The 144,179-nt window shown below is 39.3% G+C and overlaps 1 long non-coding RNA gene and 1 other non-coding gene across 3 annotated transcripts; one reads left to right on the forward strand and one right to left on the reverse strand.

Annotated features, from left to right (window-relative positions):
• The first annotated feature begins 9,335 nt into the window (after positions 1-9,335).
• LOC146397200 (uncharacterized) lies at positions 9,336-85,476 on the forward strand. 2 transcript variants are annotated; one of them, XR_014823723.1, is made up of 3 exons: positions 9,336-9,489; positions 9,967-10,061; positions 85,279-85,476. It is a non-coding gene; the product is annotated as an uncharacterized LOC146397200 (long non-coding RNA). The 2 variants fall into 2 exon arrangements; XR_014823722.1 differs by having other exon boundaries at positions 9,970-10,061.
• Positions 85,477-113,444: 27,968 nt separating this feature from the next.
• LOC146397201 (U6 spliceosomal RNA) lies at positions 113,445-113,547 on the reverse strand. Its single transcript, XR_014825452.1, has one exon. It is a non-coding gene; the product is annotated as a U6 spliceosomal RNA (small nuclear RNA).
• Positions 113,548-144,179: the final 30,632 nt, after the last annotated feature.

Here is a 144,179-nt window from a genome sequence, read left to right on the forward strand (position 1 = left end):
TTTCTAATGTATTTGGAAGTCTGTTACAAACATCAAGCATTCCACCTTAAGTAATTCGTGTACCCACCTTAACAGGAGGGGCATTCTCTTACATAGCGATTATACTATTAGCAGTAGTTCTCTGCTATTAGCTAATATTCAGGACATATTTAAATTATCCAATTACTCCCAAAATGTCTTTTATAGTTGTATTTTTAAAAAAAACAAGATCCCACTCATTTGGCTAGTAAGTGAGTCTGCCTCTTAGGAAAAATAGAAATTACTGAATAAAAAATATGTAAAAAGTCCTGGAGTTCCTGCCATGGCTCAGCGGTTAACGAATCTGGTTAGCATCCCTGAGAATTCAGGTTCTATCCCTGGCCTTGCTCAATGGGTTAAAGAATCCAGCGTTGCTGTGAGCTGTGGTGTAGGTTGCAGATGCAGCTTGGATTCTGCATTGCTGTGACTGTGGCGTAGGCCAGCAGCCTCAGCTCCAATTCGACCCCTAGTCTGGGAACCTCCACATGCCATAGGTGCGGTCCTAAAAAAGCAAAAGAAAAAATATATATATTTGGTCCAAAATAGAGAAGAGTGGGTATTAAAACACAGGTAATGGTCGGGGGGACAGCAGATCAATACTCTACAACCCAACAGCCAACAGATTTGGTGCAAAATGACTTTGAAGAAGCAGGACGAACCATATCATGAACAATCTTGAATATTACTCCAAGGAGCTTCAAATTCATTCTTCTGTTGAGGTGAGTTTTACCATCCCATAAAATATGACAATGTCAGGACTAAATACTCAGCTTTAAGAGAATCTCGCTAGTATGATATCCATTAGTGCTGGTCTCCTTTCTACCTAAATCCTTTCACTACAGCAACTTAGATGATTGGAATTTTAAAGCAGTCCTCTTCAATATTTGGATTACTGACCAATAAGCTGACCACATCTAAGTCTTTTTCCAAGGCTAGGGGGTTTAGTTCATTGTCAGAAGGACAGCATCTTTTTTCCTTAAGGGACTGATTTGTCTCCTCAAAGGTTACTTTGACAGTCCTAGGCAGCTGAAGGCCACAGGGGAACTTGACTCCTCTCCCTGCCCTGTGGAAGCCTGTCACAGGGGATTTCATCACAGACCCTCTACGGCTGGAACCTATCTTGTACTGGTCATTTATAAGTATGACCATTTGCCTTCTCTGAGGAAAAAGTGAAAGTTCTTTGCACCAGTTATAAGAAGGTTACCATTGATGTGAAAACCACATACAATTCAGCATTTCCCCCCTTTATTTCTAGCTGAGGACTCAAAGGCAAAGAGAGGTTAAATTACTTCTCTGGGGTCACAGTGCAAGGCAGTGGGGGATAAACACCTTCAGTGGGCACCACGACATGCTAGTTACTTAGCTCTGTTGTCTTGGTAGCCTGTCTCCCTGGAGTGGTTGTCTGAGAAACTCACAGGACATCAGATATGCAGGGAACTGTAGGTGTTTCGTTTCTCTATACCTGCTTTGACCTATCTCATGGTCCCCCAGCTCTTGAACAGCTGTGACCACAGCCACTAGCCAATGACTATTTCAATCTTTCTCAGTTTTGCTCCTCTCGGTTTAATCATGCAGGAGAGTCAGGGTACAACCCCTGCTTACAATTCTTTCAGGTAAGAGTTTAAGCCTCTTGGATTTCCTTTTTCTCCTCTCCTCTCTCAGAAATGGCTTCTGGGTATTTGAGGGAGGACAAAGAAAAGAGATCCTTTTATCCACACTGTCTTAGGTTGGTTTTCCAGAAGTAGATCTTGAGATGAAGATTCTTTAAAGAAATGCTCCCAAGGAATGCCTGGAAGAGGGAGTGCTCAGGGGGCTTCTAGAGTGCTGATAACATCTTGATTTAGATAGCTGTTTCACTGGTGCATTCATCATTAGAAAATTCATCAAACTGTATGCATATTAGTGCCTACTTATGTAAGTACACAACGTTAAAAAATTCCAATGATTGGGGAGGGATAAATTAGGAGTTTGAGATTAACAGATACACACTATTGTATGTAAAAACCATAACCAACAAGGACCTAAAATAGGAAAAAAAAAAAAAGAGGGGATCCCTTGTGTGCAGTGGGTTAAGGATCTGGCATTGTCACTGCAGTGGCTCAGGTTACTGCTATGGCACATGTTTGATCCCTGGCCTGGGAACTTATGCATACTGTGGGTGTGGCCAAAACAAAGAAAAAAAAAAAGAAAATATTCCATTTTATATATTTTTCTGGATATGTATATAGGAGCAACCAATTTATGAATATAGGATATATAGATATGTATCCTATGGATATAATTGATGGAAATAGGAGCACCCATTTAAGAAAAATTTTTGTACTACATTTTGTACTAAAACATTTATTGACATATAATTCATTACCATAAAGTTCACTCGAGGTGTAAAGTTCAGTGGTTTTTAGTATATTCACAGAGTTGTTTAATCAATACCATTATTTAATTTCATGACACTTTCATCACCTCCCCTTCAAGAAACATTGTACTAATAGCAGTCACTCTCCATACCCTCCTCCCCATCCTGGGAACTACTTAATCTACTTTCTAGTTCTGTGGATTTGCCTGTTTTTGACATTTCATATAAATGAATTCATAAAAGGTATAGTCATCTATGACAGGCGTCTTGCATCTAGGATGTTTTCAAGATTTGTCCATGTTGTAGCTATATCAGTACATCATTCCTTTTTAGTGCCAAATAACATTCCATTGTGTGGACAAACTACATTTTGTTTATCAATTCAACAATTGATGGACATTGGGTAGTTTCTGTTTTTTTTATTATTATGAATAATGCTACTATGAGCATTCATGTGCAGGCTTTTATGAGGGCATATATTTTTATATCCATTTATATTTAACTGAATAGAAACAAACACTTGTGCCTTATAAAATCATCTTATAATTTATCTTTTAGATCAAAGAAATCAATCCAGTAATAGAATATTTAGAATTACATGATTACTATAATATATTCACATTGTATTAAAACTCACAGTGTTATACAAAGCTGCACTCAGAGGAAATTTCATAGACTTAAAACATTAACACTGAAAAGAAGAAAAATAAGTGAATTAGGTATTAAGCTCAGGAAACACAAAAAGAACAAGAGGAACAAAATAAACAGGAGGAATCAGAGTAAGAAGAGGAGGAGGAACCAGCCAAGTAATTGTGCAATTTCAGGAAGAGGCAGGTAGACAGTTGGTTGAGTGAAACTGGTCCTGTGGGGAATGTTGTTGTCTTATTTCCCAAAGTAGTCCCCACTTGAGGGCTTAAGGTAAAGAGATTTCCTATTCCCTTCATGCCCCCCCGCCCCCCACCACCCCACCAGCTGCTCCGGTAGCCTGAAAGACACATCCAAAGAAGAGTTTCAAGGGAAGGAATTGGAGGCAAAAGGACATAGGAAAGGAGGTGGGGTTGGTGCACATAGATCATGTTAAGGGACCCAAGGGGATCTGGGCAGAGCATCCACAATATCCACCTCATGGTGTCTTCCAGCTCCCCTGGTCTTTGCAGAATTGTCCTTTATCTACATGGTTTCATCTTACCATATAGGCTAAGAGAACACTGAATTACATAAGCTGCTAGACGTGGCAGCTTTTATGACAGAGTATAGTTACACTTGGCTTGGCCAGGACCTGGAAGTCTTCCCATGTGACTATTCCTTGTGTAACCTGTGCACCCATACACACATCTATTCACTTATACTTGCCATGCTTCACACTGGCACACCTTCCCTGTTCCTGGCTAAGGCCATCTGTGGCAGGGTCTCTGCTATGTGGTGACCTTGTCCTTTCTCACTGTGAGTCCCAGAAAGCCCCTGGGCTCTCCTATCAGTTACTGTTCTATCTCCCTTTGGAGAGAACTTGCAAGTTCTGTCCATGCCTAACTTGGACTCAAGAAAACTAAACCATGGCTCTCACACTCTGCCTAATTCTGCTCTTGTTTGACTTCAATGGGGCTGTCCCTGAAGCTGGAGTCAGTGCAGCCTGGGAGGCAAACTTCTCCTGTGCCTTAAGATTGAATTTATGAAATCCCCTCTGGTTTAATTACTTCCTTTACTCTCAAGCTTGCTATTTTCAGAGAAGCTCATCTCTTTCCTGTTTTGTTTCTCTCTTCCCTAAAGCTCTTTATATAAGAAGCAGCAAGTGTTGGGTTTTTCACTTCCTATGTATCACATCCTCCTTACCTAGGGCAGTAGGTCCCATGGCCTTGGCCTTGGTTGGGTATTTATCTTCACTATGGAAGACAATCTGATCTAGATCAGCTCCTTTCTTGATAAGTTAAAGCTGGAGATAAGGGAAGTTAGAAATTTCTTAATTCCTTTTCTTTCCTTTTCTTTTGACAGAGCCTTGCTTTTTGGGGGTTGGTGTGGGGGCTGTGTTTGTGGCATGTGGGAGTTCCTGGACCAGGGATCGAATCCAGCCACAGCAGTGAAACTGAGCCACAGCAGTGACAATGCCTGATCCTTAACTCACTACGCCACAAGAGAACCTGCTTTTTAATTTTTTTCATTTGTTAAAGTTTTATTGAAGTATACTTGATTTACAATGTTGTGATAATTTATTCCATACAACAACGTAATTCAGTTATACATATACCCACACCTGTTGTTTTTCAGTTTCTTTCCCCATGTAGATTATCACAGAATATGCCTACAGCAGGTCTCCGTTGCCCAGTCAAGAACTCTTTTAAGGCTTGCTGTGCATTTGAAAATTTTATTTTCTAAGTCAGAGGCTAAATATTAGCTTTCTTTTCCTTTACATTCCTTTTTAACAGTCCTAATTCCCCCCCAAGGCAGATGGGTGCCTCGGGCTGCCTAGAGAGAGCTGTCTCTAGAATTAAGTGTAGAGAAAAACATGAATGCTGTGATTAGAGCAGTGCAGTTCTGACCCAGTACTCTGACTTACAACTTGAAGGTTGGTATCTGGTTTTAGATTCCATCTAATCATTCTAATTGGTTAGGAGACAAAATGCAGTATCTTCTCCTATTAGCAAATCATCAGCATAAGTGCAATTTCCTCTTTTTTTTTTTTAATATTTCACTTTGGGTGTGGCACCACAAACTGTAAAAAGATGTAAATGATCATAAAAATGATCATTCCTTTCTGTAAACTACTACTTTTTTTTTTTTAACCAATAGACTATAGTTTTACAAAATGGCATTATTTCCTAGTTGGTGGGCTTTTTAGTCACCAATTAAAATAGCCTCTTATGGACTTCTTCCTTTTGCCTCAGACCCAAAAGGTTTCTGCATGGTACTGTTTCTGGTCCAGTCTTTACTTAGAATTTTAATATTTTCTTCATCATAAATATAGACATTTTTGCATTAATTTTTGACTTTTAACAATTATTCATTAGGAGTTCCCATTGTGGCTCAGAGGGTTACAAACCCAATTACTATCCATGAGGATGCAGGTTCAATCCCTGGCCTCACTCAGTGGCTTAAGGATCCTACATTGCCTTGAACTGTGGTGTAGGTCATAGACACAGCTTGGATCTGGTGTGGCTGTGGCTGTGGCTGTTACCAGCAGCTGCAGCTCTGATTTGATCCCTAGCCTGAGAACTTCCATATTCTGCAGGTGCCTCCCTAAAAAGAAAAAAAATTATTAAAATATTGCATATCTTGATTACTGAATTTTTTGATGCATACTTAAATTTTATATCTGGAGCAAGTGCCTCTCTTGAGTCACCCTCTTGTCTTCAAGATCCAACTTCACGAAGCCTTCTCTCATGTCACTAAATGGATTCAGTATTTTCTTTGAATTTGTATATCACTTTCCTTTCCATTTTCATGACCTTACCACTAGAATCACCTATGTACATATTTTATTGTCCATCTCCCGCTCTTTACTTGTAAGCCACTGGAGGCTGGAATCCTGTTTTGATTCACCTTTGCCTCCTTTTAACATCTACTAAAGTACCTTCACAAGAAATGTTTGTTTAAGGAGTAAAGCACATTCTGTTTTATTAGGAGGGAAAATGTATAGTACTTTTTAGAAAAATTTATACTAGAATGGTTATAGTTTTTTAAAAAGCAAAGGTGCTTGGCTAACTTTTAGGCCGTCTTGGAAATTTATTTGTACTGAATGCCTTACGTTTGTATGATGCAATATAAATGAATTATTACTATATTACACTCAATTTCTGTCCCCTTAGCATACTATTGACTAATAGTAGTCAGAAGGGAAATACATTGAAGAGAAGAGGGATAGAAACCTAGAATTAAATGTTTGCCCTTCATATTCTGCAAAAAGGGTAATCCATGTAAGATACCCAGGAGCTGATTGTACAATTTATCTTTAAGCAATTTGATGCAATGTTGCCATAGGACATGACACAGTAATTTATTCCTAAAATGTTAGATTCTGTTAGTATTTTCAGATCAAACTTTGTTTTCTTCTTGACATAATTGATTACTGCTTTCATTGGGATTTATTTTAAAGTAATTCTGAACTGAAAAACTGCAAGGGAAGGAGAAACTGCGCATTTCTCTATTAGGGCAGCTGTGTGTAGAACAGCACAGCAAAATGCTTTTTTTCCCCCCCTCTCATTTGATTTCTCTGTCTCTTTATTGCTCTAATCACTGTGGAAAGGACTCCAGGTCACATATCAGTCTTTGAAGTGAAGATTATTGGACACACAGGTTGAAATGTCCTGCCATCAGTGGTAGTGATTGGATATATGAAATATAGAGATTTGAGTACATGAAACACATTCATTTGTATATGAATTGTGCCTTTTTAGATGCTTTGCTTCCACTATACAGTCAAGTCCTTTGTTGCATTTCCCCACATACATCAGTTAGCCATTGCTGTATAACAAACAAACCCAAATTTTTGTAGCTTAAAACAACAATATTTATAGTTTATTATGAATGTATAGATTGACAGGGAGGTTCTATTGATCTAAAATAGGCTTTGCTGGAGTTCCTGTTGTGACTCAGAGGTAATGAACCCAACTATTATCCATGAGGACATGGGTTTGATCCCTGGCCCCATTCAGTGGGTTAAGGATCTGGTGTTGCTTTGAGCTGCCATGTAGGTCACAGACAGATCAGACCTGGTGTTGCTGTGGCTGTGGGGTAGGCCAGCAGCTGTGGCTCCAATTCGACCCCTAGCCTGGGAACTTCCATATGCCACAGGTGCAGCCCTAAAAAAAAAAGACTAAAATAAAATAAAATAAGCTCGGCTGGTCTTGCTTGGGTGGTCTCCCTCATGCGTCTGTGGTCAGCAGGTTGGTCAGTGGAGGATCAGGACTGGTCAAGATAGGAGCTTGTCTTTGCTTCACATGGTAGCAGGTAAGCCTTGACTTGTGACTTTGCAAGTGGTGTGGATCCAAGAGGAGGAAAGCAAAAACATGCAATCCCTCTGCAGGTTTAGGCCTTGTACTCTCATACTGTTACATCAGCCGCCGTCTATAGCCAAAGAAAGGTGTGAGCCCATCTGAGAATTTCTGGAATGAGCTGCAAAGTCATATCACATGAGGCATGGATTCAAGGGAGGGAGTAATTGGGAAGTAATTTCAGAATCAATCTATCCTACATTGTCTCTTAACTTACCATTTAACTTATTCTGTAAAATATCTTGAGATAGGAGTTCCCATTGTGGTGTAGTGGAAACGAATCCAACTAATATCCAGTTTTGATCCCTGGCCTTGCTCAGTGGGTCAGGAATCCAGTGTAGCTGTGAGCTATAGTGTAGGTCGGAGACTCCGGTCTGGCATTGCTATGGCTGTGGTAGAGGCCAGCAGCTACAGCTCCAATTTGACCCCTAGCCTGGGAACCTCCATATGCCACACGTGCGACTCTAAAAAGAAAAAAAAAAAAAAAAAATCCGAGATAGATTTCAGGATACATATGGTTATGCAATTTTTTAACATAAAAAGTAAAAATGGGAGTTCCCGTCATGGCGCAGTGGTTACTGAATCTGACTAGGAACCATGAGGTTGCAGGTTCAATCCCTGGCCTTGCTCAGTGGGTTAAGGATCCAGTGTTGCCGAGAGCTGTGGTGTAGATTGCAGACACGGCTTGGATCCCGCATTGCTGTGGCTCTGGGGTAGGCCTGCAGCTACAGCTCCGATTTGACCCCTAGCCTGGGAACCTCCATATGCTGCAGGAGCAGCCCTAGAAAAGGCACCAAAAAAAGAAAAAAAAAAAAAAAACAAAAACTAAAAATGTAAGATTAGGTATGAGGGAATCGAGGAGGGGACCTGACAGGTGTACAGTGTCATCTATAATCTCCTCCCTTTGAGTATGAGTAGGATCTGTAGATATAATGGGATAGTTACTCCCTTGATGAAGTTATATGGCAAAAGTGATAGTATGGCCATTTCCGTGATTCTGTGGGATTATGTAAGACTGCCTTTGCAGACTGGGAGGTTCTCCTATTGGCTGTGAAGAAGTAAGTTGCAGGGTTGTGAGAGGGCTGGGAGAGGGCCAGGAATTATGAGGGCCTGCACAGAGTTGGGAATGGTCCCTGGTTGACAGCCAAGAAGGAAGTGGAGACCTCAGTCCTACATCTGCACAAAACTAAATTCCGCAAACAACCATGTGATCTTGAGTTCCAGAAAGGAATGCAGTCCAGCCATCACCTATATTGCAGTTTTGTGAGACCCTAAGCAGAAGAAACAGCTAAGCTCTGTCTGACTCCCGACCCATAGAAGCAGAGATTATAAATGCATGTTGTTTTAAGTCACTAACCTTACGGCAATTTGGTATGCAGCAATAGAAAACTAACACATCAAATGAGAAATCCAAATAAGACTTCGAGATAAGACAAATGGAAAATAGGAACAAAGTTTTGTAGATACAACAGATAGGGGCTTTAGACAATTATTAAGTTGAAACAAAAATTTAATTCTGAGATACTTGGAGGCCAAAATCAAAGGAAAAATGTGGTCTTTATTATTACTGTTGTTATTATTATTATTGCATTTACTTTTGTGTGAAGCATGTGATTCCTCTTTCAGACTTAAAAGACATGAGTATCCCAATAGTGAATAGGATATTCACAATTCATAATTCACAGTTCATTCAACAATTCACAATTGCTACCAATCAGTATCAATCCTGGGGTAGTCATTATCAGAAAGTTGCAGCTGATGTGCAGGGTTTAGGGATGAGGGAGATATCAAGACAAAAGGATGATTCAACTTAGCGAGTACTCCACAGTTGCTGCTGGGTTAGAAAGTCGAATACAATTGTCTAAAAACCCCTGGTATTCGTTTGCAACTGTGGCAGATGAGATTTTTTTCAAGACAGAAGCAGCAGCTCCCCAATAGAAAATCTTGTACATCTCCCAGGCAGAGGGAAGCAGGGAGGGGACCAGCTTTAGAACTTATCTCTGCCACCAACCTTGCCCTCCATCAGGCCTGACTGATGAGGAGCCACACTGATAGATGTTGGCTGGAGGGTGAGCTGGGCTGGAGAAGAGAGCTAGAAAAATAACTCAGTAATCTTGGCTTGAGACGGAGGTATTCTGGACTATTCTCAATGCTAGTGAGGCAATGGGGATGGAAGTGGGATGTTTGGAGAGAAATTCAAGGGGTGTCAGATTAACCAAAACACTGAATGGGGATATCCAGAGATGTAGAAGGAAAACTGCAAAAGAGAAATGTCATAGAAACTAAGGAGGAAATAGTTTTAGAAGATTGGGCAACAACCTCAGGTGCTATGTGGAGGTAAAGTAACATTACAATTGAGAAGTTTTCATCATATGTGTCAGTTCAGGGGTGACCTGAGACCTTTAGTGATGAAAGGGGGGAAAATAAGATCAAGAGTCCAGGTGAAAGATTAGCCTTGGATAAGAGGGACAAATTTTCCTAGAAATGGGTGAGAAAAAGAGACAAGGAAGGCTTTATTTTTTCCCAGAGGAGAAGGGTAGGGAAAGGAATTTAATGTAGTTTACTGTAGTTCCTTCTGGTTTTTTACTCCCCACTTTCTCTGTCAAGCAGGAAGAGAGTTGCGGAAGATGAGTGAGGACATTCTTTGGACTGGCCAATTGAGAGGCAGAGATGATCACAAACAGAGGAGTTTCTGGTCAATGGTAAGGATCAACTCTGGGTGCAGAATATGGTGTTTTCTGTATCTCCTCGCCCACCTTTAGTTCAGGGCTGCTTACAGGGCATTAGATGGATCTTTAAAAACATTATACTAAGGGAGAAGCTAGTCACAAAAGACCACATATTGTATGATTCCATTTATATAAAATGTCTAGAAAGGGTAAATCCAGAGATAGAAAGTAGACTGATGGTTGCTTAGGGCTGAGTGGAGGAGATGGGAGTGTTCTATTTAGAACGTTTGATTTCAAGGTGCCTATGGGACAACTTTAGAGATTTCCAAGGGCAGTTTAGATATACGAATCTGGTGACCAGAGGAAAAGATGGGATGGAAATAAAGCTTTAGTAATTATCAATACATAGGCAATAACCAAAACCATGAAATGAATGGGAAAGGCTCAGAGGAGGAAATTTTGAAAGAGTCAGGGGAGATGCTGGGGTCATGGGAGAATCCACAGCCCCAATTTGAGAAGGTTATTAAGCAGACACTGTTCCCAGAGGAGGGTCACATTTTGTTCATGGAAAGAAGCCCCAGAGAACAGAGAAGACACTGCTACCGAGGTGAGTAGGAGAAGGCAGGTGAATTGGGTAGAAGTGGTAGAAGCACATGACAGCATGAGAGAGGATTTATGAGGATAACAGAGATGAGGGTCTAATGGATGGAAATATCCAAAGGGTATAGAACTTGTGTTAACTGTTTTTAGGTGCTGTCCCTTATTAGGATGTGAGGGTTGGTTTATTCTAGGAGTTGGCCCTGTGGCAGGTGGCTATCCTGGGTTTTTAGGGCACAGAGCCCAGCAAGCTGAATATAGGAGAAACTGAAGACAGGGATTGATTTTGCCATGGTTGCGTGGTAGGTGATGAAAGTGTCTGGCATTGTGGGTGTACTGGCTAACAGGAGTGATGTCTCTCTACCCCTTATCAGATTCTTTATCCTGGTCCCAGATCCCCATACCCGAAGCCATGGACACTTCATGAGAAACCCCAATAACACCTGAACCTAGGATTGGAACTCTTCTCACCATACCGTGTTTCCATCATCTTGTCACTTATAAGCTAACCCTTGTTACCAGTTTGCTGAAATCCCTTCTCAGGTCTTATTTTGCCTTGAAATCGTACCTAGATGGTTGGGGCTAGGACACTCGAAGATGCTCAATCTTTGATAGAATTAACAGCTATGATGGTTTGGAAGCCTGAATTATCTCCTGGTAAAACTATTAGCTGGATCCCCTAGGGCTGGACCTGGAGTGAGGAGCTGTATATGGGATTACATAGCCTGGAAAGATCAGGCATAAAAGCCAGATCCAGAGGACCAGAGACCAAGGTCCATGAATTTGGTTCTGCAGATCCAGAATCATAGTGTGAAGAGACCAGAAATGATAATTAATAATAACCGTAATCAACATTTTTGAGAGCTCATCTCCTCCAGATGTGTTAAGCTGCCCTACAGATCTCGTTTCATTTTCACAAGTATCTTCTGAGCCAGGTGCTGTTGTGATCCTCAGCTTATAGATAAGGAAACTGAGGCTTAGGGAGTTTAAGTACCTGGCAGGCTGCAGAGCTGGATCGTAACAATGTGTTCTCACCAGAGCCTGCCTGTGTCTGTGATGCTATCCCCTGAGCTGTGGCTGAGAATGCTGTTGGCGTTGAGTGTCTTTACAACTAACAACTTTGATGCAGATCTTAGCTCAGTCTTGGTGTCTGGGTGAGGCTTCATGACAATTTTGTTTCTATTTCCTTGGTTTATGGCTCCAATTTCAGGGAAAGGCCAGTTCTGCGAGGGTGGTTCTGGGAGAGTATATCTGTTAAGATATTAGGCTTAATGGGGGCAGAAACCCAACTATAACTTACATTTTATTATATTACAAGGATGCAGGGGATTTTGTGAAGCCTCATAGGCACGTGGCTGAGTTTCAGGAACCACTGGAACAGCCCTTGAATACTTCCAGGATGGTATCTGTGAATCTCATACTTCTATATTTCAGGCTCTCTATCTGTCTGTCTCTTTCTATTTCTATCTCTACGTCTAGTTCTTCCTCCTACTGCCTTCCCTCTCACCCCTGCCCCTTTGTCTGTTTATCTCTTTTTTTCTCTCTCTCCAGACACATTTTTTTTTTTTTTCAACCTCTGTAGTTATGGAATGGGACCCAGGACCTCGAGCCCTGATAGTTTTTGAATTTTACATCAAAGAGTGGTCCTCAAAGTAGCAGTGTTAGGCTCACCTGGGTAATCATTAGAAATGCAAAATCTCAGGCCCTCCCCCAGACCTACAGAATCAGACTGCTGGGGTAGTAGTGCCCAGCAGTCTAACAAGCCCTCCTGGTGATTGGTTCTAATGCATGTCTGGTTTGTGAACCACTGGTTTCTCTCTTACAGCTTCAGCCATCTGGAGAGAGACTGACCAATGTGCACTCCCAGGGTCGACATTTTCAGCAAAGTGTTATGGGCATAGCTTGAGTCCAAGGTCCACCTCTGCATTGATTAGCTGCAGCCTGAGAGCTGGGTCATACTGTAACCTTCCCCATCCCACTGCAAAACCTCTGGACAGATTTGGAGATGGGAGCTATTTCAGAAAATAGGCAGTCTGGAAAAGAGGTGGGGTGCAGAAGGAATACTACATGGACAAAACAAGAGAAATGACTAGATCTCAATAACGAGAACCTGAGAGGCCTTCTTGGCTGGGCAAAACCTTGATGAGAGTGGTCAGGGAAGTTAATGAAACCCAGATGCTGGCCTGTCCAGGGCAGCCTGTGGAACTAATGTCCATACTGTTACCAGAACTCGGGTTTGGCTGCTCCTCCCTCAAGAATCCGATGCTGAGAGACCAGTGTTGAGTAAAAGGAAAGATAGCTTTATTGAGGAGGCTGGCAATCCTAGGGAGAAGGTGGATTCCTATCCCAAAGAAGCAACACCGCACTTGCCAGTCAGGGGGCTAGAGCTTTGAGAGGGGAGTTGCAGGGGTACATAGGCATTAGGTGTGTGGGGGGTTGGGGGGGATGTGTGTGTGTGTGCTATGTGCAGAACAGCACAATCAGCTTCAACAATCATCTTGAAGAGTTCCCGTTGTGGTGCAGTGGAAACAAATCTGACTGGGAACCATGAGGATGTGGGTTCAATCCCTGGCCTCACTCAGTGGGTTGGGGGTCCGGCGTTGCTGTGAGCTGTGGTATGGGTCACAGATGCGGCTCAGATCTTGTGTTGCTGTGGCTGTGGCTGTGGTGTAGGTCAGCAGCTGTAGCTCCCATTTGACCCCTAGCCTGGGAACCTCCATATGCTGCAGGCACAGCCCTGAAAAACAAACAAACAAAATCATTTTGACGATGCTTTCACCAGAGTCATCTTGATTATTTTAAGTACAGTTAATCTTCAGTTCCAGGGTCATTTTGTTCCTATTTCCTTGAGGCCACTTTTCAGAAATGGAAAAGATGGAGCAGCTTCTGTCATGGCTACAGTCTGCTCATCATATAGTTAACTTCTTCCACCTGGTGGGGGTTTCAGGCTCTACAGAACTGCTGAAAGGATGCAGCTCAGACTGTTAATCTATAGCCCTTGAGGAGGAACTAAAGGTCCTTGTCTTTCTTTGGTTAACAAATGATTAAACTATCATTATTTTGTCTTGATTGCTTTCCTTTGCTTCTGTATTTTTTTCATTTCTGTGACTAAATTTAATCTTTAGCTACAGGCCAGAGTCAGCTGGAGGACATGATTGGGGTGGGGAGAGGACGGTCCTGTCCCACAAAAGTCCCGTGGGGTCCTGCTGTATTACAGCACTCTCTCAGGGATTGGCTTGGCCAGGATCATGGTGTAGGGCATTAAACTTCACACTGACCCATTTCTTATCACCTTGTGTCCCTTTTTTCTGAGCAGTCCCCATCCAGTTTATTGCCTGCTTTAGGTCTTGGAGGTTGTATTAGTCACAGCAGCAATTCCCAAAGTCAGGTCTCTGATACCCTCAATTATTAGAAGTCCTCAACAATTTTTAAGATTCTAAAGGGATCTGAAGACCAAAAAGTTTGAGAACTACTGAGTTGGAGTACAGCTCAGCTGTCATAACTGAAAGACATATACAGAAAAAGGGATGACTATAGAAATTTCTCTCTGTTTAAGTAACAGTCCAGAGATCAATAGGGAGGGAGTCCAGGGCAGGTGGTGGTTCTGTTGCATGGGTCATCCAGGGTCTCATGTTCCTTCTATCTAGTTGCTCTAATATCCTCTAATCTGGGGTCTGTGGATAGACTTTGGAATGTCTATGAGCTTGAATAAGAAAACCGCTGACAGAAATGTAGTTTCTTCTTCAATTATGGGTGACAACTCATAGGGATGTTAGGACTAGAGACTTTGTAACCATTGGAAGGCACAGGTATTGTCAAAATACATTATAGTTACTGCAGTTATCTCAACTACCATTTATACTCATCACCTTAAAATCACGTTAGTCAGTAGACCCCCCTGGTTAAATTGTATTATGTAATATATCAATAAAGAAATAGGGTAACATATCATACATTTACTGAAAAATATTTTATAACTGTATTTCATGATGATTGATTTCCTTCGTAATTCTTATAATTTTGGTATGATTGATTTCCTTTGTAATCCTTTGTATCTTTATGTATTTAATGCATCATTCTTTAAGATCTCAGGACATTCACCAGCATGCCAAATTAGTCCATGTTACAAAATGAACAAGATGTCCTGTTCTAGGGTCATGGTTGAAAAAGGAAAGTGAGTAGAGGGGGAAAAAGTCCTTCTGTGAAAGTGCCCCCAGGACTTTCTGCTTCTATGCCATTGTTGAGAACTTAGTCACAGGGCCATATCTAGCTGGGAAATGTAGTTTCAAGATGGGAGGTCGTGTGTCTTGCCAAAACTTGAGGATGCATGGGGGTTAAATTACTAAGGGAATATTGAACAATGGGGCGAGGAACAATTCACGGTCTCCTTTCAGGCTTCGTTAGGGCTTTACTTCTTCTCTGTCAAGTATCCTCACTTTGTGCTCCTCATCCATTCCTCTGGAGGCTGTTCTTCCTTCTCAGTGATGATTATCCACCTCCACCTATCCTCTTCTGAACAATTATACAAAACAGTGGTCTGAAGTGACTGTCATAAAAAGAATGAAGTTCTTGCTGTTTGCAACAACATGGATGAACCTGTAGGGTACTATGCTTAATGACATAAGTCAGATGGAGAAAGACACTATATGTTTCATTTATATGAAATAAAAAAACGAATGAATGAATATAGCAAAACGAACAGACTCACGGGTACAGAGAACAAAATAGTGGTTACCATTGGCGAGTGGGGTGGGGGAGGTGCAAGGTAGAGGAAGGGGATTAAGGGGTACAGACTGCTAGGTAAAAAATAAATAAACTACAGGTATGTATAGCACAAGGAATATAGCCAATATTTTATAATAAAAATATGTGGATTATCATCTATAAAATATTAAATCACTGTGTACACTTGACTTTAATATGATATTGTAAGTCAACTATACTTCAGGTTTTTTTTGGTAATTTTATTTTATTTTTTTTACAGAATAAAATACATATATTTAAACACAATTACATTCACACAGATTATTATATCATGGATCTTAAGAAACAGATTAAGTGATTCCCTCTGGAGAAGTGGAATGGAAAATATGCTGAGACAAATAGGAAATTTATTCTATACTTTATCCCATTTTGTATGGCTTTCATCTTTACTACTTGGTATTATCTATTACATTTCAATTTTTCTTTAAAAATTAGCATTATATTAAAATCATGTATATTATGCAACTAAAATTTATAAAGAAGAAAGCCTTATATACCATTAAATATTTTATATAGCATCATAGAAAGAATACCTTAACTAGTAAGAATAACAAAAATAATACACCCTCTGAAAATAAGTAAAATATAAAATGCATAAATTGGTTAAAAAACAGTGTAACTATACAAATATGTCCTCACAATTTGTTACATCTTATTGATTCTTCAATAAAGGCATTACACCTTTAGGTGATGTGATAAACAAGACATTATAGACCTTACATTGTGCCATGGAGAGAAATAGTTATTAATAATACAGTTGTAGAACTGTATTATTTAATTGTACAGTTGCCTTATTTAATTATAATTATCATAAATTCTTTGATGGAGAGGAAATCAGAATCAGATCTAAGAAGACTTCAGCATTCCAAGAATAATGTCAAATGACCCCCTTCCTGGTGTATTATGCACTTATTTACTATTAGATATATTTCTTCTCCAGGGATTCCTTGTTTGTGTATCAATTGTAGATTTTTGGTTTGCAGTTATTCTGAAGTTTTGATGTAAGAGTCTATATGTATATGAGATTGTTTTAAGTTGTTGTTCTCTTAATTGCAAGTTCATCTCCGGTGTCCCGCATTTGTACCCACCTCTTCTCATGATTTCTGATTTTGATGGTATAATTGTGCATGGATGATTTCGTATCTTTACTGTATATGTACCTTTACTGGTGAGCCTTGTCATTTGTGGAATTTTTGTTTCCTGTTGCTGATCTTTTCTTTCCTGCCTAGAGAAGTTCCTTTAGTATTTGTTGTAAGGCTGGTTTAGTGTTACTGAATACTCTCAGCTTTTGCTTATCTGAGAAGGTTTTTATTTCTCCTTCAAATTGGAATGAGAGCCTTGCTGGGTAAAGTAATCTTGGTTGGAGCTTTTTCTTTCTTCATGTTAAGTATATGGTGCCACTCCCTTCTGGCCTGCAGAGTTTCTGCTGAAAAATCTGCTGATAACCTTATTGGGGTTCCCTTGTGTGTTACTTGTTTCTTTTCCCTAGCTGCTTTCAAGATTTTCTCTTTGTCTTTAATTTTGGTTAGTTTGATTAATATGTGTCTTGGTGTATTCCCCCTTGGGCTTATTTTATATGGTACTCGTGCTACCTGGATTTGAGTGAGTGGTTCCTTTCCCATGTTAGGGAAGTTTTTGGCTATTATCTCTTGGAATACTTTTTCTGTCCCCTTCTCTCTCCCTTCTCCTTCTGGCACCCCTGTAATACAGATGTTTATGTGTTTCACGTTGTCCCAGAGTTGTCTGAGACCCTCTTCATTTGTTTTCAATCTTTTTTCTCTTTTCTGTTCCGCATCCGTAATTTCCACTAATCTGTCCTCTACCTCGCTTATTCATTCTTCTGCCTCCTGTATTCTGCTGTTAGCTGCTTCTAGTGAATTTTTTATTTCAGTTATTGTATTTTGCATCTCTTCTTGTTTAAGTTTTATATCTTGTATCTCTTTGCTCAGTGTTTCCTGTAAGTCATCCATCTTTGCCTCCAGTTTATTTCCAATGCCTTGCATCATCTTTAGCACCAACAATCTAAAGTCTTTTTCCTGGAGGCTGAGAATCTCCTCATTGCTTAGCCGATTTTCTGGGTTTTTTCCTTTCTCCCTCATCTGAGTTATAGTTCTCTGTCTTTTCATTTTTATAGGTTTTTGGTGTGGTGCCCTTTTTACAGATAATAGAGTTGTAGCCTCTCTTACTTCTGGTGTCTGCCCCCCTTGTGGCTGAAGTCGGTATGGGGGCTTGCTGTAGGCTTCCTGATGGGAGGGGCTGATGCCCCCCCTGGTAGGTGGAGCTGATTCTAATCCCTCTGGTGGGTGGGGCTTAGTCTCTGGATGGGATTAGAGGTGGCTGTGTGACTGGGAAGTCTTTAGGTAGCCTGTTTACTGAGGGGCAGGGCTGTGATCCCACCTGGATTGTTGTTTGCCCTGAGGCTTCTCAGCACTGACTGATGGGTGGGGCCAGATTTTCCCAAAATGGCCACCTCCAGAGAAAGGCACTTTACTGATGAATATTCCCGAGAGCTTTGCCTTCAATGTCCCTCTCTCACAACAAGCCACATTCACCCCTGTTTTCCCAGGATGTCCTCCAAGAACTGCAGTCAGGTTTGACCCAGATTCCTATGGAGACCTTGCTCTGCCCTGGAACCCAGTGCACGTGAAAGTCTGTGTGTGTCTTTTAAGAATGGGGTCTCCGTTTCCCCCAGTCTTGTGGAGCTCTTGCACATAAGCCCCACTGGCTTTCAATGCCAGATGCTCCAGGGGCTCTTTCTCCCAGTGCCAGATCCCCGCACGTGAAGGTTTGATATGGGGCTTAGAACTCTCACTCTTGTAGGTGAGTCTCTGTGAACCAGTTAGTTTTCAGACTGTGGAGCTTCCCACCCCAGAGGTATGGGGTTGTTTATATCGTGAAACTGCCCCTCCTGCCTCTTGATGTGGCCTCCTCTTTTTCTTCTGGTGTAGGGTATCTTTTGTAAGGTTTCCGGTCCATTTTGGTGGAGATTGCTCAGTCTTTAGTTGTGAATTTTGTTGTTTTTAGGAGAGAAGTTGAACTCCAGTCCTTATATTCTGCCATCTTAATCCTCTCTCTCTGAAATCGAAATATAAACTTTAAGTGTGTTTGAGCCTTTATGCATTTTTGAGTTTGTTTTACAGCCAACACTCCCCTAAATAACATAGAGCCTCCGGTTCTTAAGAGTTTTGTTTCCACTTTGAAGTGAGACGTTCACCTAAGAATTAGTTACATGTATTTTCACAAAATATTTAATTTAATTGAGCACTTCAAGTGTTCAGAGAGGTCTCAATTTCCCCCAAGAGATTAATAAAGCAAAATGGATTGAGACAGTTGATGAAGCATCTAACAAATTACTTACTTGTCTAAATTTTGCTGATATCATGCTGTTCACTTCCAAATAAGTTCACTTTTAATTTTAATATCCTTCTATAGATGTGAAGAATGTTGTTCTTTGAATAGAGACTGTAATTTTTACATGTTATGCTCATTTTACAGTTGTATTTATTTATACTTCACCTCTCTCCAAAAGAGTTTGCAATGACTTATGAAAAGCGACTTAGCAACAAGGTTAATAAAATAGAAAAGCAGGCTATATGAAAAAGGACAAGGAAAATATGCTAAATGCAGTTGTTCACGTGATTGAGTTTCGACCTCAAGTTTAAGCTTCTTGGCAGGCTGGGGAAGAGGGAAGCTCGATAAACTACACATCAGCCATCAGAAAGGAGGAAGTGTGCTCATCTCTTAGGGCAGGGAATCTTCGTCTGGGACCCAAGTTTCAAAGAAATAGTCCTCACTATTTTCATCTCAGGGGAGTCAGAACTACCAGAAGTGAAACCATAATGGAATGTTAAAAATGCTCCTTAGTTCTGTGAATGAATTCATGGTGATACTGAAAAAGGGAAGAAACAGCCTAAGTAATTACCAAATTCCTTTTGTTTGTTTTTATTTTCCACATATCTTTTTTTTGTCAGTCAGACAAACTTTATTATTTATATCTTTTGTTTTTTAGAAATTCAATTATAAGGAAATAATTGAAAATTTGGTGAAAATTCTTAAATGACATCCAGGTATGAAACTTTAAATTACAGCTTTAAAACAATAGAAATTGCTTTTGGTTTTATTAAAATTATTTAACCTAGTGAGATTTTTTTGTTTTTGTTTTTGTTTTAAATCAGATTTCAGAACCATTTTGCCTATAACTACTGGCAAAGTGCCTATAGTAAAATTTGATCACAGATGAAGTGGTCTAGAAAGAGATATCAGTTTGTAAGTTTCAATTTGTGTTAAGACCCAGGTATGTTTATACTTGTCATTTTTAAAGTTTATAGATTATTGACTATACCTTTATGTTTAAAACTTGTGAATGTGAGCAGTATAGTTTCCACATATCTCAACCCTTGGGAACTTAGGGGTTACTTATATATGATGATCCTTGATATCTTCACTTATAAAAAATAAATTTCTTTGGCTCTGGAAGGGTGCACTCTGGGTGGAATAGCTGGTTTGATTCCAAAATCATTTTGAGGAAATTATGCCATTAGTCAAGGTGAATTGATATTTGAAGGTAATTGTTTTATCTTTCTTGTGAGGAAATTTAGTTTTCTCAATGTATGAACTTTGGAGTCCTCTAAAATTGAGGGTTCTTAGGTTGGGATTTCTAATGAAGTACCCCTGTATTGTCACAAGCCACCCTAATTAGACATTTTCAAGCACAAGTATTTCTCAACTTGGATTTCATGTGCTCAAACTGCAGCTGGAGATTGCCAACATTTTTTTAAAGATATTTATTTTTTCCAGTATAGTGGATTTACAATGTTCTGTCAATTTCTGCTGTATAGAAAAGTGACTCAGTCATACATATATATATATATATATATATATATATATATATATATATATATATTCTTTTTCTCACATTATCCTCCATCATGTTCCATCACAAGTGACTAGATATAGTTCCCTATGCCATGCAGCAGGATCTCATTGTTTATCCACTCCAGATGCAATAGTTTGCATCTATTAACCCCAAACCCCAAACTCCAAGTCCATTCCACTCCTTCCCCCTCCCTCTTGGCAAACACAAGTCTGTTCTCCAAGTCCACAAGTTTCTTTTCTGTAGAAAGTTGCATTTGTGCCATATATTTGATTCCATATATAAGTGATATCATATGGTATTTTGTCTTTCTCTTTCTGACTTACTTCACTTAGTATGAGAATCTCTAGTTGTATCCATGCTGCTGCAAATGGCATTATTTTGTTCTTTTTTATGATTGAATAGTATTCTATTATGTATATGTACCGCATAGTCTTAATCCATTCATCTGTTGATGGACGTTTAGGTTGTTTCCATATCTTGGCTGTTGTGAATAGTGCCAACATTTTTATTTATTATTTTTTTATTTTTTATTTTTTTGGGGGGCTTTTTTTTTTGCTATTTCTTTGGGCCGCTCCCCTGGCATATGGAGGTTCCCAGGCTAGGGGTCTAATCAGAGCTGTAGCCGCCAGCCTATGCCAGAGCCACAGCAACGCGGGATCCGAGCCGCATCTGCAACCTTACACCACAGCTTACGGCAACACCAGATCCTTAACCCACTGAGCAAGGGCAGGGACCAAACCCGCAACCTCATGGTTCCTAGTCAAATTCGTTAACCACTGTGCCACGAGGGGAACTCCCGCCAACATTTTTATTAGATGAGGAGACTGAGGCCCAGATTGGGCACATGACCAGCCAGTGGTCCCAGAGAGAGTAAAAAGAGAGTTTATCTCTATTATGTAACAGATGCTTCTTTTAAGTACTGGTTCAGTGCTATTCAACATAATGCAATAAACTTTTATTAAACACCAATGATAGGAAGGACTAGACCACCACCCCTTAAAAAATTTTGAGCTACATAGAACTTTTTTGCTTATTTCTGTATTATATTAAACCCAGTCATTTCTATAAAATACAGATAGGCAATATAAGAGAGCAAAGTGAAAATATTGAAATAAAATGAAGAATTGAAATATTAATTTCTGATAGAATGATGTTCCAGATACAGTATATCATCCTTTCTACTCTCTGAAGATTTCAAAGTACTTAACATTGTCTTAAAATTCATTTAGCTGGGTGCTGTATCAGACATTGGATGCTATAAATTTATTCTTATTATTTATTTGTTTATGTATTTATTTATTTTAGGGCCACACCCTCAGCATATGGAAGTTCCCAGCTAGGGGTTGAATCAGAGCTGTAGCCCCTGGCCTACACCACAGCCACAGCAATGCCAGATCCAAGCCACGTCTGCCACCTATATCACTGCTCACGGCAACACTGGATTCTTAACCCACTGAGCAAGGCCAGGGATCAAACCTGTATTGTCATGGATGCTAGTCAGATTTGTTTCCACTGAGCCACTAGGGGAATTCCTATTCTTATTATTTATTTAATACTGTCAAAAGAGTTGGTTCTCAGTGGGAATTGATAGCTCTAAAAGGATGAAAACTTTGCTTCAGTATTCTAAAAGGACAAGTACCTTTCGGCCAATATTTCTCTTCCTAAGATCATCAGTGATTGATGTAGGAAAATATTAGGAAGTAACCGATAAAAATTGGCCCAAATGAATAATCACATAATTTCAAAAGTTTTGTAAGTTTATATTTGTTTGATCTGGTACGTGCTACCTCATAGGAATAAAGGAGTTTGTTAGATCTTATTAGTTAAGGAGTAAAAGAAGATAAAATTCACTTATTTTTCTTACCAGGTAAAATTTAGAATTTATTCATGTTTAAAGTTACCCACTGTATTGCAAATTCTCTCTTGCTTAAAATAGGAATGCTCAGAGTTCCCATTGTGGTGCAGTGGCAACGAATGCGACTAGTAACCATGAGGTTGTGGGTTCGATCCCTGGCCTGGCTCAGTGGGTTAAGGATCCAGTGTTGCTGTGAGCTGTGGTGTAGGTCACAGGCGTGGCTTGGATCTGGCGTTGCTGTGACTGTGGCGTAGGTTTGCAGCAACAGCTCCGATTAGACCCCTAGCCTGGGAACCTCCATGTGCCATGGGCACGGCCCTATAAAAGACAAAAGACAAAATAATAAATAAAATAGGAATGCTCAGTTTTTAAAAAATAAATAGTACTTTATGTTGGCCTTTGTCTTTTGAAATATGTTTTATCATTAGTATGCAATTTATATGGTCATTTTTTACTTTGAGGTGAGAATATACAATGAGAGAAAAGACAGCCTGTTCAATAAGTGGTGCTGGGAAAACTGGACAGCCACATGGAAAAGAATGAAATTAGAACACTCCCTAACACCATACACAAAAATAAACTCAAAATGGATTAAAGACCTACATATAAGACCAGACACTATAAAGCTCTTAGAGGAAAACATAGGCCAAACACTCTCTTGACATAAACGACAGCAACATCTTCTCAGATCCACCTCTTAGGGTAATGACAGTGAAAACAAAAATAAACAAATGGGACCTAATTAAACTTAAAAGTTTCTGCACAGCAAAGGAAACCCTAAACAAAACAAAAAGACAACCCACAGAATGGGAGAAAGTCTTTGCAAATGAATCAACTGACAAGGGATTAACCTCCAAAACTTGTAAACACCTTCTGCAGCTCCATTCCAAAAAAATAAACAACCCCATCAAAAAATGGACAGAAGTTCTAAACAGACAATTCTCCAAAGAAGATGTACGGATGGCCAAAAAACACATGAAAAGATGTTCAAATCACTCATTATAAGAGAAATGCCAATCAAAACCCCGATGAGGTACCACCTTACACCAGTCAGAATGGCCATCATCCAAAAGTCTACAAACAGTAAGTGCTGGAGAGGGTGTCGAGAAAAAGGAACCCTAGCACACTGTTGGTGGGATTGTAAATTGGTGCAACCACTGTGGAAAAGAGTATGGAGAGTCCTCAGGAAACTAAAAATAGAACACACATTTGACCCAGCAATCCCACTCCTGGGCATCTATCCAGAGAAAACCATGACTCAAAAAGACACAGGTACTCTGATGTTCATTGCAACACTATTTGCAATAGCCAAGGCATGGAAACAACCTAAATATCCATCAACAGAGGAATGGACCAAGAAGATGTGGTACATATACACAATGGAATATTACTTAGCCATTAAAAGGAACGAAATACCAGCATTTTTAGCAACATGGATGGACCTAGAAATTATCATGCTAAGTGAAGTCAGCCATACAATGAGACACCAACATCAAATGCTTTCACTGATATGTGGAATCTGAAAAAAGATTGACAGACTGAACTTCTTTGCAGAACAGATACTGACTCGCAGACTTTGAAAAACTTATGGTTTCCAAAGGAGACAGTTCTGGGGGTGGGGGGATGCGCTGGGGTTGTGAGATGGAAATTCTATAAAATTGGATTGTGATGATCATTATACAACTACAAATGTAATAAATTCATTGAGTAATAAAAAATAAATAAATGCTATACTAAAAAAATATATTTAAGTGAACATGAACCATCAAAAAGTGGTTCCTTGTTATCTTGGATTTTGTTTTTCTTAATAGAAAGTTTGCCAGAATTTGGTTAAGTTAATTAAAAACATTAAACCATAGAACATAAGAGTAATAAATGGTTAGTCTATTTGGCTCTGGCTACCTTTCTTTTTCTTCTTCTTCTTCTTCTTTTTTTTTTTTTTTTTATCTTTTTAGGGCCATGCCAGTGGCATATGGAGGTTCCCAGGCTAGGGGTCAAATTGGAGCTGTAGCTGCTGGCCTATACCACAGCCATAGCAACACGGGATCTGAGCCACATCTTTGATCTGCACCATAGCTCACGGCAATGCTTGATCTTTAACCCACTGAGCAAGGCCAGGGATTGAACCTGCATCCTCATGGGTGCTAGTCAGATTCATTTCTGCTGAGCCACAAGTGGAAATCCCCTTTATTTTTTTAAATAAAATTTTTTCATGGCCACACCCATGGCACATGTAAGTTCCTGGGCCAGAGATTGAATCCAAGCTGCAGCTACTGTGCTGGGCTAGGGATTTGAATCTGCACCTCCACAGCAGCCCAAGTCACTATAGTTGGGTTGTTAACTCACTGTACCACAGTGAGAACTCCCCTGGCTACCTTTCAATATGAGTGATTAATTAGCAATTATAGACCTGTTATGTAGTCTAAGAATTATTTTTCATATTCAAAATCAACCTTTTAACCATCTCTGAAATGACAGTGCAAATGACATAGTTGCAGTTCTGAGAAATGATAAACTACACAGATAAAAGCTACAGTGAGCTTTTAGGTATGTAAGACAGGCTCATATTCATGTAAGTTTTAGTTACTTGCTTTACGTGTGAACATATCATCATTTTGGATATGCTGCCTAAAGTTCTAGCTTAAAAGCAGAAAGCACTAATAGGTTCAGTAAAGTGGATAGAGATCCAGGGCAGAGAATTTCATACTCATTTCTGTATTCTGCAAATTACAGAGGCTGTGCAAGAGGGGAGGGGGTTAATGACTATTAATTGGTGATAACAAGTTCCAGCCTCTTCTATCATTTATTCACTTAGTGAGGGAGAAAGGGGAAAGACCGAGGGGTCATTGAAGAAATAACTCTGGATTTATGATTTGGGCTTATTTCACAGGCAGTATTAAATAAACAGGGATAAACAGATGAAAATAAAAATCATCCCAAATTGTATAATTTAAAGATAACATTATTAACATTCTGCTGTATATAGCATTTTAACACTATTAGCACATGCTTTATGCACATGGTGTTGAAAGTTTTTTCTTTTGAAAATTGTATCATGTTATATATATTATTTAAAATATATTATTTATTGAACCTCATAAATTTCCTCCATGTCAGTAAATACACTTTAAAATATTAATGGCATGTTTTCTTCCATCATTCCCCACTGTACCATTATTTATTTAACAAAAACTTTAGTTTTTGGACATTTAAGCTGTTTCAGTTTTTTTGAGTGTAATAAATAATGCTGTGATGCACATCTATGTACATACACCTTTGTCCAATTAGCTCTTAAGATAAATTGTAGAGTTGTTATGTGAAAGGGCAAACACCCCTTTACGGTTTTTGGTATGTAGTGAAAACTGCCTTGCAGAATGTGTATCAGTTTATATACCTGTGGACATACGAAATTCTCTTTTCCTCCAAATCTTGAAAATATCATGTGCCTCAACATTTTTTATACATAGTGTTCTTTATACATAGTTTATACATAATTCTTATTAGGTTTATTATTAGCTATTTTATACTTTTTTAAGGTATTGCACATGGGAATAATTTCTACTTGATTGTTGTTTGTATGTAGCAAATGAATTGATTTTTATACATTTATCCAGTAATCTACCACTTAAGTGAATTCTATTATTATATTTCATTGTTTTCCCATTTTTTTCTCTTGGACTTTCTGTATATATTGTCCACTATTCTTATTAAAGCAATCTTAAAGGTACTGAGTACAGAAGTAAAAATACGTGAGTGTGTGTGAGTGTTGTGCATTACCGTGTTCATGCTGATGGAGAGTCAAGAATTTGGAAAGAGGGAGTTCCCATTGTGGCTCAGTGGTAAGGAACATAACTAGTATCCATGAGGATGCAGGTTTGATCGCTGGCCTCACTCAGTGGCTTGGGGATCCAGCATTGACGTGAGCTGTGCTGTAGATCACTGATGGGGCTCAGGTGCCTGGTGTGGCTGTGGCGTAGGCCAGCAGCTGTAGCTCCAATTCAATCCCTTGCCTGGGAACTTCCATATGCCACAGGTGTGGCTTGAAAAAGCAAAATAATAATGACGATAATTTGGAAGAAATCAAAAGTAAATAGCTATGTTTTATTCATTTCTTTTTCTGCAAAATCTAGCATAGGTATCAGGTATCAGGATATAGAAGTTGCTGTTGGATGGTAATCGAGTAAATGAATGAATGATCTGCCCTTCTCTTGGTTTGGTTTCCTCAGCTCTGCCTTCATGTCCCTTTGGGAGCCTGCTCATTGTGGAGTCCCATCATGCCCTGAACTGAGCCCACATTTGGTTATGACATCTGCTGGGTCCTCAGCACTCCCCTTTCACATGGTCTAAGTCGGTAAATACATCACTTACCATGAAAGACCTGATGAGGTACTAGAGGAGACAATATGAACACACATGCAATCATTAGAGACTAGATTAATGGTAGATTTTGAGGTTCTTCCCTGGAGCCACATGGTGCTCCAAAGATACCTCCTATTTGAGCAATGCTCATGAAGAAAGTGCTGGGTCTTCACTGAACCAGGCTGCGTATGCAAAAAGGTGGTGTTCAAGCCAAAGGCAGGATCCTACATGAAGGAGTGTAATGGGTGCCCAGGTCAAAGAGGCAAAAAGAGACACAAGACCAGGCAACAAATTTGAAAACTGGACGGACAGAAAGTCTCATCCAGAACATGTTGGAACAAATGTCTTAGACCCAAAGTGGTGGTAACATAGGAACTCAACATTTATCTGGTTTCTGTGCATGATGGGGAAGGGAGTTGGGGCAGAAACCCTGAAGGAAACTCACAGGGTTAGGCTGAACTGTACACCAGGGGAGGTGTTACTCAGAGGGAGAAATAGGAGTCATGGCCTTGGAGTTCCTGCTGTGGTGAAGTGGAAACGAATCCGACTAGTATCCATGAGGATGTGGGTTCAATCCCTGGCTGCCTTGCTCAGTGTGTTAAAGATTCAGCGTTGCCATGAGCTGTGGTATAGGGCGCATGTGCGGCTTAGATCTGACGTTGCAGTGGCTGTGAAGTTGGCTGGCGGCTGTAGCTCCGATTGGACCCATAGCCTGGGAACTTCCATGTGCTGTGGGTGTGCCTCTAAAAAGCCAAAAAAGAAAAAAAAAAAAAAAAAAAAGAAGGAGTCATGGCCTCTATAGGGCCCTGTAAAGAGTGAGGTTTTATTCAAGGGTCAAGGGAAACCAGTGGAGGGTTTTCAGTTTAAGAATGACATGACCTGACTTACAGTTTTTTAAAATTTAAAAAAATTTTATTGAAGTATAGTTGATTTAAAATGTGTTAGTTTCAGGTGTATAGCACAGTGATTCAGTTAGACATGTATATACACCTGTATGCAGGTGTGTATGTATATATATAGCACATATATACATATATATGTATTCTTTCTAAGGTTCTTTTCTCTTATAGATTATTAAAAAATGTTGAGTATGGTTCTCTGTGCTACACAGTAGGTCTTTGTTGATTATTTTGTACATAGTAGTATGTATATTTTAGCCCCAAACCCCTAATTTATCCCCTCCCTCTTATCCCTTTGGTAACCGTAAGTTTGTTTTCTATGTCTGAGTCTTTCTGTTTTATAAATAAGTTCATTTGTATCAATTTTTAAGATTTCACATTAAGTGATATCATATGATATTTGTCTTTCTTTGTCTGACTTACATAGTAGGATAATCTCTAGGCCTATCCATGTTGTTGCAAATGGCATTAGTTCATTCTTTTTTAATGGCTGAGTAATATTCACATCTTCTTTATCCATCTATCTGTTGATGGACATTTCGATTACTTCCATGACCTACATTTCTAACAAGGTCCTTCCGTCCACAGTGTGGAAACTAACTTAGGATGGGGGACAAGAACGGGATTCGACTAAGTTGGAAGGAGAATTCTGCAGTGAGATGGAGAGAGGAGGCCCTGTGCTGGAGCAGGTTGGTGGTGGTAGAGATGAGAGTGATAACCATTGAGGTATAATTGGAGGTCAACAGACAAGAAACGTTCTTCCTACAAGGGCTTTGAGGTATTTTATCCTCAATCAATTAAACTTTGTCATTTTGATGAGGGTTCTTTTATTTTATTATTATTATTTTTTTTATGTTCACATCAGTCACATATGGAAGTTCCCAGGCCACGGAGATTGAATCTGAGCTGTCACTGTGACCTACAGCTATGGCAACACCAGATTCTTAGCACACTGTGTCCAGCCAGGGGTTGAACCTGTGCCTCTGCAGTGACCCGTGCATCTGCAGTTGGATTCTTAACCTACTGCACCACAGCAGGAACTCCTCCGGTGAGGTTTAAAGAACTCAAATTGAAGAGAAGACACTTCAGTGATCTGGGTAAATTGGCCACTCAGAATTCCATGTGAGGGGGATTCTATCGATACATTAAAGGTAGTTCTAGCACTGGGAAGGGTAGTTTATGGCTCTGTGAATAAATTTCCAGTGCTAACAAGTATTATACAAAAATTCTTAAAGTATACTTTATTTATTGTATTATAACATACACTTATTGTTATAAAATAAGATTCCTGATATTTCCAAGATAACCCCATGCAAAAACTTAAGGTGAACTTAATATAATTCATTTTATATGCTTAAGAAACATTATAGGAAAGTGTCTTTTAAATAAATGCATAACCATGCTTAGAAATTTAGAAGTTTTATGACCTGTTTTAAAATATTTTTCATCTTAATTTTTTCCTTTTAATTCTAATATATTCTGTAAAAAACTATTACTGCTTCCCTGCCTGTAGTTTAGCCTATTATAAATCTGGTTAAATTAATGCAAAGTTAATGGCTATATTTTAGAGTAACCTCTTGAAATGTAATAGCTTTATTGGAACAAAACTATTTTTTGCCAAAATTATGTGGAACTAATGAAAAATTAATTGCTTTATAAAATGCTGGCTTTTATCTAAAACTAATAATTCCTGTACATCTCTTAATCCTCCTGCAAACAGTTGGCAGGAAATAAAATCTAAGTTTACCAGTTCAAATTCCCTAAGATCCTCAGAGTCATTTTTATTTTTGCATGATCCAACCTTTTAACTTTTTCACAACTTTAAGCTTACAAAAACAGATCTCTAATTAAATTCAGCCATATCATTCCCCTAAAGGGGATTTAGAAACACCAAATCTAACTTAGACTTGGGACCTGTGAGCTAATACTTTTTCTTTCTTTACAGTTCACATTGGCATTTTTATATGTCTCCTTCTAATAAAATGTAATGATTTTTATATTTTAAACTGATGCCTGGTACTATGCCTTTTATCTGTTGTTTACTGCGTTTTAATCCATACGTAAATCATGCAACAAAATATATTACTTAATCCTGTGTTTTATTTGGAAACATATTAAGGGATAGATATAGAAGGGAAATCATTTTATTGCCTCTGAATTGCTCATACTGTTAAGATTTTTGCATCATATTCGAACACTATCAGGGTGTCCTGTCAATAACAACTGTACACAAGAGTCACGTTTGGAGATTTTTTTAACCTTTTTGCTACTTTTTGATTAGGGTATGTTCAAATAAGACCCCTCAAACAGTCATTTGTCATCAGCATCCACCATGGTTCTACTGTTTTAATAATAATTCATTCCAGTGTATAACTGTTTAGGTGGGAAATTATTAATCCCCAGCAACTTTCAAACATGAGACCACACGTGATTATTTTATGCCATGTTTTATGCTTAGCAGTCTTCCCTGTCTTCGCTTAGTGGAAGAAGCTTTCTTAACACTCTGAAAGAGCAAACTAACACATTACCCAACTGAATTTGTTTATTAAGCTCTTTTAGCATGAAAGGGAAATAGTCCAAATTTCAAAACAGGTTTGGAGAATGTGATATGCGTGTTATCGAGAAGACTTCTCCTCCACAGACTTCTCCCCTCAAAAATGTTTTTTCATACAGAGAATGGACCCTCGTTTCTTAGGTTAATTGCTGGAATATGATGAGGTTTAGTTGCATTTTTAGTAATTTCCGGATTCTATTCCAGGACATTTGGGATAGAGCCCAAGAGCTTAGCATGTTTTCCTTTTTTCATGGTAAAATTGTGCAAATATGCATTAGAGTGTGAAAACAAACAGTCTAATACATTTTTGCAAAGCTCTTTATGTTTACTGTTTATTGCAGATACCAGATCCTAATTAAAATGCGCTAACAAAAGCCAAGATACAAAGAACAAAGATATAAAGAAACTTCATCTTTATAAAATATTTGTGATTAATCCTGGGGGAGGTAGGGCCTCACAGCACTGCAGTGGAATTCTAAAAACCTTTCTCAAGCACACCAGGAGGACAATAAGATGCAGTATGTCTGGTAGTTCAAGAAAGACAAATCATTCCATGGTTAATTTGGGGTGCTATGTACTTCTTAGAGAGGTTGTACTAATTCTTTGATTCAAGATCTGGAGTTTTTTCGCTATGCATTTGATATCAATAGCAACCAATTTCAAATAAGTAACCAGAAAAAGAGGCATTAAAAGAATATATGGGGGGGGGGGAGATGGATTTAGATCTGTGGCTTTTTTTTTTTTTTTTTTTTCCTGGCCTAACCCATGTCATGCAGAAGTTCTGGAGACAGGGATCAAACCTGCCTCATGGCAACCTGAGCCGCAGCAGTGACAACACTAGATGCTTAACCTGCTGAGCCACCGGAGAAGTCCCTAGATCTCTGTTTTTCAGTTGACAGTTTCTGCACAAATGTGGGAGGAATTACTTTTTGTTATTCATGGATTTAGGGGAATTAAAAAGGTGAGTGGAAATATGAAGGCGAGTATGAAATAGTAGAAAGGCTAGGGATTTGGAGTCACACCAACCTGAATTTGAGGTTGAGACTCTGCTTACTAACTTTGTGCTCTCAGGGATTTAGTTTCTTGGAGTCTCAGTTTCTTTATCTCTAGTGTAAGGGTTGTAGTAGTGATCTTATGAGTTCACACTCATCTTGCTACAGGCAAATACTTTCTTTTCTTCAAAAGGAGGTACATACCACAGCTGTGCTGAGAGGTTGGAAGAAAGAGGTGAGGAGAATCTAGTGGATGAGAAAACTGGAACATCACTTATCCTTGTTCTATGTTGTTTGCATTTAAAATTTCCTCTGGAAAAACTTCCCCTTCTCTTCCCACTTCCTCACTCTGTTCCTCCCTCCCTTCTTTCCTTGCACATCACAGGGGAAAGGTACTAACCATTTTTAAAGATTGAGAGATCTTGTGAAAATCCTAAAAGTGCGCTCCTTGACCAAGTGCTTTGGCATCACCTGGGAACTTGTTAGAAATGCAAATTCTTGGTTTCCACACCTCAGACCTACTCATCTGGTGCTGGGCATCTATATTTTAACAATCTCTCTAGGTGAATGTAATGCATGTTAAATTCTGAGAACCACTGTTGTATCAACTTTTTTCCCCCTTTCACCATAACAGTAGCCTTATTAATGCACAAGTCCCAACACTCAACAGAGGTCTTTTTCCTACATACCAAAAAGATCTTGAGAGACAGTATATCATAGGGTTTTAGAACTATGGCCAGACTACCTTGATTTATATCCCAGCTCATTTCTCTCTTTTTTCTTTTTGTGGAGGTGGAGGGGGGGGATGCATTTATGGCATGTGGAGGTCAGGGATTAAGCCTGAGCCACAGTGGTGACCCAAGTTGCTGCAGTGAGAATGCTGGATTCTTAACCCTCTGCACCACATGAGAACTCCTCAGCTTATTAGCTGTTTCCTTGGGCAAGATTCTTAACCTCTCTGTGCCTCAGTTTCTTCTACTGTGGGATGGAGCTAATAATAGTACCTAGCTCAGAGGCATTTTGTAAGAATGTAATATATCTAGGACAGTGAAAGATAGAAAACTCTGAAGAAATATGAGCTATTATTTGTTATGTGATGAGTATAGAGGAAATTGCAAAATGCAGAAAATCAGCAGACCAGCCAATCCAAATTATGACATACTTCGCTTTAATCATTCATTATTTCTTCAACAGAGATTTGTTGTCAGCTCAGTATAAGCCAGGTATCGTTAAAGGTAGTGGAGATGTGGCAAGAATAAGAAAGATTTGATCCTTGACTGTGTGATCCTTGGAGGTAGAGAGAGAAGCATTAAAAAATAATTTCACAAATAATTGATAGACTACAATTATGCTGAGTGCTATGAAGGAAAAGCTCAGTATGCTGTGAGAGTGTTTAACTGGTAGACTTAACTCAGCCAGGTGAAGAGATGGAGGGAGAGGTATCAGCAGAGAGGGTGGTGGGTGGAGGAGAAGGGTCAATGAAACTTCCCTCAGAGGATCTGAGGCTGAGCCCTAAAGGATGAGTGGAAGTTTGCCAGGCAAGAACGGGTGTGAGACCACACATCCAGAGAGAGAACAGTATATGTGTAGACCCTAAGGCGAGTAGGGGCTTGGTGCTTTTGGAGAAGCTGAAAGAACATCATTGTGGCTGGGGAATGGAGCCAAAGCAAGACTGAATTATCCTGCCAGGGATGGCTGTCCATTGTGGGGTTTAAACAAAGAGGTGACATTTGTTTTTAGAAAGACTTTTCTAGAGAAGTGGGAGAAATGGACTGGAGAGGGCCAGAGATGTTTCCAGGAGACTAGTGGCTGTAGAGTGGTGGCTTGGGCTGTGGTGGTAGAGGAGATGGAAGAGGCTAGTGGAGTTGAAGAGCTGTGTATTTGGTGAGCTGGGAATAGGAGGCAGAGGGAGGTGTTGAGAACCTCAGGGCCATTTCCTTTCATAAGAAGCACCTAGAAGGAGCATGTTTGGAGGAAGATAATGAATTCAGTTGAGTATGAGGGACCCGTGAACACCAAAGAAAATAGAGTGGGCAATGGGTTTCATGAATCTGGGTGTCAGAGAGTGAAGACATCCCCAGGAACGGGAGTGGTTGGTATGTGGATAGTGACTGAATTGATGGGGATGCAAAAGGTTATCCAGGCTGACTTCAGACAAAAGGTTCTAGGATTGCCCCAACAGAATACCAGAATTTACAAGAGGCAGAGGAGAACCATGCCTCAAAGGAGGAATGGCCTGATGGCTAGAAGACCTGGGGGGCGGGGAAGGGGGGTTGCCAGGGAAGCTAAGGGTACAGGGAGTCAACTGGGCCAAGTATGGTGGGAACCGAAAGCATCCTTGGATTCCGCTAAAGAAGGGTCCTCAGCAATGTTAGTGAGGACGAGTTTTTGAGGCAAAATGGCTTGTGGGGTGAATGGGAGATGAGGAAATGGAAATCATATAGTTGGAGATATTTGTGGGGGGCAGCAAACAGACATAAGATAGTAATTTCAGGGTGACATGGAGCCTGAGAAAGATGGTTATTTATAGAAGAGAGCATTAAGGGCGCTCTAAAAATGGCAGGGAGAAAGTCAGAGGAAAGGAAGAAGTTGGGTGTATGGATAGTGGGGGTTTCTGAGGAAGCAAGAGGAGGAAACCGCTGCATAGATGGAGGCTCTAGGTTTAGTCAGAAAGTTTGGGCAGCTCCTCTGCTGTAACAGGAGGCCAGGGGAATGCGGTGGGTGCAGATGCTGGTGCGTTTGTCGATTTGGTGGTGGGAAGTTGAGAGATTTCTGTTTGGTGACTTCTATTTTCTCTGAGAAGGAGTAGGCAAGGCCATCTGTTGAGTATGATAGAGAAGGGGGGGAAGGTTATGGATCTGAAGAAAGGGGAGATTGTTTGAAATAGTCATGGAGAGCCAAAGAAGGAGACAGAGAAATGGAGCATGGTTGCTGGTGAGTATCCACATGGAGAGGTGATGGTGGGTTTACCATGGTGGATGTGAAGGGGAGCCCCTGCTCTCCCAAGGCTGATAGACACACACACACACATGGTTATCAACACAGTGAAGCCCAGGACACTATGGGAGGTTGTAGAGGGAGGCCTTTAGCTTGGGACTTAAAGGCAAGTAAGCATCAGCCAGGTGAAGAGATAGAGGGAGGATAGCAGCAGAGAGGGCAAATGTGAACAGGCCAAGAGGTGTGGGTAAACTCAGGTCCCCTGGGGAGCTGATGGAAATTCCCAGGTGAAACAGAATATGTGAAGGTGTGGGGGATGCTGGTGGAAGTGGGTGCTTAGAGGAGGAGTCAGACAGAATGGGGGCGGGCGGGCAGCTTAAGCATGATCTAAGCTGGTGGCTCACAGGTGCGGTCCCTGGACCATCAGGGACCAGCAACAATTAGCATCACCTGGGACCTTGTCAGAGATGCAAATTCTCAGGCCCTGCCCCAGACTTAACCTATGAGAAATTCTGAGAGTAGGGCCCGGTGATCTGTTTTTTTTCAGAGTCCTCCAAGTCATGTTGATGCATGCTAGAGGTTGAGGGCTCAGGTTTTAAGCAATAGGGAGATTGAGCAAAGTGCTTTTTTAGCAGAATGACATGATCAGAGACAGATTTAAGAAGATCTCTGGCCACAGTGTGGAAAATGGAGTGCCCTGTTTGTGAATCCCAGCCAGGGATCTCAACAGGACTAATGCTTCAGCTGGGTTACTAACCCTGGGGCAGGGTGTCCCAGCCAAGGTCTCCACAGTGACCAGAACCACCTGCCCCCTTGGAAGCTCCCTGATGAACTTACTTCTCCAACAGCTCTCTGCTGCCCCCCTCTGTCCACAGGCCACACTCATGGTTCCCAGGCGTTTGCTTCCCAGACCATATAAATCAATCCAGTTTCAGCATCCCCCTGACCCCCTCTGCACCTTCAGCTTTGCCAGATGGATGGGCTTGGTTAATGTCAACATATTACATGAATTAGGCACTTTCATTTGACATTCTTTGAACAGATGGTTCTGGAGAACCCAGGAACGAATACCAATCAAGCTGTTACCCGAGATGTCTTTAGGACAAGGTTTGCTAAATTGTGAAATGAAGCTGTACCTTTTATCTCCTTGCATTTCTAGGAAACATGTTTGTGTGTTTTTTTTAATATATAATACTGATATCTCTTGAGAAAACTCTTTCTGAAGGCAGGATTTTTAGGCAACTTATTTATGGAAAAAAAAAACAAAAAACAAAACCTATTTGAAGGTTTTTTCCAAGACTAATAAGAATATTACATTAGAAGACTCAGGGTAGGATAGGCCGATTCCATCAAATTCCACCATCCATCCCTCTTTTACATTAAATTTTCTTAGTGGGTTGGCTCGTCTGCACTTCATTTCATTCGGAGGTGTAGAGGAAGATGATTTTCCTATAGGCAGAAATAGGATTGGCACAACTGCTAAAAGGTGACAAAATCATTTAAGGGAGAATGATATAGGCTACCTTCCATCCAATGATAACCATGCAAAATAAATATGATGCCTCCTAAACATGCATGAGACCACATCTTCAAGCTGTGATGTCCAAAAGAGGGAATTGTGTGGGATTTGGAATCAGCCAGATTGGTGTTGGAATCTTGGTTTACTAGTCACCAAAAGTAATTTACTTTTGACACATTACTTAGCCTCTCTGGGTCTCCACTTTCCTCTATTACAAAATGGGTTGTTGTGATGATTAGGTAGAACAATGTAATCTAGGGTATTTAGTAGGTGACACTAATTATTAGCTTTGGTTGTTAGAATGCTTCACTGGATTATACATTAAGCTAAGAAATAGTATCTGAGAACTCATTAATTTCATACTTATGAATGCAAATTGCAATATATTCTTTGGGTTAATAATGATAAATCACTGAAAACAGGATAACAAGGGATAGGATGCTAGGAAGGTTGATAGGACAGTTCCAGACACATGGTGACTGTGGTCAAGGCTGATGGTAGATTGTACTCTCTTCAAACTTGTTTCATATTTTAACCTGTTTTATACCTTCACTCGATATGCAGATATTGGTAGCTTTATTCTTTTTCTACTGAGATTGCAAATTAACAGTGGTCTGTGATAAATGTTGTACCAGAGGTTCAGTATGGGTAAGGGGGTAGTTCAAGAGTCTGAAAGAAGAGACCATTTGGACCTAGAATGATTCAAACTATGTTAACACATTGATTACTTGACCAGCTATGTCCAGGACACTCTTTCAGAAGTTTTAAAGCTTCAGAAGTGAGATACAATTTGAGCTGAGTCATAACTTTTGGAGGAAATTTCAACAGAAGGAGAGCAGGGGGTAATATTTAAGGTAGGAGGACAGCAGGCAAAGCCATGGAAATGGAGATAATCTGGCCATGATGTAGGGACAATGAGTATCCCTGTTTGGTCAGAAGGGAGTGGGAAGAAAAGTATCATTGGAAAGGAACACTTGGTTAGACTGGGAAAAGTCTTTACTGATAGAAGAGGAATTTGGGAGCCAGTGAGCATTTTTGAATAGGAAAATTATACAATACAATGGAAATAGTAATCAGATTTCTGGGTGCCAGCTGGAGAGCAGAAAGACAGTAGGTAGCCTCATTAGGAGGCTTTGTCAGAGTTTTCACTGAATTGCACAAGCTGCATACAGATTAACATGGTGATGGGAGAATAGAGATGTGGTGGGGCAGAGAGAATCACCAAGGTCTCTCGAGGGCCTGAGGAAGGGATAGGGTGAGGAAATGATAGAGAAAGTTGCTTGGGGATAGGGTAGGTTGCTTCCAAGATGGCCTCCCATGAACTCTACCTCCTGGAGTTTATGTCTTTGTATAATCTCCTTCCCTGGAGAGTGGGCTTCTAACCCTTAGAAAATGGCAAGTGTGTTGGGATGTAACTTCTGTAACCTTGTTTACAACCTGGTGATTGTAGCCTTGTGCTACGTAACACATTATCCCAATATGTAGTGACCTAAAATAGCATACATTTATTATTTCACATTTTTTTTGGGGGGGATAAGGTAACTGGGTCTTCTTTCTTAGGGTCTCTCACAAGGTAGCATTCATATCAAGCCTTGACTGGGAAGGATCTGCTTCCTCACTCACTCATGTAGTAGTGGGCAGAATTCAGTTCCTCAGGTTGCTGGACTGAGGCCTCAGTTCCTCACAAGCCGTTATCTGGAGGCCTCAGATCTTTGCCATGTGGGTCTCCCCATAGAGCATCTACAAAATGGAGGATTGCTCTATCAGAGCGAGCAATTGAGAGAAGCTGCCAAGAAGGAAGTCAGCCTTTTGTGACCTTATCAGGGAAGTGATAGGCCATCACTCAGATCACTGCAGACGGTTCTTTAGAATGTGTTAGAATCCTTGAGTCATAGGTCTGGCCCATTTTCCAGGGGAGGAGATTACATAAGAGCATTAGTACCAAGCAGTGGGGATCACTGGGGACTGTGTCAGAAACTGCCTACTGAAGCTGCAGTTATTTATTGCAGTTTTTGTGGTCTTCACAAAGGGCTTTTGGCTCCTGGATGGGGCTTGTGCTTTGTATGTAAGTACTTAATAAATATTTATTGAATAAATGATACCTGCAAAGACTCTTAGAGGTCTCTAAACAGTAATTTTCCATGGATGTTAAGGCATTTACGGTCTCTTCAATTTGTCGACAGTGCAATGGGGGTATAGTGAGCCCCTTGGACAAAATCCTGACTCTAAGTGCAAGAAACCTTGTTCACTTCATTGGGTGTAATAACTCAGGGCCAACCTGTACAGTTGTGCCATGTACAAAACTGCCTCGCTGCGGGGACAAGGGTGACAAAAATCCAATTCATAGTCCACTCACTAAGCTGTGTGCCCTGGCATGGGACTGAGTCAGTGTAGCTGGGAGGTACCATTTTGAAAGATGTCTACCCAGGAGGGATGCTTTTTTTCTAAGTAGAACAAAGGCCATATCTGTGGCTCTCTAAAGAAGTGTCAGCCTTCACTGCCTGCTTCCTATTTGCTTTCACTCTTCTTCCTGAGCTACACCCTCTAAAGTGGGCTCAAGGGAGGAGGGGGACAAAGTCCCATCCACACCTGACTTTGGGGAGGATTAAGTTCTGTTTGGGGAGGCCTTTGAGAATCCGGGAGAGAAAGTACTATATAAATGCAGACAAATTCCATCATCCCTATTAAACTGCCAAGAAAATTCTACACACACAGTGATACCACCCTCTCCCTGAGTGCTTGGTCTGACCTGACAATAGCAAACAAACAGCAAGCTGTGATCTGTTTTTAATTCCAAATGAAAATCCACCCCAAATAGAGGCGAGGAGGAGAAAAAGCAGCTCGGTAACAATGTGTGCTTTGGCTGAGGACCCCAGGAAGCCTTGCCTCAGCCTGTCTCCCTCCCCTACTCACCTTTTCAGCTTTTCTGAAAAGCTCAGCTCACACCTCTGGAATGGTTGTGTATTGTGGATAAGGATGTTGACAATAGGGTTTAAGCCGAGCAAATAAGTGCAAATTGCTGTTCGGCCCACCAACTGCCAGTCCAAAAGAAAAAAAAAAAAAAAGAAGGAGATGATATTTGGAGCATAAGTTGTGGGGAGGGGGGCAGCTGGGTAGTAAGTAAGTAATGTGGAATCTGGCAACCAGCTCTGGGTGTAAAAGGCGCTTTGACAAGGTGATCACAGGCCACCCACAGTCGTTAGGCAGTTATAAGAAGTTATTTTGAGAGGACATGTGGCATACTTCAAATAGAGGAATCAAAGCCCCAAATGATTGGGGATATGTTACAGGAAAGTTTTGTTTTAAAGAACAACTGCTACAATAATAGAGAAATAGCACTAATGTGTGCTCCAAATATTCATTTTGTAACTTCCATGAACTTTGTTGACAGTGGTATGTGGAGCAGAAAGGAAGGAACAACAGAAATTTGGTTCATAGGTATAAGGAAAATGCTACTATGGCTGCTGTTTTGCGCCCTTCAGTTCTCTGGCTTTTCCTGGCACCATTTTCAATGGCTTCTCCAACAGTCTTCCTCAAAGAACTCTTCAGAGTGGCCCATGGGATGCAGCCAAGGTGGAATTCACTGGATGGAATGTTTGTTGAATAAAGGAATGAAAACATAGACAACAGTTGAGAAATTCCAGTCTCTGGTGCATCCCTATTGATTTGTGTGCCCAGAACTCTCCCCACTCCCTGCCACAACCTTCTTTTGAGAAGCATTTCCCCCTTCTCTTTCAAAGATGTGCAGAAGATGTAGTTTTCTTTCATGGTCACACTTGCCAGTCAAAAATTATTGGTGTAGGAGTGGCCACCTAAATAAAACTGGATGTATCAGCTAGCTTTTGCTGCCTAACAAATTACATCAAAATTTGATGGCTTAAAATAATATTTATTTTTGTTCATGAGTCTGAGTGTCAGCTGGAGTTCTCTACTTTATGCTATAGTCTGCAGATTCCTGGGATGGCTTTGTTCAATGCATATTCATTCTGGGGCCCAGGCTGAAGGAGCAGGAGCTACCTCACAGCAATGGTAGCAGTGTAAGATGGCAAGTAGGAGCATATGATCTCCCTTTGTGTATTCCTGCTACTCTCTGATCTTGCTTGGTCCATTTTGTTTCCCATTTCTCTACAACTTTCTTCCTCCATGAGGCTGGATGGAAGAATTAGAGAGTAAGGTGGGAGGTCCTACTCAGACATTGTGAAAGGAATGCTTAGATGTATTTAGAAAGAGAGAGAGGAACTCCTGCTGTGGCACAGTAGGTTAAGGATCTGGCATTGTCTCTAAGGCAGTATGGGTTCTGATCCCCAACCCAGCACAGTGGGTTAAGGATCTGGCATTGCTACAGCTGTGCCATAGGTCACAGCTGCAGCTTGGATTTGATTCCTGGCCTGGGAACTTCTGTATGCTGTGGGTGTGGCCAAAAAAAAAAAAAAAAAAGGGAGAAAAAATTCACTTGCAAATAGTGTAAGGGAGCCAGACTTCAGAGAGACTGCCTGGTCTATTAAAAACGTAACCAGTGAGAGTTCCCATTGTGGTGCAGCAGAAACAAATCCAACATGAGGATGCAGGTTCCTCCCTGGCATTGCTCAGTGGGTTAAGGATCCGGTGTTCCCATGAGCTATGGTGTAGTTCAAAGATGCGGCTCAGATCCTGCATAGCTATGGCTGTGGTGTAGGCTGGCAGCTGTGGCTCCAATTTGACCCCTATCCCTGGGACTTCCATATGCTGTGGATGCAGCCCTAAAAAAAAGCTAAAAACAAAAACTGAAAACTAGTATTTAAGGGAAAACTGCAAAATTATCAGCTACATTAATCTATTCATGGTTAAGATAGCAACTTGCTTGCATGATTATCACATCCATTCCACAAATGTCATGATACATCTTTAGACACCAGTTTAGCCAAAGTTAGGGATAAAATTGTTTTTGTTAGGGAGTGATAGGGTTATAGGAAGTACTCAATTTGGCAGACTAGAAGCACAAGGTGATCACGATGGTTTTAACATAGGTCTATAAATTCTTCAAAATTATCCCTTCAAAAAATGGAACCTAATTCTTCCCTTGATTGTGGGCCATACAGTGAATTGCTTCTAAAGAATAGGATGTAAGGGGAAGAGATTGTGTGTAGCTTACAAGATCATTAAAGGCATTGCAGCTTCCACCCTGCTTGTTCTTGGGTCATTTTCTCTGGGTGTAATCAGCTGTCATGTCAAAGGGGCACTCAAGGAACCCCCATGGGAAGGTCCACGTGGTGAGAAATTGAGACCTCCTACTAGCACTGACTTGCCAGTCTGGCATGTGAATGGGCCACCTTGAAGGCAGCTCCTCCGACTCCAGTTAAGCCTTCAGATGACTGTACCCTGGATGCTATTAACTGCAACCTCATGAGACACCTTGATGCAGAACCACTTATCTAAGCCCCTCTGGGATCTCTGACACAAGAAATTATGTGAGATAGTAAATTTTATTGTTTTAAGCTCCTAAGTTTGGGGGCAATTTACTATGCAGCAGTAGAAAACCAAGACAATGAGCCTATTGTTTTGGTTTATCACAGGGTGTAAAGTGTCGTGGTGGTTGTTATTTTTTTATTGTGTTATCTAAAAATGCTTACATAGTGAAAGAAAGACAGAGTATTTGGCCTGATGTTAATGGTCAGTCCAACCCTCTTTATAAGGTTCTGCTTTGGGATATAATGCCCCATTGCCTTCTGTAAAAGTTTAACTTACATTCTTACCAGCAGTATATGAGACTGAATGCATAAATGAAAGCAATGTATATTTATGTACTAGAAATTCATTTACCCTCTATCTCCCTTATAGGCAGCAGACAACTGGCCTGGCAATATAAGGCATTGTTTTAAAGTAGGATGAAGATCAATGCTTACTGGCTCTGTTGGGACCAATTTAATCACCAAACATTATAGTCTGAGTGTCCATTGACTATGAGCATTCCAAGGGTTTGAAAAGCAAAATAATTTATTTACCCAGGACATTTATTTTGTTTCCAATTTCTTGCTTCTAGAAATAAGGCTGAAGTGAGTAACTTTGAACATAGGGCATTTTGTCTGGGTATCAGTATATCCGTAGGATAAATGCCTAGATGAGAAAATGCTGGGTCAGTAGTATCATGAATTTGTAATATTGATAACTTATCAAATTGCCTGTTTTCCCTCAGCCTTATAAACAGAAAGTGTTATCAAACTTTTGAATTTTTGCTAGTCAGATAAATGGACCCTTTATATTTGAGGAACTCATCGCCTTGTCTGGGAAAATAACCTTCCTTCCTCCCTTCCTCCCTCTCTCCTTCCCTTCCTTCCTGCTTTATTGTTACAAAATGAATCTGAGGACAACTTTTAAAAGGATAAAGTTTTATTTTTGCATTATATATATTTATCTTAAGATTCTGGGGATACCTATAAAGGTATTTATAGTAATATAGGATACACACAAAGATTGGAAATTAAAGAGTAAAAGTAGGAATGAAATTTTGATAAAGGTTTGGTTATGACACAAATGCTTATGTCATTAGGTTCTATGTAGTTGCTGAGAGAGTTTAGAAATTTGACTCTGAGTTACCTGGCAGCCAATATAAAGATGGAAACATGGTTAGTTAACAAGAGTCACAGTGAATATTACATTAATAATAAGTCCATAACTTCTGAGCCATTGTATTTTTGTGACACTTTACTTACCCCAGTTAATTTTAGGTAGGTATATTATTATCCTCATTTTACAAATGAGGGACTGACACACAGGCAGTCAAGTTACTTGCCCAATCAGTGTAGCTAATTGATAAGAGGTACCTTGTTTTGCATTTAGGTAATGTGATTCCAGAGCATACACTTTCAATTATTACATCATCTCTGGTGACCTCTCAACTGAACATGAGCCATTTAGGCAGTGGCTGTGATAAAAACATCTTAAATTTTCAGACATTTATTGTATGTTTCCATTCTCTGAACTACTCATATATAGGACATGATTTGATATGATTGCTAAGTGCCTGAGCTGAATTTACCACATTACATTATCCCTCCATTCTGAGGAGGGGTTTAGATAAATCCTTCGACCTTGCCTCTTTTTTCTTTTTGCCTAACTTTTTCTTTTCTTTTCTTTCTTTTTTTTTTTTTTGTCTTTTGTCTTTTTAGGGCCACACCCACCAGCATATGGAGGTTCCCAGGCTAGGGGTCTGATCGGAGCTGCGGCTGCCAGCCTACACCGCAGCTCACCACAACGCCGGATCTTAACCTACTGTGTGAGTCCAGGGATTGAACCTGCAACCTCATGGTTCCTAGTCAGATTCATTTCTGTTGCGCTACTATGGGAACTCCTCTTTTTGCCTAACTTTTATGGCACTTTAGGCCTTTGAAAGCCTAAGATGACTGTCATCCTCCTTCTCTGCTCTGTTCCATCCCCATTTATCCTAAAGGAGTTTCCTAGAACACAGAGTTCAAGTTATATGTATCCTTTAGGTCTCATTTAGGAATATGGATGTTCAAAGCACTGGTCTAAGGCCAGTCTTCCAATTTGGCCATTAAAGGAAGTTTCTGAACATGTTTGTGGTTGACCACTGCCCCTAGGAAAGACATCAGAAAGATTTTTTATGTCTATTCAGGTTGTCAGAAATTGCTATAAGAATATAGATTTTCCTGTCTTGTTAAATCTGTCCAAACTCAGTCAGCAAAGACCTAGACGATATAATGAATAGACATTTTATACAAAAGAAAAATTGCCGAAAAGGTAGGCAGAGTGAAGCCATGATCATTACCTCTTTGAAAATTCTACCATGACCACAATCTGCCTTTTCATTAGGTTTATACACACTTTGTGACTTTTAGAATATTCCATAATCAGTATTTTCTCCTTCAGTTCCCTGAGAAAATAGAGATATTCAAATGATGGCTCCATAAATATCTATGGAGAATAATCACTGTTTAAGATGCTTCCTGGGGAAAAAAACACCTTCACAATTTCTGTAGGAACAGAAATACAATGATGTTGCGGGCAGATAATAGTTCACAAAACACATATGGTCACTTAGATGTCAACAAGTCACTTCTTGATATCCACATCATTAGGGATTGCTTGTTCAGAACTGTCTTCCAGAAGAAATAATAACTATATCACTTTTCCTTCAGTGATACTTCTCAGTTTTCAAAATACTTCCATTGGTGGTGGTGTAGGAAGCATGGGAGATGTCTCGTAGGAACTGGGTATTTTTATCCTGAGAGTCAAATTATGGGTTCCTCCTCCACACAGTAAAAATATGCTGCTCTGTGTTAGTCATTAAGTTATTATCTCCAAACTCCAAACCTTTCCTTTGCTTTGTGATCTTGAGGCTGGGGCTCTGCAAAACGCATGTGGCTTCATAAACTGATTGCACGTAGGCTCTGCCAATAGAGGGCACTAGAGGAAGACCATAAGATCCTTCCTGTTCTGGTTTTGCTTCCTGTTCCTGTGAATGTAACCCCAGCAATGCTTCTTCACCCAGGTAGAGGCAGTTCCTTCTACAGCAGCATCAGAATCTAGTTTGCAGTTTTTTCAACACTTGTGAAACCTTCATTGATCTCTTCAGAGCTGCTAGCACCAGTTGGCTGGAGCCCCCCCCTTCTCAGAAGTCTGGGTCCCAGCTGTCAGGACTTTCCTCTGGACTTAGGGACATCAGGACCAGGTGAGCAGTGCTCCCACCTCTGAAACCCAAGCTTCACTTCCATGGACCCCCTTTTCTAAATCAGTTTTAATAATTCAAGTTTTAATAATTTCAACCTCTTCTCTTTATTCCCCCAGCACTAGAGGCAGTAGCTCTTTCCTGAAGTTGTTACCTCCAAGATACCTTTGAGTTCTCTTTCTATCCTTTTATTTACTGAGCTAATGAGTCTTTATATTAACATTTCTGTTTGGATAACTTGTGCCATTTTTGCCTTTGGAATGGATTCTGACTAATACATATTCCAAATTCAGAGAAGTGTCAGTGTCTTGCTAACACTGACATGACTTCAGATTCATGATGTACAGATTAAATGTGGGGGCTGAGAAATAATTCTTTTGACTTTGCAAGATCCATTCAACATCTGGCAAGGAAAAGTTTGGATTGGTGATGGGAATAACGAAATCCTTTGAGAAGTCTCTGAGGCTACACTGTTCAGGATTGGGCATATTGGGAAAAGGGTGAAAAAACTCAAGACAGGATAACCCATGTTGTCACTTCTTTAGGAGTTTGTACCCAGATCAATGGTCATTGCCATGAGACTGACCAATTACTTCATAATTTCATGGTATAGAAAACTCTAAACTGTTGCATGCTATAGAAGTATAAGGGACAATCATTTTCAATAGTTGGAAAATTTTAGGCATCACCAAAAAAAGTTTATTGGGAGGAAGGGGACTTTTTCTGCACCTCTGAAAATTGTCTAAAGGCTGACAACCTATCATACTTATGTGTAAAATTGGCCCTGATTTTTATAGACTGTTAACATTTGTCAAGTTTTCATAGATTCTTATTTGTATTTATTTCTTTAATATTTACTTTCTAAAGAAAAATCTCTAGATCACTCTATAAATATGTGAATATGTTTTAAAAATTTCTCAGTACAGAATCATTTAAATTAAAAAAGTCTTTCTTCAGGCCGGTTCTCCCAGCACTATTATGTGTCTTATCTTCTTGAATTCTCTGACAACCTTGAGAGACAAACACTGTTAGCCCCATTTTATAGATATGTGAATTGACACTCAAAGACTTGTCCAAAGCAATCCAGCTGTAGATAGATTTTTCACATCTGTTTTCCTGGCACTATTCCAGTTTATCTCTGTTTTCCAGAGACATTGTTTACAACACTGCCTTTTACTCACAAATATCCTGATTTGGATAATAAATTATATGGTCACCTGATCCAACTAGTAAGTGAAAGAGCTAGGATTTGAGCTCAACTAAATCCTGAGTGTTTTCCACTGCCTTACACTGCTTCGGAGCCTCCAAACCAGTTAGAACCGTTTTGAATTTCATGGTACAAGAAGTCTGCACCACTGGAATTGGGGCAGTTATTCTATGTGTCAGCCTAAACTTCTTAGGGGGATACATAGAAATCAGATCTTTTCTAGGCTATCATTTCCCAAAACTATGCAAGTAACTTGAGAAGTTATATGAATTGGCAGAAAACAAAACTCCGACTGGCTTAAGTAGATTTATTGGTTCATATAATTAGAAGTTCAGGGGCTAGGTGAGTTTCATTATTGGTTGATCTAGTTCAGCGATATTACCAGACACCTAGTTTTAGTATTTTTAGTCCCTCTTTCCCTCATCTATCCAGTTCTGGTTTTATTCCATGACTGACTTTCTTTGTAGTTGTAAGGTAGCTGCTAGTAGTCATCAAGATGACATGTTTCCACTTTCACATTCAGAGAGAGGAGAAGTTACCTTTTCCTTCAACCAGTGAACAAAGGCCTTGTTCTTTGCATTGTTTGGACTAAACTGAACCAACATGGTGCATAGAAGCTACAAACTGATTGGTTTATAGTTGGATTACTGACTATTCCTACATCAATTGTCATGTCAAGGTTGATGTGGAGGTGGTGTGGAATTATTCTGATTTACGTGACAATTAAGACTCATTCTAAGTTCCCGCTACAGCACAATGTGATCGACAGTGTCTCCAGAGCTCTGGGACACAGCTTCCATCCCTCGACTAGCACAGTGGGTTAAGGATTTAGTATTGCCACAGCTGCGGTTTAAGTCACAGTTGTGGCTTGGATCTAATCCCTGGCCCGAGAACTCCATATGCCATGGGGTGGCCAAAAAAGAAAAAAAAAAAAGGCACCCACTTACTTCTGAAACTAGGGATGAGATTTATGGCCTCCAAAGCCCGTGAAGTGTATGAGCAACCCAGTAACCTGGAAAGGGTGAAGTAGATCCTGGATAAGTTATCAATGAATGTCCTCTGGCTACCCAGCACCCATGCTAACCTTGCTTTCCATTCATCCTCTCAGAAACATTCACTTTTCCCTTGTAAAGACAACCCAAAGACACAGTGTATTAGCTCCAACTTTAGATTCTCTGGGTGATGTGGGGTCTGCTCTATCATGTCTGGGTGAAACTTCTTATAGTCTAAGGACTTTTTGTAGTATTGTTATCCACATACAGCACAACCCATACACAATGTTGAAGAAAGAATAGGATAACTGGAATAAAAAAATGCTGTTTGTAAAAGTGAAGAATAAGAAACAACATGTAATTGTCAGTAGTCTACAACAATTTTATTGTTGAGAAATGCATTCCAGCAGTGAAATCTATGGATGGTCAGTCACATTGGCTGCCCAAGTTCTTCTCTTTGGGAGGCTAGCTCTTGTCCACTATTTTCCACCTGATAAGCAGCATGCTATTTGGATTAAGAGTAAAGGCTTTGGAGTCAGAATGCCTGGGTTCAAATAACTTTCTACTTCCTAATTGTCTGACCTTGGGAAAATTTCTTAAACTGTTTGTGCTTCATTTTCCTCAGCTGTAAAATGGGGGTAGTAGTAGTACTTTCCTTTTAGGATTAGCAAGTATGTAAAGAGGGAATGAATGCATGCAAAATGCTTAGAACGTTGCTTAACATACATCAAATGCTCAAGAAATGTTATGATTATTTCAGGTGGGCCTTGGGGAGGATGATTTTTCTGAGGGTTTCTTTGGTAATAGAGCTTCCTTCATCATTTAGTAAGCTTCCAGCCTGTTGTTTCTGGTCACTTCCACAGTCGGATATTTGGCTAGTCAGAGATCAGACCCATAGTCCTCGAGCTGGAAAAATGTGTTTTTTGAGCCTAGGTATTAGCTTATGTGGAAATGAGCATACTTTTCTATCCTATTTATGCAGAAACAAAAGTATCTCAGATCATTTCACTAATGTGTATGATTACCTAGATCTTCTTTCCTTGCTTTATCCTGAACCAAACCTTCCACTAGGAGTACCCTTTGTGAGCTAGATCTGTGGATATTTGCCATACAGTATGTCAACCATCAGGCAAAGTTGGAAGGTTAAATCCCCAGTCACAAGCACTTAACCACTCTGTTCTACTGAGGTTGGTATTGTTGCTGGCTGACAGTATGATTGTGGGCCTCGTGTCATCTTTATCATTTCTTGCCCAGGTTGATAGAGGCAGTTCATAGAAGAAGCCCTCATGACAACGGGTCAACCACCAACAAGCATCATTCTTGTCCATTGCCACAACTCCAACTCCAGCTGGAGTTTGAGCTGTTCTGTAAAACTTTTCTTTTATAAAGGTCTATGGAGAGAAAATATGAAGACAGGCCTAGACACTTTTAGAAAGGCTTTATTTTGTACCCATTTTCATGTATCATCCAGATGAACCATGAATTCTACTTTCCCCCATTTCCATATAAAACTACATACACCGCACTGTACATGTAAAACAAATTTGGAAAGGAGCCTCAAGCTGGCCTCTGAAATTGTGTAAGCAATTATCACATTTTTGTGCGCAAATGCAGTAATTATATGTGTAATTTGGCAGCTGGGTTTGAAAATTTGGCCTTAAATGGAACATAGACAGGAAAAATAAATGTTGGAAAATGCCAATATTTTATAAAGATTTTGAATCAAATAATGGTGAAATTATTGCAAGCCATCTTAATTTTTAATTATAATGATCATTACACAATATACAATAATTTTTTTTGAGAAAGAAAAGAACTATAGATCAATTGCTCATCGTTTTTGTCAGAAAAAAATGCCTCAATTCTTGGGGAGGATAATTGTATTTTTCAGAGGTTATGGTACATATTTCAAAGGCTTTTTTTTCTTACGAAGAAAAGATAGTGATTGCCTACTAGTTCAAGTTCTACTGCATATTTTACTACAAGAAGAAAAGGACTCTTTGTACTGATTACTTTAGAGGAAAAATAGTATTAACTCTGTGCTTATATTTGAGCTAGTAATATTAAACTATACAGAGCTTTCTTCTTAGCATTTAAGTTTTAGAATATAAGATTATAGCCCAAATGAAGAGTAATTTATATTTCTATGATCTAGATTGACATTGAACTTTCATAGAAAAATCATAGTTTTAAATTGTCATTGAGATTGAATCTAGTGCATGTGACTTTTTCATATGGTTATGAGGGCTGGTGACTTGGAGATGATGTAAGGATGACCCTGGAGCAGTGTCATCTTCTGTGGTTGGTAGAGTGACAGAAAGGTAACTCTACAAGCTCTGGAGCCAGCCAACCTGGATTCCGTCTGGCTCTACTACTCTGTTAGCTGTTTGACCTTGAGCAGTTTATTTAATCCTTAACCTTTCTGCACCTTAGTCTCCTCATCTGGTAAAATGGAAGAGGTACCATGCCCACCAAATAGAGTCAACACAAGGATGGAAGGAGACAATCATAGAAGGTACTTGATAGAGTGTCTGGCACTGGTAAGCCCTCAACATGATAACCTTTTTTTTTTTTTTTGGATCATCATTCATGACTCAGTTTTGAATGCTAATCATGACTAAGTGAGGAGGAGGGATTATCCAATTTAGAAACGCAATATGAGGGCAAAAGAAAGTCAGTGTGTATAGCAAAGTACATGAGAAATCTAGGTTCTCGATGATGAGACAATATCCCCAACATAATGATGAAGGGAAGCTGACTGTATGGGCAGAGCTCAGTTATGGGACTTTATTTCAACTTTGTAGCAGACTATTGAGAGTCTTCCAGGACTGTGATAAACTAAGGGATAAAGGAAGATTAGAGAATCCCTCTCTTAAGGAGTCTACAATCTACAGAGGGAATGAGGTAAGTACCTGCATGACTATAATGTGTGATACAGTATAGTCAGTACTAAGTGCCAGGGAGATATAAACAAGCAATATGCTCTGGGCATTAAAAAAAGGTGGGGGGGATATGCAAGCAGTTTTTTCCCCTTCTGAAATTATACAGATCTTCTTGGAATATCTAACTTTTAAAAGGCAGGCATTAAAAGTTTTGGAGGTTTTGATTAGGCAGACACAAATGGCTGGAGATGAATCCAGTGAAGAAAATAACATAAATGAGGCAAACAGAGAGAAGAAGGGGGTACCCGAAAACATCTGGGAGCATTCAACATGGTGGGGATCATGGAAGGAGACCATTAGAGGAGGCTTGGCTATATTTTGTGAGCTTTTGAATGACATGGTGGGAAATTTGGCCTTAATTTATTTAGTAAGCAGCAGATAGCTTTGACAGAGGGCAGTCTTAAACAGATCCGGTGTACATCAGAGAATCACTTCAAGGTCTTGTTAAAACACAATATTCCTGTCCCCCATCCCAGAGATTCTGATTCAGTAGTTCTGTGGGGGAGCCCTAGAATTTACATCTGCAGTGATTTCACATGACATGCTGATGCTGTGGGTTCATAGAACACACTGAATAGCCCTGACATGGGGCACATGGTCTTCCAGATTATTTATTTTACGGGGTCCTTATATATCCTCACCATAAGGATATTTATTTTCAATTTATAGACAAATGTCTGTGTCAATATCTGTTATACACGTCATAAAGTCTATACCATTATAATAATCCAAAGAGGCTGAGCTAAGAATGAAATAAACAACCATTGTTTTATTTTTATTTTAATTATTAATGACATGAAAGTCCTTTTGCTCTCACTAGAAAGGAGGAAGCTTGCAAACCAGCTTGGAGACTTTTAGATAAGACAGTGGCTATGGGATTGGTGAGATGCTGAATTCCAGTTATGTTATTTATTTGTTTTTGGCTGTGCCTGTGGCGTTCAGAAGTTTCCAGGGCAGGAATCAAACCCAAGCCATGGCAGTGACCCAAGCCACAGCAGTGACAATGATGGATCCTTAACCATCAGGCCACCAGGGGACTCCCAAGTTATGTTAAATCAGGGCTGTCTGGGTTTGCTCATAGTTGCATGTGGGGTGTGAAAGGAGAAATCGAGGATGGTTCTAAGGGTTTTGGCCTGAGCAACTGGAAAAGAGAAATGAATCTCATGAAGGCCAAGTTCATTTCTTTTGACAGGACTTAGCAATTTTGCCAGTAAGAAGCTGCCTCTGAGCAGGATCCTCCATTGTAAAGTACTGCAGGTTGAGTTCACTGATAGTGGGTAATATGTTCAGCTAATTTATATTTTTTAGATTTATTCTGTATAATAGATTGAAATTTAAGTTTTCCATTACATGTTAAGTCTGGTTATAGTATCTCTATTAAGGAAAAAGGCTTAATTAGCCCTGAAAGTAATAAGTTGCCTAAGTGGTGAGTGTGTGGATGTGTGTGTCTGTTGGGGGAAGGGTAGTGAAATGTACTTATTTTTAGTATTCCTCCAATGAAAGCAGGCTGGAACTCCCCGTACAATATTTCAGATCGCTTTAAGATGTTGTCATGTCGGTTTCATTGTTATTAATGCTAAACACTCTAAGAATATCCTGGCTCATGCAAAAGGTCTTGAAATATTTCAATGATTTATGAAACAAAGAGGTTTCCTCGATGTCTATGAAACAACAGTGATGGCTTTAGTGAATGCAATAGTAAGCATTTATTATGGCACCTGCAACACAGTTACCTGGCTGCTTTCTCTTCCATTAACAAGTTGTGAAAAAGTCTTGATGGAGCTTTTAGCCATTAAAACATCTTAGAGTGTAATCTGTTTTTAGAAGATTAATTCCATCTGAAATAGTGAAGCAAATGATAAACGGCTTTAAAGGAGACTGGTGAAATAGATCATGTTACAATTGAGGGCAATAATATTGCTCCTCAGTTAAGAAAACTTTGCAGGAGAGAAAAATCTGCTAAGAAAAATGGGCTGAACCTTGTTTATTGGATGAAATCAGTTAGAATATTCCTGCCAAGGTGTGTTAAAGGGGAGGGAATAAACAGAACATTTTACAGTTAAAGTATATATAGACAATTTTACTATAAAAATATATTTTGTTCAATTATTTGAACCCCCTCCCTGACAGATACTCCAAACTTTTATTTCTCTCTCTCTCTCTGTTTATTTTCAACCTGAGATTTCTGAGCAGAATGGGCTCAGACACAGATAAGTCCTGGGGCCTAGACCAGAAGGATTAGATAAGATCTAGTTAGCATAAGTTTTAGTGGGGACAAAGATTTTAGTTAAAAAGGGAAATAATTTGATATGTCCTTTGATTCTGGAAGGAATATGATTACCGTGTAAAGAGTTTGCTTGTTATGTTTTAAATTCATATTAATTGAGATCCAAGTATATTGTTATTGACAGTGCCAATAAGTAGGAAGGACCACGTCTGTAAACCTCCATAGCTGAGCAGGAGAAACTGATCCAGGTTTCAGTGCAGCTCTGAATAATTAGCAAACACTGAGGACCCAGCTTTTGCCCTGTGGAAAGACACTCGATGACAAATAACACTTTTTAGAGTTTTAGACAGGCGTAGGGGAAGGATATGCTATTTACCCAGGGGGTGGTAGCATATGACGTCTACCACCCCAAGGAGATGTTGCAGATGGAAAATATTATTAATTCCAGAGGAGTCTCTAGACATATTTACAGATGATACACCCATGGATATTGAGTGCTTCTGCAACATTCCAGAATCTTTGGACTTTGATGTCATTCACTAGTCATTCTTTGATCATGAGCCTGATGTACAATTCTTTACATCTTAACATCTTATCTTTTATGTTCCAAATTCAGGGGAACTTGAGGTAATGAAATAGTCATGCATGTATTTATTCATGTAGTCAGCATTTATTCAGCACCTGTTTGTAGGGGATTAGGCTAGGCAGTGATTAATAAGAAATGAAAGGCGTTTTTCTTATAAAGATTGCTATTATCTAGTAAATAATAATAGTAATTATTATTTGCTCCCCCAGGCTCTGTAAATCCTGGTTGAAATGGGATGACATTAACAGTAGCAACACAGATTTTTCTGACTCTCATCTTTAATTACAGGACCTCTGCTTCTGGAAAAGGGTTGGGCATTTATTCCTAGAGTCCCACGTGGTTTCTGCTGGGTACCGCACACGGCCCCCATTTTCTTCCCCTGCTGCTCTGGCTTTCTTCTGCATAGGCTTCCAGTCTTGGGATACTGCTCTGCCTCTGGGGCCCACGGCTAAGATGCTCTCCATAGCTGAGTCTCTTCTGCCGAGCATCACTGCTGCTGATGTATTGGGATTCCTTTGGTGGAAACTGTGTATCACACTCTTTGGAGTTCTCAGGATGCCAGTGCTCATCAACATTCCTGGCAGAGGTAGATGATATATGTCTCTCCCAATTTTGGGTCTCGTGATGAAGCGGGGCTATTTGTGCCAACTGTCTTACAGAGCTCTACTGCTCCAGTTCTTGTTTCATAGCTTTTCCTCCCTGATTCTTCCTCCATCCCTTCTCCTTCTCTCCATTCCTCTTTGCCATACAGTTCATTGGGGCGGGGGGTGGAGGGCAGTGAGGGCAAAGTGGACAAATCAAAGTGACGCTTTTCAACTCAGAATCATGCTCGCCCTCAAACCACTGTTGTTAAACTGGCTTTGATTTCTGAATGCTTTTCCCAATAGGACAGAATTCTCTTAGTTCTTGTAAATAGATGTGTAGTTGGCCCAGTTTATCAAACCTGCAGGCATGCTCAAATATCATAGGTTGAAGTCCGTTAATAATCATTTACATTTAAATCTCATCACAAAGGATTTTCATAGACAGTATCTCATTTTTCTCACAGGAGCCTAGCATCATATATATAGCTTCAGTTTGCTGTGCACATTACAGAATGTAGCATTCAGATCTCTTTACTCTCTGGCCTCCACCTATCTCTGTTAGTTTCCTCTCTATCTCTCCATCTCTCCATGTGAATCCTATGCCCCAGTCTTAGAAGGAGAATCATATGCAATCTTCTGAATTATCCATGCTCCTTTTTACATTTGTGTCTTAGATTGGATTTCCTGGAGACAAAGTCTGAGATGGAGAACTTCTTTGGAGAGTCATCAGAGAGTCACAGAGAAGTGATGAAGGCAGAATTGGGCACTGGGGGCAGCTGATGTGCAATATGGTTGCGACCAAGGTATCAGACAGTTCTGCAGAGGATGTAACAGTGGGCAAGACAGTTCTCTGAGGCTGAGGGCAATTCCCAGTGAGGAACAAAGATGTGAGCCGTTGGCATCTAATATTACCAGCAATGGGAGATGGGTGGTCCAGCCCATGAGAAGGGCCCAGATGGAATACCAGAATATCCATTGTACATATTTTCCTTCCACTTTAATGTTCTTACCCAGCTTAATTGCTCAAAATCATGCCATATTTTAGTTTCTCTAGTTTTTAAATCATTTTTCATCTTAATACAATTAATTTTCCTTGGAGTTTGTAATTGACACTTTGCCTCTTCCCACTATGACAAAATAAACATATGTCTTTAACTGCTAAACTCAACTTGCTTCTTTGTTTAAAAATGAATAGAATGGGATACACTTTTTTCTTAGAAATATTTTTTTGAATCTGCTGACCTCCTGTTCTATTTTGGAACAATTGTTTTCTAGTCTTGTTGTGCAGCTTTCCTGCTGGGATATGTTTTCATTTGAACTCCTGCCTTAGAAATAATATTTCTTAGATTCCACATCTTATTCCTTGTATTTCTGTGTACAACCTCAAGTTACTTTTTATAAAGGATTAGTAGAGATAAACTTCTTGTCTAAAAATGCATCGTTTTGCCCTGAAATAGAATTTTTGGTTCAAATAATTTCTACTCATAATTTTAAAGGATTATTTCATTGTCTTTTAGTAGCTGGTGTTGCTAATGAGAAGTTTTGATGCCTCAATGATTCTTCTTCCTTTGCTGGCAACCTGTTCTTTTTTGGTGACCAGTTTTAGATCTTCATATTATCTCCAGTAATCAGAAACCTCATTGTTATCACTAAGTATGAGTCTTCTCTGTTAGGCACGCATGGTTGCTTTCAATCTCACAACCTCTGTCTTTTCTCAGCTCTGGAAATGTGTCTCCAATTACTTTTTCCCCTTCATTTTCTTAGTTTCTTCTTGTATCTTATTTATGAATCTCTTCAATTGATTCCCTGTGTATTTTACATTTCTTTGTAAAAATTTATTTTTTTCTCATCTTTTCTATGACAATCATATTTTTAGTTACCAAAATTTCTTATATTTGATTGCTCCTTTTTATGATGATCAACTCTTGTTTTACAAATGAAGCTTTTCCACACTTGTGGCAAGGAAGTTAAATTTTTCACACTCCGGAATCTCTCAGTCATTAGAATGTACAAGAGTGTGTCCAATGGCTTGAAAGAAATTCTCCAAAACAAGGTCCTGAGAGAGCTGTGGGAATCTGGATGGAACACAGAAGTTATACCCTCTTGATACCATTTTTGACTGTGGTGTGACAGTCTTTTATTGAGTCTTCTGAACATGATGAAAATGAGTTACATCTCATTTTAAACTTAAGATATTTTCTGGGATTTCTTGGTTTTTTTCATGACTTTTCAGGCATTCTCTGGGCCTCACTTACTGGCCAGATGGAATTGAACTAGACAAGGCAGTAAAAATGGTCAAAGTTAATTGGATTTATTCAAAGGAAGGAAATTAAGAGCTGCCATTACATATAGATTGGGAGCCTTAAGAGAGAAAAGTTTTATTGTGAGTTGGATTTTATGACAAGTCTATAGAATGTGCTCAGTTGTTAGAGGTTTTTACACAAAGAATGATGAGAAGCTCCAATTTAAGGTATGTATTCTCCCTTACCCATAATCTTCATTGTTGAAGTGGTTGCAAACAAATAAGTATTTGCTATAAATAAAGGATTAAAGACTAAGAAATCATTTCCAACACTATGAGATGACAGTGCTAATGAATCACTTCTTAAGAACTTTAGGGGTTCCCATCATGGCTCAGTGGTTAATGAATCCGACTAAGAACCCTGAGGTTGCAGGTTCAATCCCTAGCCTTGCTCAGTGGGTTGAGGATCCTGTGTTGCTGTGGTTGTGGCATAGGCCAGCAGCTCTAGCTCCGATTCGACCCCTAGCCTGGGAACCTCCATATGCCACAGGACCAGCCCTAGAAAAGGCAAAAAGACAAAAAAAAAAAAAAAAAAAAAAAAAAAAAGAACTTTGGATTAGTTGAGATTTCAGAAGAACACAGTTTCTTTTTTTTTTTACAATGATCAGAACGTAGTTTCATGTAAAATGTTACAGTTATTTTTATATTATAAAATCTGAGATTTTTGAGTGTTGCCTTGGTTAGGATTGTGGTTGAATTATTCCTGTGAGGGCTGCAGTAACTTTCTGTCCTGGAAAAGCTTCAATATTTTCCCTTAACCCCTCTAATAGAAATATCTTTGTTGAAATTTTTTGGGAAAAGGTAGAAGATTGAGAACTTAATGCCATTGGGAAAATCTGCAAAAAGGCTTTCCATTGGTAAGTGGGCCAGTCTTTGCCCCTGTGGGTTACAAAATACTATTATTGATGTCTGTGATGGCATTGCTCAAAACTATCCTATCCACCTATCAAACAACTTGTTAATTTTTATCACTGCAGTTGGATTAATGAATGCATTCATTCAGAGGTACCAATGCCACTGCATCCCATTAATTGGAAGCTCCGCCTTTTACTTCTTTGCTGTCTCTCCAGATGAAGTCGGACAGGGTTCTGTGCACATTGGGGTGGGTGCCTATTGATACATTATTTCCTCTAAAACTTGACAGCCCTCTACACTCAATATTAGTAGAAATTTTAGAGTCTTCCTAGAAATGTGCTCTAAGGGAATATTCACCTTTGAAATTTTGAAAAAGGAAAGTAGCAATCATGCACATGAAAACATTTATTAAATTTAAACATTAAGGGAGTTCCCATTGTGGCTCGATGGGTTAGAACCTGACTAATATCCATGAGGATGCAGCTTTGATCCCTGGTCTCAGTGGGTTAAGGATCCAGGGTTGCCATAAACCACAGCATTGGTTGCAGACATGGCTTGGATCTGCTGTTGCTGTGGCTGTGGTGTAGGCTGGCAGCTGCAGCTTTAATTGGACACCCAGCCTGGGAACTTTGGTATGCCACAGGTACAGCCCTAAAAAGAAAAAAGGAAAAATTTAAACATTAAGTGTAAAGTCAAATGAACGTTACCTTTTAATCTTACAAACTATAAAATAAAATAAGTCAAATGCAGTCACTTCAAGTTAACTAAAAGACAGTTTTCTCATGCTCCCTTCTCTTAGGACTCATATTAATATACACACAGAAATAAAATCAACATCATCCTTATGCCTTTTTCTATTGATAACTATCATTTTTATTTTTTAAAAATAAAATTTTTTTATTGGAGTATAGTTACAACGTTGTATTAGTTTCAGGTATATAGCAAAGCAAATTAGTTTTGCACATACATATATCCATTCTTTTTCAGATTCTTTCCCATATAGATAATTATGGACTATTGAGTAGATTTTCCTGTGCTACACAGTTGTTCCTTGTTAATTATCTATTTTTTATAAAGTAGTGTGTATTTGTTAATCCCAACCTCCTAATTTATCCCTCCACCCTACATTTCCCCTTTGTAGCCATAAGTTTGGTTTCTAAATCTTTAAGTCTGTTTCTGATTTGTTTTTTTTTTTTTTTTTTTTTTAATGGTCACTCCTATAGCATATGGAAGTTCCTGGGCTAGGGATTGAATCTGAGCTGCAGCTGCAACCTGGGTCACTGCTGTAGCAATGCCAGATCCTTTAAGCCACTGCAGTAGCCCAGGCATTGAACCCATACCTCCACAGTGGCCTGATCCACCACAGTTAGATTCAAACCCACTGTGCCACAATGGAAACCCCTGTAAATTCTTCTATACCATTTTTTTTTTACTAGATTCCACATATTAGTGATCTCATATGATATTTGTCTTTCTCATCTGATTTACTTAACTTAGTATGAGAATCTCTAGGTCCATTCATGTTGCTGAAAGTGTTCTTTTTTATGGCTGATATTTCATTATATATATGTACCAGATCTTCTTTCATTCCTCTGTTGATGCACATTTTGGTTGCTTCCATGTCTTAGCTATTGTAAATAGTGCTGCAGTGAACATCGGGCTGCATTTATCTTTTTGAATTATGGTTTTCTCCAATGCCCAAGAGTAGGATTGCTGGATCATATGGAAGTTCTATATTTAGTTTTTTAAGAAACCTCCATGCTGTTCTCCATAGTGGTTTCACCTATTTACATTTCCACCAAGAGTGTAGGAGGGTTTCCTTTTCTCCACACCCTTTCCAGCATTTATTGTTTATAGACTCTTTGATGATGGCCATTCTGACTGGTGTGAGGTGATACCTCATTGTGGTTTTGATTTACATTTCTCTAATAATTAGTGATGTTGAGCATCTTTTCATGTGCTTTTGGCCATTTGTCTATTTTCTTTGGAGAAATGTCTGTTCAGATCTTCTGACCATATTTTTCTCTTTTCATTTTTTTAGGGCTGCAGCTGTGGCTTATGGAAGTTCTAAGGCTAGGGATTGAAGCAGATCTGCAGCTGCTCACCTATGCCATAGACATAGCCACAGAAGTGCCAGATCTGAGCCACAGCTTGTGGCAACACTGGATCCTTATCCTACTGAGTGAGGTCAGGGACGAAACCCGCATCCTCATGGATACTAATCAGATTCTTAACCTGCTGAGCCACAGTGGGAACTCACTTTGACCATTTTTTAATTGGGTTGTTTGTTTTTTGATATAAAGCTGTATGAGATGTTTATATATTTTGTTGATTAATCCCTTGTTGATTGCTTTGTTTGCAAAGATTTTCTCCCATTTTGTGGGTTGTCTTTTTATTTTGCTTATGGTTTCCTTTGCTGTGCAAAAGATTTTGAGTTTAATTAGATTCCATTTGTTTATTTTCATTTTTATAGGAGGTTGATCAAACAATTTATGTCAGAGAGTATTTGTTTTGCCTGTGTTTTACTCTGCATTTTATAGTATATGGTCTTATGGTTAGGTCTTTAATCCATTTTGAGTTTATTTTTATGTATGGTTTTAGAGAGTGTTCTAATATTATTCTATTTACATGTAGTTGTCCAGTTTTCCTAGCACTATTTATTGAAGAGACTGCCTTGTTTCTTTTGTGTTTTATTCCTTCTTTATTGGAGATTAATTGACCAAAGGTGTGTTTATTTCTGGGATTTCTACGCTGTTCCACCGACTTTTATATTTATTGCACCAGCACCATACTGTTTTGATGACTGTAGCTTTGTAGTATAGTCTGAAGTCAGGGAACCTGATTCCTCCAACTCTGTTTTTCTCAAGATTGCTTTGGATACTCGAGGTCCTTTGTGTTTTCAAATAAATTTAAAAATCATTTGTTCTAGTTCTGTGAAAAATGCCATTGGTAATTTAAGAGTTTTCACTCTATCTATAGATTGTCTTGGTAGTATAGTCATTTTGACTGTATCAGTTCTTCTAATCCAAGGACATAGTATAACTTTCTATTTGTTTTTGTCACCTTCAGTTTCCTTCATTAGTGTCTTATACAGAGCACACGTCTTTTGCTTCTTTTGGTAGGTTTATTCCTAGGTATTTTATTCTCTTTGATGTGCTGGTAAATGGGATTGATTCTTTAATTTCTTTTTCTGCTCTTTCATTGTTAGTGTATAGAAATGCAAGAGATTTCTGTGTATTAATTTTGAATCCTGCAGTATTATTGAATTCATTGGTGAGTTCTAGTAGTTTTCGATAGCATTGTTAACATTTCTATGTATAGTATCATATCACCTGCAACAGTGATAGTTTTACTTCTTTCCAATTTTGATTTCTTTGATTTCTTTGTCTTCTCTAATTGATATAGCCAGGACTTCCAAAACTATGTAGAATAAAAGTTGGGGTAGCAGATGTTCTTGTCTTGTTCCTCATCTTAGCAGAAATGCTTTCATCTTTTCACCATTGAGAATGATGTTAGCTGTGGGTTTGTCATATATGGCCTTTATTATGTTGAAGTAGGTTTCCTTTATGCCCACTTTCTGGAGAATTTATATCATAAATGCGTGTTTTTTCTTCTTTTTTCTTTTTAGGGCTGCATCTGTTGCATAAGGAGGTTCCCAGGCTAGGGGTCAAATTGGAGCTACAGCTGCTGGACTATACCACAACCACAGCAACACCAGATCTGAGCTGCATCTGCAAACTGTGCTGCAGCTCGCAGCAACACTGGATACTTAACCCACTGAGCAAGGCCAGGGATAAAATCTGCATCCTTACAGACACTATATTGGGTTCTTAACCTGCTGAGCCACAATGGGAACTCCATAAATCCTTGTTGAATTTTGTCAAAAGTTTCTTCTGCATATATTGAGATGACCAGATGGTTTTTATTCTTCAGTTTGTTGATATTGTTTATAACATTGATTGATTTGTGGATATTGAAGAATCTTTGCATCCCTGGGTTAAATCCCACTTGATCAGGGTGTATGATCCTTTTAATGTATCATTGTATTCAGTTAGCTAATATTTTGTTGAGGATTTTTACATCTATGTTCATCAATGATATTGGCCTGTAATTTTCTATTTTTTGTGATATTTTTGTCTGGTTTTGGTATCATGGTGATGGTGGCTTCATAGAATGAACTTGGGCATGTTACTTCCTCTGCAGTTTTTTGGAAGAGTTTCAGAACAGTAGGTGTTAAGTCTTTTTCTAAATGTTCCTGATAGTATTCGCCTGTGAAGCCATTCGGTCCTGGACTTTTGTTTACTGTAAGTTTTTAAATTACAGTTTCAATTTTTGTATTTGTGATTTGTCTGTTCATATTTTCCATTTCTTCCTGGTTCAGTCTTGGAAGGTTGTACCTTTCTAAGAATTTGCCCATTTCTTTTAGGTTGTCCATTTTATTGACATATAGTTGCTTATGGTAGTCTCTTATGATTCTTTGTATTCTGTTGTGTCAGTTGTAATTTCTCCTTTTTTGTTTCTAATTTCATTGATTTGAGCCCTCTCCTTTTTTTTCCTTGATGAGTCTGGTTAAAGTTTTATCAATTTTGTTGCTCTTTTCAAAGAACCAGCTTTTATTTTCATTGATCTTTTCTATTGTTTTCTTGGTTTCTATTTCATGTATTTCTGATCTGATCTTTATGATTTCTCTCCTTCTATTAACTTTGGTTTTATTTGTTCTTCTTTCTCTAGTTGCTTTAGGTGTAAGCTTAGGCTATTTATTTGGTATTTTTCTTGTTTCCTGAGGTAAGATAGAACTGATTTTGCTGTGTCCCAAGGTTTTGGATCATTGTATCTTCATTGTCATTTGCCTCTAGGTTTTTTTTTGATTTCCTCTTTGATTTTTTCAAAGATCTGTTGGTTATTTAGTAGCATATTGTTTAGCCTCCATATGTTTGTATTTTTTGCAGTTTTTTTTTTCTCTTGTGGTTGATTTCTAGTATCATAGCATTGTGGTTGGTTGGAAAAAAGGCTTGATATGATTTCAAATTTCTTAAAATTACTGAGGCTTGATTTGTGGTCCAAGATATAATCCATCCTGGAGAATGTTCCCTTTGCACTTGAGAAGAATGTGTATTCTGTTGTGTTTTCAAAAAAATTTTTTTAAATTACTCAATGAATTTATTACATTTATAGTTGTACAATGATCATCACAATCCAATTTTATAGAATTTCTATCCCACACCCCCAGCAAATCCCTCATCCCCTGAACTGACTCCTTTGGAAACCATAAGTTTTTCAAAGTCTGCGAGTCAGTATCTGTTCTGCAAAGAAGTTCATTCTGTCCTTTTTTCAAATTCCACATGTCAGTGAAAGCATTTGATGTTGGTGTCTCATTGTATGGCTGACTTCACTTAGCGTGATAATTTCTAGGTCCATCCATGTTGCTAAAAATGCTGGTATTTCGTTCCTTTTAATGGCTAAGTAATATTCCATTGTGTATATGTACCACATCTTCTTGATCCACTCCTCTGTCGATGGACATTTAGGTTGTTTCCATGTCTTGGCTATTGCAAATAGTGCTGCAATGAACATCAGAGTACCTGTGTCTTTTTGAGTCATGGTTTTCTCTGGATAGATGCCCAGGAGTGGGATTGCTGGGTCAAATGTGTGTTCTATTTTTAGTTTCCTGAGGACTCTCCATACTCTTTTCCACAGTGGTTGCACCAATTTACAATCCCACCAACAGTGTACTAGGGTTCCTTTTTCTCCACCCCCTCTCCAGCACTTCTTGTTTGTAGACTTTTGGATGATGGCCATTCTGACTGGTGTAAGGTGGTACCTCATCGTGGTTTTGATAGGCATTTCTCTTATAATGAGTGATTTGAACATCTTTTCATGTGTTTTTTGGCCATCCGTACGTCTTCTTTGGAGAATTGTCTGTTTAGAACTTCTGCCCATTTTTTGATGGGGTTGTTTGTTTTTTTTTTGGTATTGAACTGCAGAAGGTGTTTACAAGTTTTGGAGGTTAATCCCTTGTCAGTTGATTCATTTGCAAAGATTTTCTCCCATTCTGTGGGTTGTCTTTTTGTTTTGTTTAGGGTTTCCTTTGCTGTGCAGAAACTTTTAAGTTTAATTAGGTCCCATTTGTTTATTTTTGTTTTCACTGTCATTACTCTAAGAGGTGGATCTGAGAAGATGTTGCTGTCATTTATGTCAAGAGAGTGTTTGGCCTATGTTTTCCTCTAAGAGCTTTATAGTGTCTGGTCTTATATGTAGGTCTTTAATCCATTTTGAGTTTATTTTTGTGTATGGTGTTAGGGAGTGTTCTAATTTCATTCTTTTCCATGTGGCTGTCCAGTTTTCCCAGCACCATTTATTGAACAGTCTGTCTTTTCTGCATTGTATATTCTTGCCTCCTTGATCATGATGTAGAATCCTTTTAATGAATTGTTGGATATGGTTTGCTAATATTTTGTTGAGGATTTTTGCATCTATGTTCATCAGTGAAATTGGCCTGTTGTTTTCTTTTTTGTGGTGTCTTTGTCTGGTTTCGGTATCAGGGTGATGGCGACCTCCTAGAATGAGTTTGGGAGTATCTCTTCCTCTAAAATTTTTTGAAGTAGTTTCAGAAGGAGAGGTGTTAGATCTCTAAATGTTTGATAGAATTTGCCTGTGAAGGCATCTGGTCCTGGACTTTTGTTTGTTGGAAGTTTTTTAATCACAGTTTCAATTTCAGTTCTTGGGATTGGTCCATTCATCTTTTCTATTTCATCTTGGTTTAGTCTTGGAAGATTGTGCTTGTCTAAGAATTTGTCCATTTCTTCTAGGTTTTCCATTTTATTGGCATATAGTTGCATATAGTTGCATATAGTAGTCTCTTATGATCCTTTGTATTTCTGTGATGTCTGTTGTTACTTCTCCTTTTTCATTTCTAATTTTATTGATTTGAATCTTCTCTCTTTTTTTCTTGATAAGTCTGGCTAAGGGTTTATCAATTTTATCGATCTTTTCAAAGAAACAGCTTTTTGTTTCCTTGATCTTTTCTATGGTTTTCTTTGTTTCTATTTCATTGATTTCTGCTCTGATCTTTATGATTTCTTTCCTTCTACTAACTTTAGGTCTTGTCTGTTCTCTCTCGAGCTGCTTTAGATGTAAAGTTAGGTTGTTTATTTGAGCTTTTTCTTGTTTCCTGAGGAAACTCCTCTTAGAACAGTTTTTGCTGTATCCCATAGGTTTTGGAGTGTCATATCTTTGTTTTCATTTGCTTCTAGGTATTTTTTAATTCCCTCTTTGATTTCTTCAGTGATCCATTGGTTGTTTCGTAGTATTTTGTTTAGTCTCCACGTGTTTGTGTTTTTTATAGTTTTTTTCTTGTTGTTGATTTCCAGTCATAGCTTTGTGGTCGGAAAAGATGCTTGATATGATTTCAATATTCTTAAAGTTACCAAGGTCGGATTTGTAGCCCAGGATGTGATCAATCTTGAGAATGTTCCATGTGCACTTGAGAAGAATGTGTATTCTGCTGCTTTTGGATGGAATGTCCTATAAATATCTATTGCCTTCTGGTGTAATGCTTTATTCAGGGCCTGTGTTTCCTTATTGATTTTCTGTCTGGATGATCTGTCCATTGCTGTAAGTGGGGTGTTAAAGTCCACCACTATTATTGTGTTAGTGTCGATTTGTCCTTTTAATGTTGTTAGCAATTGCCTTATATATTGTGGTGTACCTATGTTGAATGCGTAAATATTTAAAACTGTTACATCTTCTTCTGGATAGATCCTTTGATCATTACATAGTGACCTTCCTTGTCCCTTAAAGAGTTCTTCATTTTAAAGTCTATTTTGTCTGTTATGAGTATTGCTACTCCAGCTTTCTTTTGGTTCCTGATTGCATGGGCTATTTTCTTCCATCCTCTTACTTTCAATTTGTATGTATCCCTAGAAGTGAAATGGGTGTCTTGAAGACAGCATATATATATGGGTCTAGTTTTTGTATCCATTCAGCCAGTCTTTGTCTTTCGGTTGTAGTGTTTAGTCCATTAACATTTAAGGTAATTATTGATATGTATATTTTTATTGCCATTCTATTAATTGCTTTGGATTTGTTTTTGTTGCTCTTTCTTCTTCACTTCTCTTGTTCTCTCCCCTTGTGGTTTGATGACTATCTTTAGTGTTGTGTTTGTGTTGATTTTTCTTATTTGTTTGTGTGTCAATTGTAGATTTTTTGTTTGCAGTTATTTTGAAGTTTTTTTTTTTTTTTTCCTATCAGTTGAGGAGTGGGCTAGAGATTCGTATTTTTTGTTGTTGTTGTTGTCTTTTTGCTATTTCTTGGGCCGCCCCTGTGGCATGTGGAGGTTCTCAGGCTAGGGGTCGAATCGGAACTGTAGCCACCGGCCTACACCAGAGCTACAACAATGCAGGATCTGAGCTGTGTCTGCAACCTACACCACAGCTCACGGCAACGCCAGATCGTTAACCCACTGAGCAAGGGCAGGGACCGAACCCGCAACCTCATGGTTCCTAGTCGGATTTGTTAACCACTGTGCCATGACGGGAACTCCTATTTTGAAGTTTTGATGTAAGAGTCTATATGTATATGAGATTGATTTAAGTTGTTGTTCTTTTAACTGCAAGTGCATCTCCTGTGTCCTGCATTCGTACCCTCCTCTTCTCACGATTTCTGATTTTGGTGTCATAATTGTGCATGGATGATTTCGTATCTTTACTGTGTTATACCTTTACTGGTGAGCCTTGTCATTTGTGGAATTTTTGTTTCTGGTTGTAGCCTTTTCTTTTCTGCCTAGAGAAGTTCCTTTAGTATTTGTTGTAAAGCTGGTTTAGTGTTTCTGAATTCTCTTAGCTTTTGCTTATCTGTGAAGGTTTTGATTTCTCCTTCAAATCTGAATGAGAGCCTTGCTGGGTAAAGTAATCTTGGTTGGAGGTTTCTTCCTTTTATCACGTTAAGTATATGGTGCCACTCCCTTCTGGCCTGCAGAGTTTCTGCTGAAAAAAATCTGCCGATAACCTTATTGGGGTTCCCTTGTGTGTTACTTGTTTCTTTTCCCTAGCTGCTTTCAAGATTTTCTCTTTGTCTTTAATTTTGGTTAGTTTGATTAATATGTGTCTCGGGGTATTCCTCCTTGGGTTTATTTTATATGGTGCATGTTGTGCTACCTGGATTTGAGTGAGTGGTTCCTTTCCCATGTTAGGGAGGTTTTTGGCTATTATCTCTTGGAATACTTTTTCTGTCCCCTTCTCTCTCCCTTCTCCTTCTGGCACCCCTGTAATATGGATGTTGGTGCGTTTCACGTTGTCCCAGAGTTGTCTGAGACCCTCTTCATTTGTTTTCAATCTTTTTTCTCTTTTCTGTTCCGCATCCGTAATTTCCACTAATCTGTCCTCCACCTCGCTTATTCATTCTTCTGCCTCCTGTATTCTGCTGTTAGCTGCTTCTAGTGAATTTTTTATTTCAGTTATTGTATTTTGTATCTCTTCTTGTTTAAGTTTTATATCTTGTATCTTTTTGCTCAGTGTTTCCTGTAAGTCATCCATCTTTGCCTCCAGTTTATTTCCAATGCCTTGCATCATCTTTAGCACCAACAATCTAAAGTCTTCTTCCTGGAGGCTGAGAATCTCCTCATTGCTTAGCTGTTTTCTGGGTTTTTTCCTTTCTCCCTCATCTGAGTTATAGTTCTCTGTCTTTTCATTTTTATAGGTTTTTGGTGTGGTGCCCTTTTTACAGATAATAGAGTTGTAGCCTCTCTTACTTCTGGTGTCTGCCCCCCTTGTGGCTGAAGTCAGTAGGGGGGCTTGCTGTAGGCTTCCTGATGGGAGGGGCTGATGCCTGCCCCCTGGTAGGTGGAGCTGATTCTAATCCCTCTGGTGGGTGGGGCTTAGTCTCTGGATGGGATTAGAGGTGGCTGTGTGACTGGGAAGCCTGTTTACTGCTGGGAGGGGCTGTGATCCCATCTGGATTGTTCTCAGCTTGGCTGGGGCTTCCCAGGGCTGATGGGTGGGGCCAGATTTTCCCAAATGGCCACCTCCAGAGAAAGGCACTTTACTGATGAATATTCCTGAGAGCTTTGCTTCCAGTGTCCTTCTCCCATAAAAAGCCACATTCACCCCTGTTTTCCCAGGATGTCCTCCAAGAACTGCAGTCAGGTTTGACCCAGATTCCTATGGAGAGTTTACTTTGCCCTGGAACCCAGTGCATGTGAAAGTCTGTGTGCACCTTTTAAGAATGGCATCTCCATTTCCCCCAATCCTATGGAGCTCCTGAGCACAAGCCCCACTGGCTTTCAATGCCAGATGCTCCAGGGGCTCTTTGTTCCAGTGCCAGATCCCCACAGGTGGGAGTCTGATATGGGGCTCAGAACTCTCACTCCTGTAGGTGAGTCTCTGTGAACCAGTTAGTTTCCAGTCTGTGTGGCTTCCCACCCAGGAGGTGTGGGGTTGTTTATATCATGTAATCACCCCTCCTACCTCTTGATGTGGCCTCCTCTTTATCTTCTGGAGTAGGATATCTTTTTGAAGGTTTCCAGTCCATTTGGTTGAAGATTGCTCAGCATTTAGTTGTGAATTTTGTTTTTTTTAGGAAAGAAGTTGAGCGCCATCCTTCTCTTCTGCCATTTTAATCCCATCTCCCTATTCTGTTGTTTTTAGATGGAATGATATATAGATGCCAATTAAGTCTGTCTGGGCTAATGTTCCATTTAAGCCCTGTGTTTATTTTTTGATTTTCTGTTTGGATGATCTGTCCATTGATGTAAGTGGGGTGTTAAAATTCCTCACTATTATCGTGTTACTATCAATTTATCCTTTTATGTCTGTTAGCAGTTGCCTTCTGTAACGTGATGCTCCTGCGTTGGGTGCATATATATGTAAATTTTTGTATCTTTTTCTTGGATTGTTCCCTTGATCATTATGTAGTGTCTTTTTTTTTTTTTGTCTTTTTGCTATTTTTTGGGGCCACTTCTGTGGCATATGGAGGTTTCCAGGCTAGGGGTCTAATCGGAGCTGTAGCCGCTGGCCTACGCCAGAGCCACAGCAACGTGGGATCCGAGCCGCGTCTGCAACCTACACCACAGCTCACGGCAACGCTGGATCGTTAACCACTGAGAAGGGGCAGGGATCGAACCTGCAACCTCATGGTTCCTAGTCGGATTCGTTAACCGCTGTGCCACGACGGGAACTCCTGTAGTGTCCTTTTTGTCTCTTGTATCATTCTTTATTTTAAAGTCTATTTTGTCTGTTATGAGTATTGCTACTCTAGATTTCTTTTGATTTCCATTTGCCTGGAATATCTTCTTCCTTCCCCTCATTTTCAGTATTTATGTGTCCCTAGATCTGAAATGGGTCTCTTGTAGACAGTGTATATATAGGTCATGTTTTTGTATCCTTTCAGCCAGACTGTGTCTTTTGGTTGGAGCATTTAATCCATTTACATTCAAGGCAATTATTCACATATATATACTTATTGCCATTTTCTTAATTGTTATGGATTTGCTAATATTGGACTGCTTTCTTCCTTTCCTTTTTTGTTCTCTTCTCTTGTGCTTTGATCACTATCTTTAGTGTTGCATTTGGATTGCTTTTTCTTTTCTTGTTTTATGTGTGTTTATTGTACTTTTTTGTTTTGTTGTTCTCATGAGGTTTTAATATAGCATTTTGTATATATGCAAAAATTTTTAAATTTGGTGGTCTCTTAATTTCAAATGCAATTTCAATATCCTATAGTTGTACTCTCTTCTTCTCACGATTGCTGGTCTTGATATCATATTTGCATGATATGATATTTCCTACCTTTACTGTATGTTTGCCTTTACTGGTGAATGTTCCCTTTCATAATTTTCTTTTTAGTTCTCAACCTAGAGAAGCTCCTTTAATAATTTCTGTAGAGCTAGTTTGGTGGTGCTGTATTCTTTTAGCTTTTGCTTTCTATAATGCTTTTATTTTCTCTGTTGTATCTGAATGAGAGTTTTGCTAGGTAGAGTATTCTTGGTTCTAGTTTCTTCCCCTTCATCACCTTAAATATATTTTTCCACTCCCTTCTGGCTTTCAGAGTTTCTGCTGAAAAAATTAGCTGATAACCTTATAGGGGTTCTCTTTTATGTTATTTGTTGCTTTTCCCTTGTTGCTTTTAATATTTTTTCTTTCTATTTAATTTTTGTCCATTTGGTTAGCATGTGTCTCAGCATATTCCTCCTTGGGTTTATCCTATATGGGATTCTCTGTGCTTCCTCAACTTGAGTAAGTGTTTTCTTTCCTAAATAAGGGAAGTTTTTGGCTATTATCTCTTCAAATATTTTATCTGTCTCTTTCTCTCTCTCTTCTCCTTCTGGGACCCATGGTGCGAATGTTGGTATATTTAATGTTGTTTCAGAGGTCTCTTAGATTGTCTTCAATTCCTTTCATTCTTTTTTCTTTATTCTTTACTGTGGCAGATTTCCACTATTCTGTATTCCACCTCACTTATTCACTCTGCCTCTGTTACCATGCTGTTGATTCCTTCTAGTGTGTTTTTCATTTTGGATATTTCATTTTGATATTCATGCTTGTTTGCTTGTTCTTTAAATCTTCTAGCTCTTTGTTAAACGTTTCTTGTAACTTTTTGATCTGTGCTTTGGTTCTTTTTATGAGATCTTGGATCATCTTTACAGTTGTCACTCTGAATTCTTTTTTCAGGTAAACTGCCTATCTCTTCTTCATTTAATTGTTTTTTTTTTGGTGTTTTTATCTTGTTCCTTTGTCTGAAGCATACTTCTCTGTCCTCTCATACTGTCTAACTTTCTGTGTTTTTGGTCCCCTTGATAGCTGATGTGTAGATGCCACAACTGGTTCTGGTCCTGGAGTTCTTGGTGGTGGTGCTACCTCATGTGCACCCAGAGCATATGATGGCAATGGCATTGGCTTGCTGCCAGGTGGCTGCTAGCAATGAGGACCATGAAGGAAGTGGCAGTTGTTCACAGGACTTTTCCTGGACCTGGGAGCTGCCAGCAGTGGCTCCTGCAATGCCTCCCAGAGTCAGGCAGCTTATGCACCCACTTCCAGTAGACAGTTCTGTCAGTGGCTGCTCTTGTGGCCCCTTCAGTTGCTAGGTGGTTTGTGTGACTGCTTCCTGGAGCTGGTGGCAGCTACTCCCTTGACTACTCCCAGAGCCAGGCATCAGTCTGTGCTATCACTCCTGAAGCTGTTGTGGGCAGTGTCCTGCCACCTAAGAGTGTGTGCAGGGAACCAGGTTTTAGTGTTGGATCCCACTCCTTCCCTCCTGCACCCCAAACAATGGCACCTGGCCTCTATGCTGGTATGGGTTTCCTCAGCTTTTACCCTCAAATGTGGTCACCCTGTGCTCTAGCTTCTTCAGGCTGTTTCTGTGTTGCCAACCCAGTTTTTTCTCACTCATCCAGCCCTAGTTCTCTCTCTGAGTCTGATCTCCAAAGGCTGAGTTTCAGTTCCATCTTGAACCAGTGGATGGTCTTCTTGGGCTGAGAAGTTCAGGGTGGTAGCACTGACTGTGCAGGTCTGCTTCTGTTTTAATTGTTACAAACTGTTTTCTGTGTTCTCCTCCAAGACTCTGAAGTTCCTCCTCTTCCCTGGCTGATCTCTTCACAGGTGGGGGACTCCCCAGGGTGCAGGTACTTTTCTTATTTTCCAGATCCTTCCTAGGGGCATGGGTCTCATCCCCCTTCCTTTCTCATTTTCCTTTTTCTTTTGTCCTATCCAGTTTTGTGGAGATTTTCTTGCCCTATCAGAGAATTCTGAGATCTTTTGCCTGCATTCAGTAAATTTTCTGTGTGAATCATTCCATATGTAGATTTTTTTTTTTTTTTTTTGCTTTTTGCTTTTTAGGGCCTCACCCACAGCATATGGAAATTCCCAGGCTAGGGGTCAGATCAGAGGTACAGCTGCTGGCTTTGCCACAGCCACAACATTGCAGGATCTGGGCTGCATATGTGACCTACACCACAACTCACAGCAATTCCAGATTCTTTTTTTTTTTTTTACCTTTAATTTTTTTTTTTTTCAGATTCTTAACCTACCAAGCGAGGCCAGAAATTGAACCCACATCCTTATGGACACTAGTCAGGCTTGTTACTACTGAGCTACAATGGGAACTTCCTGCAGATGTATTTTTGATGTATTTGTGGGAGGAATGAGCTTCACATCCTACTACTCTGCTCCTTCATTTTAGTCAAGCTCACTATCTCTCTCTCTCTATTTTTTTTTTTTTTTTTGGGCTGAACTTGTGGCCAGGGGTCGAAAGTTCTTGAGCCACGGGTCAAAATTCAAGCCACAGCTGCAACCTGTGCCACAGTCTCAGTAATGCTGATTCCTTAATCCACTGTACTGGGTCAGGGATCACATCTGCATCTCTGCAGCAACCTGAGCCACTGCAGTCAATTCTTAACCTACTGTGCCACAGCAGGAACTCCTCAATATCCTTTTTAAAGAATGTTATTCTCTGTTTTGGATTTTGAAATTTGGAGGCATTGATAACAAGTTTCAAATAAGAAAAAAAAAAAAACCCCAAAATAGTAGTTATGCAAATATTCCCTGTGGTTAAAGGGTTCATTCAACAATTTCTCAGGCACCTACTGTGGTCTGATTCCATCCATCTTCAGAATCCAGGAAATAGATCAATATTTACGTTAGGAGCTATTGAATCTATAAGAAAACCTTTCAAAGATGCTTAGCACAAGCAAGTACAATTCTCTAATTAATCATGTAATATTTTAGAAACCTATTTTGTTATAAGTACTCACTATAAAAATTTTTTGGTCTTTGTTAATGGTCTGTGATAGGTAAGTATACAGATTTATGCCTTACCAAGAAAAGTCCAATTGAACATATTTGGCTTAAATTAATAAAGAACTGTGGAGAGAATTGGGGGTTGAAGGCTTAGGTAATGAATAAGAGAAACAGATGCAGATGAAATATGACTTCCTTCATGTGGTGTATTTCAGGGAATCTTTAATTCACCTGAATATGGCTATGAGTTATGCTTAGAGTACTGTATTAGAATTCCTGGTAGAAAGGGATGTAGATATACACGTAAAGTTAAATATGGTTAGACAGTAAAATATTGATTGCTTACCACAAACAATGCAGCAGGGTATCTAACACTTGTTTTCCTTGTGGAACATAATAAGGTAATTAATTTATCTCTAGCTGAGTTTTATTTGCGAAAAAAATTTTTTTGGTGGAATAGATTTAAATGCATTCTGTGTGTGCCTCCGACAGCTCTCTATTTGTGCTATAATAACCATGTGCAGTTTGTGGAAGCACTTTAATAATCATCACCTTGGAAATGGGGATACTTTCTTCTTCTTTTAAATAGTGAAATACAAGGCTCAGTAGTAAAACAGCACTCTGGATATAAAAGCTAATGACTAATAGGAGAGTTCTGACCCTCTGAATTGCGTTTACTGTTCACCAATGATTATGTCATTAGGAATGAATTAGATAGTCAATGAGGTGAATCTTCAAATCAAAGCTGCCACTTTGAAATTTTCAATAATCTGTTCTCTTGTAGGATTAGGATACTATTTAACAGCCATTACTGTTCTATTGCTGGGGTTATTGCGGCTGTGAAAAACAGTTTTCTTATGGTATCGTTTTCTCTCTTCTTTTCTTTTTTGGAGTAACTGTATTTCTAAGTGCTAGAGTTCTCTGATTACTCATTCCTTGTATGAACATCAAGCTAGAGCCAAAATAATCTACTATTTACTATCCAGAAATCACAGGAGAACAAAGAGTAGGGGGTTGAGTAGAGGTTAGAGGACTGCCCTAACCTTGGACATTATAGAAATGTTGATGCATGGTGATCCTTGCACCTGCCTCTTATTATTTTTTTGTGGACATTGCTTTTACTATCTAAATAATGTAAAGAAACATAATGACTGTCATTTTATTTTGCCTACTGGAAGAATCCATTTATGACTTTTTATATCTAGTTTTGCATACACTTTTTTTACTGCAAAAACATTACTTTAGTTCTTTTGTGGGTACTACACTATTTATATAAATGGAAATAATAGCTACAGCAGTAGCTGACATTTGTTGCTAGGTTCTAGATGCCATGCTAGGGACATTATTTGCATTATCACAGGTAGCTCTTACTATATACACTATGAAGTTTCAGGATTGGCACTATGGAAAACAGTATGGAGGTACCTTAAAAAACTATATATACAACTACCATATGATCCAGCAATCCCACTCTTGGGCATATATTTGGACAAAATTTTCCTTGAAAAACACACATGCACCTGCGTGTTCATTGAAGCACTATTTACAATAGCCGAGACATGGAAACAACCTAAATGTCCATCAACAGATGAATGGATTAAGATGATGTGGTGCATATACACAATGGAATACTGCTCAGCCATAAAACAGAAGAAAATAATATCATTTGCAGCAACATGGTTGGAACTAGATACTCTCATGCTAAGTGAAGTAAATCAGAAAGAGAAAGACAAATACTGTAATATCACTTTTATCTGGAATCTAATATATGGCACAAATGAACCTTTCTACAGAAAAGAAAATCATGGACTCATGGACTTGGAGAACAGACTTGTGGTTGCCAAGATGGGGGTGAGGGAGAGGGGGTGGGGGGGGTGGGAGGAGTGGGATGGACTGGGAATTTGGGGTTAATAGATGCAAACTCTTGCATTTGAAATGGTTAAGCAATGAGATTCTGCTGTATAGCACTGGGAACTATATTTGGTCATTTTTTTTTTTAAGTAGTGATTTTTATTTTTTTTCATTATAGCTGGTTTATAGTGTTCTGTCAATTTTCTACTGTATTGCATGGTGAACCAGTTACACATACATGTATAGATTCTTTTTCCTTACATTATCATGCTCCATCCTAAGTGACTAGATATAGTTCCCAGTGCTACACAGCAGGATATCTGGTCACTTATGATGGAGCATGATAATGTGAGAAAAAAGAATGCATGTATGTACATATGTGTGACTGGGTCACCTTGCTGTACAGTAGAAAATTGACAGAACACTGTAAACCAACTATAATGGAAAAAAATCGTTAATAGTAAAAAAATTTGAGGGTTGGATAAAAAGGGGCACTGGCTAAGATGCAAATAGTAATATAAATTTTTAGCACATGCAGAAAACCACATTACTGATTGCAAACCTTCCTCCTCCCCCTAAGGTTTACTGATTTAAAGCACAGTATTCTCTAAGAACATAGAAGGAAAAAATATGGTAAAAGTAACTAGATGGAAGAAAGCAGATAAATAATAATTCAAGAACCCAGGAACAACATAAAAAGAAAACTTGCATCAAAAACAAAACAAAACAACTCTCGGCCAGTGGATTAGAAAAGTTTACCATGGTTCAGGCAAAATTATTGAAAAAGGTATTATGGAAATAGCAATTATTGATAAACATGTCTGGTGAATTTTCTAAAGTTCAAGGATAAAGAAAAAATTTCCTTTGAGACTTTCTCTTAAAACCAAGGGATTATTTAGAAGTGTGTTGCTTAAATTCTGGGTTTCTGAGATTTTCATGTTTAAAAAAAAATGCGATTGGAGCAGCATTTCCTAAATGTGTTTGGAGGAAAACTAAAGCCCAATTATTTTTTAGCAAAGGGATGCAGAAGTTCCTGGGCCAGGTATTGAACCCATGCCACAGCAGTGACCCAAGCTACAGCAATGATAATGCCAGATTCTTAACCACTAGGCCACCAGGGGACTCCCAAGTATGATTTATAATTAGCTACTATGAGGACAAGAGTTGAAAATGTTTGGGAAATAACAAACAAAATTAAACAGATCTATTGCCTGCAAACATTAGCTCCTTTAAGAGGAAATAAGAATTTTAAGAATGGAGTGACTGTGTAATGTTTCCCAAACATTTAGTCATTGAGTTGCCTTAGCTGTTTTTTTTTTTTTATAAATTGTTTGGGATTTCCAGACTTCAAGAAATACTACAAAGCCACAGTCATCAAAACAGTGTGGTACTGGTATCAAAACAGACAGACAGACCAATGGAACAGAATAGAGAACCCGGAAATAAACCCTGACACCTATGATCAATTAATCTTTGACAAGGGAGGCAAGAACAGAAAATGGGAAAAAGAAAGTCTATTCAGCAAGCATTGCTGGGAAACCTGGACAGCTGCATGCAAAGCAATGAAACTAGAACATACCCCCACACCATGCACAAAAATAAACTCAAAATGGCTGAAAGACTTAAATATATGACAGGACACCATCAAACTCCTAGAAGAAAACATAGGCAAAACACTCTCTGACATCAACATCATGAATATTTTCTCAGGTCAGTCTCCCAAAGCAATAGAAATTAGAGCAAAAATAAACCCATGGGACCTCATCAAACTGAAAAGCTTTTGCACAGCAAAGGAAACCCAAAAGAAACCAAAAAGACAACTTTCAGAATGGGAGAAAACAGTTTCAAATGATGCAACTGACAAGGGTTTAATCTCTAGAATATATAAACAACTTATACAACCCAACAGCAAAAAAGCCAATCAATCAATGGAAAAATGGGCAAAAGACCTGAATAGACATTTCTCCAAGGAAGATATACAGATGGCCAGCAAACGCATGAAAAAATGCTCAACATTGTTGATTATAAGAGAAATGCAAATCAAAACTACCATGAGATACCACCTCACACCAGTCAGAATGGCCATCATTAATAAATCCACAAATAACAAGTGCTGGAGGGGCTGTGGAGAAAAGGGAACCCTCCTGCACTGCTGGTGGGAATGTAAACTGGTACAGCCACTATGGAGAACAGTTTGGAGACACCTTAGAAATCTATACATAGAACTTCCATATGACCCCACAGTCCCACTCTTGGGCATCTATCCGGACAAAGCTCTACTTAAAAGAGACACATGCACCCGCATGTTCATTGCAGCACTATTCACAATAGCCAGGACATGGAAACAACCCAAATGTCCATCGACAGATGATTGGATTCGGAAGAAGTGGTATATATACACAATGGAATACTACTCAGCCATTAAAAAGAGAATGACATCATGCCATTTGCAGCAACATGGATGGAACTAGAGAATCTCATCCTGAGTGAAATGAGCCAGAAAGACAAAGACAAATACCATATGATATCACTTATAACTGGAATCTAATATCCAGCACAAATCAACATCTCCACAGAAAAGAAAATCATGGACTTGGAGAAGAGACTTGTGGCTGCCTGATGGGAGAGGGAAGGAGTGGGAGGGATCGAGAGCTTGGGCTTATCAGACACAATTTAGAATAGATTTACAAGGAGATCCTGCTGAGTAGCATTGAGAACTTTGTCTAGATACTCATGTTGCAACAGAACAAAGGGTGGGGAAAAAAATGTAATTGTAATGCATACATATAAGGATAACTTATCCCCTTGCTGTACAGTGGGAAAATAAAAACAAACAAACAAAAAACAAACAAAAAAACAAACAAAAAAAATAAATTGTTTGGGATTTGACTCTGGACAATAACTTTTGGGAAAAATCTTTAGTTGGGAGGACATTTTAAGTATGTTCTCTGGAAATAATCGTGGCCCCATGTTTCATAGCAGTAGTTTATTGATAGTTTCTTTCTCCAAGCTAAAAGTAAATTAATGTCAAAGAGAGTTTAAAAAAACACCTCCTCCACTGCCTCATGGCTGGAGAACTGCTAGTTTTACCCGCCTAAGAAAACACACAGTCAGAGAGCACTTAAGGGAGAGATGAGGTAGGGGAGGGATGGAGTGGGGGTGAGAAGAATTGGAGGTTGGTGTCTGGTTCATTGTATGTGTTAAGTCATTTGTGGTTCTCACTACAGAAACAAAATTCAGTTATTCTGAACACATTCTTTTGTAGTTATCAGAAATGCTAATTTCAAATACTCCCTGAGTGGTATAGAAATCCAGACTGAGTAGATTTCTACAGATGTTTTTGAGTCAAGATTCCAATGACCTGGTCATTTTAATGGACTTTTGGCTAAAAGGCTCCTTTCGGTTCAGTTTTGCTGCATGTTATGACAAGGCTGTGGTACTCTGCAGATAAAGAAATTGAGGCTCAGAGAGTTAGGGATTTGCTAAGGTCACACACATAGTGAATGATGGAGCTGCTACTTGAACAGCTAAGGCTGTTCTCCTTGGTCATACTTCTCAGAATGGGTTGTAGTTATTGCATGAAATCTTTCCAAAACATCTCACGGTGATGGGTTAGTAGGAATATGATGAATATAATGTTACCATGTAGTAGTTACTTATTAAACAGAAAGAATTGTATGGAGATTTACTTCCATAAGTAAGACTACCATTCTCTGCCAAGATTGAAACTTTTATTCAGTGCATAACTTTTGTAAATGAAAAAATGAATTATTTTTAACAGGATGTTTAAGATTGGTTCTGTATTGTTTTCAAAGTATATGCTCAAATAACTTATTTCCTGAATATGCCTTTTGAGAAAATGACCTGTCAAAACAGATGTTTGCTTTTTAAATTATCTCCCTTCGAAACATATTTTTTAATACAATAAGATATATCCAGTTAATATTCTTTAGAGCAAAAGACATTCAATTAAGTTATATTTCAAAGCTAACCTCTCTGAAGGACAGAGAATTCACATCTAAAAACATGTCCTTGAGTCTAATCTCTGTAATTTATTCATTGCTAATCCAGCCCCATTTGGGGAGAAAGAATATATGGTTTAGTATGGAATTGTGTGAGAACCTGCTGAATTCAAATATTACCTGATTGAAACAGTTGATTTTATTTCTGTTGTTAAATGGTATTCAAGGTTGAACCAAGTAGATTCCAAATGTATGAAGACCATGCTATACTTTTTTTCTACTTAGAATTAATTAATTTTTGAAGTCATTGAAACATTTGTTCACTTTTTAAGATGTCTGCCATCTGACACATCTTTTGCTGAGTGTTCAGAGACATGCTTACTTTCTCTTTGTTTTGTGTGAGGAGGTGAATTCTTTCCCTTTAGCCTGGTTTATCTGCATCTGCAGTAATTAGTTGGGTGGTGAATTAAATGAGTTACACCTGAGTTAGTTGAGAGCTTTAATCTGCTTGCATGAGTAGGAAAATTCTAAGCTTTCACTGAACTGAAAACCAAACTCATTGGCAGGATAGAAGGTGACAATGGTTGAAGCTAATGAGGTTCTGTTGGAAGGGATTGAATAATCATTTAAAAATCCATTCATGGGCTGATCTGGCTGTCAGGACAGGGCATCATCACACATAAGATGTACACTGTGGTTAGTATAACCCTCTCAGGAGAGTCTACTCCTCAAAACATCAACAACCATATTTTAACAATAGGAGCAAATGTATGACGGACTTGTGTTTCTTAATCAAACTGAAATTCTTCTTTTGGCTAACAGTTTCCTGTAGTGGGGGAAAATGGCTGTTCCATCTTCTGTTTGTTTCTAAGAGCCAGCAACAAGCTCTTGGCACCAGTATTCACATTGGGTTTTCAAACATTCGGCAAAAAACATCAATAGCATCTGCTCACACCTCATCACCCTATCCCACATTCATTTGATGAATGGCTGTAACTACTTGGGTGATTAGATTTTGCACCCTTCTGTATTCAAACTCAGCACTATGGCCTAACTTCAGCATAGTTAGAAAGTTGCTTCAAAACAATCAAATTTTGCCTTCAGCCTCACTCATGAAGCCCAGGTCACTTGACTAAATAATAGAGCCAAATATTGTGGACTCCAGTCCTAGGTTCTATGACTTACTGAAGGACCATGACAATTCCTGGATAGTATCAAGAGGCCAAGATTTAAATCATGACTCTGTATGGGCTAGCTTTAAGATCTTGGTCAAGTACTTTAAGTCTATTTTTTTTTGATTTAAATTATTTATTTGCAAACATTTTAATCATCAAATACACTTAACCCATTGTATTTCTTTTATAAGAAAATAATAAGGAATTCCTTTCATGGCGCAGTGGAAACGAATCTGACTAGGAACCATGAGGTTGAGGATTCGACCCCTGGCCTTGCTCAGTAGGTTAAGGATCCAGCATTGCTGTGAGATGTGGTGTTGGTTGCAGATTCGGCTTGGATCTGGCATTGCTTTGACTGTGGCGTAAGCCGGCAGCTGTAGCTCTGATTCAACCCCTAACGTGGGAACCTCTGTATGCCGTGGATTGTGGCCCTAAAAAGCAAAATAGTAATAATAATAATAATAATAATAATAATAAAAACAGGAATAAAGGAATAAAAATAATGACTTGAACTGGCATCAACTTACAATTTATCGAGGATTGGTCTTGGTTCTTTACATGTATTAGCCCCTTTAATTCTCATAACAGCCCAGCGTGGCAGGTAATACCAACCTGATTCTCTGGATAAGGAAACAGGTTCATAGAGGTTAGGTAGTGGCCCAATGATGCACAATTAATAATGAGTGGGGCAGAGATTCACACACAAAAATATGGCCCCAGAGCATCAGATCTCACCCATTAAAGTGTTTAAAATATTTAGCTCAATATTTTAATTATATATATATATGTATATATAGTCAAACTTCTCATAAGAATTGGGATTAAAAAAATTGGATTTAAATTCTAGGCTGGAAGTTCCCGTCGTGACGCAGTGGTTGACGAGTCCAACTAGGAACCATGAGGTTGCGGGTTCGGTCCCTGCCCTTGCTCAGTGGGTTAACGATCCGGCGTTGCCGTGAGCTGCGGTGTAGGTTGCAGACACACCTCGGATCCCGCGTTGCTGTGGCTCTGGCATAGGCCGGTGGCTACAGCTCCGATTCAACCCCTAGCCAGGGAACCTCCATATGCCGCGGGAGCGGCCCAAGAAATAGCAAAAAAGACAAAAAAAATAAATAAATAAATAAATAAATAAATAAATAAATTCTAGGCTGTTCATTTGGAACAGTCCAGCTCTTTTGACAGGTGGTCCCAACTCAGTCTAGTTCTTCACTTTAATGTGTCAAGCAACATACAGACGATGGCAGCTGATACTAGACAGAAAAGTAATAACCTGTAGTTTAAATCTTAATTTTTCTTATCTATTAAGTATGGGGATCAAATTATATAATCCCTGTTTATCCTACAATATAACTCACTGTAGTTGAGAAGAATTTTACATATTATTTCTAATAAAATATTTAAATAAGGGTATACTGGTCAAAGGTTTATTCTCTGGAAAATGTCTGTACACATGTCACATGAAAGGTATTTGTGGACAGCTATCTTGCAACTGTTAAACCATTATGTTTCTATTGTAAGCACCCTTCCTTGCTTTGATTATGGCATGATTTCCCACACTTTCTTTCTTCTACTCCTACTTCTTTAGAGAACCACCATTTTTCTCAATGGACCTATTAAGATACGGCACCCAAATCTGAACATAGCAATCCTATTTAGTTCACCTATCAATTTTAGGAGTTTTTCTTTGATTTATCTCTTTTTAAATTTTCTGCTTAGACAATCGTGTGGTCATTGAATGGGACAGTTTGTCTCTCCTTTTCCAGTCCGTATGTTTTTTTTTTTTTTTTTTTTTTTTTTTTTTTTTTTTGTCGTTTTGTCTTTTTAGGGATGCACTTGCAGCAGCATATGGAGGTTCCAGGCTAGGAAGCTACAGCCACGGGCCTACACTACAGCCCCAGCAACATGGGATCTGAGCTGTACCTCTGATGTTCACCACAGTTCTTGACAACACCGGATTCCCTAACCCACTGAGTGAGGCTAGGGATCAAACCTGAGTCTTCATGGAGTTTGTTAACTGGTGAGCCATAATGGGAACTCCTTTTTTCCTTTCTTTTTCTTGCCTTATTGCAGTGTCTAGGAATTCTAGGACAACAATGAGTAGAAGTGGTGAGCGTTGACAGCCTTGTCTTGTTTCTGATTGTGGGGGGGCACTTAGCCTTTGATTATTAATATGATTTTAGCTGCAAATTTTTTGTAAATGTCTTTTATAATTTTGAGGAACTTTTTTTCCTGGCTGCTCTTGCGACATGTGGAAATTCCCATGCCAGGGATTGAACTTGTGCCACAGCAGTGAGCTGAGCTGCTGTAGTGACAACATTGCATCATTAGCCCACTGAGTCACAAGAGAACTCCTGGGGAATTTTCCTTTTATTCCTAATTTTCTGAGAGACTTTAAGAAATCATGAATGGATATTATTGGAATTCCCATCGTGGCTCAGTGGTTAACGAATCCAACTAGGAACCATGAGGTTGCCCGTTTGATCCCTGGCCTCGCTCAGTGGGTTGCTGTGAGCTGTGGTGTAGGTCACAGATGTGACTCAGATCCGACGTTTCTATGGATGAGGTGTAGGGTGGCAGCTACAGCTCTGATTAGACCCCTAGCCTGGGAACCTCCATATGTCACAGGTGGGGCCCTAGAAAAGACAAAAAAAGACAAAAAAAAAAAAAAACCCAACAAAAAACAAATGAATGGGTGTTATATTTTGCCAAATATTTTTTTCTATATCTATTAATATAACCACATGGTTTTTCTTCTTTAGTCTGTTAAGACAGTGACTTATACTGATTTTTATATTAAGCTAGACTAGCTTCCCCAGAATATACTTACTTGGTTGTGTTGTATTATTATTTTGATATATTGCTGGGTTTGATTTGTTAATATTTGTTGAGAATTTTTATGCCTTTCTGAGAGATACTGCTCTGTAGTTTCATTTTCTTGTACTGTCTTTGGTTTTGGTATAAAGGTAGTGCTTGACTTGTAAAATTAGTTGGGACATGTTTCTACTTTCTGGAAGAGAAAGTATAGCATTGGTGTCATTTCTTCTTTAAATCTTGGTAGAATTTGCCAGTGCAACCATCTGGGTCTGGAGATTTCTTTTCCAGAATGTTTTAAGCTACAAATTCAACTTTTAAAATATTTTTAGAATTTTCAGGTTGTGTATTTTATTTTGGGTGAGTTTCAGTAGTTTGTGGTTTTCAAGGAATAGGTTCAATTCATCCAAGTTTTTGAGTTTATGTATGTAATAGTTCATTATGATCCTTTTAGTACTTGGGGGTCTATGGTGAGATCCTCCATTTCATTTCTGATACTGATAATTTGTCTCATCTCTCTGCCCTCTTCAGTGCTGTTAGAGGTTTATCCATTTTATTGATATTTCAAAAAATCTTTTTGTTTCATTGATTTTCTCTATTGTTTTTTTGTTTTCTATTATTATTATTATTATTATTTTGCTTTTTAGGGCAGCACCTGCAGCATATGGAGATTTCCAGACTAGGGGTCCAATTGGAGCTGCAGCTGCTGGCCGCAGCCACAGCCACAGCAATGCAGGACCTAGCCACATCTGCAACCTACACCACAGCTCATGGCAATGCTAGATCCTTAACCCACTGAGCAAGGCCAGGGGTCGGACCTGCAACCTCATGGTTCCTAGTCGGATTCGTTTCCCCTGCATCACGATGGAAACTTTTACAGTTCTTTTTATTTCTGCTCTTTACCAGTTCCTTTTTCTGCTTAAGTGGGGCTTATTGTGCTCTTCCTTTTCTAATTTCTTGGGGTGGAAGCTTAGAGAATGTTCTTGTGTTTTAAGAAAAGATTTAATACTATGAATTTCTCTCTAAGGATTTTTTTCAGTTCAAAATGTCTTCTAATTCCCTAGGGAAAATTTTTGTTCTCTTTTATCTATGGATTTGACTGTGTTTTGTTTAATTTCTAAGTATTGGGGAAGTTTTCCTGTTATTCTTGTTATTGATTTGTAGTTTAATTCTATTATGGTCAGAGAATATGCTTTGTATGATTTAAATTCTACTAAATTAGCTAAAGTTTGCTTGCAACCCTGAGATATTGTCCTTAGCTACAAAGTCAGTCAGTCTCCAATACCCATGGAGAGTCACCTGTGATGGTGAAGAGTGAGTAAGAGGGTGGATCATCAAACTTTTTTTAAAGGTTTGGAGTATGGGTGGTATGTCTTATTTTACAGCAATGAAAGGAAAAACAGACCAAACTATTCTGAGAGATCGAAGATAAAATTTACATTAGCAAGTTAAGACGTTTAATGGATCCAGGTGTAGAGGTGTAAATTGTGAGGTAATTAAACCTACATTTTAGTTATATAAGGTACAGTTTGCTTCAGAGAGCTGATTGGATGGGAACACCAGGAATGAAGGAAATGTAGGAGGTTCCTGTGTTCTTCCCAGAGGAGGGTGACCATATTTGTCTTTGCCATTGGCTGAATTCTCTCCTCTACAGACCCCAGGCTGGTGTCTGCCACCCCTCGTGGTCTGCTGAAGCTCTACTGGGGTGTGGTTACCCAGCAACTGCTGTTGCCCGCCTGCATCTGTGGCTCATTGCAAATTAACCCCTGGCCACTGGATGCCACTCTTCTGTCAGAGTTTTGGTTTGCCCACTTCTTGCTGTGAACTCCTACCAGTGAATAATTATTTCTGGTTTTTCCTCAAGGGTTACAGTGTGAAGTTTGATGAAACTGTTTAACTGATCATAACGTCCATCTCTCCAGCAAGGGAATGCCTGACTTAGGCAAACCGCAGAAAGTTTCAGTTCTAGTTTGGTTGTCTCCTGATTTAATATGAGTCATCAAAACCTCTTCTATACCCTAGACTCCTTTTCATTGTGACCAACTTGCTGAGGCCAGAGCCTGGCCTTTCCTTGACTTCAGTCAGGAGCCATTTGAGCATAATTACATTCTTTATTGATTGATTGATTTTTTTGTGTGTGTGTTTGTTTTAATTTAGGGCTGTACCTGTGGCACACGGAAGTTCCCAGTCCAGGGGTTGAATCAGAGCTGCAGCTGCTGGCCTATTCCACAGCCACAGCAACTTGGGATCCGAGCCGTGTCTGCGACCTACACCACAGCTCACAGCAAAGCCACATCCTTAACCCACTGAATGAGGCCAGGGATTGAAACCACGTCCTCATGGATACTAGTCAGGTTTGTAACCTACTGAGCCACAATAGGAAATTCCTGAACATAGGTTTAATCTACTGATATTTGGGGTGTTTTGTTGGCAGCATTTTTGTACAAATACGTAGATAGACTAGGATTCAAATCTGATCTCTAAAACTCACCAACTATGGTTTTGAAATATACCAGCCTTTTTTCTCTTTTTTTTCTTTTTATGGTCCACCTGTGGCATATGGAAGTTCCTGGGCTAGGGGTCAAGTCAGAGCTGCAGCAATAGGGCTATACCGCAGCCACAGCAACACTGGATCCAAGACTCATCTGTGATTTATGTCGTGAATTGCAGCACTACCAGATCCTCAGCCCACTGGGCAAGGCCAGGGCTTGAATCTGTATCCTCATGGAGACTATGTTAGTTCCTTAATCTGATGAGCCACAATGAGAACTCCAGTACACCAGCCTTTTAAAATGGGGTCAGTTGTAGCTTCTTTTTTTGGGTCATGGCCAGGGGAAGCAATTATGAATGCAAAATGCCAAGTGAGTGGTCTTAAAATCACCTCTACAGCTCCTGGCCTGTAGTAGGTACCTAATGAATGTGTTGGGTTCATGATTGAAGCTTTAAAGAGAAACATCACATCATGGGATTGATTCAAGGGCTTGTTTATAATATTGTAACCGTGGAACGAATCTCTGGACTTTTTTTAGGGGCATTCGTTTTTCTAAATTCTGGGGAACTCTTGAGATTCCACAGTGCCAAGAGTGTGGTATGAGGAAGTAGTCTGAGGCATCTTTCACCACCACCATCTGCTGATCCTAGGATCTTTGTTTTTGTCTTATTTTTTTTTTCATTTTTAAAAGTTTTATTGAAGTATAGTTGATTTACAGTGTTGGATAATTTCTGGTGTACAACAAAATGATGTACACACATTCATCCTCCCGCATAGATTATTACAGAATGTTGGGTAGAATTCTCTGTTATGTAGCAGGTCCCTGATGGCCAATCATTCCATATACCTTAAGGATCTTTGTTTTCTGAGAGTTTGTTCCTTCCCACCTGTCCTGCAGCTGTCTGATCCTCCTCCCTGGTGTACTGAAGCCATGACTCCTCTTCTGTCAGAAAGCCTGAATTATCAAGGGAGTTTGAACAGGGAGGTGTTGTCTGCAGAGGGCAGGGAATGAAACATTATCAGAAAGTACTGACTTTAAGTTTGCCGGTGGTCCTGTTTGCAACTCTGCATAGCATTTTTTTTTTTTTTTTTAAGGTTTGCCAGTGGTTTGTGAGTTACCCACTAGTTGTCGAATCTTAATGTCATTTGTCACTGAGCCCCAGGGAAGGTGCTAGGTGGCTTGCCTGTTTGTCCTCTAGGCCTCTGTGATTCCAACCCTTTGATCATCTCAGGAGGATCACGGGTCTTTCCAAATTAATGTTTATATTTATAGCTCACCTTGGTCCCCTGAGATGGAAACAGAGGGAGAGATGTGCCAAATGATTGCACCATGATTTTCATCCCACTGATTGATAATAGGATCTGAGGATAATTTAAACTCTGTCCTTGAGTTTAGGGCTGGCTGGCCTGAAAGTGTTGCTGACTTTCGTGTGCGAACAGGTTAACCTGGGCCGTGGAGTGCACGAGGTACAGCTGTAGGTTGGATAACTCCTTCACAGCACCATAGTGCCTGCCCAGCACTGGGTCCAATTCTTCCCCTCCCAGCATGGAGGGATCCAGGATTCAAAGTTAGACTGTCTTCTTTCTGCCCATTGTGTACTGCTGTATTTCTACCATGTTGAGCTGATCAGAACCACCATCAGTGAACTTTGTTGACCACAATTTCAGAAACAGAGACCTGATGGAAATGACAAGTATTTCATTGTGGTTTGTTAGGACTGTAGCCTCAGAGACAAAATTCAAGAAGCACTTAAATTGTGTTCTTCCAGAATATAAAATGAAATAAGCTTATAAAGGCAAAACCTGCAAGGTTATGTAAATTGTTTGTCAAGAATTGGGATTGGAGCTGGTGAGAAATAAGCTAAACAAGGATTGGTTTGGGGTCTGAAATGATTACACAGTTGCCAAGAGTCGGCAGACTTTGAAACTACAAGGGTGCAGCTAGCAGCTCTTAGCAGCTATTATTTTTGAAAATGGCTGGTGGTCTTGTGTTTGACACAGTTCAGAAAAGATTTGTGTTTTCAGTGATGCAGTGACTTGTCTGAAACCACATCTGCAGTGGCCACCTGACTCCATTTTGGATACCTAACCCATAGTTACTCCATTTTTATCTTTAAATGATCTTAAATACATCGTCTACCTGAAGTCATTCAATTCCTGCTGCCCAGAGGGTGGGACTTTGTCTGATCAAGACAAGGAGAGTAGAAACAATACTATTGGTTACTTACCTCAAATAAATCCCCTACCTCATTGCTAACAGGACTCCAATTTTGTTCACGTAATTGCCCTTCAGGTGGCCCTATCCCCAGCTTGGAAGTAAATCATGATTAGTCTTAACCACTGTGATCCATTCATTGCCCTAGACAGTTAATGGTGTAGTGTGGGCTTAGGACCCAGTTCTGGTTACTGGGATCAGTCTGCTGGTGCAGAGACATTTGGGGAAATATTTCCCCACTCTGAAAAAGGAGCCACAAGGAAGAAACAGACCCTTCACTGGCTGATTGTTGTCCTGTCCACAGGTGAAACTTAGCTTGCAACCACTGTCTTGTGCCATGATGGAAGCTCATTGAGGACAAAGCAGACACGCTAAGAAGAACAGAGCAGAAGCAAATTGGTCTTAGATGGTTTCACTGAACTTTGGAATAAATCAACCCTGGAGCTGTCCTCCTTTGGAACTTGTGTTACGGGAAATAATAAACTACTCTCATTGCTTAAACCATTTAAAATTGAGTTTTCTGTTGGATGCTGCTAAACATATCATAATAATACAAAAAAAGTTGTTTGCATTTATAAACCCTAAACTCCCAGTCCATCCTTCTCCTTGTCCCCCACTCCCACCCTTGGCCTTGGCAATAAGAAGCATGTTCTCTATTCCTGTGGGTCTCTTTCTGTTTTGTAGATAGATTCATTTGTACCATATAATTTTTTGTCTTTTTTTTTTTTTTTTGAGCTGTGCTGCATCATATGGAAGTTCCTAGGCTAGGGGTTGAATTGGAGCTGCAGCTGCCTGCCTATACCACAGCCACAGCAACACCAGATCCAAGCTGCATCTGAGACTACACAACAGCTCATGGCAACACCGGATCCTTAATGTACTGAGCGAGGCGAGGGATGAAACCTGAGTCCTCATGGATACTGTGAGTTTGTTACTGCTGAGCCATGACGGGAACTCCTATTCGTGCTATATTTTTGATTCTACATATAAGTGATATGCTATTTGCTTTTCTTTTTCTGACTGACTTCACTTAGTATGACAATCTCTAGTTGCATCCATTTAGAAGGGATAAACAACAGATCCTACCATATAGCACAGAGAACAATATCCAATTTCCTGGGATAGGCCATGATGGAAAAAAATATAAAAAATAATGTGTTTATATATATATAACTGAGTCACTTTGCAGTACAGCAGAAATTGACACAACATTGTAAATCCACTATACTTTAATAAAAAATTTTTAAAATTGTTCCTAAGACTAGGAACACTTCACATAAGTTTGAGGGTGGCACTGGCTGCCTCAGCTGTTCTGTAGTTTCTCTCTCCTTGTTTCACTGCTCTTTGACTCTGGGTCATTCAGAAGCCAGGTTAGATTTTGTCAGATAAACTCCTTTGCATTCCATTCAGCACTGGCAGACCCTGCAGTCTAGGCCCCTAAGCCAGGTGTGATGCAGAGGGGACAGAGGAGGTACAATAGACAACCTCTGTGTGTTTATGAACAGTGGCTAGGCAGCAGGGGGGATCATCCGGGAAAGCAGATTTCCTTGATTGCCCCTCAGCCACTTATTTATTTATTTATTTGTTTACTTATTTATTTTTTGTCTTTTCAGGACTGCACCTGCGGCATATGGAAGTTCCCAGGCTAGAGGTCAAATCAGAGCTGCAGCTGCCGGCCTATGCCACAGCCACAGGAATGCTGGATCCTTAACCCACTGAGTGAGGTGAGGGATTAAATCCACATCCTTATGTGTACTAGTAGGGGTTCATTACTGCTGAGCCATACGGGGAACACCAACTTAGCCACTTACTAGTGATGTGACCTTGGATTTTGTTGTTTAGACGCTGGAGCTTGGTTTTCTTATCTGTAAATGGAACCAAAACATCCTCCACATAGGACGGTTATAAAATCTAGTTCTAATAAACGCCTGGCCTTAGCCTGCCTCTCCTATCTGCTGTTCCACATGCTCTCTCTATTCCAGCCTCTCTAACCCTCCCGCACATCTTCCAAAGTGCTTTGCCTTCTCTCACCACAGGACTTTTGCACATGCTGTTTTCTCTGTGATGGATGCTCGTTCCTCACCCTGTCCTCTCCCAGTATTTGGTGAGCTTCTGCATCACTCATGTTCCCAGCTCAGGCCTCTCTTCCTTTCCTGAGTCTCCTGCTAATAGATCATCTTTCTTCTTGTTCTCATGGACCCATATTCCCTTCAGAGCATTTATCACACGTCCTAGGTATTTCCTTATGACTGTGATTTTTGGTTCATCTTGGTCTCCCCCAGTGGCCTGAAGTTCCAAGAACAAAGAACACATCTCATGTTAATATCTTTGTAGCCCCATATGGCTAGATCAGTACTTTTTCCATGACAATATTCAATAGGATTTCGTGAATGAATACATGAATATGCAAATTTCTGATATTTAGCAGGGTTTAGTAAATTGTAACTTCCATTGTTACGGGGTTCTCTTATCAGACTTTTTAGCCATTTCATATTTTCTTATGTTCTCTTAAATGGAATCCAAAATATTTCATCAATATGTTGTCCTTTACATATGGTATAAAGGAGCAGATGGTAGAGTGTGATCAGAAGGCCCAAAAGACATTACCTTTCTGAGCCTCAGTTTCTTCATTTATGCAATTTAAAATTTAGACCCTTGCTTCCCTGGCATTCCTAACACTCTCAGGTGTGGGGCAAGTCACGGGGGAATATGGCCTGTCCTCTTGGTTCATTGTTTTACTGGAATATTTGTGGAAAAGAAAACCTAATTAATTAATGAATGAAACAAATGCTTTACTGAGTTGAATTACAAAATGTGCATACACTTTAAGATAAGAGTATCCACCCTCAATCTCCTTGGCGATATGCACATGTCAGAATCACCCAGGCTCTGTTCCCAGGGATGTGGCTTCAACTGACCTGGGATATATGTATATATTTTAAATAAGTGTCAATGTATGTATATGTTTAAAAGCTCTCCATGGGATACTGATATGCAGGCAAGCCAAAGACCACTGTTCCATGGCCTTTGGTGGGAAAATGTGACTCAGTGCCCTGGATAAATTCAAAGTTTCTTTTTACTACTTTTGTTCTTTGTCCTCTTGCTTTCCTTCAGTTCTTCTCAAACAATCTTGCAGTTCTAAAATTTTACAGCTAGTTCTTACAAAAGCTACTTTTGGCTCTTCCATATGGGAGGGTATTTACTAGCAACTCAGGAAATAGACTCATGAGAATTTTTCAAGGGTGTTTGGAAACTATGTGTGGCCCCTGTTGGTAAAGCCCTTTTCTGTGTTTTAAGAGAAGAAAAATTCGTGCTTCTCCATTTCTTGATAAGGTCTGGCTATCTTGGCTCAGATTGGGAGCTGAGAGTTCCCAGGCACCTCAGGCCTGCAAATATAAGAGCCTGTTGTAGCCTTCTGGCTCAGTTTCTCATCTGTCTCCCATCTGGCCGGTGCCTGGATTTAATTGAACAGGAGTCTGACCCTCTGCCTGAGCCTTTGTTACCGTGCAGACTGCACATCAGAGGATGTGAAAGCTCTCCTCAATAAAGCATCTCTGCACACTGCCTATTTGAGCAGGCACATCCAGAGATCTTAACATGCAGCATACAGGGATGCTATGAAAATCAAATGTGTTTTATCCCTATGTCTCTGCACTCCCCCTCCCAACCTCCCAAAGAAAAAAAATTGCAAGCAGCAAATGCAAATAATTTTTCAAATCGATTGTTTTATAAAAATGCCTGTTTTTCTTCTATCTTTTCTAAGGACTAGAGAATCCCATAAATGACAATTCCAGAAACCGTAGATTTATGACTTTTTTACTTTCCAAATATGTTGGCACAGAGTAAAAAAAAAATAAAATTTTGTAATTTCGGGAAGAGAATAATGTACTTTTTTATTAAAATGGAAATGACACACTGCTGCATATCTAAGTTGATTTAGTGTTTTTATTAGTTATATAACTGTTTTAATACCTCACTAACTATTGCATTCTCCCTTAAGGTTTCCATTGTTCACATACCCTAGAAACAAATTGATAATTCTGAAAAAATAAAGTATTTCTTGGTTGTTTGCTAACGGCAGAATAGCAATCAGTCACCACAGGGTTACTACAATGGGCATCATTATATCTGGATCCTTATCAATTTCACTATACGGGTAAGTATTATTGCCGTCTACCGGAACTCCTTTGGTGTTATTGCTTAATTTTAATTGTGATTGTAAAATGTGAACAATGTGGATCTTTAAACCACAATTAAACACCTGCTATACTTGTTGTCTGTTGGCATTTAAAGATATATTGAGTATTTAAAAACTGCTGATTCAGATATGACATGGAGCATAAAAATATATTTCATCCGAGAACCACGTTTGCTTCAGGAGGGAAGTTCCAGGAAAGTTTTCAGAAGTCAGATAGGTGAGTCCCAGTTTAAGCTTTATAGGAAAACGGGCACGATGTTCTCTGGCCTCCTTCTGCCCGGGGCTCTTGCCAGCTTCCTTCAACAGTGGGGATCTGACTCTTTGTCCCACTGACAACTTGTTAATGAAGAACCTCCGTATAGGAAGCACCTGCCTGATGTTGATGAGATATTAATAGGAGAAATAACAGCGTTACTGAGGCACCGGGGAGGGCAGTGAGGAGAAGGGGGGGATGGTATCTGATTTCAGCCCCAGGTCCCAGCCCAAATCAAATGTGAAAAATAGATGATTCTGGCCTTGGGGGCTTAAATCCTGCAGATGGAGGGTGTTTTGAAGTTTCCTGAAATCCATATTCTGAGTGAGCGTTGGTCCCTGAGCTGGGTCAGCAGTCTGGAAACCTGAGGCCTGCTTTGCTTTTTTCCTGATAGGTCAGTGGGTGTCTGCATCATCTCTATCACCATAATGAACCATTCACACAGGGCCTGCGATACACTGTACTCGGCTGAGTTTCTCATATCATTTAAAACAGCGTCATTTGCCTAAGCTCAGATATGCTGCAGTTTCTTTGGAAAATAGCATTTCTTGTTTTAATTTCCCAGCAGTGTTTTTACAAACAGTGAAGAAGGGAGTAGTATGGATGGGACAATGGGACAATAAAAGAATCTTTCCTTGGAGAAATAGGACCACAGGTTGGATGTGAGGAGCAGGAAAGAATAAAATATACTGGGTTATAGTCATCTAAAGTTAATTTTTTACTTATAAAAAAATCAAAGCAAAATCGATTTGCAAATCCCAACTTTCCATTTCAAGTAAACAAATTTGATGATGCGCGAGGGAGCCGCTCAGCTGTGTAGGAAGGATCATGTGAAACAGATAAACTTTCTGCAAAGACTGCAAAACATCTAGCTAGGAGAAAAATGTGTGTTGAAACACGAGGGCAGTGGACGCGTCTGCTTCGGAGTGGAATCTGGAGTAAGGGGCACAGGTAAATTCCATTCAATTCTGTACACATCACATTCAGATATGGACATCCCCCTCAACCCCTGCGCCACCCCAAGCTCTGTCTCAGGGCTGTGATACACCAGTGAGAAATAACATACTTTAAAAGCCTTAACAAGTAATCCTGGTATTTACTGAGAGTCACTTGAAGACCCTGAGGAGGGGATGGCATATAAAAAGAAGCAAAATCTCTCATTTTTCCAGGGGCAAACCATGTTCTTTCCCTGTGTCTCTCTGAAGTCACAAGCACAACGGAAATGATCATCTTAGATTGACGTCTCTGTGAAATTGGGGATCTGAATTGAGGATGAACAAGATAATCTCCCGGGGAAAATTTCCTTTCATTTCCTTAAAATCATAATCATTCCTGGAGCTCCACCCCTGCTTTGGCACACAAGAGTGCAGGGGTGAGTGTGGGAGGGTAGAGAGGAATAAAAGGGTGAGATTAAAGAGTCTCCAGGTGCATTCTTTTTTTTTTTTTTTTTCTTTTTAGGGCCATACCCACGGCATATGGAAGTTTCCAGGCTAGGGGTCAAATCAGAGTCAGAGCTGCAGCTGCTGGCCATAGCCATAGCAATGCGGAATCCAAGACGTGTCTGTGACCTACACCATAGCTCACCATAACGCCGGATCGCCAACCCACTGAGCGAGGCCAGGGATTGAACCTGCATCCTCTCGGATATTAGTAAGGTTTGCTTTCACTGTGCCATAGCGGGAACTTCCCCAGGTGCATTCTGCTTTGTCATTATAGCTGTCAGAGCCCAGTTACTTTAAAACCAAATTTGAAGTAAGAGAATTTTCTTCTAGGTGTCATTTTAAAGGACCTTTAGATATGATACTTGTGCCCAATGAAGATCCATAAAGAATTTTTGAATTAGTGAATAGATACAAGCAGGCCCATTAAATGGATCATGACAAGAGTGGATGAATAAAGAAGTTCTAACTCATCAGCCAACCTTGCACAATGATGGAGAAAAAGAGTATTTTTGTTTACGTGAAGGCTTATTAGCTAAGGTGACATCATCTGTTATGATGTACAAATCCCCTAAATCTCAAAGGCAGAACCCCATTTCAGATTCACTCCCAATGTCTAGAATGAGTGGTCTGGAATGAGGATAAGGAGGCTCCTCCAGTTTATGGCTTCTGCATCTTTAGCACATGGTTTCCAGCCTTGTTGGTGGAGAGGAAAGAGCATGGAGGATTAGGCACATAGGGTCTTTAAGGGACAGGTATGAAAGTGAAACACACACCTCTTCTATCCACATTCCATCATCCCAAGGCCACATCTCACTGCAGGGAGAAGTGTAAACTAGTTCAAGAGAAAGAGAAAATAGCTCGATGAACAGGAAAATTGTTTGAATGTGTGTTGGAAGAAACCAGTGGGTTAGGAATTCTGTCTCGATTCTTAGCTGCTGAAGGAAAATAAAGTGTATGTTGAACAGTTTGCATGATCTTTGGCATAGATGGGAACATCAAATCTTTTCTGCTCATGGTGTGAACCTTAAAATGGCCAGAGTGTCTTAGCTCAAAGTTGGGGGTGGTGAACAGGAGAGTCAGAGTTCTTCTTGAAATGGTGAATACTTTTGGGACTTGTCTTGGACCTAAGCATGTGCCACTATTTAATAAATTCACACTGTCTGTGATGATCTCTAGTATGGCAATCTAAATTATGCATCCCCAGAGACCAAATCACCTGTATCCCAAGGACTGACCTTTACTTGATCATTTGGTGATGGATATAGGTCAGTGAAACTCACATGCTAGATTCATGTCACAAAACCTAGTGATTTATTGATATGTTCTCCCTTCCTCAAAAAAATGTCATTAAGCATTTTGTGTTTCTTGTTTTTATGACTTTTTCTCAAGCAGAGTACCCAGAGGGAAAGAGACAAGAAGTTTGTCTGGTGTTCTAATGGGTTTTCCAACACACTTTTTAAACCAGTGCTATTCAGTGTTTTTCGCTGACTGGTGCCAGTCTGGGATCCGTACTGGTATATAACAAGTACAGAATTTGTCAGTAAATATTCAGAGACTTTTAAAACAATTTGAGCCTCTTTTTATAAAAAGTTGAATATAATAATAGTATGGGCTTATTTTTTGTATATTTTTATTATAAAAATGAAGAAACAAATCATTATTTTACGAAAGTACTAATCCTCAACGGATTGGAAACAGAAAATTAAAGTGGTTCAGGGATAGTTTGAGAAGCCCTGCTTGAGATTATTGTTTTAGAGTCCACAAGGTGGGTTACTGTGAGATTTAAGAAATGATTATAAATGAAACTCTACTTTGCTCTACAAATGGATAGCATTTTTTGTCATTTTTGTCATTTTATCAAGCTGATAACCTCCCAAGAGAACCCTTCCTTTTCTGCCCCCCTAGAATATTTGAGACAAAGATAAGGCAGGAGGATGCACAATGGAGTATGTTTTGCAAAGCCACAGTTTCTGGTTCCAAAGGGTTTGATCTGTGTTCTGACCCATTTGCTGTCCAGGAGCTTACTGGATGTTTAATCTTGGCACAGGTATGGGATGGTCCCTGAGGGATGTCTTCATTGCTGTCCAGTTCCCAACTCTTTAAAAAAATTTTTTTTTTAAAATTATATTTGATTTACAATGTTCTGTCAGTTTCTGCTGAGCAGAAAAGTGATCCAGTAATACATACATGTATATGTGCGTGTGTGTGTGTGTGTGTGTGTGTGTGTGTGTGTGTATTCTTTTTCTCACTTTATCCTCCATCATGTTCCATCACAAGTGATTCGATATAGTTCCCTGTGCTATGCAGGAGGACTCATTGCTTATCTACTCCAAATGCAATAGTTTGCATCTTCTAATCCCAAACTCCCAGTCCATCGCACTCCCTCCTCCTCCCCCCTTGGCAACCACAGGTCTGTTCTCCAAGTCCATGAGTTCATTTCTTTTCTATAGATAGGTTCATTTGTGCCATGTATTAGATTCCAGATATAAGTGATATCACCTTGTATTTGTTTTTCTCTTTTGGCTTACTTCATTTAGTATGAGAGTCTCTAGTTGTATCCATGTTGCTGAAAATGGCATTATTTTTCTTTTTTACAGCTGCGTAGTATTCCATTGTGTATATGTACCATATCTTCTTAATCCATTCATCTGTCAATGGACATTTACATTGTTTCCATGTCTTGGCTATTGTGAATAGTGCTTCAGTGAACCTAGGGGTTCATGTACCTTTTTCAATGAAAGTTTTGTTAAGATATATGCCTAGGAGTGAGATTGCTGAGTCATATGGCAGTTCTCTATTTAATTTTCTGAGGTACCTCATACTATTTTCCATAGCAGTTGTACCAATTTACATTCCTACCAATAGTGTAGGAGGATTCCCTTTTCTCCACACCCTCTCCAGCATTTGTTACTTGAAGACTTACTCTTGATGGCCATTTTGATTGGTGTGAAGTGACACCTCATTTTAGTTTTGATTTGCATTTCTCTAATAATTAGTAATGTTGAGCATTTTTTCATGTGCCCATTGGTCATCTGTATGTCTTTGGAGAAATGCCCATTTTTCAGTTGGGTGTTGGTTTTTTTGCTGAGTTGTATGGTGTTGTTTGTATATTTTGGAGATTAAGCCCTTGTCAGTTGCATCATTTGAAACGATTTTCCCCCATTTCATAGGTTGTCTTTTTTTTTTTTAATGGCTTCTTCTGCTGTGTAAAACTTGTCAGTTTGATTAGGTCCCATTGGTTTATTTATTTATTTTTTAAATTTCTATTGCTTTGGGAGACTGACCTAAGAAAACATTTTTAAGGTTGATGTTAGAGAATGTCTTGCCTATTTTCTCTTCTAGGAGTTTTTTTTAAACCATTTATTTATATATATATTTTTTTCTACTGTACGTCATGGTGACCCAGTTACACTTACATGTATACATTCTTTTTTCTCACATTACATGTTCCATCATAAGTGACTAGACAGAGTTCCCAGTGCTACACAGCAGGATCCCATTGCTAATCCATCCCAAAGGCAACATTCAGTATCTATTTACCCCAAGCTCCAAGTCCCTCCCACCCCTCCCCTTCCCCCTTGGCAACCACAAGTCTCTTCTCCAAGTCCAAGATTTTCTTTTCTGTGGAAATGTTCCTTTGTGCCATATATTATATTCCAGAGATAAGTGATATCATATGGTATTTGTCTTTCTCTTTCTGAGTTTTATGGTGTCTTGTCTTATGTTTAAGTCTTTAAGTCATTTGGAGTTTATTTTTTTGCATGGTATGAGGGTGTGTTCTAGTTTCATTGATTTACATGCAGCCATCCAGTTTTCCCAACACCACTTGCTGAGGAGACTTTTTCCCATTTTATATTCTTGCCTCTTTTGCCAAAGATTAATTGACCATAGGTGTCTGGGTTTATTCCTGGATTCAATATTCTGTTCCATAGGTCTCTATGTCTGTTTTTGTACAAGTACCACACTGTCTTGATTACTGTACCTTTGTAATATTGTCTGAAGTCTGGGAGAGTTATACCTCCTGCTTGATTTTTTTCCCCCTCAGGATTGCTTTGGCAATTCTGGGTCTTTTATGGTTCCATATAAATTTTTGGATTATTTATTCCAGTTCTGTGAAAAATGTCATGGGTAATTTGATAGGGATTGCATTGAATCTGTAGATTGCTTTTGGTTGTATGGCCATTTTAATGATATTAATTCTTCTAATCCAGGAGCATGGAATATCTTTCCATTTCTTTGAATCCTCTTTTTTTGCTTTTTAGGGCTGCACCATGGCATACAGAGGTTCCCAGGCTAGGGGCTGAATCAGAGCTACAGCTACTTGTCTATGCCACAGCCACAGAAATGCCAGATCCGAGCTGCATCAGTGACTTACATCACAGCTCACGGCAATATAGGGTCCTTAACCCACTGAGCAAGGCCAGGGATTGAACCTGCAACCTTATGGTTCCTAGTTGGATTCATTTTCACTGTGCCACAATGGGCACTCTTTTGAATTATCTTTAATTTCCTTGATTAATGTTTTATACTTCTCAGCATATGTCTTTCACTTCCTTGGTCAGGTTTATTCTTAGGTATTTAATTTTGGGGGGTGAAATTTTAAAAGGTATTGTATTTTTGTATTCCTTTCCTAATATTTCATTGTTAGTATACAGAAATGCAACCAATTTCTGAATGTTAATCTTATATCCTGCTACTTTGCTGAATTCATTGATCATTTGGAGTAGTTTTTGTGTTGAGCCCTTAGGGTTTTCTATATATAGTATCATGTCATCTGCATACAGTGGAATTTTACCTCTTCTCTTCCTATTTGGATACCTTTTATTTCTTTTGTTTGTCTGATTGCTGTGGCTAGGACTTCCAATACTATGTTGAATGAAAGTGGTGAGAGTGGGCATCCTTGTCTTGTTCCAGATTTGAGTGGGAAGGCTTTCAGCTTTTCTTTATTGAGTATTATATTGGCTGTGGGTTTGTCATAAATGGCTTTGATTATGTTAAGGTATGTTCTCTCAATATCCATTTTGATAACAGTTTTTATCACGGATGGATGTTGGATTTTGTCAAATGCTTTTTCTGCATCTATTGAGATGATCATGTGGTTTTTGACTTTTGTTTTGTTAGTGTGGTGTATGACATTGATTGATTGTGTATGTTGAACCATCATTGTGAACTTGGGAATGAATTCCACTTCGTCATAGTGTGTAATCTTTTTTATATGTTGTTGGATTCAGCTAGCTAAAATTTTGTTGAGAATTTTTGTATCTATATTCATCAAAGATAAATTGGCCTATAATTTTCTTTTTTGGTAGTGGTATCTTTGTCTGATTTTGGTATTAGGGTGACGGTGGCTTCACAGAATGTCTTTAGGATTATTCCTTCTTCTCCAACCTTTTGGAAAAATTTAAGAAGGATGGGTATAAATTCTTTGTATGTTTGGAAGGATTCACCCTGAAGCCATCTGGTCCTGGACTTTTGTTTGTAGGGAGTGTTTTTATGACATATTAAATTTCATTTCTAGTGATCAATCTTTTCGATTGATCTGTTTCTCTTGATTCAATTTCGGCAGTCTATGTGTCTCTAGAAAGTTGTCCCTTTCTTCTAGGTTGTCAAATTTGTTGTCATATAATTCATAGTATTCTCTGATTTTTTTTTGTATTTCTGCAGTATATGTTGATATTCCTCCTTTTTCATTTCTCATTTTGTTTATTTGAGTTCTTTCTCTCCTCTTCTTGGTGGATCTGGCCAGAGGTTTGTCAATTTTGTTTACCCTTTCAAAGAACCAGCTCTTCATTTTATTGATTTTTTTCTGTTGTTTTTTGCATCTCTATTTTACTTATTTCCTCCTTGATCTTTATGATTTCCTTCCTTCTACTGACTTTAGGTTTCGTTTGTTCTTCTTTTTCTTCTTTTTTTTTTTTGTCTTTTTGCCTTTTCTAGGGCCGCTCCCGAGGCACATGGAAATTCCCAGGCTAGAGGTCTAATCAGAGCTGTAGCTGCTGGCCTACGCCAGAGCCATAGCAATGTGGGATCTGAGCCGCATCTGCAACCTACACCACAGCTCATGGCAATGCTGGATCCTTAACCTATTGAGCAAGGCCAGGGACCGAACGTGCAACCTCATGGTTCCTAGTTGGATTCGTTAACCACCGTGCCAAGAAGGGAACTCCTTGTTCTTCTTTTTCTAATTTTTTTAGGCGATAGGTCAAATTGCTGATTTGAGATTTTTTCTTCTGTTCTAAGGAAGGCCTGTATCATTATAAACTTCCCTCTAAGAACTGCTTTTGTGATATCCCATAGATTCTTTTTTTTTTTTTTTTTTTTTTTTTGTATTTCTTTGGGCTGCTCCCGCGGCATATGGAGGTTCCCAGGCTAGGGGTCAAATCGGAGCTGTAGCCACTGGCCTACGCCAGAGCCACAGCAATGCGGGATACCAGCCGCATCTGCAACCTACACCATAGCTCATGGCAACGCCGGATCGTTAACCCACTGAGCAAGGGCAGGGACCGAACCCACAACCTCATGGTTCCTAGTCGGATTCGTTAACCACTGTGCCATGACAGGAACTCCTCCCATAGATTCTTGAATGGTTGTGTTTTCGTTATTTGTCTCAAGATTTTTTTTCCTTTTTTTTTTTTTTTCTTTCTTTTTAGGGCTGCACCTGCAGCATATGGAAGTCCCCAGGCTAGGTGTCTAGTTGGGTTTGTTACGGCTGAGCCACAATGGGAACTCCATATTGAGGTATTTTTTAATTTCCCTTTTTATTTCCTCATTGACCCACTGATTTTTTTAGTAGCATTTTGGTTAGTCTCCATGTAGTCAGTTTTTTCTCATTTCTTTTCCTGTGGTTGATTTCTAGGTTCTTGCCATTGTGGTCAGAGAAGATACTTGAAGTAATTTCTCTTCTCTTAAACTTGTTGAAGTTAGCTTTGTGCCCCAATATGTGGTCAATCCTTGAGAATGTTCCATGTGCACTGGAAAATAATGTATATTCTGATTTTTTTTGGATTACATCCACAAAAATGTCAATTAAGTCTTAACTTTTATATTGTGTCATTTAGGATCTCCATTGCCTTATTGATTTTCTGTCTGGAGAATCTGTCCATTGATGTGAGTGGAGTGTTAAACTCTCCTGCTATTATTGTATTCCCATTAATTTCTCTGTTTATGTCTGTTAGCATTTGTTGTATGTATTTGGGTGCTTTTGTATTAGGGGCATATATATTGACGGGTATAATATCCTATTCTTGAATTGATCCTTTTATTGTTATATAGTGTCCTTCTTCGTCTTTCTTTATGGCCTTCATTTTAAAGTCTATTTTGTCTGATATGAATACTGCAAATCCTGCTTTCCTGTTTTTTCCATTCACATGAAATATCTTTTTCCATCCCCTCACTTTCAATTTATATGTGTCCTTTGCCCTAAAGTGAGTCTCTTGTAGGCAGCATATTGTAGGCTCTTGTTTTCTTATCCAGTCTGCCTCTCTGTGTCTTTTGGTCGAAGTTTTCAGTCCATTGACATTTAAGACATTTATTGATAAATATGAGTTTATTGCCATTTTAAACCTTGTGTTCCAGTTGAGTCTATGTTTCTCTTTTGTTCCTTTCTTATTTTGGTTGGATGATTTCTTTTTATTTTATACTTGTTTCCTCTTCTTTTTAGTTTTTATGAATGTATTGTTTGGTTTTGATTTGTGGTTGCCCTGTTTTTCAAGTGTGTTAACCCCTTCCTATATCTTCTTGCTTTACCCTGATAGTCATATAGGCTCAAACACATTATTAAAAAAAAAAAAGAGTCCAGATTTTCTTACTTTCCTTCCCCACATTTTATGATTTTGAAGTCCTTTTTTAACATCTTCATGTTTATCCTTTTGCTGTTCCTATGTTTATTGTCACTTTTACAACAGGTTCTTTTCCTTTTAGATCTGTATACTGGCTTATTTAAGTGATTGCTTTCCAATTATGATTTCCTCCATCTGACTTTCTCACTTCTTTTTTATTTAGAGGAGCTCTTTCAGTATTTCTTTTAGAATGGGTTTATTATTGCTGTATTTTAGTTTTTGTTTGTTGGAGAAATTCTTTATTTCTCCTTCTATTTTAAATGATATTCTTGCTGGGTAGAGTATTCTTGGCTGCAAAATTTTCTCTTTTAGAAATTTGAATATATACTGCCACTCTCTTCTGGCCTGTAGTGTTTCTGTAGAGTAATCAGCTGATAGCCTTATGGGGGTTCCCTTATAATTAAGTCTTTGTTTTTATCTTGCTGCCTTTAGAATCCTCTCTATCTTTAACTTTTACCATTTTTATTATAATATATCTTGATGTGGGTCTGTTTGGGTTCAACTTGTTTGAGGCCCTCTGTGCTTCCTGAATCTTGATATCTGTTTCCTTTGGATTCGGAAAGTTTTCAACCATAATTTCTTCAAATACATTTTCAATCCCCTTTTCTTTTTCTTCTCCTTCTGGAATCTGTATTATATGTAGATTGGTCTGCTTATAGATCTCTTATATTGCTTTTATGTTTTTTTTTTTAATTTGGTTTTCTGTCTGCTGTCCTGATAGAGTGATTTCCATTATTCTATCTTCCAAGTCACTAATTTGTTCCTCTGCATTATTCATTCTGCTCTTCAGTGCCTTTAACTCAGCCTGCATCTCTGCAAATGAATTTTCTAATTTTTTTTGGCACCTCCTTATATTTTCTAGTTCCTTTCTAAAGTAATCTGCATTACTGTTCATACCTGCTCTCTATTCCTTCATATTTTCTCTTAATTCCTTCAGTATTTTCACTGCCTCCTTTTTGAATTTGGTGCCTGTTAGACTGAAGAAGTTTGTCTCACTGTTTGTTCCTTTAAGAGGATTCTGTTCTTTTAATGGCTCCTGAGCTTCTTCATTTTGCTTATATTTTTTTCTTATTCTGTGAGTTTAGGTAAAACAACTACTGCAGTCTTGGAAGGTGATTTATATGTGAGAGCGCCCTGGGTATTTTGTGAGGGCTTACTATTTATTTTTGGCATGAGGGCTGCTTTTGGTTTGGATGCTTGCTGTCTTTTTCCTCAGTGTGTCCAGGCTGTTATCCCCTTGATAGGGTGCTGCACATGCTTCCAGAGAGATGGAGGCAATGGTCAGGTCTAGTAGCCAGTTCCTGGTTGCTGGGCCCTTGATAGTGGTGAGGACCTGAGGGAAAGTGGCACAGGCTGCTCCTAGTTTCAGGGCCCTGGGACAAGGCAGTGACTCTCAGGCAGGTTTAGGTGGTGCCCAGAGCATTTGGCAGTGGCAGCAGCAGGGTGTGTTCATTCCCATGGGAGTGAGAACAACAGGTGGTGCTCGGTTGCAGGGCCCTCCTCTCTACTGACCTCTGATGTAACTGGGGCCATAGGTGGTGCCTGTTCATGGACCCCTAGTGGTGGCAGGCCAGAGCCATCTCTGGTGTCTGAGATGACTGTGCTGGTTTGCCCCCACCATCTGTAGATCACACACATGGCAACCTTTCATACTTAGCTCCACAGGCAGCTCTGCCACCCATAGCCTGAGCAAGAGGGGCCTCATTGCCCATAGCCCTGTACTCTGAGAGTCCACGTGTGTGCAGAGAAAGATATTCCTATGATTGTCCACCTCTCCTCCTCTTGCCCTCCCCAACAGTGGTGCTTTGCTTCTCCTATGGACCCAGACCTCCTCCTGGGTTCTCTTGGCTATAGCTCTTTGCTCCCCAGCCTGTGGCACACCACACTCCTCAGCCCCTCAGGCGTCTCCACACAGTTAACCTTAGTCTTCTCCCCAGAACTGACTTCCGGAGTCTGAGTCTCAGCGCCCAGTCCCTGCCTGAATATCTCAGGCTGCTGTATCTGGGGGTGGTGGTACTGATGGTCTGTGAATATCTCTCTCTGCTTTGCCCTCATCAGTCCAGCTGCTGCCCTTTTCTCTGAGGCTTTGAGGTCCCTCTGTCTAGGCTGATCTCCCTGTCAGTTAGGTGGCTTTCCAGGGTGTGGGTTCCCTTCCTCTTTCACAGCTCCCTCTCAGGAATGTTAGTCCTGTCCTGATTTCTTTTTCTTTCTCTCCCCCCCACTTTAGTTCTGCCCAGTTATATGGCACTTTTATTGCCTTTTTTGGAGGTTAAAAGTCTTGTGCCAGCATTCAGTAGATGTTCTGTGCAAATCGTTCTACATGTGTAGATGTGGGTTTTTTGTTTTTTGTTTTCTTTTTAGGGCCACATCCATGGCATATGGAGGTTCCCAGGCTAAGGGTCAAATTGGAGTTGTAGCCGCTGGCCTACACCACAGCCATAGCACACTAGATCTACACCACAGCTCACAGCAATGCTGGATCCTTAACCCATTGAGCAAGGCCAGGGATTGAACCTGGGTCCTCATGGATGCTAGTCAGATTCGTTTCTGCTGAGTCATGATGGGAACTCCAGATGTGTTTTTTTGATGTGTTTGTGGGAGAAGGTGAGCATCATGTCTTACTCCTCTGCCATCTTGATCCTGACTCCTCCCCCAACATTTATCTTGTTTTTTTTCTCTTGTTTGCTTTCTTCTCCCCCAACATGGAATGTTTTTAATAGACAGCATGGTCAAAGTGATGTTTTTAGAAAAACCCATTTTGTGTGCATGTAAAGGATGCATTGAACCAGGGAAAGCACAGAAGACCTCTGATTTAGCAGATTTGATTGTCTGGCAGGTCGGTTTTTGAATTGGGTCACTGGAATCACTCTGATCTCGGCATCATCATGGTTGCTTGCAGGAGAACCCAGTGCTGTTGGCCCCATTGCCCATTCTGCAGATTAGGAAGCCAGGGCACTATAGGAACATCCACTGGACACCCAGGTACATCAAAGGAGTTGTTGGCAAGAACTAAACCTCTATTAAGGAATAGACCATATGCAGGGTTTTTTTTTTTTTTCCTTTTTAGGGCCACACTCATGGCGTATGGGGCTAGGGGTCAAATTGGAGCTGCAGCCACCGACCTATAAAACAGCCACAGCAATAAGCATCTGAGCCATGTTTGTGACCTACACCACAGCTCATGGCAATGCCAGATCCTTAACCTACTGACTGAAGGCAGGAATTGAACCCACATCCTCGTGGAGCCTAGTCTCGTTTGCTAACCGCTGAGCCATGAAGGGAACTCCATATATGTAGGTTTTGAACATTAACCTACATATATTTCTAAAAGTATGGGTAATGGTACCACTTTATAACTGCATTAAGCCTTAAACCTGGAGAGATGTACTTTATACTAACACAGGTAGCTAGAGCATGGCCGTCCTCTGCCCGTATTCCATTGTGAGTTCTCTTCAGGGCATCTTTGATACTGCAGGACACTCTGACTGCTCTGTTATGGAAGGTTGTGCAGCACTCACTAGTTGCTGTTTGTCAAGTATTGTTGAGCACCTACTATGTGCCGGGCACCATATTGGGCACTGAGAGTACAAAGATTAGTGAGATATATTGCTGCATATATATATATTTTTAATGGCTGCACCTGTGGCATGTGGAAGTTCCCATGCCAGGGACTGAATCCAAGTCATAGCTGTGACCTCTGCCACAACTGCAGTAATGCCAGATCCTTTAACCCACTGCATCAGGCTGGGGATTGAACCTGTGCCTCCACAGTGACCCAAGCTACTGCAGCTGGATTCTCACCGCACTGTGCCACAGTGGGAACTCATATCTCTGCCTTTTTAACATTTAGATCTCAATTTAGAATTGGCCTTTATATAGTTTTGGTCAGAGTGAATATCTAATTATTATCTGAAGTGGTTAAACCAAAAGATTTTCTAACTTTATTTTGACAAATTGTCTAAGTTGTTTTTCTAACTGGTTAGACCAACTAAATGCTTCCTATCTGGATATGTTGCCTAAATGTGATATAACAGTGTGGACTTAGCTTTTGATAAACAGTAATATTAGAAACAGAAATTTAAAGACCATAAATTCAGCTTTTGTAAAGCTCGTGTTAAGGGCTTTGACCATAATATCTGGGGTTCCTATACAAAGCTTTGTATGTCAATTCTTTGTATAATTTATGCAAATTAACATACAGTTTGCATATCGCATAATGAAAAATTTTTATTTTTTTTCCCTTGCTATAAATAGGATTTTTGTTGTTAAATTTTTCTTTCTTGCTTTGGCTATGAGGATTCTGATACAGATACCTATCTTCCTTACTTAATGGCACTTTTCTTCTACTAACAAATATCTTTGGGGGAGTTCCCACTGTGGCTCAGAGGGTTAAGAACCCAACATAGTATCCTTGAGGATGTGGATTTGCTCCCTAAACTCACTCAGTGGGTTAAGGATCCAGCGTTTCTGAGGCTGTGGTATAGGTCACAGATGCAGCTCAGATCTGGCATTGCTGTGGCTGTGGAATAGGTTGGCAGCTGCAGCTCCAATTCAACACTTAACCTGGGAATTTCTATATGTACAGGTGCAGCCTTACAAAACAAAAAACATACCTTAGGGGGTATCTTTTATTTTAAGCCGCCTCAAGTTTATTTTCCATATGAGACCTTGGAAAAATATAACAAACAGCCATGTAGGTTCTGTTACAATTTCTCTTCTTTTTAGGTATTGGGCAAATTCTCTCATGGCAGGAAAAACCCAGAAACCAGAAGGATCAGTTCTCCAATGCAGATCTTCTCAGGACTCATTCCTAAGTGTGGTAGTTGGGATCTAAGAGATTCGTGTTTTTTAGATAGGCAAAAAGGGTATCTCCTGGGGTAAGTGCTGATTGGAACAATCTTTGCCTTACCCCTAAGGCTTTTCCTTGTATGCTAATTTCTGCTTGTCCTAAGAGAACAGGCATCCTCCTGCAGTTCTGAAGCTGTTCTTTTGTTTTGTCCAACTGTTTCTTGGTCTGGACTGATGTGTTAAATTGTCATGTAACTTCTTAACTTTTTCCAGATTAAGGGTAGCACATTTTTTGCTTTAATCACATTCATTCATTTATTTAGGCATCATTATTGGGTTCCCAGTATGTGCCAGCCATCACTAGACAGTAGAAAATGTGTAGCGAGCAAGTGCTGAAGTTTCTGAATTGACGAGGTCTTAGCCTGGAGGAACCTGTAGTCTGAAGGGACACAGACACAAAGTACAAAACAGTCCTTTTCAATTGTGAGGCTGATGTTCCCCCCCACATAAACAAAAAATAAACAAATTAAAAGATTTCTCTCTCATAGTGGAATATGCAGTTGAAAAACATTTAACCTTATGGGCACTGTAAAGGTAGGCATCAGGATGGAGAGAACCTGTAAAAGCTATGGAAATGAATAAATCTATGGAAATTAAGTTCATGAAAATAAAAAAGATCACAGGCATAGTACAGAGAATTTTGTGATATAGAGTTCTCCAAAGCTTGGAAATAAGGCATGTCTTTTCAATGATATATAGGAGCATTGCCTAATCAGGCCACGTAAGCATAATTAATTATCTTGGGGATGCACCTTTGCTTGACTTTGTTATTTACTATTAATTAAGGGCTCAAACTCTGTGAAGTTACATGCCAACTTGTAGATTTTGTATGGCAAAGATGCAAATAATTTCTGTCTGGTACAAAGATAACCCCAAGGGTTATGGTTTTTATTGTCCTGTGGAACATTAATCCATTTTGTATCTAACCTAGCAATCTAATTCTAACATTTCTTTTTAAATGCCTATAAATGCCCCATTCCTCAAAATGCTCTCTGAACTAGATTACCTCGTCTTACTGCCTCTCTCATTAATGAGTTAATAAATCTTGGGCAGGTGTTCATCTTATATTTGTATGAGAGTCTTGTTTTCAACTATAAAATATTATACTTTGCCATTATGTATAAGATTTTACACATCTTACATTATTATTAGTGCAAAATCAATTTCCATTCATAATCCTTGCTTAATAGAACATTTTCAGAATCTCTCTTCCCCTGTAGTTTCAAGGAGACATAAAATCACTTGCTTTGTTGTGGGTGCATTGAAGGGCCCAAACCTCCTTGGGTCTCATCTTCCATTTGGGTTCAACAGTTTTGCTTTTTTATATTTTTAACTTTTGATCAGGTTACACTGTGGTCCACAGCACAAGGATACTTGATGTGGAGATGATATTAGGGAGTTTTCATTAATCCACTCAGCTCACAATGGCAGAGAATTCCTCTGACATTTTTCCTAGTATACCCTCCATAATAGCTCCAAGCGGGACTCCTTAAGGAGATAGCAGGTGATACAATCATTGAAGTCTTCTCTTTCTTTCTTTTTTTTTTTTTTTTGTCTTTTTGCTATTTCTTTGGGCCGCTCCCGTGACATGTGGAGGTTCCCAGGCTAGGGGTCGAATCGGAGCTGTAGCCGCAGGCCTACACCAGAGCCACAGCAACGCTGGATCCGAGCCGTGTCTGCAACCTATACCACAGCTCACGGCAATGCCGGATCATTAACCCACTGAGCAAGGGCAGGGATCGAACCCGCAACCTCATGGTTCCTAGTCGGATTCGTTAACCACTGCGCCACGACGGGAACTCCTGAAGTCTTCTCTTTCTTACATTTGATTTAGCTCCGCCTCCATCCTTCCAACTGTGATAATTAATTAACTAATCCAGCAAACATTTCTTGTGTACCTGACAGGGACTTTCTGCAATTATAGGACAATAGCAATAAACATTTAAAGTGCCTACTATGTGTCAGGCATTCTTCTAAGCTCATTATATTATTAACTCAGATAAACAAAATCCTTATATATGACACCATATGCAGCTACTGGCTTAATAGGATTAAGAACTAAGATTGTGGAGTTCCCACTGTCACAACAGGTTAAGGGTCTGGCGTTGCTGCTGTGGCATAGGTCACTGCTGTGGCATAGGTCACTGCTGTGGCTTGGATTCCATCCCTGGCCTAGGAACTTTTCTATGCTGTGGGTGCAGCAACAAACAAACAAACAAATGAAAACAAAACTAAGATTGCATTAACATGACTACTCTTCCAGAAAAAATTTTAAATTTTATTAGAGTATAGTTGATTTACAATGTTGTATTAGTTTCAGGTGTACAGCAAAGTGAATCAGTTATACATATACATATATCCATTCTTTTTCCTCATATGGGGTATCACAAACTATTGAGTAGATTTCCCTGTGCTATGCAGTATGTTCTTGTTAATTACCTATTTTATACAGTAGTGTGTTTGTACTATTGCCATCCTCCTACTTCACCCTCCACCCAAAGGCTTCCCCTGTGGTAACCATAAGTTTGCTTTTGAAAACTGCAAGTTTCTTTCTGTCTTATAAATAAGTTCTCTTGTATCATTTTTGTTAGATTCCTCATACAAATTATATCATATGATATTTGTCTTTCTCTGTTTTACTTCACTTAGTATGATACTCCCTAGGTCTATCCACGGTGAGTAATATTCCATTGTATATATGAACCACATTTTCTTTATCCATTCCTCTGTCAATGGACATTTAGGTTTCTTCCATGCCTTGGCTATTACAAATAGTGCTGCAACGAACATTGGGGTGCATGTATTTTTTTCAAATTAGAGTTTTCTCTGGATATGTTTCCAGGAGTGGGATTGCTGGATCATATGGTAGTCATATATTTAGTTTTTTAAGGACCTTCTATACTGTTCCCCATAGTGGTTACACCAATTTACATTCTCACCAATAGTGTAGGAGGGTTCTCTTTTCTCCATACCCTCTCCAGCATTTACTGATTGTAGACTTCTTGATGATGGCCATTCTGATGGTGTGAGGTGATACCTCATTGTAGTTTTGATTTGCATTTCTCTAATAGTTAATGATGGTGAGGATCTTTTCATGTGTTTTTGGCTGTCTGTCTGCTTTCAGAAAATTTTTGTCTGGAAAAATTAATTTGCAAATAAACTCATTTTTTCAGGAACTTGTGAAAACCTACTTTTTTTTTCAGAATAATAGGCAAATAAACTAGATCTCATCAGGCTAATAAGAACCCTTTCTTAGAATAATACTTGAGTAGGTTATCAGATGACTAGTTACTCTTCAAAACCCTTGCCCACTGCACCCCAGGGTTCACTGCAGCACTATTTATAATGACCAAGCCATGGGAGCAGCCTAAATATCCACTGACAGATGAATGGATAAAGAAGATGTGGTAGGAGTTCCCTGGTGGCAGAGCAGTTTAAGAATCCAGTGTTGTTGCTGCTGTGGCTTGGGTCACAGCTGTGGCACAGGTTTGACCCTTGCCCTGGGAACTTCTGCATGCTATGGGCATGGCCAAAAAAAAAGAGATGTGGTATAGATACACAATGGAATATTACCCAACCATAAAAAGAATGAAATAATGCCATTTGCAGCAAAATGGATGGACCTAGAGGTTATCATACTAAGTGAAGTAAGCCAGACAGAAAAAGGCAAATGATATCACTTATATGAGGAATCTTAAAAAATGATGCAAGTGAATTTATTTGCAAAACAGAAAGAGACCAACAGATATAGAAAACAAACTTTTTAAAAACGATTTTTATTTTTTTCCATTATAGCTGGTTTACAGTGTTCCGTCAATTTTCTACTGTACAGCAAGGTGACCCAGTCACACATGCACATATACATTCTTTTTTCTCACATTATCACACTCCATCTTAAGTGACTAGATATAGTTCCCAGTGCTATACAGAAGGATCTCATTGCTTATCCATTCCAAGGCAATAGTTTGCATCTATTAACCCCAAATTCCCAGTCCATCCCATTCCCTCCCCCTCCCCCTTGGTAATCACAAGTCAGTTCTCCATGTCCATGATTTTCTTTTTTGTGGAAAGGTTCATTTGTGCCATATATTAGATTCCAGATATAAATGATGTCATAGGGTATTTGTCTTTCTCTTTCTGACTTACTTCACTTTGTATGAGAGTCTCTAATTGCATCCATGTTGCTTCAAATAGCATTATTTTGTTGTTTTTATGACTGAGTAGTACTCCATTGTGTATATGTACCATATCTTCCTAATCCAATTGTCTGTCGATGGACATTTGCATTGTTTCCATCCATGTCTTGGCTATCGTGAATAGCGCTGTGAGGACAGCGGGGAAAAAAAAAAAAAAAAAGACACATGGTGCATGTGTCTTTTTCAAGGAAAGTTTTGTCTAGATATATGCCCAACATGCCCAAGAGTGGGATTTCTGGGTCATATGGTAGTTCTCTATATAGAAAACAAACTTACGATTACCAAAGGAGAGAGAATGGGGAGGGATAAATGAGGAGCTTGGTATTAGCAGATACACATTACTATACATAAAATAGATAACCAACAAGGACCTACTATATAGCACAGGGAACTATATACTCAATATGTTTACATCTGTATCTGTCTATCTATCTATCTATCTATCTATCTATCTATCTATCTATCTATCTATCATCTATCTATCTATCACTGGGCTGTACATTTGAAACTAAGATGACATTGTAAATCAACTATAATTAAAAAAAAAACCTTTCCTACTGAGTCCACTAATCCTAAACTATTCTATCACAAATTTACTCAATTCTAATCAGGATACCTGCATTTAAATACTTGTCTTAAACTGTATGGAGTTTCATTAAAAAACAAAAAATATAATTCCCATATGACCCAGCAGTCATACTCCCGGGCATACATCCAGAGAAAACTCTTAATTTCTAAAAGATACATTAGAATCTTTTGTTTACAAAAGCCAAGACATGGAAGCAACCTAAAGATTCAGATTGTAAAAAGATTACCTTGACAACTCCGTTGAGACAGGATCATGGGGGAATGCGCGGATTGGGGGTAAGCATTAGGAGGCGATTGTAGAAGTCCAAATGAGAGATGATGGTGTTCTAAATTGAGTGCTTTTGGTGAAAGTACTGGTTGGATTCTAGATATGTGTTGACTGCAGAGCTTGGTTTGGAGAATGGTCTTTGGCTTGAGCATGCTGGTCCATGGTGATGCCACAGTGAGGCCAGAAGTCTAGAAAAGCAGGAGAGGGGAGAAAACCAAGACCTCTGATTTGGACATGTTAAAGCTGCAATAAGGGGGAGACACAGGAGGTGACTCAAGATCAGGCTGGCATCATAAGACCTCACTCTCTTCATCTCTCTGGTGGCTTGATGGATGGCAAAATTCTGCACTCAGGTTTTTACCCTTCTTCTTTCTCCTTCCAGTCCCCAATATTCTCTTTTTCTAATCATTCCTGGTAGGAATGACTGGAAATTTACATATACTCAGGCCAGAACGAGTGCACAGGTTAATCTACATATTCTAGAGTTTCACTGAAGGGAAATTTGTAGTACTGGGAAGGATTATTTAATTAGCGATATATTGTGAAAAGGGCTATTGTACAATTTTTTAAAACAGTTACAGTTTTGGATCCACTAGTGGGTTGTGAAATCAGTTTAGTGTAAGGTGAAATCAATTTAGTGGGTCACAAACAGTATTTGAAAGAATGAAATAGAATAGAGAATAAAAGAGTGCATCACACTTAATAAGGGTAAGTATTATGCAAAATGTTTGCTTCATACATACACATATGTATAGGCCATAGTGTGAAATGTATTTTTTTTTTTACAGTGAATTGTAAAAGACTCTGAAAGTCACTGCCTAAGAAAGGTGTGTTGCAAGTATTAGTTTTCAGATGGATAGCAGCAATTTCATAGTCTAATGTTATGTTTACAGTTAGGGCAAAGCCACATAACCTTTAGTGCTTTATTTATTTATTTTTTTAATTTATAAAATGGGAATAATATTTTCTCCTTGTGTTTGTCTGGATTCTTCTGGTGGCAAGTGAGAGAAACCCAGCTCAAAATAGCTTAAATTAAAAGAAAAAAGGCTTTATTAGAAAGACTCTAGGTCAGCTCATAAAGTCTGAAGCAAAAGCTTGAGGGGGAAACAGGCAGCTTTGGAGCCTGAGCCTAAATTGGGAGGCTCCATTCTGCAACGACTCTCTCTCTGTCCATTTTGTCCTTGCTTGGTATTCCTTTCTGGAGCAGACAGCTCTCTTCACAAGGCCAGAAATTACGATGACCATTAGCCTTGGGTTCATACTCTTTTAGCTCTGAGACCCAAGAGGGGAGGACTCCTTTGCTAGCACCAATTAGAAAAACTCAAGGAAAGGCTCAGTTTGGTCCATTTCAGGTCACACACCCACCCCAACCAGTCATCCTGAGGAGAAGGATGAGGGTTTAGATTGGCCAGGAAGAATTTTGCGTACATCTGCGTGAGCATGGGTGTGTGTGCATTTAGAAGTTGAGGAAAGACATGGTAGGAAGACCACAAGAACTACTACATCTTTTGTATGCCACTGGGGTGTTCTGAGAATTAACAAATAGTTTATGAGAGGTTCTGAACTTGTAATTTACCTTGAGGAATAACTTGAATGTCTTCACAGTAAAATTGCATCTGTGGAACAAATTCTTCAGCTCATTAAAAAAAAAAAAGCAAGATGTGATTAATTCTACAGGAGGTGCCTTATGGGCCACTCCACCCTCTGCTTAATGTGCAGAATGCCTTCCCAAAGTCCTTTGTGCATCCATCCTAGCTCAGCTGGGTCTCTGTCAAGTTGTGTGATTTATTAAGCAAACTTGTTAGAGCAGCTCTACATAGGAAAGACCCAGAAAGACTCTGGGACCCTAAAGTTCCTTGAAAGATCATGAGGTCCAAACTTTTCTCTTTCCAAGATTTCGAATTCCTCATGTTTATAATAATCTTCATACTTAGGAAATGATAATGTCTGGTAATGGTGAGGAAAGATATTTGCTAATGAAAATCTAAATGAGAGATGATGAAGCTAAACAGCATTAGATTTGGTTAGTTTCCCTACATGATGGGTTGAGAGAGCCACAGAAAAAATTTCGTCATGCCAGCCCCCATTCTTTTCTTAGTGTATCACCTCACTCCCAACAAATCATTTAAATATCTTGTGCTGCTCCGGAGAATGTCCTGGCTACCCAAATATTTTCTTGTCAATCTCCTGTAATATGTTCTGTCACACTGACCCTCCTGGGAATGAAACAGGTTTACTTAAAAATTTTATGAGATCAACTCCTCTATATCCAGTGGCCGGTCATAGAATGGGATTATTAATACAGAATAAGTAACAGGCAACTGAATTAGAGGACTGTAATTCCATTGAGAGGCTCTAGATTTTTAAATTAATTTAATGCTTATGAAAGCTATAAGACTGACAGCCCAGGAGAATGAAATAGGTTTATTTTCCCTTTGATGAGTAGGAACAGCTATATCAGAGACCCAACTGAAACTTGGCAAAGCTTGATGGGGTGGTATCTTCATCTGTGGTCTTTGTGGGGCTGGATGAGTTTGTTTGCTGAACCTCTTTTTTTTTTTCAGAATGAGAGACTTTGGGCTTTGGGCAGGGATTTGGGGATCAAAGAAACAGGGTGAGATTCCCAGCTCTGTCTCTTTCTTATAATGGGATTTAGTAGCAATCAGATATAATACAGGATGTCTAGTTACATTTGAATTTTAGATAAAATTTTGGATTTTTCTGTGTTATGTCCCAAGTATGTGACATACATACAATATATTTTTTTTCTTTCTGATATTCCAATTTAATCGAGCATCCTATAGTTTTGTTTGCTAAATGTGGCAAATCTAGATTGAGTGCAGGTCACCTAAAATCTTTGTCTTACTTTTCTCATCTCTAAGGTGGAACTAATAACACATATCCTGCAGGAATGCTGAAGGCTTGGATGATACAGTGTCCTCAATTGACAAATATGTATTGCCTGCCTACTCTAGGCGGTGAACATGACAGATAAGAATCCATGCTCCTGAAGTTTATATCCTATTGTGGGGGAACTAGACAATAAAGAACATAAATATTGTGTCAAATGGTGAAAAAAAATCAGGGAAGGGGCAGGAATTGGTGGTGGGGAGTTGGGATTTTAAGGGGGTTGGTCAGGGAAGGCTGCATGGAGAAAGGGATATTTGACTAAAGTCTGGGTGGAAGGAAGGAGGGAAAGAATGAAGGAAGGAAGCCAGTTCCATAGGCCTCTGGAAGGGGCTCATCCCAGACAGAGACCAGCAAAGGTAATGGCCCTGAGGCAGGAGGTGTCTGGCCTGTTGGAGGGATAGCAGGGAAGCCAGTGGGTCTGGAGAGGCATGAGCCAGGGGAGTCAAGAAAGCTAATACATGTGAAGTGCCTGGCACAGCCTGGATGCCCATTATCCCTACTGTAGGGCTCTCTGGACCCTGAGGAATGCCAGTTGATGACTGAATAGTCTTCTGGAGGGCCATCAGTCTTCCAAAGCAAGCCCTAGGGCCCTAGTGTCCTCAATCACAAAGCGGGCGTGAAAATAACAGCAGGGCCTCCCTTACGAAGTTGTTGAAGGGATCAACAGAGGTAGGACACGTGAGAGGTTTTGTGATGCAGAAACTGTCTTACACATGTAGTATTATTATTCAGAACAGCACAAAGCCCGTTAGCTCTTTCTAGTTTCCTCCCCAAGAGGGAGGAGTCATAATTTGGTAATTTCTGTAATTGAATATGTTTTCCTGCCATTAGCTGGTTAGCTCAAAGCTCTCAATTGATGAGGCTAAGGGTATGAGTTTTGGTGGCCAGAATGGCCTATTAGTGCCACTCTGTTCCAAACTGCAGAGTACAGAGAAAACTTCACTTTCCAGAAAGGACCCATCTGGCCTGAGGAAGCCTTGCTGAGCTTCAGAGGCAAGGTTAAAAGCAAGGAGACAAGGCTGGGGGTAGGCATGTAAGAGACATTGCAGAAAGCCCCAGGAGCTGGTGGACTCAGTAGACTCCAAGGTCAGCAACAATTAGGTGAGGATAGAGATTAGAGCTGGGATTGGTTTAGAGATCTTGTTCAAGTCTTGAAAGGGCAGTTTGGTCCTGAAGATTATTTGTGACAAGGAGGTCAGGAGCTCAGGCAAGGAGGGGGGTTGGGCAATGGGCTGAGAGGTCAGACCCTGGATCCCACACGCAGGACACTGCTTGCTAAAGAAAGGGAGTAATCCCTAATCCAGTTTTTTTCTATGGATGATTGGAAAACAACCTCATTCGGGATCACTTGGAGAGTTAAAAAAATCACTTGGAAAGTTAAAATGCAGATTGCTAAGCCCCTCTGACTCAGAAATATTCAGGTGGGGCTTGAGAATTTTGGTAGGTTCCTGTCATTTTTCACCCATGGCTGTTCAGTAGTTGTGATTTTGGTGTGCTCATGAGAGGATGTGATCTCAAGGTCCCTCAACCCGGCAGACTGGCTCTGGACCATGAGAAGCCTAAAGTAACATGACTCTGCTGATTCTAATGCTCAGCATTTGCGATCTAATTCGAGACCCATAGGTAGACCTGATCACCTGTTTTGGTGAGTCCTAAAAGAAAGGGAAGCATTGTTTTTAATGCTAAACTAAACTATCTCTGTTGGATTTTGTATTTTCATGCCAATTACCTCCTTTATGTCTCTGTATCAGGCCTTCATTTTTTCATGTGTATTAATCTTTTTTGACTTCCTTTTCATTTTTATTTTTTATTAAAGTATGGTTGATTTACAATGCTGTGTCAATTTTGGCTGCACAGCAAAGTGACCCAGTCATACATACATATACATTCTCCTTCTCATATAACCTTCCAAAATATTCTATCCCAAGAAAAGATATGGAATGCTTCATGAATTTATGTGTCATCCATGCGCAGGGGCCATGCTAATCTCTGTATCATTCCAGTTTAAGTATATGTACTGCCTAAGTGACACTCATGTTTATTAATCTTGACTTCTCTAACTAAAGTTATCTGATGATCAGGAACCATGTCTTTCACTTCCTTCTGTCCTGAGTAGTACCCAATTTAGTGCTGGGAGTATGGAATTTCGGTAAGTACCTTCTGACTTCAAAAATTAATTACACACCTATCCTTGCTTCCACCTTACCTGTGAACAACATTTTTGCAAATGTGCTGATAGTCTTAGAGAACTAGTGTGATAATATGTGGGTGCATCTGCATAAGACCTTTCTCATTCTTTGTAAAATGACTTATTGCAGTGGTTCTCTACTTTGGATACATAATAGCGTGTTTTAAGATCTTGATCCCAGGCCCTACCCAAGACCAATTAATTAAGAATCTCTTGGGGTAGGGCTCAGCCATCACTGGAGTGGGAAGAGCTGGGAGCTTGGAGGAAGAACCTCTGCAGGGCAAGTGGTTAAGTCTTAGAAGGGAGTTTTGAAGGCATGGTACACAGACTTCTGTGGGAGGCATGGCTTTGAAATCTGGGGGAAGGGAGGGACACAGTGAACCATGGAGATAGGAAAGGTATTCAGGGAGCCAAAAGAACAAGGCCATCTGGAACTCAAATCATGGAGGTGGGATGGACACCACTAGCATGGCTGCTGTTAACTCTGCTGATAAGAGGGTGTGATAAGGGTGATGCCAAGAGCACCAGAGGGATTAGGAGGTTGGACCATAGCTGTCTTCTGCTGCTGGAGTGATGTAGACAGGAGCTAGAAGTCCCCCTTCCTCTTTTCTTCAGTCTGTAGAATGGTAGGCTACTAGGCAAGGGGGTCTGGAAATACACTTTGTAGTCTGCTAGCTCAGTGTCATACATTCTAGAGAAGGGTGAAAGGATGAATTTATTGCTAATGGAAAATAGGTAAAAAAACAACACAACCAGCTAGTAAATCGTAAAGCTAGGACTGGAACCCAGAAGGTCTTGTTTTGGAGTCCATGCTGACTGCCACACTTTGCTGAAGAGGCTAGTTCACCTTTCCTCCCCACCTCCCTATCCTCTGTGGGCAGTAAAGACTTGGCCCTCTTTTCAGAAGCTGAGGGAGAGGAGAAAATGGAGAGAGAGGAGGGAGAGGGTGCAGGAGGGGAGGGAGAGGAAATGGAAATTTAGAGCATGGATGGGGTTACTCACTGCTGGACTTTTGGAGACCTCTTCAATGTGGGGCAAAAAGACTCATGCATTAGAGAGCACCTGCTGGGGATCATTCATACATAAAGCTTCATTTTCTTTCAAAGAACTACCAAAGGAGGGGTAATGAAATGGTAGGGATGGATTCCCTCTCTAATGGGGCCAGTGGAGAACCCTAACTGACTCATATGAGACAGATAAGGCATGTAACTCAGGAACAGCCCAGGATAGGGGAGTGTTCTTATAAGGGAACTGTGCTTTTGGCCAAAAGAGGAGACACCCAATTTGTCAGAGCAGTCCCACTAGGAAATAACCCTTTTCTCTTCTTCCTTCCCATGGGAACACAGGAAGAATAAGCAAGGGGGAGAAGGAGGTATGGGAAAGAGAGAAGGTAATATTCCCTGCGGACCACCAGATGTTCTGTGACCTGAGGCCAGTGACTGGCTGCTGACTGGTTGGTGGGTGGGAGGTGGGGCAGGGGAGCAGCTGTTGCGAACGCCCAGGTGTGTCCGGCTTCAGTCTGGGCCGTGAGGCAGCCCCAGTGTAGGAAGGTGGTCCTGGAGGCAGTTCCCACTGGAAGTGGCAACCTGGGAGTGGGGATGTGTGCACAGACCCCCATCAAGGAGACATGAGAGATCTTGGGCCAAGCACTCACAGATCAGATGGGTCATGTATTTGATCCTGTTTGCCATTAGGGCAAGTGACCAAACTGGTTTGACCATTTTAATGGAAAAAAATTACTTGGCATTGATGAATACCGTTTGGACAATGCCATTTTATGGGCATATAAACATTCTGAAAGAGATTATTATTTGACTTACAGGAATAGAGTGAAATAAAATTGTTTTAATTTTTTTCCCCCTTCTCAGCACCACTCTCCTTTGATTATTCTGAACCCTCAAAAGAGGCAGAAGAGAAATTCCATTGGCAGGACTGAATCAGTGTATGTCTTTGTTTGGGCTGCCCTTTCCTCAGCTTGCTCCTTTAATGTGGTCAGCAGGGTCATTCCTGTGTTTGAGCAACTGTGCATTTTCCCTTCTTTGTTGTGAAACCAAGTGCAGGGCTTCCTGTGAGTTTGTTCTCTTTGAGAGAGGACAAGAGAAGAGGATCGGCAGGTTGGGGTGGAGAAGAGGGTGAGTTTCTGAAGTGACCCCAGATTTTTCTGCAGATCGTGTTACTCTGGTACAGAAGGTAGACCTGGATGCCAGGGAAACTGTCAAGAAGAATGAGGTACCTGGAGTTCTGTAGTGGCCTAGTGGTGGAGTTCTCATTAACTTTTTGCCAGTTTTGTTAAGTATAAATAAAACATTTTTATTATGTGTGAGACCTGCTTTAAAATCATTGCAGTTTTATATTGTTGCAGCCTTTGTGTGTATCAATAATACATATAATTGCACTTAAGGCATAGTGGGTGTATTTTTTTTCCTAAGGCTTCTGTAACAAATTACCACAAACATGGTGGCTTAAAGCAAAAGAAATATATTCTTTTCTAGTTTAGGAGACCAGATGTCTGAGAGCATGGTGTGGTCAGCTGCATTCCTATGGTTCTGGCAGGAATCTTTCCTTGCTACGTCCAGCTCCTAGTGGTTCCAGGAGACCCCTGGCAAGGTTGCAAGGCTCTAACCATTGCCTGCATCTGCATGTGCTTTCTCCTCTCCTTCTGTGCATCTCTTCTCTGTGTGTAAGGGCACTCATCATTGTATTTAGGGTCCACCTGGATAACCAAGGTGGTTGCCTCCCAAGATCTTTAACTTTATTACATCTGCAAAGATCCTTTTTACAAATCAGGTTACCTGAACATGTTTGGGACTTAGGAGGCAGATGCGTCATTTCAGGAGCCATCATTCAACCTACTACAATGGGTTTGTTGATCTTTTTACACGCCTGAAAAGATTTGACCTTTGGCATCTGAAATTTATTGTAATCATGAGCTCATCCTTACTGAGCAATTTCTCTGTGCCATACACAGTACAAAGTCTTTGGGCTTATTATTTTATAATAATCCTCATAACAGTTCTGTGAGGTGGTTCGTATAGTTATTTTCATTGCACAGATGAGAAGGCTGTAGTTTGGAGAGGTTAAACAATTTATCCAGGGTCACAAAACTTCTATGATGGGGCCAAGATTAAGTCCAAGTCCATATGCTTTAAAGTTTGGGCTTTTAACCATCATGCTGCAGAAGAAATAAATAAACATACTTCAAGGGTCTTAAAAGCTTCAGTTCAAAAACAAATTTTTTTTCTCTTCAAGCTCTTCAGAATTGCTGGTGAGCAAGTGATATTAATACACATGCAGTTCCTGGTTATCTATGTGCTTATCTTGACTCCCACATCTAAGGCATATAGCACAACCCAGTAAATGAGTGTCTTTGAAAATGAAATAAATATTATTCCTCTAGGAAATAACCAGTGGTGAATTTCTCTTTCTAAAATAATTCCAAAATTTAAGGAAAGGCAAAAAGTTAAGTCTTGCTAAGCAATATTGAATTTTCCAAATTTCCCTCAATGTAGGTAACAGTTTGAGAATCTGGGTAACAGTAACACAGAACACTACACTCCTTCAACAAAGCATTTCCTTGAAATCATCACTTCTGATTTTTTTTGGGCTCTCTTGACTTACAACAAGATCCAAGGATTTTGAATTAACTTTGACCCGAGGAAAATGCCCTCTGTAGTCTGTTATAGTGAACATAGTGGTTTGCTATGACTCTGGAGAAGAGTTTGCAGTCTGACTTGAGTCCAGCTAACTGATGTGACTTCTAGAAGGTTAATTCATTTCTCTGAGCCTCAGTTTTCTTATTAAAAATGGGCTGGAGCTGACCATTTCTTTGGCCTTTGATAAAAGTGCTCACCCTCTTCTCAGAAAAATGTACATACACAATTTCTATGTAATGAAAAAATCCCATGCTTCCTGTAGCCCATTTATGAATCTCCTAGTTGTCTGGGGACCCCAAGTTACAACCTCTGGACTAGACCACCTCTAACATCCCCCAAAAGCTAGTATTCTTTTATTTATTTTATTTTTAAATTTTTTATTAGAGTATACTTGGTATACAATGTTGTATCAATTTCTGCTACACTGGGATTCCCTTAATACTCACATTACCCTAATCTGCTAGAGAGAGAACTATGTGTGGTGTTATGAAACAAAAATCCTTCGGTAAATAGAGAAAGAGGGAGGGCCATGTGAGAGATGATGGAAAGGCATCTATTTTAATATAGAGGAAAATGTATGAAGTTTGAAAGCACTCTTAGGGTGTAGAGCCCCTATGAAAGTCTCTCAAGTGTATGGCACAGATTGAAGGGTTTTGACTTCTGAAAGATTTTGACTTTGGAGTTTTCATCAAATTACATTTTCCATCTGATGCCGGGGAGGCAGTGATGCTTTTGTCACAGCCAGAATCCAAGGGGAATGGCTGCTGGCAGTTCCAAGGAGTCAGAAAAAGTTCATGTGGCAGAGGGATCATGCCCTGTGCACAAAGAAGCTGTATGGTTCTTCTAGGATGGGTTTGCCTGTGAGCTGGTACTCCAAGGATGCTCAGTGGGTACCAGAGAGATGCCCAGGAGGCAAGATTTCCACCACAGACACGACCCAATTGTTAGAGCTTGTATGCTGAGGGATTAACTCTTTTTTTTTTTTTTTTCTGCATTGGTTCTCCTATTAAAGGCCCATTGCTTTGCAAATTTGCATTTCCCCACATCCAAGTTGCCACCAAAAATTATTTACTTTTGTGGCCTTTTGATTAGCCAAGGTTTGGTTGTTGGTGCTACAGCATGCATGTTATGCCTCTACAGCAATGATGAACTTCTGAAAGTGCTTGTCCTCAGTCACCTATTGGAGATAACTGATCAGCAGGAGGGGCCAGGTCAACAGAGCTGGGCCTGTGGGTTAGCTTTTCCTTAGGGCCTCCGGAGCTCTCTGTAATAACGATTTTATTATTATTACAGCCTAGTTTGAGCATCATGTATGTCCATGCACAGAGGCATTCTTGAGATTTGGGATGATAAAACCATGGAGAACCGTGTCCCATAGCTGGAATAAAGAGAACCAAGCATCGAGGTCTCTCTCCCCACTGATGTCCAAATCTAATCTTCCTGCCTCACTCTGAAATAATGCCATGCAATAGAACTTTCTGCTGTGAGAGTGATGTTCTTTTTCAGCACTGCCCAGTATGGTGGCCACTAGCCAGATGGGGCTACTAAGTCCTTGAAATGTAGTTGATATGATGGAAAAATGGAAAGTTTTGTTTTATTATTTACTTATTTATATTGAAGTATAGTTGATTTACAATGTGTTAATTTCTGCTCTACGACAAAGTGATTCAGTTATACATATACATACACACATTCTTTTTTATAGTCTTTTCCATTATGGTTTATCTCAGGATATTGAATAGTTTCCTGGGCTATGTAGTAGAACCTTGTGTATCCATTCTATATGTAGTAGTTTGCAGGAAATTTTATATTAAATTTACTGAATTTAAATTTATATAACCACATAGGACCAGTGGCTCCTATACTGGACAGGGCAACTCTGGATGGTCCCTTCGGATTTCATTTTCAAGGAGTATTCTCTAAATTTGTGTCTTAAGTCACTGTCACCCTTTTGATAGGCAAACCTAGTGATCAGCTTAGAATGAAAAGAAGCCTTCTTAGCTTGTCTGTATAAATAGAGACATGCTCCATTACTGCCTCTTCAGTAGCTTGGTTTCTAGTGATATTTGCCCCCATCTATGAGGGAGTGTGTCGCACACATGTCAAGGCAGTCTCCTAATGGCTGGCCCCTGTTTCTTACACGTCCCTGAAATTTCTGCCTAGGTGGTACCTGCCAAGCCCTCCTTTTTCTACCCTTAGAGTTTTTGTTCTTACTCAATTCACTTCAAAATATCATTACCATTGCAAACAAGGAAAATGTGTTTATCAGAAACTGCAAACTCCTTTAGGGCCTCATAGGATTAATCACGGTTATAAAGTTTTATTAAACACAATTTTTGTTTAATGACAAGCTCCACCAGTCCTTCCCATCCCAAACCAATCCTGTCCTAAGGGTGAATTGCGCTTAGCAGATTGTCTTCAACAGACTCTTCAAGACAATCCCTATTACTTTGTCATGCACAGAGATATTTTTCTTCCTGGATAATTTGAACTTCCTTAAAAATCACATCTGTTTCATACTTTATTTATTTGTAATTTAAATCCTTAAATTGAATCTTTCATTACTAACATCTGGACTTGAAATGCAGCCCACTTGAAAAAATACAAATTTTATTTTATTTGTAGTTACCCCCCTTCACTCGGTAGCACTGGTACAAACATTCTCTGGCCAGAGGCAAAACAGCCGGGTATCTTAAAGCTGTGATGCTGTACCACGTGTAATGGGGCTCACTTGATTGTCCCTGAAGTGACTGGCAATTTGCCCAGAATTAGACTGAATGCACGTAATAAGCTGTAGAATTTCCACAATATTGACAATTAGATATCTCTATACAGCAGCAGCTGTGTATTGTTCTCATGGTATGGTCCCCTCAAAGCACCTCCTAAAAAGAAAAAAAAAAAAAACTGGCAGAAGGTTGCAGGCAGCAGAAAGGTAATATACATTGTATGAAATATCTCAAATTCAGATTAATCGGGATGTTCCTATTAGTACAGTTTTCTGCAATGGAAATCATGGCTGAAACAGAATGCTTTGGAATAGGAGTTTATAACACCACATCTGTATCGGGTAATTGCTATATTTTTAGCATGTTTTGGAGGAAGATACCTTTCTCATTTCCATTCATTGTGAAAGGAGGAGGGGGGGGGAACTCTATCACTGGCACTCCTGGAGCATTTGGAGTCTTTGAGAGGGAACAGTTCTGACCCTATGGCCATGTTGAGATGCTCTCACACTCTAAAAATGGCTTTGGTCATTTAAAATAACTTTCACTATCCCCTGAATGGAAATTAGCCCCAAGAAATCATCTTATTTGTGGACAGTTTTGATGAAAAAGAGCTTAGCGTCTAGTTTGCTATTTTTGTGCTCTTAATATGCCTGGAGCCATTTGGATAAACATTGAAACATCTCTCCATGTTTCACCCCTTTTTGTAATATTTCTCCACCAGCCCATTTGTTTCATGATTTGAGAAAATAAAGGAGAACATGAAGGAATTGAACTGATAGTTTCTGCCTATCTAGAAGCCAGCCACTGCCCACAATCCTAGGATTTGAATATTATTTTAAACCACACGATTGAAGTTTGCATTATGAATGGCTAATCTTTGATATTTTGCCCAGTGGATCTGGAGCAGGCTGTTGTCTGGAGCCAGACTCGCCAAACTTTGGGTTTTGTTGTTTGTCTCATTGCAATAGAAATGAACGTTGTCAAAGAAAGCTGCTGTTTTTAGAAAAATACCATAAAACCTTGGGAACAATAAGTTACCATATTTTCTATTGCAGATCGTGAGTTATCAAGCTAATTACCCACAAAATGTAGCTAAATTGCTGATAGTCTTGAGACTGGTTAATTCAGGAACAAGACACTAGTTAAAGGTTAGCAATGGTGTCTGGGTAGCATAGTAGCAGAGGACTATCTTATCTCAAATTACATCGTATCCTTCTTTAGAAAACTCCACATTATTAAGAATGCATTCAAGTTTGGTCCAACACATCCATTTATTTCCTCATTAATGTTAGAGGAGAAAAGAGAAATTAAATTTCTTTTTTTTCAATTGAAGTATAGTTGATTTACAATATTATGTTAATTTCTGCTTACAGCAAAGTGATTTGGATGTATATATGTGTGTATGTGTGTATGTATATATTCTTTTCCATTACTGTTCACCACTGAATATAGTTCCCTGTGCCATGCAGTAGGACCTTGTTGCCCGTCCATTGCATGCATAATAGTTTGCATCTGCTGACCCCAAACCAAATTTCTTATTAGCAAAGAGAACTTATTTTGAAACTTGTAGTTTCTCTCTTGCAATCTAGTCTGAAGTTCCTGCTTTCTTTTATGCTCTATAAAAGATTTCTTCTAAAAGATTTCTTCTAAAAGAAATCTCTTTTAATATTCCTATCCATATTCTATTCCTTTCCCTTCCTTGGGTCCAGTCTTTAATCGTTCATGATTGCCTTTTTATTTCAAAAACAACAGGAGATGGGGGACAGCCCCTTTCTAGGAATCAGAAACTGAATTCTCTAGTCTGCTGCTAACAAGTGGGGCGACTTTAGTCTTTTCTGTCTCTCTGGGCTTCAGTTCCTCCAAATGTGAACACCATGTCAGCAGCACTTGGTGATCTAGGAGATGCAGCTGATCACAACAATCAAGTGAAAGGCACCATGGACCCTGGAGTTGGCTTTGGTGATGGAGATTTCTTTTATCAGGCGTGGGAAAGGTGCTTTCTCGGCACCACCTCTCACCAACCCTCCCCCCGTGTTTTTGCTCTGCACTGCAGCTGAATCAGTGCCTAATGAGGTCAGATCATGATGTGTATTCCCAGGAACTGAAGACAGGGCTGAGGTGGCACGAAATGGTATCGCTTGGGTCTTGCTCTTGCCAGCAGCATAACATGGAGTCCCTTTGGTGCCTGATGTACTCTAATAAAGGAGGTTAAAGAGCCAGGACATTAATTGACTCCAGTCCTAAGTCCCTTTTATAACCTGTGTTATCAGCATAAGTACAAGTGTGGTGTAGTAAGGAATATCATTATGAAACAGATTTCCTGGGAGAGGAATTAGCTGGCTCTGGTGGGGATCCCTCCTGTAATGAACACACTTCCCTGTTTATGAATACAGTTATCGATGCGCTCCTAACGGTTCTGCCAGGGGGAAGAAAAAGCCTCACCGGGTATCATCTGCCGAACGGAGCATTTTTTCCAACTGGTTCTGGAAGGGTTAATTTGCAGTTTACTATTGAATAACATAAAATGAGCTGTAAATAATGTAATGATATGTATTGTTAAGCTACATATACTATACCAGGTGCCAGGACACCCACTCCTCACTTAGATATAATCTGGGGCAGTCAACAAACACAGATGTATTTTAACAAAGAGAGAGAAAGAAAGATAAAGACAGAAGAACAAGAAAAAAAATTAAAACATATGTAAGATAATTTAACCAAGAGAGAGATCCAGGTAAAACTTGGCCTATTTTTTTTTTTTTTTCCCCCTCTTTCTCAGGGTAGCTTCTCTGTACTGGGTGAAACACAACAGCATTTTGGCTTGTTTTTGGAACACACACGAGCCAAACACGTGGGAAACACCTTGACAGGCCTTTTGTATAACTACAAGGAAACTGATAATCCTAAATAAATTACACGGGAAAAATATGAATCTTTGAATACTAGTAATTATAATGGTTATTTTTCACTTTTGTAGCACCTGCAAATGATGTATATATAACAAAGCTTCAAAAAGCTCTAATTAACTTTTTATTTTTTTCCATTTACTGGCTTTAACCAGTTTGCATTAATTGGCAATTTATATCTATATATTTTTACCAAATATTTCTATTACTTTTGAGTGGCTGGAAATCACACATTATTGAATTTATTTTCAGTGAGTCTGTTTTTAGTTTTTGTCAGCCACTGGCTCTGAACTTCTCCCTGCCTGCCCCACTCCTCAAGGGGGTGTGGAGGGAAGTGGAAATTTCTAAGTTGATCTTGGGGGCGGGAGAAACCCACACTTGCTTCTCTGGTGCAGTGACATGGCTTCTGACTAATAGTGCCAGTCAGAATTCCTAACTACTCCTACCAAATGCGCAAGGGCTCCGTTTGGAAGGCCTCCAGGCCCAGCTTTTCAGCAGATTACTCTGGGCTATTCATGGCACAAAATGAGTCTGATCGCCAATGAAGATGATGCTTTGTTCTGCTTTGGGGCTTAGGACAAGTCAGACCCAGATGAAGCAGGATTCTGAGGGATCTTAAAATGGACACCAACCTCAGAACCTCCTGGTCTGCAGTCTTGATTATTCTGAGGTTATCCAATTGGTGCCACTTTGGATGGCAATGCCAGGGGAAGAGGGAATCTGAGATTGTTGTGAGACTAAACTTGTGACCTGGGAAGGAGAAAATGGCACTATTTACCAGGAAATCTGGAGGAAAGAGGAAGCAGCCCATACTTTTTTTTTTCTTTCTCCCTCCCTCCTTTTCTTTCTTTTATTCTGATTTTTTTTATTGACGTATGGTTGATTTATACTGTTGTGTTAGTTTCAAGTGTACAGCAAAGTAATTCAGTTATTCTGAATCTTTTCCATTATAGCTTATTACAAGATATTGAATACAGTTCCCTGTCCTATACAATATGTCCGTTGCTTATTTTACACATCGTAGTGTGTATATGTTCATCCCAAACTCCTAATTTATTCCTCCCCCCTTCTCCCTTTGGTAACCACAAGTTTATTTTCTATGGCTGTGAGTCTATTTCTGTTCTGTAAATGAGTTCATTGCTATTGTTTTATTTCAAAAGGAACCTCTAGGTGCCCGTGCCACCTACACGGAAGTTGACATGGGCAGAAGGTTTTGCTAAATAAATGAGAAGCCTCTCATTTACCAGGGAAGAAGAAAGGCTACTGGCTAGGAGTTGGATAGTGACATGAGAAGAGGTGAAGAGGAAATCTGAAGTAGGAATCTGAGGTAGGAGGCATCAGAGCAGGTGTGTGTTACCCTTAAAAAAAAAATAACAATTTTTGTAGCAGCTATCTACATGGAAGTGAATGCTGCTGGAAGGTCTTGGCTAGTGTTAAGTGTACTCCAGCCCAGTGACCCACCTCTCTGGCTGACCATGGGCCCCGGCCAGAGTGAATGCTGCCTGAAAGTAAGCCCTGGGCCTGTCAGGATGCAGAGGCCCGGTGGCCTCCACAGCCATCTGCAGGACATCAAAGCTGCTGCCTGATGGTGCTCGGCTGCCAAAACTTCTAAAGGGTTTGGCGCCGGCCTGGAAATCGGATGCAAACTGTCCATCTGCTGCATGGCACTGGCGACAGCTGACTCTTTTGCAGTCTGCAAGATGGACCCGGCCTAAGCCAATCGGCCCCTGTCCCTGATTGCACAAGGTTTGTGGGACCCGTTTCATTAGCCAGACACACAAGATACAGTATGTGCTTTTTCATTTTGCTTGGTACGTGATGCTATAAACACCAGGACTGGGGATGAGCTGAGAAACCAAAGGGGACACACTGCTGCTTCTGCAGAGAAAGCATATTGGCAATGTTCTAAGCATATTGGGGCATAACAGTAGCCTGAAAACCCCAATATGGGTTAGGACAGCTGACCAGATGTCTTGACTGACATTTTTAAACAAGTTTCAAGGGTATCCCTATAGGACATAAATGCTGACTCTACATCTGTGTACTTTTCTGTCCCACCCCCCGCCCTGCTTCAACTAAGTGTATGGCGCATGGAAACTGGGACCAGAGCTCATAGTTCTGGTGACAGAGAAACACTAGGATAAGCTCAGACAGTGGCCTACCTGCCCAGGAAATGCCTGAAGTTTGGTTGGAGGGAATGACGGCTTACAGCCTAGGGAGCCAATGAAGGCACGACCCCAAAGTGACATGGGCACTTCTCCTGCACACAGCCCCTTGGAGGGCAGAGAAGGGTTTTTGGAATTGCACACCATTTCCTTCACAGCCCTCTGCAGAAAGCTTTTATGGGCACTCCAGCAGTCCAGGGTCACGTGGTAAAGTCAGTTTTGCTTCTGGTTGGGGCTGCTGCAATCAGAAAGCCAGGCAATCTGCAATCATTCCATGGGGAGATGGAGGGTGGGCAGGAATTTCAGGGCAGAGGAGAAAATTTATAATTCACATTTTCTACATTACAGGCTTGTGTGCAGGGAAGAGGACATTGGATTTTAAAAGTTTGAAAATCACGAGGAAAAAGCTATAGAGGTAATATTTGGAGTCTCCAGAGTTATGGTTAAGTTCTGGCCTCTTTGTGGTAATGGCATATTTAACCAGAAATAATTTTTTGCTTAAGACTCCATAGGTTACAAAATATTATTTTTTTGTAATTTAAAATTGGCCCAGTTTGAGTTCTAAGAAGCTGTTGTGTGGATTAAATGCAGCCCCTCCTTTTGTTTAAAAGCAAATTAGGCATATAACTGCCATGGATGTCTCTGTCAGATTATGTCTGAATAACTGGTTAGCTTTCTGTGTTCTGTTTGATCTAAGTAGAAGATAATACTGAACTTATTACTGGCAAATTTACTGGGACTGGTGGTCAGGACCTGCAGGTTTTGTAACTTTCATTTCCTTAATGTTCAGTATTTAAATGCATTGAAATAAAATGTTCACATCCAACTAAAATGTACATTAGACTCCTCTTAGAGAATCATAGACTCCTGTTACATTTGGAATGGAAATTTAAGATTATCTGTGACAAGATTCTTTTTGTATCAGTGAGGGAGTTTGATGGAGGGAACAATGGAGTGACATGTTCAAAGAAATCCTTTCCCAGTGCTGTGTATTTCCCTCTATGCTTGTACCAGTCTAACTCAACAACTGGATTTGCTATCCTTAGTAGAGCAAGGCATAACCACGTATCTATTTGCTTTGACTAAAAAAAAAAAAAAAAAAAAAAAGAAGGATAATGCTTTTAGATGAAGTTAGAGATTTTACAATTAAAAAATCCAAAATCTTGCCTTGACCAGGAGGAGCTATACACTGAATGAAAAGATTTCCTCAATTCGGCTTTGTTCATTTGCTGTTTGCAAGGCTATTTCAAAGACCATTTTACCTGGTGATGGGGAAGCACTGAGCTTTGTCAATGGCAACTGTGCGCTGACACAAACTGTAGAGGGCTCAGACCAGCGTTCCTGGTGACGATCCTCCTTACCTGTAGAAGCTGGGAGACAGGGGGGTCTCTACCAAGAGTGCAAGTCCACCTGCTCTCCTCTGGAGTCCTGCAGTCAAGACCAGGATTGCTGACAGGAGCCTGAGGTTCACACATACATGACAAAGGTCTATGTGTTGGATGCAGAAACACACTATCTCCTTGTCAGAGTTGGCTCACAGACGGTTAAAAATAATGCCAGGTGCAGCATAAATAAAAGTTCCTAACAGACACTGTGCTGTAATACTTGTTTTTGTAAATGAAAGTCTTCCTTTGTTCCCTGCTTCTTGCTGAAACAACTTTTATGTTGTCCGATGAAAGCAGAAAACTCCCAGACTCAAACCTTCCCAAAGAACACATCATGTGAAAGTGGAGTCTGGTATCCAGGGCCCCATTCTTTCCATCCCTTCTTTCCAGCTTGAATCTACTTTGCTTTTTTGTTGTTTTCCAAAGATAGATGGATGCTGTAGAAACTCTTTTCCTTACCAGATGATGCCAAATTATATGACAGTTCTGACTCTTTCCCATGTGGTAGGTTCATAAAAGCTATTAGGCACAGTCATTGCATTTATTTAGTCTGCTTGGGTGATCCGAAAAAGAAAAAAAATCACAAATGTGCTAAAGATGTGATTTGAAAAATCATGAATTAAAATTTGTGAATGTGAAAACTGAGGGCAAAACAGTGAAGCACAATTTCTAAGGGTTGATTCACATACTGCAATTCCTGCTGATAACTTGACAGACTTCAACTTTTTTCTAAAGTTGGAATGAGCAAAAAATTCTTTTATACATCTTTTGCTATTTCCTCTGTATTCTCCCATCTCTTTGGCTGTTCTCTCCATGACTTCCAGAAATGCTGTACAAGGGAACCGCAAGTACTGATATTTCTTTAGCAAGGCTCTGTTTTGAACCCTGACTTTATTGTCCAGGAGATTCAGGTGGAAACAACTGTTTTGTTGATGGGTTTGTTGGGAAAGACCTGGCTCCTACCTCTAGAATATCTAGGTCGTAGAATGTGGCCAATTAGTTGCCTTTAGAAAAGAACATGAAGATAGATTGAGAAGTTACCAGGAGGGAAGCAAAGGTTTAAGTGTGGATGTTACTTCCTTTCATGTGCACCTGGGCACTTCTCCCCACGGACATGCTCAGGCCTGGCATTTGTCTGTTTTCTGGATTTCTTTGGATCTACATAATGATAAATAGCTGGAAAGAAAGTAAAGAATTAGGCCATTCATCCAGGTGTTTTGACCAAACGTTTCAGGCATTTCAACAAACGTTTATTGAGTGGTTCTTACAAGCGGGCTGAATGCTAAAGGCATTGGAAGACATCAAGGTGCATAAGATACATTTTCTACTCTTAAGTAGTCTTAACAGTCAGGTTTTGTGCAGAATCCAATAGAGCACAGCTCATCCTGGGAATTTTTGGTGAATTCAGTGGGCTCTAGCAGAGAAAAGTTTAGGGTTCGACAGGACATATGCCTACAAGTCACATCCATGAATCAGACAGGGTAGCTTGTTCAGCTGTTGTCTTTAAAGAATGTGTCTATTTCATGGGGGAGGAGGATGATAAATTCCAACAGACTGCCACATTTCTAGTGCCGGGTCAGGACTGGAGTTTGTTCTACTGTAGCAGGGCTTGGAGTGTGTATCATGGATTGTATTATGGTTAGGGGACCTGCGTAATTAATCATCCCTAACCATGGCCTGTTTGAAAGCTGTTTGAAAGTGTGAGTGGCAGCTATTAATCATTATGCTGGGATCACACGAGTAAACTGGGATGCTCTGAGTAAATGGGATGTGTGATCACTCATATCCTGAGATAACCTTGGGATGAGGTTTTCTCAGTATACCTGTGGAAGGGATACAGAAGGGTTCCTGATGTCACCTAATGTGTTGTCTCCAGACTCAAGGTCACTAAATTGAAATGATGTGGAAATGCAACTTTTTTTTTTTTTTCCTGGCTGCACTCTTGGCATATGAAAATTCCCTGGCCAGGAAGCAAAGCCCTGCCATAGGCAGTTGCAACCTGTGCCACAGCTGTGGCAACACTGGATCCTCAACCTTCTGCACCACATGAGAGCTTTGGGAAATGCAACTTTAATTGTCATGTCCTCAGCTTTTATTTTGCCGTACCTTGCTTGGAGCATGACCCTTCTTAGTTACCTCTCCGCTAAACTCAAAATGGCCAGTTTTGCTCAGAAGTAGATGTCCAAGTTGAATATTAAGCCTGACAGACAGTGATTTGGATCATTTACTATCAGATAATCTAGAGTTACCAGATTAGTTGCATCTTCAAAGTTAAATGCAATACATCATGTGTTTACTACAAAAACTTTTTTGAAATATTTCAAGTTGTAACATGAGAAAACAGTTAAGGTAGTACCTCCTTAATTTCTCTTTGATTTTAAAAATCAGATGTAAGATATTTTATTAAAAATGTAACAGCTTATTCATTGCACTTGGTTTGCAAATTTTACCATGAATGTGCTTTAGGAATTAGAGTGATTTCTTTTCTGAGCATTTTATTTCTCTCATGAATTATATTGAACTTAGCAAAACATGCTGTTTGGCACATAGTAAGAACCCAATAAATGAATAAATAAATGAATTTGTTTAAAACAAAGCAAAAATCAGCCATCTCACTTGCTTTCCAACTTTAAATTCTTTTTTTTTCTTTGTCTTTTGTCTTTTTAGGGCTGCACCTGTGGCATATGGAAGTTCCCAGGCTAGGGGTCTAATCAGAGCTGTTGCTGCTGGCCTACACCACAGCCATAGCAACACCAGATCCGAGCCATGTCTTCGACCTACACCACAGCTCATGGCAAGGTTGGATCCTTAACCCACTGAGCGAGGCCAGGGATTGAACCTGCAACCTCATGGTTCTTAGTCAGATTCGTTTCTGCTCCATCATGACGGGAACTCCTGCTTTCCAACTTCTTTACAGACTTCCAAATTCTGTAAGACATTGCCCCCTCACAGAAATATCAATTTGCCTTTGAGTCAGTTTTAAATCACTGACCTCTATTGCTACCCTTGATGTGTATTTGTGTGTGTGTGTGTGTAAGTGTATGTGAGTGTGTGCATGTGTAATTAACTCTCTGCTGAAGACTAAAGCATAGATGCTACCAGAGCACAGCAGTTAAAATTCAACACCTTTTACATTTCTTGTAGGAATAATGTTCGATGCTTATAGTTCATAATCTATGTGTTCTGTGTGGGTTTATCCATCTTACTGTCAACCCCCTGTTTTTTATGGGCAGCAGTTATGACTGTATAAATGGCCCTACCTATGGTGCCTAGCATAGTTCAGACAGAATTCAACGACACGGTGATTATTTTTAAGTAAGATGACAATGAGGAAGTAGAATCTTCATTTGGGTGTATTTTATAAATAGAACCTTAAGGAAGGAGACCCAGAATTTTTGACTATATTTTCATCCAAATCACTGAAAGCAGTATAAAACACAGATTGCTTAGTCCATGAAAATTTTTATGTTAATTTGATATTTGCTAGGAACTTTCATTTAATAAACCCATTTATCTTTTGCCTCGAATTTAAGATAAAAAACAGAGATGCTATACAAAATCTCTGTGAGAAAAAAGTTCATAGACGATATTTGGAAGGAGTTGTGAAGAGTAACTGGCAAATTGTGGATTCTGTACACTGTTAACATTTTATGCTTTAACCCAAATAAAATTAATAGTTCACTTGGGTTTTGGAGAGATTGCTCCTGGACCAGCAGTGTATTTCTGAATGACATAAATATAAGAAAATTAGAAATTAACTTTAAATGGATTTAGGCTTCTTACATAAATGAGAGCCACCCTTACACAAATTACTAAATCTATTCAAAGTAATTTATCAAGCAGTTATATGTTGTTTTGCTGTGTTGAAATTCCAGAAAATTTAATAACAACATACTTTCTGGAAATTGCATTAGCATAGACCATTAATAAGTTAGACCTAGGGTGCTCGTGTGGGAGTGTAACGCGTTGCCATTAGCAATGGATAGTAAAGTGGGGGCTGGTTATCACTTAAGCATATCTATGGTAATGCCGAAAGACAAGGTTTTCCTAAAGCTTTCAGTATCATCTGAAATAAGCACTTAGAAAATGGTTCTATGGTATTTAGCAGTTAACACGAGCCAACAGTGGTGAGATAAGTGGTCCCAAATGAAAAGGATATATGGGGAGCCAGTTGTCAAATGTCACAGCCAGAAGAGCTCTTATCATTTAACTACGCCAAACTCCAGATAAACAGGTTCAGAGAGGTCAAGTGACTTGCTCAAAGTCACACAGCTAGTTTGTGGCAGAGCCAGGATAAAAACACTGGGTCTCCAGACTCTCGGCAGAATGTTCTGTTCCCCACATCACGCAGAAATTGTGAAATCCTGGGTTAACACTGCTCACAAATAAGCGGGGGTCTGGCAGCTGATGGGTAGATTTGGCTGGTGCAAACAATTAAAGCAGAATAACTGCAAAACTGCAAAAAGTGTGAAAATTCATTTTATCTTTGACTTGGCTTTTTGGAAAAGAGGCTTCTAGCTGGTGAAATTCAGATAACTGCTACCTCTTTGCAAAAGGTTGCTCTCCTTGTAGAGCACTATGAAATAATGATTCAGAGAGGTGAATCATGCTTAAAACCTATTGTCAACATCCAGCAATGGTGGCAAAAGTATTTGTTGTGGCCCTCTTACTCAAGTCCCCTCAAAACAATTAGGAAGCAAATTACTTAGCGTGCAAGGAAAGAGGTCATTTGGGCCACAACTCAAGTCCTTTTAATCTTACTTGGGGATTTTCCAGTTGTTTTAGACGCATCAAACTTGGAAAACAAAGACAGCTTATCATTAAAAATTAAACCTAGGTGCACTTGTAAACCACCTCTTCAGTGGCAGAGGGAAGGCAGTGTGAGAGTGGAGATTTCCAGCCGTGTTCCCAGTTAATGAGGGGTTTCACCCTCTTTGCCCTTTGACCTTGTTGGCACCTTCACTGATCTCTTTTGTGTGCTGTCCTAGAAAAACAGTCCTTTTTCCGTGGCTCAACTGTATTTGCAATTACAATGGTCTGGCAGAGCATTATAGAGGCTAGGTCATCAGATAACCTCCAGCTTAAGGACTCCACTTGCAGCTATGAACAGTTTTGCTGGAAACCCAAGTATCATTTCAACATGGCAGCCATAGCAGCAAGAAATTATAAAGATAAACAACTTGGTTTGGAGTGTTCTGACAATGGCAGGTGTGAGAATAGATGATTTCTTCCCTTTCCATAGCTCTCCCTGTCACGTTCTTCCCTTCTTCCTTTGTTAATATTGTATGTATTTCAGCATTATTCGATCTGCTGCATTTCGTGACACTGCAAAAACACGGTTCAGAAAAGCTGAACTTTTAATTGTGGTGAGAAAGAAGTTAGCTTAATTATGCTCAGGGAGTAGAAAAGATGGGTTTTGTTTCCCTCCCTAAGTCCTTCCTTCCTAATCGTAATTTAACACCCTTTCCCCAGCATTGCTATGTCTGAACTTCATGCTGCTAGACAAATAAATTCTTTGGAAAAATGCACATTTTTATTTGGAAATAATGCCATCTCTTTGTTAGATTTGCAGCAATCCTATTTTGCCTCTACTGTTTTTAAGTCGAAAATGAAAAATTATATAGAAGATGTTTGTGCATCATATTGTGCTGAATGGTATGTAGGTCAGCATGCTGCAGCGCCGCAGATAAGGGACGGGGAACAAGTGTTCTATGTACTTACAAGCAAATATCAGTCATAATAGAGGAAGACAGATCTACAAGAGCGTTTTGGCTTCGGAAATGTTTCTTGTCATTAGCATTTAAAAAAAGCTATGAGATTCAGGCCTATCAGCACCGATTCACAGCAAACCCTGGCTCGCCCAGGTTGTTATCTATTTCGCACAGAGGTACAGCTGGTTAGCAAATGGATTTGCAGATTTTTTTTTTTTTTTTTTGCAGGGATGAGTAAAAAGGCAAAGAATCAGGTACTTACAACCCATTCAGAATGTAACAATTTTGTTTGTGTTATAAACCAAACCTTCTGTTTTTTGCAAACTGCATTATTTTTAGAAACAGAACCAAGAGGAAAAAAAAACCCAGCTGATTTAAAAAAAAATCTTTATTCATATTCCAATATCCCTAAGGGTTCTAATATCCATGAAGCAATACCAGCAAAGAGAGCAGTACGAACAGCAGACTCCGATGATTCAGTTTACGATGTGGCTTTATTATATTAGCAGTCACGTCAAAAGGCAATATCTAATATTTTTTAATTTCTTATTCCTCTCTCTCTACTCTAGATGTAAAGGGCGAGAAGGTGCTAGTTAAAGGTGTGTGTGTGTGTCTGTAAGAAAGAGAGAAAGACCAAGTTTATTGAGACTTCATTTGGAAGGGTAAAAGGTAATGCATTTTAATGTTTACATGAACTGATATTAATTATCAGAAAGTACATAGTAATGCAAGAAATACGATAGTTTTTTTTTTTTTTTCTGAAACTATTATATGGCAGATACAGCTGATTGAGTTCTTTGGGCAAAAAACAATTACTGAGAAGAGAAAATATTTCTGTCTCCAGGGTCTGGAGATATTTAAGCCCTTGGCTTTTATTAAACGGGTGTTCGGGGAGTTTCCCAAATGAAGATATGGTGCAGGGACCACACTCCGTGGCATGGATGCACATAGACATCTGTCGAATATTTTCCATAAAGATGCTGAATTGTGATGGGTGTTGGATTTGTCACGTCAGAAACCGTTGCTTCCCCCCACCAAATCAAGCCCAGTGGATGAATTACCACGAATGATGAGGTGTGCAGTCAAGCAATCTATGAGGCTCTTGATGTCACAGTTACAGTTCACATAGAGAATACTTATGTTAGATCCCTTTTAGTGCTGTTTGCTTCATTAATAGGGAGGTGATGGAATCCTGTGCAGCGAGTCAGGATAAGCCAAATCCTTTGTCAACATCTAAGACTTAGATCAAAGATTAGAATAAAGCAGGGGTGGGTGGGGGAGGTGATGAAAGAGTAAACAGAAATTAAGAAATGGATTGGATGTTCTGGAAACATTTGATAAATGAAGCACTGTTGAAGTACAACACTGAGTATTTTTGATTACAGTGCTTTATTAGGAAATAGACAATCAGCCACTTCACTTTTAAATCAAGTTTTCTTGAGTTAGTTTGTTCCTCTATCGGGCAAGGCAAATACATTTGTCTTCGGTTAGGTTACCTCTGGTGGAAGCATCTGGGAGTAAACTGGTCTTGCTTTCCCCATTTTGCTTTATTATCCTAGCAGCTTCTCTCAGGGAGGTCTTAGTAATAGAACTGCATTTCAGTGTAATTGGTTTCTTTGCAACTGTGTATATTTTTATTTTATACATTTGAAAACATTATTCTGGGAGTTCCTGTCTGGTGGCACAGCAGAAAGGAATCTGGCTAGGAACCATGAGGTTGCAGTTTGATCCCTGCCCTTGCTCAGTGAGTTAAGGATCCAGTGTTGCCATGAGCTGTGGGGTAGGTCACAGACGAGGCTCGGATCTGATGTTGCTGTGCCTGGGGTGTAGGCTGGTGACTGTAGCTTTGATTCAACCCCTAGCCTAGGAACCTCCATGTACTGCTGGTGCAGCCCTAAAAAGCAAAAAAAAAAAAAAAAAAAAAAAAAACAAAAAAAAAACCAAAAAAACAAAAACAAAAAAACCAAAAACCAAAAAAACAACTAAACCGTTATTCTGAGAAGAGGTCCACAGGCTTTCTTAGGAGTCCATGGCCCAAGACAGATTAAAGAAGTAAAATAGTACTTTAAGTAATCCTGAAATAGAGTAGACCATTGAGAAAAAACCCCCAATCCCCCCAAAACAAGACGTGACAGGTACTCATATTGAAACACACTCTGAGTCAAGTGGCAAGTACTAAGTTCTTGCTTTCTTTCTCACTGCCTCTGAAGAGCAGGAATGTTGTAAAAATGTTGAGGACGCAGAAAAGCTGAGGGGCTACAGGGAGACCCGTGTATCAAATGGGATGTGCTTTGACAACCAAGAAGCAAAATCCTTGCTATTCACATCAATGCATCACTGCTTTCCTTAGGAAGCCTTCTTTCTTTCCCTCTCTCCACACCCCCATTTTCCTCCTTTCCTCCGTTCTTTCCTTTGAAGGACCCTGATTTCTTATGCTAAAATCCCCATAAAACTTAGGCTTCAAGAGAGTGGAGACAGAGTAGGAGGTCAGGAAACATTTGGTGAATGAAGGAGTGAGTGAATGAATCTATGTGAAAGGAGATGATGCTCTGAGCTGGAGATTTCCTGCCTGGACAAGCAAAGGCTTAAAAGAGCCAATAAGATGTCAATCGAAGCTGGAGATGACGTCTTATAGAAAAACTTTCAGTCCTACCAGATGACAGATTCTAAGCCTCAGATGTGAGAGCTTTTAGCAGAGAGCTGATCTGACAGCATCCCTATGTAGAGGGCTCAGGCAGAAAGAACAGCCTCCTTGGACGTTCCTCAGGTGCATCAGCTGGGTCAGAAGGAGGGCTCTCTACATTGGGTTGGTCAGTACCCTTGTAGCCACTAATCTCCTCTTTAAAAACATTAAAAAATATTTCGTGCCTAAAAAACATAATAGTAAAATACACCTCAGCATTTGGAGTAGAACGTTGTAAATGTCATTTTCACCTGTACTAAATCCATCCTCCACCCTTGCCACTGGACAGAATGCAACCATTGTTCTGATTTGGGTTTATCATTTCTTTGCCTTTTTGTTATAGTTTTATCACAAAGACGTTTGTCAATGATATATTTTCTAGCTTTTTTTTTTTTTTACAAATTGTCTCATCTTGTCTGTTTCATGTATTTTTCATGTGATTTTGATTTTTCCACTGAAATTATGTGTCTGAAATTCATCCATTTGATAGGTATAGTAGTGGTTTATCAATTTTTCAGTGTTATGTAGTATTCTATTATGTGAATAACCTCAATTTGTTTGTATAGTTATCTGTTGATAGCATCTTGATTTGTTTCTGTCTCTTGATTGGGGCAACAAGCCATGGTGCCATAAGCACTCCTGGGGCCAAACATAGGGACAATAAAGAAATACATTCAAGTTTGTTAATTTTTATTATATTTTTGTTGCAAGAAGTATAATAGAATGATCAATAAAATACTCTCAAACATAAAAGGAGTTAAATTAGGAACAAAGTAAAATTTCTGACTTTGAAGAAGAATTTGTATGTGTGTTTTAAATGATAATGGAAATTAATATTATTTATCAGATTATGATTTTCAGACATATCTGGGTACATTTATAAGTGATAAATTTTCAGTATTTATAAAACTATATCTTCTAGGATGGTTCAAATTGGTGATAAAGCTTTTTAAATTTAATTTAATTTAATTTTTTTCACTCAATGAATTTATTACATTTATAGCTGTACAATGATCATCACAATCCAATTTTATAGGATTTCCATCCCACAACCCCAAGTGATAAAGCTTTTTGGATAACTTAAAACTGTGTAAGAAGGCACTCTATCAAAAAATTCTTTTGACCTTAGAAGAGCAAATAATTTTAAAGACCACTTAGAAATGGTATTTCTGGGTCATAGTTTATGTGCCTGCTCAACTTTTCAAGACAAAGCCAAATTGTCTCCCAAAACGATTGTTCTGATTTGTGTTTTCACCAGCAAATGATGGTTTATTGCTCCCCACTATTGTTAACAACATTTGCTATAGTCAGACTTTTCAATTTTTGCCAATGTGTGTGTAGGTGAAATGGTATCTGATAGGGATTCTACTACTACTAATAATTTCCAATTATTACATTGGAAAATTTCCTCATGTGTTTCTTTGGCCACTGTGTCCTCCCTTCTATGAAATGTCTATTTCTGCCTATCCTAGAAAGGCAGGATAGGCAGAAATAGACATACTGCCTATCCTGCAGCAGAAATCCTAGGCATTTCTGCCGTTATTTATGTAGTACCCCTAATTTCCCATCCTCCTTTCTATTAGGTGGGGTCCTATGAGTAGTTCTGGCCAGTGGACCATGAGAGGTACCAGAGCATTTGTGCTTGACTCCTGAGCTGTCTTCTCCTGAGACGGTAGGGGTACATGTGGAGATGGTGGACCTGCAGGATGGAAACTGTTTCATGACTGCATCACCGCTTAAAGGGCAGCAGCCATGTAGAGTCGCTTGCCCTTCAGCAGACAGTCTGTGAGAAGGAAATAAATCTTTGTAGGCTTTAATTGGCTGAGATTTTTAGGTTTACTTGTTGTCCAGAATATTCTAACCTATTCTGATGAATATGATTTCTTTTGTTCACTTTACAATTTTTACTCTTTAGTCATTAATAAGGACTCTTTATGTATTCTCAATACTGATGCTTTTCCTTGTATATGTAACTATCTCTTTCCAGTTTGTAAATTATATTTTTATTCTCCTTATGGGACCAGTCATTGAACAGAAATTCTTCATTTTAGTGGAATAAAACTTTTAATTTTTTACTTTATGTTTTGTGATTTTTATATTTTTAAAAAGAAATCCTGTCCAACTTTAAGGTCATTTAGACAGTGTGTTTTTTCCTAAAGCTTTAATGTTTTGTTTTTTACTTTTATGTTTTTATATATCTTTGAATTGATTTGTTGTCTGAAGCAGAGGTGTTGATCTCATTTTATTTTATTTTCCTCTATGGATAACCACAGTCTATTATTTCCTTTTGGTGTGCAATGTCACCTTGCTCATAAATCAAGTTTCAGGTTATATTGGGGTCTGATTTGGACGAACTGCTCATTTTGGCAGTATGTCTATCTCTGTGCCTAAACTATATTAATTACTACGGATTTAATATATACTTGTTTCCTAGTAGGGCAGTTTTCTTTACCTTGTTGTTTTTCATAAAGGACTATTCATGCTCTTTGGCTTTTCTATATAGACTTTTTAATTGGCGGATAGAATTCCTTGAAAACTTCTATTTGGACGTTTATTAGAACTGCATTGACTTTTTAGATACACTTGGGCAGAGTTGATCTCTTTATTAGAGCAGTACTTCCTATCCATTTATTTCTTATCCATTCCATTTATTTAGGCCTTTTTGTTATCTTTAAATTTTTAAAAATTTCCTCCATCAATGCTTTTCACGTCTATTGTTGAATTTATTTTCGGGAATTGATTATTATATTTCTTGCTCTTGAATGTGGTATCTTTTTATTATGCACTATCAGTTATGCTAATCTTGTTCCATTCATCCTCACCTCTTTTTTTTCTGGATTATTTAAAAGAAAAATCCCAAAGGCGGAGGGGGGAGGGAGCGAGATGGATTGAGAATTTGGGGTTGATAGACGCAGACTATTTCCTCTGGAATGGATAAGCAATGAGATCCTCCTGTGTGGCACTGGGAACTATATCTAGTTACTTATGATGGAGCATGATAATGTGAGAAAAAAGAATTTATACGTGTATGTGTAACTGGGTCACCATGCTGTACGGTAGAAGATTGACAAAACACTGTAAACCAGCTATAATGAAAAAAATAAAAATCATTCCATAAAGAAAAAAAAGTAAAAAATGTTAAAAAAAAGAAATCCCAGACATTTTGTTATTTCACTACAAGTACTTCAGTATTCATGTCTATATAATGTGGATTTAAACAACAACAACAAAAAAAAACAACACAAAGACCATGTCATTGTCATACTTAATAAAACTAGTAGTTCCTTTGTATTATCTAATACCAAGTCCATGGTGAAATTTCCCTGATCATCCTCCAGGATGGCTAGTTGTTTGAATGAGAATTCAAATGAATGCTACATGTTGGCATTTGGTTGTTTGTCCTCAAGTCTCTTATTCTTATGTATCCTGCTCTCCCATTTTAAAATGATGTATTGATGTATTGTTCTGGGGGTATGGATTTGGCTCTTTGCTTCCTTGTCGTGTCATCTAAATTTTCCTATGACTTGTATTTACTGTAATCTGGGAGTTACATCTAGAGACTAGACTGGGTTGGATTTAGGATATGTATTTTTACCTTAGAGGACAACTACTGCCCCTAAGCTTGAAGAAGTAAAGGGAGACAACGCTGTTCCCAGGTAAGAGCTTAGTGGTAGAAGATGGGCCAAACTGAAGAGAGTTGTGGCCAAAGGGAGAAGAAGCTGTTGTCAGAAATGCAGCCTAGGCTGGAGTGAGAGGAATGGCACTCATCTCTCTCTCCTACCCTCCATCCTCTGCCAGTGCTGTCCATTGGCTGAACCCAACTGGGAGCTTGGATGATGCAGTTCATTGAGCTCAGATTCCTGGGTGACAGAGCAGTGCAGGGAAGAGCAGAGAATTAGGGGCCAAAAGAGAATAATTAGCACAGCGCGCATTGATGATTATTACCTCATTTTATAATTTCTTTAAGTAGTGCGAAAATGGCAATTATCTAATTCCTTCCTTCCTTCTCTATTCATTAACTGGAATTTTTATGTAAGAAAGGCTTTCCTTTTATTTACTGTTTGGTTACTCTGAAAATACAATTTGTATGAAGAGGCAGAATAAATGCTTAACTCTTTCAATGTATTAATTAATGTTCAGAGTAATTAGTAAATGTCTTAGCAACTTTCAGTGATGACATGGGTTTTTATCAATATCGTTATGAACTAGGGATTTTTAAGTATTTGGTATGTTTCAGTTATTGGGGTCATTATTCTTTTTAGTGCTCAAATTGTCCCATCTTAGCCCAGTGGAAGCCCTTTCAAATTTGCTCCTGCGTCCTTTTGAGATGACTCCATTAGTCTTTCACTTCCCTTTCTGGCACAAAAGATGTCCTAAGCTTTTCTTGTACATTTCCTACCCCAGAGCTAAAAGCAGTAATTTCTCCAAAAAGCTCTTTTTCCTTCTGTGGCGACTGGTGTTTAGAAGCCTTAATTTCACCATTGCTTTCAGGCCTTTAAAGTGGACAGAGCTAGAAAATACGTGAAATTTTGCAAGGGAAAGATTACTATGAGGATTTCCAATTCAGACTTCAATTTATGAAGTTTGAAGTTAACTTTTACTGAATACTTTTCCTCTTACACAGAAAATCTTGGTTCATAAGGGCACAGTTATTTACTTTATCCTACAGTATATTAATAGTTTCAAAATAGCAATACTGGTTTTTCCAATCCAAGAACTCAGGATACCTTTCCTTTTTTTTTTTTTGGTATCATTTTCAACTTTCACCAATGTTTTATAGTTTCCAGGCAGGTGTTTTACCTCCTTAGTTAATTCTGTTCCTGAGTATTTTATTCTTTTTGATGTGATTGTAAATGGGGTCATTTCATTAATTTTTCTCTTTGTTAGTTCATTATTAATATATAGAAAAGCAACCTATAATTTTTGTATATTAATCTTGTATCTTGCAACTTTACTAAATTCATTTATTAATCTTAATAGTACTTTGGTGGAGTCTTTAGGGTTTTCTTTAGATAATATCATGTTATCTGCAAATAATGACAGTTTTACTTTTTCTCTTCCAATTTGGATGCCTTTTTTTTCCTTTTCCTTATCTTATGGATGTAGCTAAGACATCCAGAACTATATTAAATAGAAGTGGTGAGAATAGGCATCTTTCTCTTGTTCCTGATTTTAGAGGAGAAGCTTTCAGCTTTTCACCATTGAGTATGATGTTGGCTGTAAGTTTGTTATAAAGGGTCTCTATTATGTTGAGATATGTTCCTGTATACCAACTTTGATGAGAGTTTTTATCATGAAAGGATGTTGACTTTTGTCAGATTTTTTATGCATGTATTGAGGTGATGATGTGATTTTTATCCATTCTTTTGTTAATGTGGTTTCTCACATTGCTTTATTTGTGAGTACTGAACTATCCTTGCATCCCTGGAATAGATCCCACTTGATCATGGTATATGATCTTGTAAATATATTGTAGAATTCAATTTGATAATATTTTGTTGTGGATTTTTGTATCTATATTCATCAGAGATATTGGCTTTAATTTACTTTTCATTGTTGTGTCTTTGGTTTTGGTGTCAGGGTAACGGTGGCCTCATAGAATGAATTTGGGAGTGTTCTATCCTCTTCAGTTTTGGGGAATAATTTGAGATTAGGTATTAGTTCTTTTTTATATGTTGAGTTTAGGTATTAGCTCTTCTTTATATGTTAAAGAGTGAGAGTTATTCACACTAGAACTCTCCTGTGAAGCCATCTAGTCCCGGGCTTTTGCTTGCTGGGTGGTTTTTTAATTACAAATTCAATTTCACTATTACTGTCCATACTACCCAAAGCAATCCACAGATTTAATTAAATCTCTATAAAAATACCCATATTTTTCATAGAACTAGAATAAATAATATAGAACCACCAAAGACCCTGAATTCTAAAGCAGTCTTGAGAAAAAAATAGCAAAGCTAGAAGTATCACACTCCTTGAATTCAGACAATACTACGAAGATGTAGTATTCAAAACAGCATAATACTTGGCACAAAAACAGACACATAAATCAATGGAACAGAAGAGAGAACCCAGAAACAAATCAATGCACTTGTGGTCAACTAATCTATGACGAAGGGGACAAAAATATACAATGGAGAGTCTCCTCAGTAGGTGGCACTGGGAAAACCAAACAGCTACATGAAAAGAATGAGATTAGAACATTTCCTCATACCTCATACAAAAATAAACTCAAAATGAATTAAAGACCTAAATGTAAGGCTTGAAACCTAAAAGGGAACCTAGGCAGGTAACACTCTTTGATATAGATTGTAGCAATATTTGCGATGATTTGTCTCGTTAGGCAAAAGAGATAGAAGCAAAAATAAACAAAGAGGACTTAATTAAACTTAAAAGGAAACCATTGGATAACCAAAAAGAAAACCTATGGGATGAGCAAAAATATTTGCAAATGGTCAACAAGGGGTTAATATCCAAGATGTAGAAATGGCTCACGCAACTCAAAAGAAAAAAAACTATCAAAAAATGGGCAGAAGACCTGAATAGACATTTTTGCAAAGAAGATATGCAGGTGGTTAACAGGCACATGAAAAGATGCTCAATGTCACTAATTATTGGGGAAATGAAAATTAAAACAACATGAGACATCATCTCACACCTGTCAGAATGACTACCATCAAAAAGTCTGCAAATAACAAATGCGGAGAAAAGGGAAACCCTTGTACACTGATGGTGGGAGTGTAAACTGGTGCAGCCACTATGGAAAACTATGGAGGTTCCTCAAAAAACTGAAAATAAAACTACCATAGGACCTAGCAGTTCCACCCCTGGGTATATATTTGCCATAAACAAAAACACTAATTTTAAAACATAATACCCTCCGATGTTCCTTGCAGCATTATTTATACTAGCCAATATATGAAAGCAACACGTGTCCATCAACAGATGAATGGATAAAGAAGATGTGGCATGTATGTATGTACATACCACCTGAACACAATGAAATACTACTCAACCATAGAAAAGAATGAAATTCTGCCTTTTGCAACAATATAGATGGTCCTACAGAGTACTATGCTTAGTGAACTAAGTCATACAAATAAAGACAAATTTGTATGGTGTCACTTTTATATGGAACTAAAGAATTAAACAAAATTATGTATATGACAAAATAGGAATAGACTCACAGATATAGAAAACAAACTCATGGTTTCTGGGGCGGGGGGGAGGAAGAGAGGAGGGATGAGATAGGGATAGTTGATTAAGAGAGAAATTATATAAAATAAATAAGCAACAAAGATATATTGCATAGCACAGGGAAATATACAGCCATTATTTTATAATACATTTAAATGGAGTATAGTCTATAAAAGTATTGAATCACTATGTTGTACATTTGAAAACAATACAATATTGCAAATCAACTATACTTCAATGAATAATACTATTACTACTAGCAATAAGATTATTAAATGAAACAAGATTTCTCTGTGACTCTTCATTTTTAGAATACATCCTGTTAGGGAGGCACATTCAAGATAGAGTGTTTTAGAGTCAACTGAAGTAAAATTTTTCTGTTATGCCACCAATTTGATATTAGTTAGTTTCATTTCTTTCAGTCTTTTCAATTTGGAAGCACTAATTATTCCTTTTTGATTTAATTTTGTCTTTAAATTTATACAGTTCCAAAGTGAAAACTATAGCAAAATACGTTCGTTAAAGTCCAAATTCTACTTCGTCTCCTCCATCCTGCCTCCCTACCTCTCTCATAGGTAGCCATTTATAAAGTTTTAAATTTGCCGTTTTATTGTTTAGAAAAATATCAATAAATAGCTACATAAAAACTTAATTCTGGGAGTTCCCGTCGTGGCGCAGTGGTTAACGAATCCGACTAGGAACCATGAGGTTGCGGGTTCGGTCCCTTCTCTTGCTCAGTGGGTTAACGATCCGGCGTTGCCGTGAGCTGTGGTGTAGGTTGCAGACGCGGCTCGGATCCCGCGTTGCTGTGGCTCTGGCGTAGGCCGGTGGCTACAGCTCCGATTCAACCCCTGGCCTGGGAACCTCCATATGCTGCGGGAGTGGCCCAAGAAATAGCAACAACAACAACAAAAGACAAAAAAAAAAACAAACAAAAAAACTTAATTCCCCCTTTTGCACAGTAATTTGTTTATAGTTAGCATACAATAAGTATTTAAAAAAGGCTGTACAATAAACAACAAATAATTTTTTGCATGCTGCTGTTCTTATTTAGCAATATATATCAGGAGATGATTCCACATCAACATTTAGAAGTGCTTTTTTCCTCCCTTTCTTTCTTTTTCTTTTCTTTTTTCTTTTTTTAACAACTTATTCCTTTTTACAGATGCATTGTATCACATTTTGTGGATATACCACATTTTATCCAATCAGTGCTCAATAACCGAACTTTGGATTATTTCCAGTCTTTTGCTATTTGAAATAGCACCACAATGAATAGCTTAGTACCTACATTATTTGCATTTTGCCAGTGCATCTTTGAGATAGAGGCCCAGAAATAGCATTTCTAGATCAAATATTGCTAAATTTGTCTCCATGGGGATATACTATTTTTGCATTCACACCACCACTAAAGGAGACTGCTTGTTTTCCCATAGACTTGCTAGAAGATCATACTGTTATGATCAGGAGGTTTTTTTCTGATCTGAGAGGTGAGAAATGAATCTTCAGTGTAGTTTTAATTTATCTTTTTATGCGCAAAGTTGAGCATCTTTTTATTTCTGTGAGCAGCCTGTTTATGTTTTTTACCTATTTTTCTATTGGATTATGGGTCTTCTCAACTCTCAGGAGTTTCTTGTGTATTAGGGAATTTGCCCTATGTCTGCGATATTTTACAGTTTTTTTTTCCAGTCTGATATTTGTATTTTGTCTTTACTTATAGTGTTCTTTTGTTTTCATTTTTGCCACAAAATTTTTCTCTTTTACATGGGCAAATAGAAAAGTTTATCTGACTCCAGATTATAAATAAATTTAACTGTTTTCTTCTAGTATGTCGGATGTAAATAATTTCTTTTTCTTTCTTTTTTTTTTTTTTTTTTTTTTTTTTTTTGTCTTTTTGCCATTTCTTTGGGCCACTCCCGCAGCACATGGAGGCTCCCAGGCTAGGGGTCGAATCAGAGCTGCAGTCTCTGGCCCACGCCAGAGCCACAGCAACGTGGGATCCGAGCCGCGTCTGCAACCTACACCACAGCTCACCGCAACGCCGGATCCTCAA

The sequence above is a fragment of the Sus scrofa genome, chromosome 13 (assembly GCF_054392235.1).
Source record: "Sus scrofa isolate SSC_HxYL_T2T_F1_AM1 chromosome 13, Sscrofa_HxYL_maternal_Yorkshire_Landrace_v2.0, whole genome shotgun sequence".
In the NCBI taxonomy this organism is placed as follows: Eukaryota; Metazoa; Chordata; class Mammalia; order Artiodactyla; family Suidae; genus Sus; species Sus scrofa.